The 121,896-nt window shown below is 39.1% G+C and overlaps 4 protein-coding genes across 5 annotated transcripts; all 4 read right to left on the reverse strand.

Moving 5' to 3' along the window:
• Nucleotides 1-65,515: 65,515 nt before the first annotated feature.
• Nucleotides 65,516-74,868, reverse strand: zgc:174863 (uncharacterized protein LOC100136852 homolog). 2 transcript variants are annotated; one of them, XM_063475352.1, is made up of 9 exons: nt 74,800-74,868; nt 71,069-71,142; nt 70,624-70,977; nt 69,924-70,250; nt 68,912-69,025; nt 68,207-68,239; nt 67,453-67,488; nt 67,286-67,333; nt 65,516-67,150 (listed from the first exon to the last, which is right to left on the reverse strand). In XM_063475352.1, the coding sequence occupies exons 2-8, from the start codon at nt 71,130-71,132 to the stop codon at nt 67,287-67,289; spliced, it is 975 nt and encodes a 324-aa protein (XP_063331422.1). In that variant the 5' UTR covers nt 71,133-71,142; nt 74,800-74,868; the 3' UTR covers nt 65,516-67,150; nt 67,286. The 2 variants fall into 2 exon arrangements, with proteins under 2 accessions (XP_063331422.1, XP_063331423.1); XM_063475353.1 differs by lacking the exon at nt 68,207-68,239.
• A 7,566-nt stretch (nt 74,869-82,434) lies between these two features.
• jpt1a (Jupiter microtubule associated homolog 1a) lies at nt 82,435-99,728 on the reverse strand. Its single transcript, XM_063476509.2, has 5 exons — nt 99,534-99,728; nt 97,069-97,211; nt 84,856-84,953; nt 84,550-84,577; nt 82,435-84,037 (listed from the first exon to the last, which is right to left on the reverse strand). The coding sequence occupies exons 1-5, from the start codon at nt 99,587-99,589 to the stop codon at nt 83,904-83,906; spliced, it is 459 nt and encodes a 152-aa protein (XP_063332579.1). The 5' UTR covers nt 99,590-99,728; the 3' UTR covers nt 82,435-83,903.
• Nucleotides 99,729-103,282: 3,554 nt separating this feature from the next.
• sumo2a (small ubiquitin like modifier 2a) lies at nt 103,283-108,030 on the reverse strand. Its single transcript, XM_063476511.1, has 4 exons — nt 107,931-108,030; nt 106,907-107,038; nt 106,305-106,376; nt 103,283-104,468 (listed from the first exon to the last, which is right to left on the reverse strand). Exons 1-4 carry the CDS (start codon nt 107,949-107,951, stop codon nt 104,403-104,405), a joined length of 291 nt encoding a protein of 96 aa, XP_063332581.1. The 5' UTR covers nt 107,952-108,030; the 3' UTR covers nt 103,283-104,402.
• Nucleotides 108,031-108,363: 333 nt separating this feature from the next.
• Nucleotides 108,364-119,806, reverse strand: gga3a (golgi associated, gamma adaptin ear containing, ARF binding protein 3a). Its single transcript, XM_063476510.1, has 17 exons — nt 119,738-119,806; nt 119,015-119,099; nt 118,785-118,860; nt 118,585-118,683; nt 118,370-118,493; nt 118,106-118,209; nt 116,474-116,554; nt 116,180-116,317; nt 115,794-115,875; nt 115,468-115,590; nt 114,786-114,998; nt 114,082-114,155; nt 113,572-114,002; nt 111,948-112,147; nt 111,028-111,197; nt 110,788-110,898; nt 108,364-110,584 (listed from the first exon to the last, which is right to left on the reverse strand). Exons 1-17 carry the CDS (start codon nt 119,772-119,774, stop codon nt 110,474-110,476), a joined length of 2,259 nt encoding a protein of 752 aa, XP_063332580.1. The 5' UTR covers nt 119,775-119,806; the 3' UTR covers nt 108,364-110,473.
• Between the last annotated feature and the right edge of the window lie 2,090 nt (nt 119,807-121,896).

Genomic DNA, 121,896 nt, shown 5'->3' on the forward strand with positions numbered 1-121,896 from the left:
TATGTGATAAGAAGATACAAATGAATATGTAAAAAAATTAACTTCTTACTTAAAATCTTGTTTCAAAATGATAATTAATCTTTGCTAAAATGCTGTCAAATGTTTCAGTTTTACCTTGGACTTTAAGCGTAGTGACTATGCTGTCATCACCACTGTCTGTAATCACCATGCACGTGTAATCTCCATCATCTGCCACTGCAGTGTTGGTGATGAGCAGAGATACATTCATGTTCTTCTTGTCCCATAATGGTTCAGCAAACCTGTAACCTCGCTTTGGCTGGTCCCATTTCCCTCTACTAAAACCCAACAGGAAATCACCTTCATCTTCTGGAGAGGTCAGTTTTTTCCAAGCAACCATACGAATATTTGGATCCTTTATTTCTGTTGATGTTTTGACGACACACTCCAGCAGTGATTGTTGGCCATAGTGTCCCACATTTTCAGCTTTGCATTCCACTTTTATAAATCCTGTAGAAAAAGAAAGCAAAATTAGATTTGAGGTTACATGAGTACCAAACACCATTCCATGCTTTAAATTATCAGATGATGAATAAACTTACCACCGCTCTTAACTGCATCGATGCAAAGGGCAGTGAAAATGAATAAAAGAGTACCACCGGAGGCCATGATTATTTACCTGAAATGACAGTTAAAATGAGCAGGATCAGTTTGCAACTGTTTTACATCAAAGGGGATTTTTTTTTTTTGGCTTTTTTTTACTAATCAAACAAGAGGGTGCAAAGTGTATTTAAGTATAACAAAGTAAAAGCTACTTTAGCTACTCCATTAACCCAGAGGAGTCAGAGTATGTAACTCCACATATTGGATTTGACAGATTTTTGTAGCCAATGGTGCATCATGTCCTTCTTGATGCACTCCCCAAGGGATTCAAAGTTGGACTCAAAACAGGGAAAATTGTGTATAAGGATATATTTAATCAATATTGATGCTCGTTGGGGAAACAGCATCGGTCTTAAAAAACATTAGAGCCTCCTGCTATCGTAGCACAGAGGTCCAGTTGACATGAAGAAAGAAAATGCTCTCGGTTATGGAAACGGCCAGTGGGTTTGTGTTCTGTTTGATGCATGGTGTACGTGTGTGTTTGCTGGCTGTTAACCAAGTTGCGCTCTCTTGGGGGGGGGCGTGTTCATTCATAAAAATTGGCTGAAGGCTGATGTGTGTTTATTCCTCCCTAATCATTGTCAGTGCAGTTTACTATTGATGTCAGACTTCTCTGCCCATTTTCATACTTCTGCTAACGGGTTATGGGCCCAGATAACTACGACTTTTCTAAAGGAGTTAAAGTGTTTTTGCCACCGAGAGAAGCGTCGCAATGTACAGTGTACCCTGTGAGGATCAGTATACCATGCTAGCGCCATGAGTCGACGAGCCGCTGAGTCAAACAGCTGTTGGTTTCGGCTCGTTTTTGATGGGACGAAAAGAATTATGAACTGTGGGAGACAAAATTTGTGGGCCACCTTCGTTTGCAAGGACTAAGAGACATTATTTTGAAGCAGCCTACCAACATGGAGGGAGAAGAAGACTGCAGAGGTATGCGCAGAGCTGATTCAGTTTCTGGATGATAAAAGCCTCGTATAATTAGTCTGTATACAGAACTGACTTCGCTCCATAAGTCCAGCAGTGAGAGTTTGACTATGTTATAGAGCAGAGACAGCTATCACTGCCCTGAAAAATGCTAGTGAAAAACTGAGTGATGGGTTACTGGTTTTGAAGGGACTGCCAGAATCATTCAAACCACTTGCTATTCATATTACTGCTGAACGAAATTGGTGCACACTCTTTGATATGGCCAGGTGTATGCTAATAGAGAAAGAGTTACCGCAGGAGTTGTGGACCTACGCAGTGCAAACAGCAGCTGTAGTGAGGAAGAGATGTTTTAACAGACGCAAAAAACAGACATCATATTTAATGCTGACAGGAAGAAGGACAAATCTTTTCAAGATGCAGAAATCTGGGTCAGTGTGTTATGCCTACAGGCAGAACAAGAGAAAACTAGACTTACGGTGTGAGAAAGGAATCTTTGTTGGATATGACAGAAACAGTCCAGACTAGTGCTGGGCGATATATCGAGTTTTTTAAAAATATCGATATATTTTTATACGAGATATAAGATGTGACAATATCCTTTATATCGATATAGTCTATGTTACGTTATAATTATAGTTGCGGAGCCGCAAATTTGCCTCTCTTTCGTCCACTTTTGTCTTTACGCAACGTTACTCGACCTCACCTCTCCTTCACTGAACACAACTCCCCCTCCTCCCCCATCGCTTCACCTGCAGGCAGCGACAAGATGGACACGGCAAATCTCCGTTAACAAGTTACTGCGCATCGCCCCGTGCGTGGGGCTGGACGGCGTCAACGTGTTAACGAGCTAGCCACGCTAACGCCTAACTGCACGGCCTGAAATCCTTTCATTTTCTCAAAAGTTGACTGCGCGCCTTTTGTATGAATTCTGGTTGTGCTTGATGACCGCGAACCGATTTTATGTGGTACACAGCGCTCAGCAATCTCTCAAAAAATGTTTTAGTTCGACTTTGGTAAGCTAGGGAGCTGCACTGCTTGACGGATTGTCGGAGCATTACGGCTACCGAGGAGCCTCGCGGAGTAATACGTACTGTGCTTCAACGTAATATTACCGTATTGTGTGTGTATAAGGACCATAAATGGCACCTGTTCAGAGACATGGTTACGAAGCGGATTTCAAACTCCAGGCTGTCAGTCACGCAGTAGAAGTTGGGAACAGAGCAGCTGTGAAATCTGTCTGTTATTATGCTCAGCGTCTTTTAGTTTACATTTTGACTGCACAATTGTGAGCTCTTTGTTATGCACAAAACAACATAGTTTTCTTTTATTTATGGAGCATTATTATTTAAAAAATGCTCATAATTTATTTTTGAGTAGTTTTTTTTCATGTACACCTAGTATGTTAATAAAAGTGCCTGTGTGACACCTGGGACACAGCTTTGACTAAGAACTCTCTTTTTGTTCTTACTTTATGGCTTTAAAAAAAGTATCGAGATATGAATTTTGGGTCATATCGCCCAGCTCTAGTCCAGACTATATAGTCTGCTACCCAAACAGTGGACAAGTACAGAAGCATTGACTCATGAAGTTTGAGACCAAAACAAGAGAGAGAGACAAACACAACTTGACATAATGCCAGATGATGACAGTGACTTTGAGATACAAAACAGGTCCAGCAGGACCAGAGAAATGACTGATGTGAGTACAGAACACACAGATACTCAGGATCAGCTAAAAAAGTTGAAAAAGTCACTAAATGGTCTAAAACAGTCAGGTAGAAATTGGGTCAATGTGTTACATGAATATCTGAGTGAGAACAACTTTGTGCAGAATCCCACTGACCATTGTGCTTACACAAAGATGACAGAAAATAAGAAGGTGATTTTGATCAAATGGGTAGATGACTTTATCATTCCTGCCAGTGACGAAAGTGAACTGTTTTGAAGAAAGTCCTTGCAGCAAAATTCAAAATGAGGGATTTGAGTAAACTTGGACATTTGATTGCTACATATTTTGACCAGCATGATAACTGTGTAAAAATGTAACAAAACAAAATGTAGAAAAAATACTACAGATGTTCAACATGCAGGATTGCCAAGCTAGACTGACACCTTGTGAACAAAAACTGAACTACACTGATGGTGCAGAAAAGATGAATGATGTAAAAAGGTACAGAGTGGCAGTGGGTAGTGTGATCTAGCATGCGCAAGACCAGACTTGAGTTTTATACTCAGTAAACTGTCGCAGTATTTTACTGAGCCAACTGAAGACCAATGGACTACAGTAAAACATGTACTGAGATATCTGAAAGGGACATCTGAGAAAGAACTGTGTTACAGGAAATGTGACAATGAAGAACTGAGGTTGTGGGCATACAGGGATGCTGATTGGACAGGTAATGTAACAGACAGACTTAGTACAACTGGTTATTGTACAAATCTGGTTGTAAATGGTTCTTTGATTTTGTGGAAAATCAAAAAGCAACCTACTGTTGCATTATCTACCTGTGAAGATGAGTACATGGCCGAAAGGTGATGTGTGTTCATTCCTCCCCAATCATGGTCTGTGCAGTTAACTATTGATGTTGGACTTCTCTACGTATTTTCATACTTCTGCTAACAGGTCCAAGGGATCTTCTGCGAAATGGGGGCGCTATTTTAAAGATCACTTAAGTTCATTAGACGGCGATTTGGTATCTCTTCATCTTTAAACCCAACCTCAGTATAAGCCACAGTGATCCTTTATAGCAGTGGCGGAGCGGGGGGTGGCTTACTGGGCTTAAGCCCGGGTTGTTTTTTCAGAAGCCCGGGGTCTTTTGGAGTGTAATTTTTTCATAGTTGGATGCCTGGCTGACAACTGTATAAAACAAAAACTACACACAATATTTGAAGCACATAGTGCACACTGTGGGAATTTATGACTGTGCGTAAAACCCCCTAATATTGGTATGATCCGAGCTCAGACACTAAGCGACTGAGCGAGGGGGCGGGGGGAGCTGCTGCCTGCGAGTGCGCTGAGAGAAACGGAGCCAGGCAGACAGAGGAGAGCTTAAGTTTGACCAGGTACCAAAGCAAATCATTCGTACTGTACAAATAATGTAAATATGACGGTGTATCAAACTGATCACTTGACCCATATTATGTTACTTGCTCTTCGAGTGAATCAACAAATGGCGAAATGAAAAGCCGAACAACAACGATGCTGTTTCTTTAGAGAGTCTTAGCTTACATGTGTGTTATTTTCAGTTGTTACCCTCCACGGCTAAATAAATCGTTTTCAGTTATGTACTGATATACACGAATGGACATAAGGAGCTTCTTTCAAAGAAAAAACTCTGGTCGATGTTATTTTATATATTATGCTTTATATGTTGTTCAGTATATCTATGCAAAACAAGAGGAATTTCAATACACAGCCGTATATTCACAGTTGAAACCAGATATTTCCATACACTTTATGGAAAACATAAGAACATTTTATTACTGTACAACATCAATTTAGAGTAAACTTGTTTTGTTTTGGATAAATAAATATTGAATTAATTGAATATTGAATTTGAATTAGTTAAATGTCAGAATAAAGACAGACAGAGCTGTCTATTTTTTATCACTTTCATCATATTTAGGAGTACATATACACTAAGTTTATTGTTAATTAATAAGAAAACTCCAGACGATTCCATTCTGAGCTGAAGAAGCTTCTGATAGGTTCGTAGAGTCCATGTGAGTAAATTGGTGGCGCACCTATGGACGCATATAAGGCAAAACACAGAGCCTGTTTCTTTGACATGGGAAAAACAAGAGATGTCAACCAAAACGCCAGGAAAAAAAAATTGTGGAGCTCCATAAGTGTGGCTCAATTTTGAATACTATTTGGTGCCATTTACAATTATGAAATACAGATAGTGTCACAATCCTGGGTCTTATGACCCAGTGTTTTGAGTTTTAGTTTATTTTGATGTTTATATGATTAATCTCATTAGCTTTTCTAGTTCTTTGTTATTAGATTCCCCTGTGTCTTCCAACCCTTGTTAAGTCTCCCTTGCCCTTCATGTGGATCATGTCTGTGTCTCACGTTGTCATGTCTGCGTCTCATTATGTTTCCTGTTTTATTTTGAAGAGCTCTTGTGTTCCTGTGTTCATCATGTTTAGTTTTACTCTTCCACTGTGACATCGTTATGTTCATGTGTGTCAGCTGTTCCCCATGTGTTCCCACTTCTCTCATTAGCCTCCTGTGTGTATTTAGTCTGTGCCTTCTCATTCAGTCTTTGTTGGCTCGTCTGCGTTGCTCCCATGCCATGTCCTGCATTCAGGTTTTCATATATCCTCATCATCAAGGTGTCATGCATGTGATATATATTTTTCTATATGAAGTCATTCTTTTTTTGAAAAAAACTCAAAACAGAGCCTATTGACTATGTGCACGTTAGCATATGCTACTTCTGGTGCGGAAACTCCTGTGGGGAGCTTTGTTTCCGGTGTCCTATTCGCGCCTTGTTTACGGTCCAAAACAAGTTAAGCAAATGAATGAATCAAGCGGAGATTTACATTTCTATAGATGTCTTGGGCATTTACCCAATATATCTGTAAATGATGTTCATCGACTTGTCGATATTTTTTCCTCCGCGCCTCAGAGCAAAAGAGAAAAGGGATTCAAATGTTATATTTCTCAGCTGTCCCTCGTTTATCGCGGGTGTTATGTTCTAAAAATAACCAGCGATGGGTGAAATCAAGAAGCCAATTTTATTTTTTGACGGTGCAAAACGTTTCATGGACATCGTGGACATCCAGTACTGCATTTCAGAGTCACACTGCTAGCGATCGATGCAGCAATTCTGTACTGTACAGGAGAGACATCACGGAGGAGATTGTCTGCAGCGATCAGGACGCAGGACACAATGTGATGTAAAAAAAAAAAAAAAAAAAGCATGCAAACTTGCAAAATCTGCGAAACAGCGAGGTGAAAGGTGAACTGCGTTATAGCGAGGGACCACTGTAATTTTGAAGGTAAGTCACAACATACCCTTCGTAAATACTAATGTATAGAAACCCTTACCAGCAATCGTTCATTTTTGTGTGGCTTTTTTCACGGTTTGTTAACATGCTGTGTAGGTGTGTACTTGACCAGCTGATATTGACATAACGGGGAAACATCTGGTTTGACTATTCCTCACCTGTAGTTTGAATGCTGAACATTTGCCTGTTTAAATCATAATAACTGTCACTATACAGAGATGTGCTTCTGAATGTGGACGATGTGTCTTCTGATTTTGTAATGCAGTTCTGCTTGTGTTGAGTGATGTAAACAACTGATCGATCTAAACTCTATAAACGTCAAAATTGATCATTAGATTTTTTTTTTATGACACAACAGTGGTGAGTGTTCCCACATTCTGCTCTTTGTAACTTAACGCGATCTTTCCGTTTTCAAGTTTTGGACATGATTATGGAGTATATCTTTGCAGTAGCGATTGACCGCAAAGTAAAGCTACCGGAAATGTACAACCCCACATCCGGTCTCAAACCAGGAAGTTAGCATTTTCTCGTGCACAGGGTCTATATGGGCGTTTATCAATATGCGTACTTGTGCGTACTTGCGTTCTCGTGTACTCGTGATACGTCATCAGTCGGAGACCAAGTACTGTTGCAATTCGAAGTACGCATCAAGCCGAGAACGCGAAAAAGTCCTGGATGTGTTCTCGATCCGCCCGTTTCATCGAGCATGCATCGGTGTGGACTTGGGACAGCTATATATCCCAGAATGCATTTCGTCCAAAACTCAACAGCGGACTCCCGGCACATCGTTTTCAACCCCCCCCCCCCCCGCTCGCGGACGTCTCACTACTCAGGTTAAAGAAACTCCAGCAGCTGTCTATAGTATTGAGTGTCCACTAGAATAGAAATAAAAGCGTTCCAACATCTCACCTGCTTGTTTTTATTAAGGTATGTACACGTATGTACATGTACACTATTTTTATTAATAGAGGTTTCACTACTGAGGTTAAAAATGATATATAAGTCACTTGGATCACTTCTAAATGTTAATGTTTGGTTTATTTCAGTGTTTTATTTGTTCCTGAGTAAACTGGTTTGGCTGTGATTAAAGTTAAGCTTCATAACATGTTACTTACAGTTAAATTAAGAGGGGACAGCAGTAAAAACTCCGGACCTGTGACATCATCACGTACGCTGGTGTTCCAATTGTACATATCGCGAGTCCGTGCTCGCGTTCTCGGCGAGTACGTACTCACCGAGCCCTGGGCTTTTTTGTTTTTTTTGCTTTTTTTTTTGTAATTTCTTTTCTCTTTGGAACAAAAACAGGCCATCCAGACACTTGAGATATCAATACATGTCCTGCGTAGTACATCAGGACTTAGTAGGGTAGCTCAAAAAAGTCAAAAGATACAGACCAAAAACAAATGTCCATTACAAAGGACATATATGAAAACCCAGAGTTAACCCTCAATTACCTGGATAGGACGAAATCCTGCTGCGTAATACAGATCCTGGTGTGATCTCAAATGGCAGCGCAGTGTTTCAGCTTAGAAACGAGCCCTTAATATAAGCAACAACATTGACGCCTGTAGCTGGGAATTCTCTCTTTTTTGGTCCACTTCTTCACCCGCATGAAACTGATTGAACTGCCATGACCAACTCCCCGTTTTACATTTTCTGCCTCTTCACCAGACTAAATCACGGATTTACACACACACACACGTCCCAAACATCTCTTCCGAGATCAGTAATACGTTGGCGGCAGTCGATTATGGCGTCCAACCTGTTTGACAGGTTTCGTGCCTGTACGCATGCGCGTTCAGGTATCTCCGGGTTATCTGAGTTCATGTGTGGAAACACCCAGGCCGTTTCTCAGTTCTCAAGTACGCGAGTACGTACTCGCGTTCTCAGCGAGTACGTTGCCGAGAACGCACGGGAGTACGGACTCGCCGAGAACGCGAGCACGGACTCGTGATTTGTACAATTGGAACACCAGCGTACGTGATGATGTCACAGGTCCGGAGTTTCTACTGCCGTCCCCTCTTAATTTAACTGTAAGTAACATGTTATGAAGCTTAACTTTAATCACAGCCAAACCGGTTTACTCAGGAACAAATAAAACACCGAAATAAACCAAACATTAACATTTAGAAGTGATCTAAGTGACTTGTATATCATTTTTAACCTCAGTAGTGAAACCTCTATTAATAAAAATAGTGTACATGTACATACGTGTACATACCTTAATAAAAACAAGCAGGTGAGATGTTAGAACGCTTTTATTTTTATTTTAGTGGACATTTAATACAATAGACAGCTGCTGGGGTTTGTTTAACCTGAGTAGCGAAAAGACCGCGGGCGGGGGGGGGGGGTTGAAAACGATGTGCCGGAGTCCGCTGTTCTGGACGAAATGCATTCTGGGATATTTAGCTGTACCAAGTCCACACCGATGCATGCTTGATAAAACGGGCGGAGCGAGAACACATCCGGGACTTTTTCGCGTTCTCGGCTTGATGCGTACTTCGAATTGGAACAGTACTTGGTCTCTGACTGATGACGTATCACGAGAACGCAAGTACGCACAAGTACGCATATTGAGAAACGCCCCCAGTGCAGCTGCAGGGTTATGCAGACATGTGTTCTTAAAAGCAATTCTTTGTTTTTGCTTGGAGGAGTGGAAGCCGTTTTGTTGGAATGCTGGAGCTGGAATGCTTTTTATTTACATGTAGTCAAAAGTGTTACTAACTGTGTTTTAATCACACTAATTTTGTGATTCTGACAATGTCTCAGCATGCAGTGATGCATGCATTTTATTTTAAAAACACCACAAATGGGCATTTCTTCTGTACGGGTAATTTCAGCCTTCAGGACTGTTCACAAGCGTTTCATTTAATCAAACCACTAGTTTTAATTTAACTAGTTTTTACGCATCTACTGGGGTTTCCTTCACAGGGTGATGCGATCATTTTATTTAAAAATCGGGATTTCAGAATGTTGAACTAAGAGGGAGACAGAGTCAGGTTTTTATTTAACACAGCAGATGATCACAAATAACATTCAGCCCCTTTTAGAAATAAATGCTGCAGTGATACTTCTAAAACCAGGCACACAGGCCCCTCCGTCTTTCAACAGCTGGTTAATTGTTTAAAATTGTTCAGGAACGCAAAAGCTCACGGTGGGTATCATTTAATTGTTGTGACTCTTTAGGAAAAAGATAAAAGCCGACAGGTGTACCAGTCGAGCGGGGACCCTGCCTGTTGTCTGAAGCAGACGGTATCGGCTCTTTTGTAATTCCTCGAGAATACAAAAAAGGCACAGATGTACCAGTCGCTGGGGTAGCTGCTGTTGTCTGAAGTAGCCAGTATCAGTGGCCCCCTAGGCCTATCTTGGTCAGTTGCGAGCCCCACCCTCATTGTTTTAAACTTGCACAACAAGCTGATGCCCTGCAGGTGTATCGATCCCAGACTTATCAACACCATCTATTGTTTTTGAAAACACCCATCCTATATAAAGCGCCCACAGAGCCCGAAACTCCTTGACATTTTCGCGTCAGGATCCCGCAGCAGAGCACACTATTTTCTTTGCGATCATCAATGCTAACATCGTTCTTTATAACATGGACATCATAAACGGTAAGTAAAATAAACCTATTATTCTATTTTTTACAGGTGTTATATTAACATATTATAGGATATTCAAACTATTTTCTTTTTTTCTAAAACAAAAGCTTAATTTTTAGGAGTTCAGGAGAGCGGTAAACGGGTCCTGACAGGTAAAAACTGTCTACATTCTTTCATTTTTAATAAAATGAGCAGCTTTGCTGCTTTACCAGGTGTAATAATTAAGTTTAACATACAGGTATCCATGAAAACAGAATTTATTAAATTCAATGGAGTTAAAAGTTAGCAGGAAGTTAGCTCGCTAGTTTCCACCCAGACATGATATGCCATGTTCTGACTGAGAGATTAAAACGTACTCTGCTATCACTTCCAACATAAATGAAGAGGGAAAACTTAACAGCAGTGATGTTTGTAGGAATACTGAAGTTGGACTAGCTGATATATAATGACAATTTCATGCGCACATACAGAAAGCCAGAACGATTGAATCCACGAGACGCCCTTTTCGGCGGTCGCTCTAAAACTGTACCACAAGACTGCATGTGATGAAAAAATATTTTACTACGACTTTACCAGCCTCTATCCCACAGTGCAGTCTAAAAAAGACTATCCTGTAGGACACCCTCAAATCATTTACAGCAACTTTGACAGACTAGAAAATTATTTCGGCTTTGTTAAATGCGCAGTACTCCCGCCGAGAGGTCTCTTTCACCCCGTCCTTCCCTACAGGTGCCACGGCAAACTGAGCGGGAGTTGAAAGGCACTTAGGTCTCATTTGAGCTTGAAAAAGCTGTTGAGAAAGGATACAGGGTTCTTTCTATTGACAAGGTGTGGCACTTTCCCAACAAGAATGACACATTGTTAATTAATGATGCCACATCCACAACATAAGGGTATCTTTTACTAGACTATAAAGCCAAGACCATTTAAGACTCAGAACAAATTTACTGTCAGACCGTCCGGTTGTTTATATCCCAAAACAAAAAACAGCAAAGAGGTGAAAGGATGTCATCACGCATGCGGAGGAATCTGTCTCTGTTGGAGTTGATATACAAGTCTCCCATGACTCTGCGCAGAGTTATTATTAGCAATGCAAACTTATTTCATCAATGCGCTGTGTGAGATAGCCTTTAACGTATTGCATGGCAACATTCCACTGACCAAACAGCAGTACAAACAGCTAAAAAAGAAAAAAACCAATAATCAGACTGATTGCTGACAAAAAGATCAAAACTTTGAAAAAGAGAAAGACAATCATCCAATCTGGAGGGTTTTTACTGCCGTTATTAGGGGCAGCAATCCCTTTCATAACCAGTCTGATAGCAAACAGGTGAAAATGGAACATGTGCAACTGGTGTTGGTGCCCCAACACCAGTTGGACTTATTAAAGCAACAGCAGCAGCACACAGGCAGCATCAGACAACAGGCTCAGAATGAGTTGGACAAGGAGATGCTTCAAGTGTTACAAGAATCTGACATAGATGTGTACGAGAAAGCTAAAAAATATGGCGATATTCTCCAAAGATACCTTACGCTTGTGAGACGACAAGGTACTAGGGCTGTGCGATATGACCAAAATCTCATATCCCGATATTAAGACATCTATCGTCGATATAACGATATAAATTACAAAAATGTAACATTTCCTGTAAATTCTGTGAATCTCGGGCATCTCAACTTGCGTGAAGTGTTTCCAGCTGGGCGTCGTGTACCTGGAGTCGAGTGTTTTAACTGATGCATGGAACTATACATTTTTAGACGTAAGTTGTAACGGCCGCCGTTTTCTTTGTGAGTGTTTATTACACAGCGTGCTGCGGAGAAAAGCCTGTTCTAACGTTTGAGTCTATGGTTTATTTTTTAGCACCTGGCGGCTCTTTTTTGCTTCTCATCCGTTAATACTCTGCATCTTTCACGTGACTCGTTTTATTTTGAAAAGCCTCAACAGGATCTTGAGCTTTATTGTGAAAGGTTTATGTGGAAAATAAACAAGCGGACACGCCGTGGTTTTACCGTCGTTGTTGCTAACGAAAACGCATAAAAAACAAGCGCTTGTCCGTCCGTAGTGTGGTTATATTAAATATAAGAGAAAGAGAGAACTTTAAGAAATTAATATAGCCACTACAGTGACCATCAAAATGATGAAAAAATATTGCCGTAAACAGTTTATTTTGCGACACCACGAAACAAACGATAGTGTAAAATGAAACGATAGACGTTTTTCTATCGTCATCCGATATATATCGTTATATCGAACAGCCCTACAAGGTACCCGTGAAAAGAATGTATTGTCTTTATCACTACCTCAATAATTTAACAGGGATGCGCAAACCCGGCCGGCGGACACTCTGCCTGTTTATGGTGATGCAGGGGTGAGAAATTTTGCTGCGGAGAATGTTTTGACACACATGCCTAAAAGGAGTAGGAGGAATGCAGAACTTATTCTATCAGTGGTGAGCCGTTCGTCAGACTTGATTTCTCACAATGACAAAGGTGAAATTGTTGTTGATAAACACACCATCCGAGGTTCACACATTTATGATCTGATTAAAGCCACACACACACCTTCTGAGGGTTTGAGATCTATGGGCTGGACAGAGTTTTTAAAGGTTGTTTCAGATTTAAACATACCGTTATCAGCCGTATCCAACACCGGCATACATAAGACCATCGCCATGTATAAAACCGATCACACACTGCCTGAAGACCCTGGTTTTTTTTAAAACACGCCAAAAAAGAACTCCCCTGGCGGACCGCTGTGACATAGTACATTTAAAAAAAAAAAAAAAAAAAAAGAATAAAAAAAACAAATTAAAGGGGGGTCCTGTAGAGTGGCTGGATTTTTGAATTCAGACTTTTTTCTTATCACAGCTGAAATGTTTTTTTTTTTTTTTATTTCTTTATTATATTATATTTCTATTTATATCTACTTGGGAAAATAATGTACAGCCGGGATAATTAACAAATCCCACATCAGCTTCCCTGCTGTTTTTAGGTGGGGTTTGACTATGCTGACTTTTTTGAACAGCGGTACAGCAAATCTAAAAATGCTGCGGAACAAGCCCCCCAGCCCTGCCCCATATTGCATGCTGGTCCCGATATACCTTTCGAGCTCTTCTCCAGCCTGCGAAACGTATTATTTTACATATTTTGCTTCATCTGTGTTGTAGACGGCCATCTTTTTTTAAAAAATGCTGGGTTACCGGTCGGAAGTGGAGCTTGACAAACACCTTGCCGTATAAAAAGGGTATGTGTTGATTTTGGTGTCTTTCAAATCAATTTCTATGTCGTTGATTAATGACTTTGACACAGGTGTGTAGTGCGCGCTGTCAAATTGCAGAATAGGCAGACAGTGGTCATCGTCTGTAATATTTATAGTCCTTAACTGCCGCGCGTGGGCGTTGCCCACAAGCAGGTAATCAACGATATCTGCATAAATAAAGATGTTATATTTTCTACCGTATATGTCTGCGGGATGTGGGGTGTATGTGTTTTTGTAATGAAGTACAAACGAGTCTCCTGTTTTGAATCCTAGGATTTCTGCCAGTCTCCCTCTAAATGTGAGAATGGTCCCCCTAGGCCCCATAACACAGGCATGGTTACTAACCGCGTTGTATTGCATTTTAATGTCGCCGGTGGCTTGGTGCTGCGTACATTTAAAATTAAATTATAATGACCCACAGACAGCTCAATCACGGTCACGGCTGGTTTCATCTTTGACTGGGTCATAAATTTCCACTCGCGAATCTGATTGTGGAAAGACAGCCATATGCGTGGGTACTGTATCTCTATAACAGCAACCTCATACGGCTGATTCAAAACAATAGGTTTTGCTAGCTTTGTTCTAAAATTAGATATCTTATTTCTGGAATCCACGAATTAAAGCTGTCAGGCCATCCTAGCCATTTCACTAGTACCTGCTTTTTCCGACCCACTTTTTTTCTAGCCAATTTGTTTTCAATTTTAAATGTTTTGTTTTTATCAACAACCACACTTTGTATTTCACTCTCATAAAATGTCCCTTTCAATACCTCTCCTGCTAGATCCGCTAGTCTTTACACACGGAGCTGTCTCCCTACACCAGGGGTGTCAAACTCAATTGCACAGGGGGCCAAAACTCAAGGCACACTTTAGGTCGCGGGCCAAACAATATCAACATTTATTGAACACACTAAAACAATGTTTTTTAAACATAAATATGAATAAAAACAGACAGGAATATTATTCCAGATTAAATAAACTTAAAAAAATAAACTTTAAATATTTTGCTCTTCATAAAACTATATCCTGTCAAAATTATGCAAGTTAGAAATATGAACATGCTGCCAAAAACCCCAGAAAAAATAAATGAAAGCATACACAGGGCTCTAGACTAACTTTTTGACATGGGCTCACCGGTGCGCCTAACTTTAAAAATTTAGGCGTACCGGCACAAAAGTTAGGCGCACTCAAATTTTTCAACCGCATCGCTTAACACCGCAGTTTTACATGTGCACTTTCTTTGGGGGGGGAAGTCCATACAGACAATATTCATTTCTAAATTATTAACTAACAAACTTGTGCTTAAAGTGCTTTGTCAATATTGTAGAAAATGTTAAACTTAATCATCATCTTGGCCTGACGACCTGTTTGCTGCTGCCTGCTGCTGAAAGGCAGTGGGGAGAGGGGACACTTGGGCAGTGCATTTATTGCAGCATATAATGTGTTTTCTGGATACACTGCTGCTTTTTCAGCATTCAAAGATTGATGGCTTTGTGTCAGAGCACTGGCTATGAATTTCAGACGGATCAGGCCTTAACAAAAAAAGTTATCAATAGTTCTTTTCATCTTTTCTTATTACCCACAGCTACATCCACTTCTGTCAGGCCTAGGCTGATCACTAGGGCTGGGTATCATCACTGATTTCTATAATCCATTCGATTCCGGTTCTCAAAGACCTGATTCGATTCAATTTAGCCTCAGACAGTCAGAAATATTATAATTCTGATCATTTATCAGTACTGATACACATGAGACTTCATCAGAATTGTGAACATCACAGCAGATGCCTTTGTGTGAAAGTAACTGAGAATAAAACACAGAAAAACATGAAGGAGATTTTTCTGTCCTGGCTTTTTATAGCAGATGACCTCAAAAATATTCTGCAATATTCTGTAATTTTGCACAATTTTAAAAAGTTTACATTTCTTCAGTATTGAACAGCAGAAACTAGGCTTTCTTGTCCGAGGTCATTTAAGTGAAAAAAAGAAAAAGACAGCGGCCGACAGCGCTGTAAACAACGGTAGACTGGTGGGTAATAAGCGAATGGATAATGCAGAAAACAGAGATTTGAGACGGGAAACTGTTCTTGAAGTACAGAGAGGGAGAGAGAGCTGTGCATGAAGTGTGATTTTTTTTTTTTACGTGATGGAAGCAAAACAGCAAAAGTAAGAGGGAATTCATGACGACATTGATCAAATGTGAAGCGTAGTTTGCTGCTTCTTTTGCTGCTGGCTCGGCGAATTTTGGTTGGAGAGAGACAAAACCTGCAGCTCAGAATCAGCGCAAAAAAGACGGAAACACAGCGCGGACGGTGGGCTCGGTGAGCTCCGACAGCGTGTCCGTCTACGGGCCGTCGGGTGAGAAAGCCGAGAAAGACAAAGCTGATTCTGATGCGTCGGGTCCGCTCTGTGTTTACGTCTTTGTGTGGAATCCGTTAATGAATTGATATCGCTTTATTCAAGCTACTCACCTCTCTCTTCTACCTGCACTTCCAACTGGACCACGGCCAATCAGGGAGGTCCCGCCCCTGACCATCTCTGATTGGTTTAGTCCACGATAGGGCATAATGTGTGTCTGTTGTTGACCACACGGAGAGTTGCAGAGATTTTTGTTTTTTGTTACCCGAAAATATTTGTTTTAGTCGCACCACTGAAAAATTTGGTCGCATTTGCGACCAAATTGGTCGCACTCTAGAGCCCTGATACACAAGGTTGGAGCCGCATGTAGATGGAGCTGGGCATTGCTTCAGGAATGGAACTAATAAACTGTGCGGGCCATTCAGTGTCGTACTTTCCCTTGAGTGTATCATTACACTGCAGCTCCATCTGAATCTGCACAGGTGCAGTTCAGCAAAGTCCGCTGACTTGGTTTAACATTACTTGGCAACAGGGAAAGTGAGGCAGGTTGCACTGGTGCATTTGTGACAGCTTCACTTGAAATGCCTTCACTGCATCATACATGCCATGTCCATGAACTGACAGCTTTCCTTGCTGAGCTCAAAAACTCTATTGCGAACTTTTATCCGAACTCAGCCAACGGACCTCTGTATGATAAGGAATGTCGGCAAACTCTGAATCTATTTCCCACATAAAAGACTGAAATTGACGGTGATTTAAACTTCTAGCTCAGATAAAATTTACAGTCTGCGTTAAGGTGATCATTACATGCTCCATTTTTAGGACTTTACCACACAGCCTTTCCTGGTGTATGATGCAGTGATATGCTGATAACTCACCGGTTCTCCTCCTGCATCTTGTCCGCTTTTTTTCAACACCGGCGCTCCATCTGTTGTAAGTCCAACAAGTTTGTCCCAGGGCAGTTTCATGTCGGTTACACTTTGACATACGTTTTAAAAAAAAAAAAAAAAGTCTTTTCCTGTCGTTGTCCCGTGCATCGATTTAATGTTCAATATTTCCTCTCCAAGGATGAAGATGGCCAGCTGTGCAATGTCCATCATGTCTGTACTTTCATCCACAGCAAGAGAGTATGCAATAAAGTTTTTGCTTCTTTCACACAACTGTGTTCTTAAATCAGTGGCCATCTCACAAACCCGATCAGCAATCGTATTTCTCCTCAGGCTCACATTTGCCAAAATCTGCGTTTTGTCTGGACACAAGACGTCGCACAGCTTCATCATGCAGCTCTTCAGAGTGGTACCAGGCTGATTTGGCTTTCTCCTCTGCTACAATAAAATTTGCTTTCACGACAGCTTCACTTTGTGATTTTGCTCTGGTGAAAAAAAAGTCTGCTGAAATGTCAGATTCTTCTTTAGACGTCTACTTTCTGTAGTTTCTGCTCTGCATTTAGGTTTTTCAGCTTATCCTGACGTTTTGTCTCGTAGTGCCGTCTTAAATTAAATTCCTTAATTACAGCCACATTAGCTCCACTACACGGGTTTACCAGCAATGTCTGTAAACATGTACTCAGTAACCCGCTGGCGCTGAAAGGCTCTGTTTTCAGAATCAACTTTTCTCTTTGCCATTGTGAGCGGCTAGCTTCGCAATAACAAACTTCGCAAGTTTGACTTGATTGATGCGGGAATGTTCCCAGTTAGCCTAGCTTTCGGCAAGGAGGCTACAGCTCTGCATTGTGGGATTTGTAGTTTGTATATTATTAGTGCCTCATATCGCCGGGCCATGCATAACAATAATAATACACCTATATAAAATGATCTCGCGGGCCGGATATATATGTACGCCGGGCCGGATGTGGCCCGCGGGCCTTGACTTTGACACATGTGCCCTACACGCTCATTGACTGAAAATCTCATCGGTGTAGGTCTGCTCGTATCCTTTTCGAAACGCTCCTCTCAGTTTTGATATTCGTACAGTGTCACCAACATTAAATTCATAGCGCAGTTCCCTCTGAGGCCTCGTTTTGTACAACGCGTTAAAGACTGACTACTCATTATCCTTATTCACCTCTGCCGGAGCCATTTGTATAGACCTGTGATAAGCATTGTTATATGCTTGTGTGAGATCGGGTATGACATCTACATGTCTTCGGGAGTTGGCAGATTTTAAGTACTTCCACATTCTACCCTTGAAGATACGAACAATACTGCATTTAACCTCGCTAGCTGTTGAGAAATGCTTGATATTATATCGCTTCATTAGCTGTTTAAAGGTTGCATTATAAAACTTTTTGCCTTTATCTGTTTGTAGTTTCATAGGGATCCTTCCCTCACTAAGTATATTCTCGAGAGCAGCTGATACAGTGGCCCCTGTCTTGTTTGTAAGGCATCTAACCCATGCGTATTTTGAGAATACATATATACATGTTAGCAGGTATCTCACATTATCATTATCTGCCACATATTCAGACACATCAACCAGATCAGATTGAAACTGTTTGTCGAGCCCATTCACCAATACTCTATTTCTGGGGAAGTGGATCCTTGCTGGTTTATGGAGTGTGTAAGTGTCGTCTCGATCTAAATAATCTTTGCCATGAGATAGTGGAGGCCTTACACCTGATGCCTCCCCAGGGATGGGTATAATTTAGGTTTTATCGGATACCAGTACCAGGTATCGGTGTTACCTCCTTTGCACAGTATCACCTTAAAGCACTTTTTGCAGGCTGCTGAGTTTGCATCTTTTGCTGTGAAGTACAGCCAGACTTTTGACCGCTTCGCCTTGGGCATTTTTAATCTGTAGCTCTGCTCTAAAAGAACATACGTACCTGGGCCCGCCTACTACGCTTGCAAAGGTAAAATGATTGGCTAGAATTCAAAGTGTATGACATCTCAGGAAAAAAAAAAAACCCACCGAAATAAAGCACCGTTACTACCGTTTATGTCAGGATACCGGTACCCATCCCTATGCCTCCCCTGCCAACTGGCCAACCCTTCAGGATGGGCAGGATCATGATATATTTAATGCAATGTGTTTTCCATGATCGGTGCAAGCCACAAAGGACTAAGATGTTGATGTTAACAGGTCTTTTTATTTAATTTACACACACACACAATGAATACTGAACAGCACACATTAAACCAGATGTAACCCAGCCCAGTAGTTTCCAATCATGCGAAGCATGGCTGGTTTAACACGGCAGGCACAACGACTTGATTCTAGCAGGTGTGCAATGTTGTCGTTAATGGCGCCTACTATATGTCGCTGTGATCTCAGTTCACACATGATGTGTTCTGCAACCCTGCGGATTTGTGTTCCAGTCCCATCTACGGTGTATGAGCGTACAAACAGGCGGAAGAAATACGAAGAAATACTCAGGCAATTCCTGCAAGCAACTGTGTTGGACCTGACTGGGGTGTCCCGTTTGACATCCGTAACTTGTCTTCTGTAGAAACTCATTCAGCGCCAACATCAACAGGTGGAGAATTGCGAGCTTGATGTCGATTACTGTTTTCTCACACAGCTCTGATACGAAGGGGTCCTGCGAGCATTGTGGAGAGGGTGAAGGAGTCTGTGGGGTCTGGAATAGCAGCGCTGATGGTGGTGACTCTGAGAGGTCCCACGACTGCATGTCATGCTCTGTAAAAATGAAAACCAAAAGCTCTTAATTTGTCACATAAATATACGCACAAACGCACACACCCACACATTAAACCTACCAGTGGTAAGGGTAAGGATTTAACCTCCAGTTTTCAAGCCCTCTGATAGCAATAAGACTATCCCAGTCATCACATACACTGAGAAAAATAAAGTCGTCAAGGGTGCGATTGAAACGATCAGCCTCAACCCTGTAAAGCTCAGGGCCTGACGGGCTGTTCCACTGGGAAACATACAGCAGCTCTGGGAAGCCCACATTGTCCAAGTCCGCACACACTATGATACGGAAGAGCTTCCAGTTTTTAGTAGACATGATTCGGGGTTCCGCCCAAAACAATCCTTCACCACAATCTACATTAAGCACAACTCTCCATTTGGTATATTTAATGGCATACACATACCCTTCAGCGCCTCGATATTCTAACTTAAATACAGTCCCATCTATGGTGTTTTGACTGCGTTGCTTTTTACATGGAAGACCCCGACTGCATACTCCTGTAGACGAACCTAGAGCGGTATTGGCATGGGCAATGTCCTGGCTGGGCGTCATGGTTGATACCGATGTCATCCTGAGCTCGTTAGGTTGAGGTGTTGGGGCTCCTTAGGGCGATGTGTCAGTGCTCCAAGAATGTGAAAGGAACACTTTTATACCTATACAACCTAGACCATCACACTAGGAGGAGTCGTTACCACCCAATGGGTGTTTCCACACATGAACATGCATAACCCACACCTGACGCGCATACTTGCATGCACGAAACCTGTCAAACAGTCAAAGGAGTTTGCAAAGAAAAGCGTCTGGATTTCTTTAAGTTGCTTGAAGACGTTTCACCTCTCATCCGAGAAGCTTCTTCAGAAGCTTCTTCAAAAGAAGCTTCTCGGATATATATTATATGCTCAGTTGCAGCAGTCTTGAAACAGATACTCTAACACCACAGAAATCATCTTTTTCTCCGAATGTCTCCTTGGAAATGATCTTGTTACTGGGTCCAACTCCTTCACCGCATCCAACAACCTTAGCATCCGTCTGGCCCCTCTGGCCTGCCAGGCCTATCCATCCTGTTGGTCCTGTTACTCTGCTGAAGCTGTGCCCTCTTTATGCTTGTGTCACTACTGTACATGATCTGTGACTGAACTCACCTCCCATCTTTTATGCAGAATGACCAGGTGTTTCAATCAATTTCTTTGATTAAGATGGGTAAGAGGCAAAATAAATAAAAAAATAAAAATAACATTCAAACTAAAGACAAACATGCATAAAATACAACAATAACTGTCTGTCTGTCTCTCTCTCTCTTGTCTGTTTGCCAGGCTAAGGTGTTGTCCTGTCAGAGTGCAATGCCACCCCCCTCTTTTATTCCCAAGAGATGAAATAAAGTATTCACAGTCGTCGTAATTGGGAAAAAAAGTTTTAAAAAAAGTATGTTTATGCAAGAAAGTTCATAAAAGCAAAATGAGTGGTCAAAATGAGTGGTCAAACTGTCATCATAATCTGTATGGGCTCAGAAATCCCTACAAATACATGTGTAATGAGGGCAACTACAAAACTTTAGATTTACTAATAAAAAATGTGTTTTATTTAATTAAATTGTTAAATCTATGAGATTTAACCTAGTACATTCAATCTCAGAGATTAAAAAAAGTAAACATGGAATCATGTAGAACTACATGATTCCAGCTAAGTTGAAATGTAAAGACAAGGAAGTGATGTTGTGCTGTCGTTAAGTAAATAAAACCTTATGAGTTTTTTTTTTTCATGTGATTATCTCATAGAGTTGAGAACATGATGACACCTATGTTTAAATTCTGTAGAAAACCATGCTCTTAATTTTAAGGAAAGGAGGTTTAGTGATAAGGATTAAATGCACCAATGTCCATGTATATCCGTTAGAGGGCACCATGTATGAACATGTCCTTAAGCACGTACAAAAACATGTACTTCACTTACTCTTAGGAATGCCTAACAGTAAGTGAAGGCATAGAAAACAAGACTGTTGGCTATTTTAAAAAGTGCTATTGCAAGCTGGTATGAAAGGAGTTTATGACTCATCATTCTCACAGACAAGACAGATACAATAAAATGTGTAGATGAGGAAAAAAGATGGTACAAAATAATAAAAACAAATTTAAAAATGAAATGAATTACCTGTGTCAGACGATACAAAAGCAAAAACACAACAATCAGATCACCATCAATTATTTGAATTCATGTCATGTCATCCATTCATGTTACTATGAATTATGTAGAGTGCAACATGGATATTAAGGCTAAAGAAGTAAGGCTTTTTTTAGTTAATCTCTTAATTTGCGTAGCTTTAAGATCAGATTTACAGTAATGTGCAAAGTTCTGAGCCAGCCTTCTTTTTTATATTTTGCTAAGAAATATACATAGAAATACAGTATACAAACACAAAGTTTAAAAACAGTGCTTAAACATATTATCAGTAGATGCAGTTAATTTAATGAGATACAACGCATCAATTCATTGTACTCACACTGAAATTATCTTCTATAGAACAGCAGTGCAACCAACCATTCTACAATCAACAATCCACTGCCAACCAGAAAAGCAACTACTATGGGAGTGTGTCCCAATCCTGCAGCTCCTCCAGCCTCTGAATAAAAAACCATAAAACATAATCATTGAGATGAATATTGCACTTAGATGTCAGTAAAACATCATAATCAGATGTGATAGTCATTATAACATGTAATCAGAAGTTTTAAACAATCCAAACTTCATTTTCATACACGTTATTAAAAAAAAATAACATTTCTTTGCTAAATTTACCGTGCACTTTAAGGGTAGTGACACTGGTGTGATTGCCACTGTCTATGATCACTGTGCACCTGTAAACTCCATTGTCTGCAACTGCAGTGTTGGTGATGAGCAGAGATATGTTCATGTTCTTCTCATTCCAGGATGTTTCAGCAAACCTGTAGCCTGACTTTTGGTCTAATTCCCCTCTGGCATATGCAAACACGGTAAGACCATCACTGTCTTCTGAAGTGGTCAGTTTTTTCCAAGCGACCATCCTAATGGTTGGATCCTGTGCGTCTTTTGTCATTCGAACGATATGCTCCAGCAGTGACCGCTGGCCATGGTGTCCCACATTTTCAGCTTTGCATTCCACATTTATTAAACCTGAGAAAGCTATTTAAAAAAACACATTTGTCTGTGCAAAAGTTCTAGAGTTAGGTCCAGAAAGTCAACGACAATTAGGAAGTTCAAGTACAGGTGAAAGCTTCGTCACTCATCCAAGTGACTTCTTCAGTCTCAGCTGACTGAGACTGAGTACATTTGCATAAAGACTGAAACCAGCCCGCTGAATGAACGATAGGCTGGGAGGTCAGTTCCTTCATCGTGATTATGCAAATTCTCTTGACCATTGATCAACAACCACTGATCAAAGCCCACTGATCAATGGCCATGAGTACCATTCACAGAGAGTTGGGGAATGGCCACAATCACAGCATTGTATGACAGTGAAGGATGTACCCTTAGGCCCCCTCCTCGATTCAGAGATGGTCTATCCCTTTTCACGTAAATGGCCTCCTTGACTCCGCGCTCAAACCAGCGTTCCTCCCTGTGCGGATGTGTACATCCGCATCATTGAAAGAGTGTCCACTGGCCTGTAGGTGTAAATAGACTGCAGAGTCCTGGCCTGACGAGGTAGCTCTTCTTGGAGTAATCCAAGTCACTTCTCTTCTGCTGATTCCAAGGCTAAGTTCAGGACATCTTGTTCGGGCGTCCTGACCCAGAGACTATTCTACCCATTATCATGTGTGTGTCAGCATGCTGCACTCTACGTCATCCTGAAATATTTCAAATCGGACGAAGATTTTGACGCTAAAAATCTGTAGCGCCTACTCGTTTATGAGCCCATTTGAATTGTGTTTATATTAAAATAATAAAACAGCTTTATTTAATGATTTTATAAACGATTGAATATTTTTTCAACCCTAACACAGTGAAGAAGAGAATAGCTATTTTTAGTTGTGAACAAAAAAGGAAGGAATCAGGAATTGCTGTGTTGCCACCTGACATCACATCAACTGCCTAGCCAGTTTGAACTCATACAGACTCAGTTTGACATTCCATTTTAATCAGTCGGGTCTGATATAATATCAGCCCTCACTTTGCAGCTATAAAAGCATCAACTCTTCTGGGAAGGGAATCCACAAGAATTACAAATATGTTTATGGGAATTTTGACCATTCTTTCAGAAGCTCATTTGTGAATTCAGACACCAATGTTGGAACAGAAAGCCTGGCTTGCAGTCTCAGCTATAAATCATCCTGAACGTGTTCTGTCTGGTTGAGGTCAGATCTCCATGAAGGCCAGTTAACTTCTTCCACACCAAACTCGCTCATTCATGTCTTTATGGACCTTGCTTTGTACCTGTTTCAACATGTGTGATGTTGAAACAGGAACAGTTGCAGTTTCTTTGCACTGAAAGGGACAGCATATAATGTCGTTGTGCTTCAGGCATAATGACAATCAAATATTCTGATTCAATATATAAATTGAAGACTGAAGCATGAAGTGCATTGCAGAATGCTGCTCTCTTGTGGTTAAAAAGTGACACTGGCAGTAGCTGCTTCACTGGCTTTTCCTGTGCTGGAGACCAAAAAGAAAAAGGAAAAAAAGAAAATCAAAATGTAGTGAGTTCAAGTTGATTGAGGCCTTTGTTAGTCACAGTTATACTTCTTCTATTAGAATTTTTACATTCCTAATCAATTTTACCCACTTTATATCATAATAATTGGAAGTAGCACTCCAATAGGAAATACTAGAACATTATAGGTACTGAATATGAATAAGATAAACAAAGGGGTTTTCTGCTTGTGCTTTGCACATCCCCTGCTGCATGCTATGATTACACCATCGTGGTACAAACAGCTCTGACAGTTAAAAGTATGTATGTCAGGGCTTAAATGACTCAAACATGTGGTTACATTTTTATATGAGTCATCAGCAGCAGCGTGTGAATGCTTAGAAGATGCGGAAGGTGTGCAATTGCCTTTAAAGACATTAAGTTTTAAGTTCCAGGGGTTCTCACAGCTTTGGTGACCGAATGGCATTATAAGACTGAGGGCTGCACTAGAAAAATTACATATCAGACACTTTTGTTACATTTGTTATCTGTTCAGAGAATGGTGCTTTCTGTTGGCAACTTGTGAGCAAGATGAGATTCCTAGTTCTTGGAATTAGGAATAGGAAAAAAAAAATAAAATCATCATTAATATGTATGCAGGAGATCAGTGATTTGCGTAACACTGTGGTGACTGTGTCATGATTTTGGGTTTTTTGGCTGCTGATTAAATTATGAAGGAAGTATCAAATTTTTATCCATGTAATACCATCTGAGTTACATCACCTTCATTTTTCAGCTTGACAAAGATCCCAAACACACTGTCAATGCAGTAAAAGCTTGTGTGGCTCGACAAACGCACACTGTCATTATCAGTGAACACTATCAATCATGGATTAACCTCCCCAGAGCCTGGACCTAAACATTCTTGAAGCATCTTGGCAAGAAGGGAACAAAAAACTCTAAATGTCATTCAAGAAGCCAGATTAACATTTCTTTAAAACTTTCTAAAGAAAGTAAAGAAAGCTTGTGTAACCTAGTTAAAAAGGTTGAAGTTAAATCTGCTAAATGGGACAATGGCACCACCTTGTGTGAAATTGAGGGATGGATAAGGATTGTGGGCAATAATCAGAAGGATTACCCACAAAGCATTACGTGAGGATTTGTGTGGAGGTAACGCTTCTGTGAAGCTCTGGACAAAAAGTGTGTTACTAAACAGTAACCGATATAGAAGTTAAGATTACTATTCTTGGTTTAATGTTAACTGTTGTGGATAATGTTCTGCTTTGGTTTGATGTTCGTTTCCTTACCAGTAAAGAGTCTCTGAAGTGTTGCTTGCTAATTTTGATGATCTTTTCAGACAGAACTTGCACTGTTTCTCCGCAAGAGTTAGCTATCCCACTTTATACATGCAGGTGAGTGAATGTGCACCACTCTTAGTTGTGTGATGTGCATTATTAGTATTATGTGCAGTTATTAATTAAGTTATTAATTTGGCAAAGATTTTATGATTAAATTTAATTTTAGAAAATGTCAATGATGCCCAGAAAACATTTTAATATTATAAATATTAAAGCAACCATAGGATTTGCCTTCCTGGTATATTTTCAAAATAAATGCATAATTTTTACTTTTTAAACTTTTTGTTGTGTAAGTATCTTCCCTGTCTTTTGTTTGTTTGTATAGCCAGTGTTTGTGTGTACACACACACAAAAGAAAGAATCACACATTAAACATCTTGTTCGACTGAATTCGATATTTATTACATAGATCACACATTATTAAAACAACAATGACAATCATGATTTAAAAAACAGTTTTTCATTGCATTTCTAATAAAACAGCTTAATCACTTATTATTATGCGTTCATTGCGCCTGCATTTTGTTATTTTTTTCCAAAAATCAAAATAACTCTATATGAATATGTATATATCTTTTTCAAACTTTGAAAAAAAAAATGTACTTGTGCCTGTTTCCCAGTAAATAACAGATACGCAAAAATACACAACTCTGTATTTTTCAAAAATATTAATAATAAAAGATGCTTTTCACAGTGACTTGATAAAAAGCTACAAGATTTGAAGATAACTGTATATACACATACTAAATAAAGTTCAATGTTAAAGAAGAGAAAGAGTGTTGAATTATCATTAATCTTGGTTTATGTAACAAAGAGATATGCGGTGATGTGTGGTGAAACTGCTGATGCATATCACAGCTTGCAGAGCTAGGTTTTATTTTGAGAAATAATTGAACTCACCGTCTGTATGATCAGCAGGATGAAGATCACGATCAATAACATGCTGAGGAAACAGGTACTGATGTTTAACACTACTCTTCTCCACAGTGGTCTGGGGAACTTGACTGGGACGTCATGCCAGTACTTTGAAAACAGAAAAACATTGGTTCCACTAAATGTGCTGTCTTCATATAAACTTACCATAATCCAAGGAACAACATTTAACAATAGCATTTGTGGAGTGTCATTAACAGATTTTTTTGTAGCAATAAATTGGAAATATGGTACAGAATTCTTCATAAACATGAAGGAAAAATCAGGAAAAAATAAAAAGAAGACTGATATTCTCTCCATATGTGTGATATACTGTGGACTCACATGTACATATACTGGAGGACTACAGTATGTCACCTGTGTGTCACTTTTTCTGGATATCATTTCTAGATATGCATATCAAAGGTTAATGTGACAGTAACTTGAATCACAGTGATTCTATGCAGGTAAGTAATAAAAAGTAGAAGAATCTTTTTTCCAAGGAAACTTAAAAAGAATCTGAAAACAAAGATAAAACCAAAATACATGGACATACCTGAATTAGAATAACAACAAATCAATAATACGGCCCAACACAGTGCCAGTGTCGCTGCAATTGTGGCCGTAAATACTGACTTTGTTTGCCAGCACTATATTTACACGCAGACAGGAAAGACAACGAGCAGTGTTTCCTGTTTGGGTAAATGTGGGGTGATGGTATGTGTGATCCTGTGAAATAAGAGTGATTTTTACCTTTGGCTTGTAAAGCTCGATGGTGTGATGTTATGTGTGGGGCGCTATAGATGGCACGTATTAGGATGGATTCCATCAGACCATTCCATCTGCATTTGGGATGGCTGTAGCTCAGGAGGTCGAGTGCTCAAGTAGAGTAGACGAGTTAGTCTGTTTCACTCTAATGAGATGGCTCATTGGGGAACAGTTCAACAAGAGTGAATGAAGAATTACGCTGGACAGCCAAATGACACCAAGTTTAGATGTAAACACTGTGAAAGTCAATATAGATCTGGAAAATGTAGAAAATGCAGAGATGCTAAACACACAACACGAGAATGTTTAGTGAAGTGTAGGACACACATGCATAAATGATAAAACAATGTAAAAACATTTCTCCATCATCCACTGGAGCATAAACTGGGTGTCATCAGGACACTACAACACAGAGCAAACACCACAGACACAGCGGCCAGGGAAGCAGAAGAACATCACATCAAGAAGGCCCTGAGTAAATGTGGTTATCCCAGCTGGACTTTTGTCAAAGCTGGGAAGGCGCCTGTTGGGTCTGCGCTTCCACAGACCCTGGTTTAGAAACATATTCTCGTTAATGAAAGAAACAAGACAATCAGCGATCGATCCATTTTACTTGTGCAAGGGAGGCCTCGGTTGGTGTCTCAGAAAGCACTCTGAATCCAACTGCAGAATCACCCCAACTTAGGCCTCCGCTTGCCGCCTTTTATTGAAAACAGTTACAATACACACAAGCACCTCCCATTGTAAACCCCCCCCTATGGTTACAAAAGACAATGCACTATGTGTGTATGTGTGTGCACGTGTGTGCGTGTGTGTGTGTGTGTGTGTGTGTGTGTGTGTGTGTGTGTGTGTGTGTGTGTGTGTGTGTGTGTGTGTGTGTATGTATGTGAGTGTATGTGTTTGTGTTTGGGGGTGCGTGTGTGTGACCTCCTGCTCACCAAAAGGATCATCAAAGCAGGAAGTTTACTAAGCAACAAACAGAATCTTCAGATAGGATGTGCCTAATAAAACACTTCAGCCTCCCCCACCAACAAACTGGCTGGAGAGGTGGTCAGAGACAAAGGAATGTCTTTGATCCTGCTGCTTGAACTAAGACTTACAAATTTAAGTAACACAATGACAACATTTAACAATTTGACTCCAACAGTGCCTAAAGAAAGCTCCAGCCGATCCAGGAGAGAAGGACAACCGCTGCCTAGACGAAAACCCGTAGTGATCCCGTGTGTGTCAGGTCCACCCCGAGAATTGGGTCCCCTGACACAAACAGAGTAACATAGTGTACGCTGTTAAGTGCCAGGAGGATTGCCGGGGAAACCAAACAACCTCTGGTGAAGCGAAGCACAACACAGAAGAGCTACCTCGTCAGGCCAGGACTCTGCAGTCTATTTACACCTACAGGCCAGTGGACACTCTTTCAAGGATGGGGATGTACACATCCTGGACAGGGAGGAACACTGGTTTGAGTCAAGGAGGCCATTTACATGAAAATGGAAAGACCATCTCTGAATCGAGGAGGGGGACTAAGGGTACATCTTTCGCCATCTTACAATGCTGTGATTGCAGCCATTCCCCAACTCTCTGTGAATGGTACTCATGGTCATTGATCAGTGGTCTTTGATCAGTGGTTGTTAATCAATGGTCATGAGAATTTGCATAATCACGATGAAGAAACTGACCTCCCAGCCCATTGTTGCTTCAGTGGGCTGGTTTCAGTCATAATGCAAATATACTGTTTATAAGATTGGGGAAACCTGCAGTCAGCTGAGACTGAAGAAGTCACTTGGATGAGTGACGAAACGTTTCTCTCACAGAAAACGCTACATCCAGATGAACAGAATCAACTTTTGGAGATTTACTTACCTGGATGATTGAGTGTGCATCAAGACTGTGATTGTTATTATTTTTATTATTATTATTATTGATATTAACAATTTGCTCTTCTTTTGATATTTGTTGGCATGTTAAGATATAGTTGAAAATATAGTTCTGTGTAAATGTCTTGGTAGTAGTTGTTTAACTGGCTTTCGATCTGCTTGAGACAAAAAAAATCTAATTCAATGTGTTCAAATAGATCGAGACGTTTATTAGTCACAGTTATGATTCTGCCATTAGAATTTCTACATTACTGACCAGTTTTCCATGTAAAGTTGTTGAGTGACACTCACAAAACACGCTGACATGACTGAAAGTCACACAGGCAAAACCAATTCGAAACTAGAAAGGCACCTGGTAGCAAAAATCAGAACACAAAGTACTGGAGTTGTCACAAAGTAGGCCAAAAGAAAGCATCACAACAATAGGAAACATAAGAATATTATAGGTCATACAAGATGAACAAGATAAACCTCCCTCCATTGCCTTCCTGTGGTTTGCACATGCTATCATGGCACTATTATGGCACACACAGACCTGACAGTAAAAGGTTAGTACACTGGGGCTCAAATGATTCAAATGTTAGCATGTTTTATTTAGATTTTTATAGCATATAAGCCATTAGCTTTAGGGTGTTAATGTCTTGGGCCTGTGAATGGTGTGCAAGTGTCATTATAGACGCATGAAACTGTAAAGTTTATACCATGGGTCCTCAGAGCTTTGATGACCAACGGCCACTAGGACTGAGGGCTGCACTAGAAAAATCCATCATCAGCCTGAATGTTTGTAATCTGTTCATAGAATGGCGACAATATTTGAACGAAGTGAGATTTCTTGACACCAGCAGTGTTTGTTAATTTCAGGAAGATTTAGTCAGCCACAATACTGGCAACAGAGGAGTTCACTAAAGTGAAATTCTACTTTGGTTTTGTCCTCTGCTGCTTAATACACCAATCAGGCATAAAATGATGGCCACCTAATGTTGTGTTGGTCCTCCACTAGACCTCTGAAGGGGTGATGTGGTATTTGGCACCAAGATGTTAGCAAAAGATCATTTACTTTTAAAATGATCACCACTGATGAGGAGTGGCTGGTGCTGAATGCCACTAAGGAAATCACTGTGGACGTGAGAAGATCTGTACACACCACAAAATCCCCACTTTACATAAGTAATGAAAAGGCAGAGATTGTGTAGATTATCTGGTTGTTCACAATACTAAGAATTTTAAATGGTTACTGAATATATCACACATGCAAGGGAAGCACAAGAGAGATTGATCTAAAAGAGGAGGTTGACGTGGGCCATAATAGCAGCTAATAAGCAGCTGCTAGAAGCAGATACTTAACACAACCAGGTCACCACCTGTTTAAACCCTTTGTGATCAGGGAAGAGATAACAAACCAAAAACAGATTAAAGGGCAGTTTCTTCCCCAGTGGTCCTGTTACAAACACACATGCAAATAACTGTTGGGACAAATGCATAATACTGCAATATTTGCACTGATGGAAATACCAAAATCGTGATGTCTTCATTATACTTGCTGCCATAATAATCAACACAGGGGTTTATTATGGTATATTCCTGTTTTTTGTATGTTTTTATTGCAATTTTTATAGTTCTTTTCATTTTTACTATTTTTGTGTATTTTTAAAAAGCTGCCAAAATGTGTAGGTTACTTTCTACAACAAATAAAGATGGATTAATTAATAATGAGAGTTAGCTGGGTAGCTAAATGGCACTCCCTATGTGGTTTGGTGGTCAGATGACTGCAGGAGAATAATAATAAAAAAAATTCCTTTGCGATTGCAGAGTGAACTGCATAGTCTAGTTATTGTTCATGTTTCAGTGAGACTGTGTTTTTGCAATACCTGTGGTCTGGCATAAACTTCCCGTCTTTCACTGGAAATTTAGTTTAGTACCATGTGAAAAGGAAAGTTTGACAAATAGGTCAGTTGGTTGGGATCTCAAAAATACTTTATTTTTTTCCATGCTTTTTACAGCTTCACAGAAAAAAATAAAATAAAAAAGAAACATTGAAATAAACTAATGATGACAACTAGAGATCACAAGAAGAAACTGTTAAAATAATCAGAGACATATCAAACATGTATGAGATATGACAGAAACTGAAGATGGGAACAGTCTGATCTTAGTAGTTTGATTGTTCCATAGTTTGCATGTTTACACATTTTATTAAAGTACATTTATTCATACAGATTATTGCTTAGTAAAAAAAATTCACAACATGATAAAAACATTTTATTGCCTTTCTATTAACCAAATAGCTTTTTTTTTCTTTGAAATACCTAAAAAAAAGTTTATAAAACTGTAATAAAAATAAAAATGTATATATGAATTCTGTCAGCTCGTTAATAATATAGCGTGATATTTGTCATCCATTTGCACCCACTCATCCCTACATTCTTAGGTGATTTGTGCTCGCAGAGCTGGCAATGCATTCCTATTACAAATAATTAGACCACTTTTGGATAAAAAAAAATTTACACTTTGCATATGCTTAAAAAATGATAAGTCCTCTCCAAGGAAATTCTGTAATTTCCATGAATATCTATGTATAGTATGTCATTTCAGTTACAGTAGTGATGTAGTTCTTAAAGTTACAGTGTGTGACATTTTCCACTACTACATGTCCAGAGATTACAAATATAAGTCAAGTGAATTTTGTTTTCTTATCCTTCCCAATTCAAATGCATAATATTAGCTACAGTGGCTGCTATGGGACAAACACATTGTCAGCCAAGACTAAGGCTTATGTTTCTACTACTTTTTATCCCCTGTCTGTGGCATTCTGTCAGGCCACTGTTTACCTCAGCTGTCAATGCAAAGTGAGAAGCATGCCTCTGTATTTACTCTAGAAGAGGCTGAAAAACTTTGTGAAAGGACTCTGACACTGGTCAATGAATCAGAGAAGCTCACTTCTGACTGATATTAAGCTTAATATTAACAGTTCTTGGGGATGTCCTGAACTAAGCATTACTGTTAGCCTCTGTTAGCTACTGCTAGCCAATATTAGTAAAACTTTCTTTGTAGTGAATGTAACATTGCTGGACTCTGACGCTGAATAAACTCTCATTTGAGTTCAGAATGTAATCAAACTGTTTATCCGGGAAAGTGATTTTTAGGACACTGGAGTGTAGCATTAGCTAGCATAATGTTAACTTTTAAACAGCCGTTGTTGCTTAGCTAGCCCTTGTCAGCTCTCTGGAGACAGGAGGGTGGCCTGTCAGATCTGCTCATAATAAGTAATTGTGACAGTATTGACAGTAAATATACATGTTTATGCACATTTCCATATGTTACAGTTCTGACATTTTATTTAGATGCTCAGGGCATTGTCTCTTTCCTTTACCTTTTTGTTTCTTTGGTAACGGGGACCCCTTATGCTTCATATCTTGAGCCTAAAGGTGCAGGCCCAAATTTAAATATCATAGCACACTAACACCGATGACTTCTCCTTGCCTCCATCTTTGACGTACTACATATGAGGCTAGTCAAACATATAAAACACTATGAGTTGGAATGTCCTTCCCGGCCACTATATTCAAATATGGCGGGGAACGTGGCAGCTTCCACAAACCTCAAATCCGGTCCTATGTATTTTGGCACCATTGTATTTATGTGTACAGTATACTTTTTTCAATTTAAGAACTTCATAAATTACTGACTCTACCCTTAAACTTGTTAATTTTTGACATTTTTACTAATGTATTGAATTGCATGGTTGAATTTTGAATAAAGAGAAAAAAAACCTCAGGAAGCCAAAAAGGTTGGACGGTATTGCTAAGCAAAGTTACAGGGGCTTTGAGTTCATTGTTCTAAAGCTGCCACAGAGTAGAAGTTATTCTTCGTCATAACTTCATACACACAATCATTTGATTCTTCCGGGGAACTGCTGGATAATCGCCTGCAGCTACTCCTTTGTTTCACCTGTCAGTAGTAAAACAACACTGTAAAGATTGTGTATATATGCAGAACCAAAGTTTTGCACAAATTGTAACAGTAACAGATGTTTTCTACAGTGACCGTGTAAAAAGTTAAAGCACTTGAAGATGATTGCCAACAGTGAAAGTGTGAGCACAGAAGATTCATTTCCAAGAAGCAGCAGCCCCACCATAGCAACACTTCAAAATGGAACCAGATCATTTAGTGGTTTAGATCTAATCAGCATGTCAGTGCAAGAAAGTTTAGAGCAGTCATATCACAATATCTGCAGACAGTAAAGGTAACCACTGCTGCATAGATAGATAAGTTAGCCATAAGTAGAGAGAATTGAACTCACCTTCTGCATGATCAGCAGAATGAAGATAATGATTAACAGTGTGCTGATCACACAGATACAGATGATCAACAGCATGACTAGAAATCTCTCCTCCACATTGGTGGGGATCTGGGGCTCTTGGCTGGGACATGGTGCAAATCCTTTGAGAAATACAGAAAACAAGAGTTACAGCAGGTGTGCTGCTTCATGCACCTGCACAAGAAATTACTTTTTGTATGTATGATATAGAGAAAAACATCAGTAAATATACTGAAGGACTATGCCACCTGTAAGGTTCCCTTTTGAAATCATTTTACAAACTGGAAAAAGTAAAACAATAGAAAAGACTATAATTAAATATATACAAGTATAATTAAGTTTCAGTGATGCTGCTTTTCTCATATATTTCTGTAATTTATAACATATTCATCAAAGATAGAAGCAGATGGGGTCCAAAAAGTAAGGGTCAGATCTTGAATCTCTAATTAGGCACTGCATGCAGTCCACTGTGCTAGGCTGATACTACAGGCTCGTGAGCTGCAGGACAAGGTCGCGGAATCTTTAACAAGGAAAAAACAGGAACTCACCTCTCACGAAAACTGTGTAGACATTGCAGTTGACACCTTTGTCAGCTGATTCTTTGTAGACACAAGTGTAGACACCAGAATCATCCACGGTCAAGTTGCTGATGGTGATGCCATGGTTCATGGGAGGTCCGTTTGACTTGATCCTGCCTTTGTATCTTTGTCGCTCCATGATTTTGCTGTTAGTATAGTTACTATAGAAGTACACCTCTTTCTGTTCAGGAAAGTTATGATACAGATACATCCCTGTATATCCATCATTGTTTCGGGGGCATCCTTCTGATAAACACTTCAAAGTGATGCTCTCACCAGGCTCTGTGATGATTATAGTGCTCTCTGTTATAAAAGAGGCAAAATGTCTGATTACAGGGTGTAAAATATGACATAAGACATCACCATTTAAGTGGTTACAGATACATATCAGTGATTAATGATACAAAAATTTATACAGGTACAGGTAAAAAAAAAAAAAGAAGGTTTATTTAAAAAAAAAATCTCTCACCTAGTCTTGTTCCAAGTAGATTTGAAACTTTTAAATATTTTTGAAAGAAAGAAAAATGGACATACCTGAATGAGAATAACAACAAATCAATAATATGATCCAGCACAGTGGCATCATCTTTGTAGCAGTGACAGCATATACTGACTTTGTTTGCCACACACTGTATAGTACATAAACAAAGACAAGAGAGCTAGTAGGCAGTTTTTCCCTGTACGGTTTGACTGATGATGTGTGCATCCTGTGAGATAAAATCTTTACATTCAGTCATTTCCTAAAATCATGAAATGACCTTTGAATTGTTAGCTGAAGATGGTACAAACATATACATGTTTACCTGTTCAGGTGGCACATCCTAATAGAGGAAGGCGAAACTTATATCAATAAGATCAACTGTCTTCACTTTAATCCTTAGATTTCTTACTGTGGCAATTAATTTGTCTACCAATCAGAAGGCCACAGGATTGTGACATTTTTTTCTTGCTTATTACCATGCAGTATTACAGTTTTGTTATATGTGTGGAAAAGTATGATGTTCAAATGTAAGCTGGAGTCTGGAAAACAAACTCAAAGAACTCAATACTGTACTTATGCAAGTAAAGATTCAAGACTTAGAGACTTCAGTCTTATCAAAAAAGTGACATCTGGTGGCCAAGGCAAGTCAAGGCAACTGAAACCCTGACACAGCGTACGGTTTCAATCTCATGTCACCAGGATTTCATTTCTAAAAAGACCGTGTTCATTTCATTTTACTAATGTTGTTGCTCATTTATACTAACTAATGAATACATCATCAAACGTCTCTGAATTAAACTGATGGTAATAAAAAAAATTATAAAAAGGCATCAATAAATATGCAGACTGACTCACCAAGAACACTTTTAACACATTCCTGACTAAAATGAACACAAATATGTCAGAACACAAAGAGTAAAATCTCTGTGCGGGTTCATTTCAAATTTCCAGAATGTAGAAAGTATTTGAAACACAAAAAAGAATCAGATAAAGTTCTTGCTGCAGCTTTACAAATGATGATCACATCGTCAGTTCACTTCTCTGGTTCACCAGCTTTAGAAAATCTCCTGTTGTATGGCAGTGATGATGCAGGAATGCACAGATATTTGGGAACCTCATCAGTAGCCACGCCACTAACCTTTTCAGCTTTTTCCTACTGATCATTAGTTCAGCAGTAGCTCTTAATTTAGCAGTAATATATTACATGTCCAGCTCATTCCAGCCATAAGGGAGACATTTCTTTAATTGTTTGCAGTCAACAGCTGTTCTTCTGTAGCTTCTTCTTCGTTTCACCTGTTGGAAGTAAAAACACTGCAGTGACTGACTTTACATTAAGTATTAGAAATTGTTCAAAAGTAATTTTCGGACTGAATTCTGAACGGATTTAAAACATTTTTGAATCAGTACAGCTTTGAGAATATGGGTTACCAACTGGAAATATTTATACAGTAAATAAGTCCAGATTTCTTAAAATAAAATTAGACTTCAGATGGGAAAGGGATAATGTTAAATTATCAATAATTTTGAGTTATGTATGAAAGAAACACTTTTTTTAAATCTTGAAATAACAGTGAGATAAATGTAGACACACTACAGTGGTTTTTAAGTAAGCAGCTGCATCTCCACAGCTGCACTTCATGATAAAAAGCTCAGAGTGGTTTTTATAAGTAATCAGTGTGTCAGGGCAATAATGCTCGTGGGGCGATCGTTGGCAGTTGGCACTTTGTCTTGTAATGAGAAGGTTGCCGGTTCTGAGCCCCGGCTCAGACAGTCTTGGTCGTTGTGTCCTTGAGCCAGACACTTCACCTACTGCCTACTGGTGTTGGCCAGAGGGGCCATATGCGATATGCGATATGGCCCTCGCCTCTGTCGGCAAACTGTAGCTTGCCTCCACTGGTGTGTGAGAGTGAATGAATAGTGGAATTGTAAAGCGCTTTGAGGGTCTCGAAAAGCGCTATATAAATGCAATCCATTATTATTATCATGTTTACAGCAGTTATATGTGGTTTTGGTACATTGTACATTTTAAATAAAATTCTCTTTTTGTGATACAGATATAGAGCTGGATGCCCTATCACCTTTACAGCTGCATTAATGCTTTGTGGCACAGATTCGACAAGGAGCTGGAAATATTCCTCATAGATTTTGGTCCACATAAGAGCCTTCCGTGGGAATATTTTTTAAACCCACTCCCACTGTCTTAATAAAATGGCTCTAGGAACACGCTGATCTATTTTTTGGTTCCTGCTCAGCCCCGTGGCTGTGTCCTGTGAGATTTGTGTTTTGTCCCAATGCAAGGCTCTGGTCTATACTGACATGTTAGCATCACATGGTTGCTGCAGACGTGCCAGTCATACATCCATGATGTGAATCTCCCATTCCACCACATCCCAAAGGTGCTGTATTGGGTTGAGGTCTAGTTACTATTACAGTGGCTTGCAAAAGTATTTGGCCCCCTTGAACTTTTCCACATTTTGTCTCATTACAGCCACAAACATGAATCAATTTTATTGGAATTCCACGTGAAAGACCAATACAAAGTGGTGTACACGTGAGAAGTGGAACGAAAATCATACATGATTCCAAACATTTTTTACAAATAAAAAACTGAAAAGTGGGGTGTGCGTAATTATTCAGCCCCCTGAGTCAATACTTTGTAGAACCACCTTTTGCTGCAGTCACAGCTGCCAGTCTTTTAGGGTATGTCTCTACCAGCTTTGCACATCTAGAGACTGAAATCCTTGCCCATTCTTCTTTGCAAAACAGCTCCAGCTCAGTCAGATTAGATGGACAGCGTTTGTGAACAGCAGTTTTCAGATCTTGCCACAGATTCTCGATTGCATTTAGACACCAGACAGGTCAGGGATAAAGTTATTGAGAAATTTAAAGCAGGCTTAGGCTACAAAAAGATTTCCCAAGCCTTGAACATCCCACGGAGCACTGTTCAAGCGATCATTGAGAAATGGAAGGAGTATGGCACAACTGTAAACCTACCAAGACAAGGCCGTCCACCTAAACTCACAGGCCGAACAAGGAGAGCGCTGATCAGAAATGCAGCCAAGAGACCCATGGTGACTCTGGACGAGCTGCAGAGATCTACAGCTCAGCTTAGGGAATCTGTCCATAGGACAACTATTAGTCGTGCACTGCACAAAGTTGGCCTTTATGGAAGAGTGGCAAGAAGAAAGCCATTGTTAACAGAAAGCCATAAGAAGTCCCGTTTGCAGTTTGCCACAAGCCATGTGGGGGACACAGCAAACATGTGGAAGAAGGTGCTCTGGTCAGATGAGACCAAAATGGAACTTTTTGGCCAAAATGCAAAACGCTATGTGTGGCGGAAAACTAACACTGCACATCACTCTGAACACACCATCCCCACTGTCAAATATGGTGGTGGCAGCATCATGCTCTGGGGAGCTTCTCTTCAGCAGGGACAGGGAAGCTGGTCAGAGTTGATGGGAAGATGGATGGAGCCAAATACAGGGCAATCTTGGAAGAAAACCTCTGGGAGTCTGCAAAAGACTTGAGACTGGGGCGGAGGTTCACCTTCCAGCAGGACAACGACCCTAAACATAAAGCCAGGGCAACAATGGAATGGTTTAAAACAAAACACATCCATGTGTTAGAATGGCCCAGTCAAAGTCCAGATCTAAATGCAATCGAGAATCTGTGGCAAGATCTGAAAACTGCTGTTCACAAACGCTGTCCATCTAATCTGACTGAGCTGGAGCTGTTTTGCAAAGAAGAATGGGCAAGAATTTCAGTCTCTAGATGTGCAAAGCTGGTAGAGACATACCCTAAAAGACTGGCAGCTGTAAATGCAGCAAAGTATTGACTCAGGGGGCTGAATAATTACGCACACCCCACTTTTCAGTTTTTTATTTGTAAAAAATGTTTGGAATCATGTATGATTTTCGTTCCACTTCTCACGTGTACACCACTTTGTATTGGTCTTTCACGTGGAATTCCAATAAAATTGATTCATGTTTGTGGCTGTAATGTGACAAAATGTGGAAAAGTTCAAGGGGGCCAAATACTTTTGCAAGCTACTGTAAGTACAGTGAACTCAATGTCATGTGAAGAAGTCAGTTTTAGATGATTTAGGCTTCGTGACGTGGTGTGTTATCTCACTGCTCACAAAGTAATGGACATGATGAACAGAAAAACATGTAGGCTTTTAGGTTTAAACAATGTTCAGTTGGTACTAAGGGGCTGAAAATATGCCAATAAAATATTCCCCCGTACCATTACACCACCAACATTAGAAGTGTTGATACAAGACAGAATATGTTGGTTGTAACCAGGGTATCCTGCTGCTCACTGGACATTTCTCTTTTTCAGACCATCCTTTGTTAACCTTACAGATAGATGTGGTTCAGCCTATTCTGAAATAGTCTAAAAAGGTCGTCTGTCATCAACAACCATGTCAAGTTCAAAGTCGCTTAAACCATCCTTCATCCCTATTCTGGTGCTCAGTTTGGATCTCAACAGGATCTAAATAAACTGAGTTTATTCCATGTAATTCGCTGATTAGATGTGTTAACAAGCAGTTAAATATTTATTTATAAATTTATTCAACGTCTGTTAACATGAGATGAGCTACTTTGTTGTTTTTTCTTAGATTTTTCTGTATTTTCTTGCTTTAATTAAATGTGAAAGCTCAGTTTGTTGTAAGATAACACTTATCTCTCAACTACACGTTTCAATGAAATTTTAACTCTTAAACACTGCATTTCTGTTCTGAGTTACCGGATGAGACTGTGGAGTTTTAAGAATATAAAAGAAAAACATACCTCTCACAAAAACTGTGTAGACTTTGCACTCAACACTCTTGTCGACTGATGTTTTGTAGACCAGGTGTAGACACCAGAATCATGCACGGTCAAGCTGCTGATGGTGATGCTGTGGTTCATGAGAGCTCCATGTTAACATGGTTGCTATAGTAATACACCTCATTCTGCTCAGTAAACCTATGGTACAGATACATCCCAGGATATCGACCATTGCTTTGGGGGCATTCTTCTGATGAACACTTTAAAGTGATGCTCTCACCAGGCTCTTTGACGATTATAGTGCTCTCTGCTATAGAAGAGGCAAAATGTCTGATTACAGGGTGTAAAATATGACATAAAACAGAGCCATTTGCACTAGCAGTGACGAAATATCTTTATTTCTTTTTAGAATCTGTCAAGGATACGTATAGTAATATAGTAACAAGGCAAAATTTAAAAAGAAAATCCTCTAGTCTTGTTCCAAGTAGACTTAAAATCAAAACCTTCAAATATTTGAAGATATAAGGAAAGTAAATGGACATACCTGAATGTGCGTCATAACAAATCAATAATAAGGTCAAACACAGCATCATCTTCGCAGCAGTGACAGCATATGATGCTTAATTAGTTTCTCACACTCTGTATATACACACACAGAAGAGACACCAAGCAGTGTTTCCTGTATGTTTGATGTAGACTGATGATGTGTGCATCCTGTCAGATAAAGCCATTACATTCAGTCAGTTACTGATTTAGATTACAACACGTAAAGACTGATATGACTCAATGAAAACGCATGAAGAACAAGTGGGTAAAAAAAATGTGAATAACACCTTCAAAATAAAATAACTCAAATTTGTCAAACATTAAAAATCAAAAACAAAAATATTGTATTCCATAGACCTATACACACAGAAGAGTAAGATTCATGTAGTTAAGGAAAAGCTAAATTGATGTCCCGTACTTTGTTGACACACCTGTTCAGGTGGCCTGTCACAACAGACCAAGGTGGAACTGACATCAGAAAGAACAGCTGCCCTCCAATGAATGCTCTCATTGTTTACTATGATGGTGAATGGATCTAAGCCATATTTGTTGGCCAGTCTGAAAGGCGCAGGTACCTGAAATGTTTGTTCCCTTATCTTCATCCTGAATTTACTTTTTGCAACAAAATGTGATGTTCAAATGCAAGCTGCAGTCTGGACTACAAGCTCAAAGAATAAAGGATATACTTAACAAGAAGAAGACAAACAATATCCCTATAATTGAATAATAAGCAGGAATCCAACTATATTTTTTCTTTTTTCTTTTTTTTGCTCACAAACCTCTTTTTTTGGTTTATTTATGATGAGAGAAACACCCAGAACATCTATATGTTATCCTATTAAAGTTACTTTACAGGTCATCTGTTTGATATAGGAAACATCCATAATAATGGCACAATATTACAAATCTTCACTTGAAATTCAGCAGAAAAAAAACTTGTCCTGACAGCTGTGAGGAAGTTCAAATCTCAACTTGATGAAAGCTCTTGTGCAACAAACAGCTGTAAATACACAACTTTGTGGGACAGTTTGTTCCATGGTTATAAATCTGTGCAGCTCTGACATTTTTATTGCACTCACAGAGATCTTGCGAACGTATGCAAATTTCTGATGCCATAAGGTATTTAGGATTATTAGAAGAATAAATGATAGTCTAGTTTAAGTTGACATTTGGTTCACATGTGTTTATTGAGAAAACGAGCAAAAACACTGACTGTTTTTGACCATTCACAAGAAAATTGGACATGACAGCAGCTATCAGGAGGTGAAAACAAGGTCTAATGGAAGCAAATATATCTGTGGGAAGAGATCAGGAGGTAATACCATCTATACTGAGTTAACTGAGTTTACATGTGGTAGATGGAGCTTCAGTCATGTCAGTGTGTGAAAGGGAAACAGATCCGTAAAGGTCTGTTTCATATTAAGGGGCTTTTTTCTGGATAAAGTCACAAATGGAACCAGTAGCTGTTCATGTAACAGTGCATGTTATTTTTTACACAACAAATCCTGTCTGTCCTGGTTATTCTTGTTTTTAATGCATTTTTATTAAAGTAAAGTGAAAAAAATCCTCAAATATGTACAAACAATAATACATTTTGTCCACAAGCTATTATTTTGTACACCACATGCATGTAAGTTACTAATCTTATATTTTCTTTATAAGTAAAGCTGTCCCATATATTGTTGAGATTGAGATTAATATATTTCATAAAAGCATAATAAATTATTTTTTACATTATAAACCTTTCTTGGAACATTTTACTCTTGTGATTTGATTTGATTTGATTTGATTTGATTTGATTTGATTTGCTAACAGCAAGAATAATCTGCAATCTTTTAGCATGTCGACAGTTATTGGGAAAATCCCATACTGTTGCATACCTCTAGAGCAGTCGAGAAGATAAAAATGCAGCATCTGCAAGATCAGCTCAATGGACCCTAATTAGTAGCATTCAATAGTAACACACAAAGTCTTACACACACATACACAAAGACACAACAACTTGCCACCATCCCAGAAATTCAAGGGATTTAATTTTTCCTTAAAACCTTGACAGACAACATAAAAGTAGAAGTAAGAAGATACATCTATACATATCAGATACTGCTTCAGCAAAGGGCATCAAGACAAACAAAGCGGTTCCCACTCCCACGTCTTCCTGTGGTTTGCATATGCCCCGCTGCTTGATGTTATTACGCACACACAGACCTCAGAGAAAAAGGTTAGTATACTGGGGCTTAAATTATTCTCTGCCTGTACTCTCTGAATGTGTGCAGTTGCTTTAACAAACACATGAACTTGTGAAGTTATTACCACAGATTCTCTGCCAAGGTTCTAGGAACAGGCAGAACTCGAATGCAGGACTCAAATGTGGACTCCGGGTCAGAGTTCAATGCATTTACAGTGAATTTTCAATAACATCCAAATGAAAAACAGTGACACTCCCAGTCTCCTTTTAGGCTCTCCACAGAATCCAAATGCTCACTTCAAGACAAGAGGCTGCTCACAATTGCGTGTCCATGGGTTTCAAGGTTTCAAGCAATCCCTGCACCGGAAAAGCACGTAAAAAACTCTTTCACAGGCAAGGGAACAACATTCACAGTGTCAAAGAGCTGGGAAACACTAGTTCAACGATCCAGTGAAGACTGACACTCAGCCATTTCCTCAAGCAGCGTCCTGAGCCATGATTTCCATCTCAGAATCATCTGTTTTTTTGTTGTTTGTTTGTTTGTTTTAAAATCCTGTCCTGCCTGGCAGCTTTTGCAATCAGAATTATGATCTAAATGCACTGTTGTGCCATCACATTTTGCTTTTCCAAGAGGAGCTCTATAAGTTTTCTACAGGTTCCTCTTGTTAATGTGTTTCTTTTATCTGATTATTTATGAATTTTTATTAGTTATTTCAGTTATGACATTATAGTTGTAGTATGACTATTTTTTTAAAAGGAAGGGGGAGAAAATAGGAGAATTTATAAGCATTGGTAACACAAAAACATAAATACGAATACATGAAGCAACAACTGAACAACATTTACACAAGCTGAAAGTCAGATCAGACCAAAATCGAACTCTTTGGATGTCATAATACACACCATGTTTGTAGGTCAATAGGCACTGCATATCACCCCAAAAATACTACACCAAGAGTGAGGTTTGGGGTGGGATTATCACAGTGTTGGGGCTGTTTTCCAGCATGACGACACTGGCACACTTCATATAATTGAAGGAAGAATGAATGGAAAAATGTACCGAGATATTCTTGATAAAAATCTGCTGCCATCAACCAGGATGACAAAGATGAATGAGGGTGGATGTTTCAGCAAAACAATGATGGGAAACACACAGCCAAGGAAACTCTCAGTTGGTTTCAGAAAAAGAAAATAAAGTTTGCTAGAATAGCCGAGCCAATCACCTGACCTGAATCCAGCTGAAAATGTAAAGAACTAAAGCTCAGAGTTTATAGAAGGGCCCACAAAACTTCAGGATTTTAAGACTTTTGTGTGGACAAATGAACCAAAATCAAACCTGAGCAATGCAGGTTCTCCATACAGCCAACAAGGTTTTTGTATGAAATATTAAATAAATTTCAGGAAGCATTTTCAATACTTTTTCCCTGTGTGATTTCTCATTATTGCTCATAACATCAGTGGTTTGATTTCTTTGCATTGGTGGATTGTATGTGTTGTTACTGAAACCTAGTGAGAGTTTCACATCAATAGCACCTTTAGATATATATATATTTTCTTGGGGAAAAAAAGCATGTTTTTTATTGTACATTTATTTGTTTTATACACCTTATTGTGGCAAAGAATAATTGTCTGTAATAATATATCGTGCGAAATCTGTTGTTAGTCATGTAAACCATTTACCCATCTGCTCCTGCCCCTCTGCTTAGTTGGTTTCTGCTCACATCTCATCCATCCCTCCCCCACAAACCTCAAAAATGTTTGCCCTATATTGCAGTAAAGAAGCCAGAAACACTCACCAATTGCATTCATGTTGAACTTGAACAACGGTAATATAAATTCTATAGATAAAGTAATAAATAGCTTTGACGATCAGTTTGCATACTTCCTGTGGGACAGTCACTGTGCCTCCTGCATAGCTTTCATTCATTTCTGAGAGTTTAATAACTTTTAAACTTTAATGACACATTATGGAGCATAATTGATATGGTCCATGAGTCCATGCAAACCATTAACCATTATTAACAAAATCAATAAGACACAGATTCCTAAATTATATTGTTAACCACTTGGAAAAAAATTCAGGAAGCTAAATAATTATACTGTAATTCTAAGAAAACTCATAAGGGCTTTAAGATTGCTGCGGTGAAGTTGCCAAAGTGTAGAGGTTGTTCTTGGTCATAACTTCATACACATAATCATCTGGTTCTTGCTGGGAACTCCTGGATAATCTTCTGCAGCTCTTCCTTTGTTTCACCTGTCGGTAGTATGTATGTCAAAGGGGAAAGTAAGTCATAATGTTATTAATAATTCATCTGTTATATAACCTGTGCCAAAATGTGAATAGTTTATAGTCTTCCAAGAAGCAGCAGAACAAGAAGTATATATAAAGCAGTGGTTTTAGATGTTATCAGTTCCTCAGCACAACAACATCTATCACGGTCACAGCAGTTACACCAAAGTGTTGTGAAACTCTACAGACAGACAGGCAGTGTGTCATAGCTTGCAGAACTGGAATAGATTATCTTGCATACTGTAAAAACATTTTTAACTCCCTGAAACTCTGTGTTCTCTTATGGGGACATTACTTTTGTGACTTTTTTGCACCTTAAACTCTTTTCTGATGCAGTAAAAATAAACCAACTGTCCCCATATGAAGGCATGTTCTTGTGTTTTTTAAAAATACAATATAGGACAGTTATGTAATCAAGTCAACTCACCCTGTGGACTATTAGTAGGATAAAGATTATGATTAACAGCGCGCTAAGGAACGTGCAGGTAATGACAGTTAACACCAAGGTGTGAAGGTCATCTTGTCCCAGGCATGGTGCCACTTCTGTGAGAATAAAGGAAAACAGATGTGTTGTTGTCTTGCTGCTGCACAAAATATTTGCCATAATTATTACATTCATGGAATTTCTTTAGCTTGCAGACCACTCACTGAGAGTAAATTTGCAATTCCTTATAAACCTAAAGGAGAGAGCATATAAACTGAAACTCCCTTGTATGTATCACATAGACAAGAAGAGATGTAAATGTACTTGTGTATGATGTTTCAGTTCATTTAAAATTTTTTAGAAAACTAACTATAATAAAAGCAAAAAACTGTATTTTACATAGGTCAAAGAGCTAAATCTAGCCACTGTTGTGTTAATATAGTGATTTTTCAAGGCTTTTTAATAAACAGTGTTTATATAGAGTGCTAAGTCTGCCAAAAACCATAAAACCCATTTAGCTGTAAAATTATGACTGTATAGGTAAAAAAAAAATTAAGTCGATTAATTAAATTGTTGCTTTTTCATACATGTTTCTGCATTTTCTCAAAAAGTCAAAAGGTAAGGGTTATCTATTAAATATGTAACAGGTACAGGGTATGCACTGCACTGCACTTGGCCAACTCTTTTGTGAGTTACTGGACAAGATTGTGGCGTTTTTAACAAGAAGAAAACACACACACACCTCGTATGAAAACGGTGTAGACGTTGCACTCGACTCTATGGTCAAACGATTTTTTGTAGACACAAGAGTAGACACCAGAATCATCCACAGTCAGATTGGTTATGGTGATGTTATGGTTCATAGAGGTTCCTTCAGTCTCAATCTTGCCTTCGTATCGCGGTCGCACTATAACTTTGCCACTGATATGATTGCTATAAAAATACACCTCATTCTGTTCTCATATATTTCTGTAATTTATGATATATTCATCAAGATAGAAGCAGATGGGGGCCAAAAACTAAGGGTCAGATCTTGACTCTCTAAATGAGCACTGCATGCAGTCCACTGTCCTTGGCTGATTCTACAGGCTTGTGAGCTGCAGAACAAGGTCGCAGAATTTTTAACAAGGAAAAACTCACCTCTCACAAAAACTGTGTAGACATTGCAGTTGACACCTTTGTCAGCTGATTCTTTGTAGACACAAGTGTAGACACCAGAATCATCCACGGTCAAGTTGCTGATGGTGATGCTGTGGTTCATGGGAGCTCCGTTTGACTCGATCCTGCCTTCGTACCGTGGTCGCTCCATGATTTTGCTGTTGGCATAGTTACCATAGAAATACACCTCTTTCTGTTCAATAAAGTTATGATACAGATACATCCCTGCATATCCATCATTTTTTGGGAGGCATCCTTCTGATGAACACTTCAAAGTGATGCTCTCACCAGGCTCTCTGATGATTATAGTGCTCTCTGTTATAGAAGAAACAACATGTCTGATTAGATGATGGACAAATACACAATAAAACAGAGACATCTGCACTAGAGACGCACAGCAAACATCAACGTGACATAAAACACTCATTAAAGCTATCCTTCTAAATTAGTTATGTAAATATTGTTGCAAGCAGATTTCAGCTGCATTAAAAAAAATAAAATATTTTAAGAAAATGAAGTGGACATACCTGAACTGGAACAAAACCCGATCAATAACATGGCCCAATAGAGTCGTGTCATCTTTGCAGAAGTGACAGCGTAAACTGACTTTTTTTTCTCATACTCTGTGTAGACACAAAAAGAGGTCACACACCAATGGTTTCCTGCCTGTTTGATGTGGAGCGACGATGTGCGACATCCTGTGACAAAAGAAACTCTTTATTTACTATTATGATGATACTGATACAATGATAATACTGACTTGGACAGTGACATTACCTCTAGCTTTTAAAGACCAATACAAAAATAAAAATGTATACATGAGAAAAAAAAAGATTGTACGGAAGTGTGAATAACTTCTTTAAATGAAATGACCCACACGTTTCAGACATCAAAAAGAGACCCACCGGTCAGATCTTTAGCAGTAGTTTTAATTGGCATTATTACTATGCACAAAGAAAATTTAGCTTGGTTATACTTCATGGAACGTAAGACACAGGAATAAGTGAAAGTTACTGCAATAAATAAAAAAATAATTTAAAAAAAGGTAAATTCCTGTGGCTATTGAATGTCTCGTGCACAGTTCGAGTTGTTCTGACGGTGGAAATCCAATAAAAAAAAGTATCAACTCCTGCACTTTACCAACAAAGACAAATGAACATACCTGCTTTGAAAAATGTTTCTTCTAAAAAAAATAATTGCATTCAGTCGTTAACATTACGTTATATAGATTATAGATTATAACTAAAACATGTGCCTGATGAAGGCAACAGACCGAAACGCATTGCTTAAGTAATAATACTTCAACCTCTTTAAACACCAAATCTAAACAACTGTTTAAAGCAGGGCTCTAGAGTGCGACCAATTTGGTCGCAAATGCGACCAAATTTTTCCGTGGTGCGACTAAAAAAAAACATTTGGTCGCACCGGTGCGACCAACTGTTACCAACATTTGGTCGCACCTGTTTGGGTAACAAAAAAAAATCTCTGCAACTCTCCATGTGGTCAACAACAGACACACATTATGCCCCTATCGTGGACTAAACCAATCAGAGATAGTCAGGGGCGGGACCTCTCTGATTGGCCGTGGTCCAGTGGAAAGTGCAGGTAGAAGAGGGAGGTGAGTAGCTTTAATAAGGCGATATGAATTTATTAACGGATTCCACACAAAGACGTAAACACAGAGCGACCCGACGCATCAGAATCAGCTTTGTCTTTCTCGGCTTTCTCACCGGACGGCCCGCAGACGGACACGCTGTCGGAGCTTAGCGATTCTGATGCGTCGGGTCCGCGCTGTGTTTACGTCTTTTTGCGCTGATTCTGAGCTGCAGGTTTTGTCTCTCCAACCAAAATTCGCCGAGCCAAAAAGAAGCAGCAAACTGCGCTTCACATTTGATCAATGTCGTCATGAATTCCCTCTGACTTTTGCTGTTTTGCTCCCACCACGATAAAAATTACACTTCCTACACAGCTCCCTGTGTGTACTTCAAGAACAGTTTCCCGTCTCAAATCTCTGTTTTCTGGATTATTCATTCGCTTATTACCCACCAGTCTACCGTTGTTTACAGCGCTGTCTTTTTCTTTTTTCATGTAAATGACGTCCGACAAGAAAGCCTAAGTTCTGCTGTTCAATACTGAAGAAATTTATATAATATTGCAGAATATTTTTAAGGTTATCTGCTATAAAAAGCCAGACCAGGAAAATCTCCTTCATGTTTTTCTGTGTTTTATTCTCAGTTACTTTGACACAAAGGCATCTGCTGTGATGTTCACAATTCTGATGAAGTCTCATGTGTATCAGTACTGATAAATGATCAGAATTATAATATTTCTGACTGTCTGAGGCTAAACTGAATCGAATCAGGACTTTGAGAACCGGAATCGAATGGATTATAGAAATCAGTGATGATACCCAGCCCTAGTGAGCAGCCTAGGCCCGACAGAAGTGGATGTAGCTGTGGGTAATAAGAAAAGATGAAAAGAACGATTGATAACTTTTTTGTTAAGTTAAGGCCTGATCCGTCTGAAATTCATAGCCAGCTCTGACACAGTGCCATCAATCTTTGAATGCTGAAAAAGCAGCAGTGTATCCAGAAAACACACTTCATGCTGCAATAAATGCACTGCCCAAGTGTCCCCTCTCCCCACTGCCTTTCAGCAGCATGCAACAGCAAACAGGTCGTCAGAGGAGGCCAAGATGATGATTAAGTTTAACATTTTCTACAATATTGACAAAGCACTTTAAGCACAACATTGTTAGTTAATAATTTAGAAATGAATATTGTCTGTATGGACTTCCCCCCAAAGAAGTTGCACATGTAAAACTGCGGTGTTAAGCGAAGCGGTTGAAAAATTTGAGTGCGCCTAACTTTTGTGCCGGTACGCCTAAATTTTTTAAGTTAGGCGTACCGGTGCGCCCATGTCAAAAAGTTAGTCTAGAGCCCTGGTTTAAAGTGATATGACTCACATGCATGAAAAGATAAAAATTGGAAATCTGACTGGACGTGCAAGAAAAGGTTTCAATGAATAAAAAGATACTTGTCATGGTCCTGGGCCTCTGATCTGCACTGAAAAAAGGGACTGGCCATCTCTTGGATTTATGTAAGCATCTTGTATGTATTTAACACAATTAAGTGAAGTGTAATTGTAATTGCAGAGAGGGTAGATTAAATTGTCCATATCATGTTTGAGTGAAGTAAGCCAATAATATAGCAATGTTAAATGGGGATTTCAGTCTTGCGCGCTTTGGATCGTGGTTTGAGGAAGGCATCCATCTCAGTTGAGCAGCCACCTCTACTTTTTTCGGTATACCGAAAAAAGTAAATAGAGTGGTTATTACATTTAAAAAGTCTACCTTGCCAGGCTGATGTGGGGCCTCCCTGCTGCTGCGGAGCCTGGGGCGGTCTGCTTGCCTCCACCCCGGGAGAAAGGGTAACATCTCCTGGGTCTAGGTGCCTTTTCCCCCTACAGGGGCGACGGTACCTGGACCTGGGGTATAGAGTTTGTTTGGGGAGTCTGATTGTGTGTACAGTGTCCATGTATGTCTATCCCTACGTTGGGGGTAGTTCATAGACATAAACTATACCTTTATTGGCTGCTATTTCCAAGCACAATGTGCGCTGTCGGTCCTGCTTGCTACACAACAACATTCAATATTTAGTATTTACTGCTGTTTACACTTAGCTAGATTAACGTGATGGTGTTGTGTTTAGTATGTTGCTCTGTTTTTTGGGTTTTTTTTGCTTGTTTTCTCTTCTTTTTCTCTCAACAGGTGATCCAGGAGATTTTTTTTTCTTTTTAAGTGCCCTTTCTCACTGTCCCTCTTCCCTTCTGTTTTTCTTTTCCTTCATCTTTCTTTCTCCCTTTTCTATCCCTCAGTCATGTCTGTCCCGTCTGTAACAACTGATAATAAAATAAAATAAATAATAACAACAAAGGTTGATCAAATGGACCAATACGGCAAGGCCGTGATGATCCATTTGGCAAAGTAAATCCATTTGGTATCCTTGTTGGTCTTCAGACAACAATTCTGACAGCTAAAGAACCAAATGGGACAGACAAAAAAGGAAAAAAAAAGTCTACCTTGCAATTTGAACACAAAAATTTCATGTTTCTATCTTGAACATAATTAAATCATGTAGGATCTGTATGAAATTCAACAACTTAATTTGTTCTTGTTGAGATGACATGATACAATCTAGTAAGAGTGGTTAGTTGCTGGAATCATGAAATTCACAAGATCGCACGAGATTTCAAACTGCAGGAAAATCACTGAAGTTATAAGGCACACACCACATGTATGCTATCGCTATTTATTGTGGTTTGGCAAAGATGTACAGAAAACTCTGCATCAAACCTTGAAATCATAGCTTTCCTACTTTTGTTAAGCCTGGATTGGTGGCATGGTTCTGGGTTCACATGCACAATCTGGCTAGTTAGCAAAGTGTGTTCTCTCTGGGTATTCTGGTTTCCTGTTACAGTCATTCAGGTGTTTAAGTTAATTTGTGATTATAAATTATCTGTGAATGTAAGTGCAAATGATTCTTTGTCTCTATGTGATAGACTGGTGAGCTGTCCAGGGTGTACCCTGCCTCTTACCCCATCACTTCAGGTTTATACACCAGCCCCCCTGCAATCTGGATAGAGATAGGAGGATGGTAGTCGTCATTCAGTTCTTATGTTAAACAGACTCTAGACTTTGTTGAACATTATGTAATATGAAGACAACATGTAGCATTTAAGTGACCAAGCAGTATTGGGGTAAAAGTTATTGAATAGTGTTGAAATAAAATGACAAAATTGCGAAGGATTAAAATATTCCAAAAGCTCACCTTACTTCGTCTAAACATGTTTCAATCGCATTTTATCAACACAAAATGCACAGGTTTATTGAATATGAATTAACTCATGATTTAATTCAGTTGTTTAAGTTTCTGCCAAAGCAAAAAAGTTGTGTGCAACCAATGTCCACTATTGAATGAAGTAAATCCAACATGGCCTGTTTTTCAGTGTGGGGTTTTAAGGTTTTGTAAAGTTTGTTTGTTTGGGTTTTTAGTCTTTAACTCAACAACAACAATAGCAACCAACATAGCAAGCAGGTCTGGCCTGGATCTGGTATCAAGCTGGCACTGGTGGCTGACTTCTGGCATTATAAGACGTATGCCATCCAGATATGGGGCAGGCCTGGCAGAGATGGCACTGTCTATGTGATGACATGCCACATCTGGCTCGATTGTGGTTTGAGTTATGTGGCCCAGGCTCATAGAAAACAGGTCTAGCCCGGATCTGGCATCAAGCTGGCATTTTCTGACTGACCGGTGTCTATTTTAGTTAGAAGACACAAATGCCATGTTGCAATACTATACTGCTATGGTAGCCAACATAGCCAGGTTTGTGAGTGTACACTTTATCCAAAACCTAGTGAGGGTTTACTCGTGTTTTCCACTGGGTGGCTGTAGCTCAGGAGGTAGAGCAGGGCACCTACTGATCGGAAGGTTATTGGTTTGATCCCTGGCTCCTCTAGTCTGCATGTCAAGAGTATGAATGTAGTTAGGAAGCACTCAGCTTAGAGAAAGTGTGTGATTGGGTGAATGTTGTATAGAGCACTTTGAGCAATCTGCAACTGGCCCATGGCTACACGCATCTTACACATGGCCCACATACCACAAAGAATGGTGGCCCAGATTCTTTCAGTTTTGCCAGAGGTAATCCACACATGGGCCAGCACAGAACCACCTGTGTGTCTGCAACTGGCCTTGTTCTGGCCCATGTGTGGGCCACAAAAGGGTCGTCATTCTTTGCGGTATGTGGGCCAAATCCGGGCCATACCAATTTTGGTATGTGGGAAAGCTCTACAGCACTATTTTCCTTTATCTCTTCGTGTCTTCATCATTTTCTTCCAAATATACCTTTCTATCATGTCCAGTCAACTGAATTCACCACAGGCAAACATGCACACACCTGAACTTTTTCCAGATTGGGAAAAAAAATAATTTGCGTGCAGTCAGACCCAGCTATTTATAAACTATTTTAGTGATCCCGCCGTAAGGGTTGTCTTGTTTGTTTCTCAATGCATACAAATTGTGTTGCAGTAGAAATACTGTCAAATCCTGCTCTCTTCTGGTTAAAACTAAAATTGCCGGGAGCCACTTCTCTGGCTTTCACTCTGCAGGAGAAAAAAACAAAACAAAGATTGAAGTCCTGTTTAGTCATACCTTTTTCATTCTGGGACACTATTAAAATTGTATTAAAATATCTACATTACTTCTCAGTTTTACAATTTTTCAGATACATTTGCAAAATATTTAAAAATTGTTGACATGACTGTAAGACTTGCAGTGCAGAACTATAATTTAAAAAACACAGCTACAAAATCATTATGCCATTATATAGATAAGTTATAAAAAGTAGTACACACACCCATCATCTTCTTGTTGTTTTCACATGTCCTGATGTCTGATGTTATCATGACGCACCAACAGACCTATGGGTAATACTAGTAATGCTGGAGCTAAATGTTTACTGAAGTTTATACCACAGCTTCTAAAGGTTTTGATGATCTATCGCCAACACAACACTGATGACCACACAGGAAACATCACACAAGTTTAGTGTTTGTAATCTATATGGAGAACGATGCTTTATTCTACAATACGTTTGTACTAAAAATACTGGAGTGATGTTTCTGGACACCAGCTATATTTATTAATTTTACAAAGAGTCGGCCAGATTGTTTGAATAGAAAAGATGAAACATTTCAGTTTCAACTCTTCTGCAACAGAAGACTGGTAGTGACCCATTGTTTGTCAGTGGTGCTAGTTTCAGAAGAAACCTGGACTGGAAACCAGACTGAGGAAGTCACCATGAGTGACGAAACTCTTCCCCCTCTGAAAACGCAACGTCCAGATGAACAGAATCTACTTCATCTGAAAAAAACAACAACTTTTGTTCAGTCCCTGAACTGCAAGTCCAGGCAGTATCAGATACTACACAACAGTTTCTGATGAATTTGACATTACTGACATTTACAAGCAACCTCTTTCATTTAGAATCACTCTAAAGACCCACATTTACGTCTCACCCTATTAAAGTGTAAATACTCCATAATTAAGTCTTGATGTATGCTCAATCATCCAGGTAAGTAAATCCATAATTATTTTTTTTCTGACTAGTAAAGGTTTTAATTTAAGTAATAAAACCTTATTGATATTAATACATTTCTATATATTGATACAAATGTAACAGTCTGGCATTAACTTACAACAGATCGACAGCATAAAATAAACAATTAATTAAAAGCTGAAAACTAGTGTTGAAATCAGTGAATTTGGATGTCACTGTAACAGGTTTGGTGGGTGTAAGCGTAAAAAAAACATAAACAGGTTAGAGATCAGCTGTTGCAAAGTAAGCGTAAGTACCTGGGCCAGCTTTTATGACCTTACAGGTGAACTATGTCAACTCACAGCACTCCCATATGAACTCATTGTCTTTTGAGGCTAGACCATGGGAGGGCACCGCAGTGTTTGTTTTTCTTATTATTGTGTGGGAGTTTTTCTAATGCCAGTGGTGTAGCATATACCTCCCGTACACCTCCCGCCTTTTACTGGAAAATGAGTTTTGTAAAGAACATTTGAAAGTAAGGTTAAACTGTGATATGTATTATTGTAGGGTCTACCTTACAGCATAATGCGCCTTGAGACAACTGTTGCTGTGATTTGGTGCTGTATAAATAAAATTGAATTGAAATAAAAATTGAATCAAATATAAAACATTTTTTCCTTTTATAGTTTATAGCAGTTAGAAAAGTGCTTTAAACTAAAGTCATCTACAGTAAAAAGAATAAAAGCAAAAAGAGAGGCACTTATTAAACATTTCAATTAAAAAAAAACAGTTTTTGTCTTTTATTTGATTTTGTGTGCATCTCATTACAAACAATAATGTTTACCACTGTTAAAAATCATTCATTGCTTTTTTAATAGGGTCACAAAACCAGTCATCACCATGACTTTCTTCTTGTGATTTCTTTTTGGGATTTTTTTTTCAATATCTAATTAACGCATTTATTTATACTTGAACTGTGTCAGATCTGTAATGATATGGCACGTGAGCTTGATTGTATGTGTTTTTGCATTCTTGTGAATATCTGAGTGATTGTTTCCGCTCAGGGCTTTTATCTGGTTCATGATGTTTGGGTTCATTTCTTACAGCCTCTTTGATGTTCCTGTGTTTTGTCTGTGTGATTCTTGTCTTTCTGATCTATCTCTTTTGTTTTACTTCATGTCTTCCTCATTCACTTCTTGTAAAACTTCAGCTTTCCCTGAATTTCTCCTTTCCTGTAGCTACTGTATATTCTTGGATTCTGTGATTTTTTTCACTGTGGACCTTCTGCTATCCATGACAGATGAAAATGCTCAGACATATAAAACCACCCATCCACCCCATCATGTGTTATTGTAATAAAGCGATTTTCTGCTCAGTTTGTACACTTCCAATGTGATAGTCACAGTGTGCTCTGTACAAGTGTTCATGCATTCATTTGATTTTCATATTCCAACTAGTTTCATAACTTTAAGTTTAACATTTTATTTGTCAGTCTTAACACATTTGCGTAACACACGAAAGACTCCCAGTTCAACACCAGGAGAAGGCACACATTTCTGTGAGGGTTGTTACAGAAATGGCATCCAATATAAAAGTCTGTGTGCGCCCCTTGCAAATAAAGGAGCGGCCGAGAGACGTTTATGGAGCATGAGCTTCCTCCAAGTTAATGCAGACGTTATCAGTAATACCTAAACTATAGATAAGTAATCTAATAAATAATTTTTGATGGAGTGTGGAGGTCATAAAACACACTATATTAAAGACTTTTTTCAAAACCAAGCACGCAGTCATTGTGCTTCAACATTCAAATACCACATAATGAATTAACTGAAGTACAAATACAGCGAGCCATTGATCACGAGAAAGATTTGACACTATTAGCAGATTCATTTACCCAGTGTTTAGTGCTTAAACATGTTCATGTTTGACATTTTGTCTCATGTAATGAGATGTTTGATTAAAGAGGGGCAAAACAGCAGGAAACCAATATTATTCATTTATACTGCTAAGCAAACTCTGGGTGGTTTGAGATGACTGCTGTGAAGCTGCTGTGCTTTTAATAACTTTAATAAACATAATCATTTGATTCTTTCTGGGAAATTCTTCATAGCAATGACTCTTGCTTTACTCTTCTGCTACAGATGTAAGTCAACATATCCATCATTGCTTTGATTCAGGAGCACCTTAAAGCGATGCTCTCACCAGGCTCTTTGACAATTATAGAGCTTTCTGTAATACAAGACACAAAATATCTGATTAGAAACCCATCATAGACATCTGTAGTAACAATGTAGTCCCATTTATTAACTGGTCTTACAACCAGCATACTTAAGCAAAATCAAAATAAATAAATGGACTTCCCTGAACTGGAATAAACACAGTGGCATCCTGTCTGCAGCAGCGACATCATAAATTTTGCATCTCTCAGTCCGTATATGCAATCAGATCAGCGGCCGCAAGCAGCGCTTCCTGCATATTTGAGGTGCACAGATGATGTTTACATTCTGTGAGATAAAGTCATTACTTGTTTAGATAGTGAAACCTTTAGCTTGTAAAGCTGAAATGAAATGACTCAGATGTGTCAAACACTTAAAAGCAAAAACAAAAAAAGAAAAACGAGTACAATACAATTTTAAAAAATGGCATCATCGTACATCCTCCAGCATAATTTATGAGCAAAAACAAATCTAGATGTAAAAGAAACTTTTGCAACAACTGCAATCTTGTAGACTTTCTTGAGGGTGGGCAGGCTACACGGAATCCAGATTACCATCAGGGTGTACACCTCACCCCTGGCGTCGTTGCCCACCTCTCAATTTTAAATACACGTAGACATTGAGGGCTAGCAGGAGGGGCTATGCGCTTACCTGCTGCTCTCTGGCAGGTAGCTCCATGCCCTCCTGGGTTTTAAATGCACCTTAGAACACACATACATCAACACTACATATGAGCGGGTGGAGGGAGGGTTTGGAGTCTTCTCACACCCCCGTTCTCTGCGGCCTGCTGGAGCGGGGGGGGCTAGGAGGAGGAGCTGGCCGTCCGACTGGGGTCTGGAATGTGGGGCCTCCCTGCTGCTGCGGAGTCGGGGCGGTCTGCTTCTCCCCACCGCAGGTAAAAGGGTAACACCACCTGGGTCTGGGTGCAGTTTCCCCCTCCAGGGGCAAGGGTACCTAGACCCGGTTCTTAGAGTACGCTTGGGGAGTGTGATTGTGTGTACAGCGTCTCTTTATGTCTGTCTCCACGTTGGTTGAGTGTGGAGTAATTGCCTATGAGAGCATGAGGGTGGGAATGGATGTTTGTATCTGTGTGTGCCTGTATGTCTGTGTCTATATGTCAGGTTGGGTATCAGACGCCACCTCTCTGGGGACATCTCAGGCCCTCCAAGGTTTGGAGGCCCATCTCCCCCCACCACTTCCCCTGCCGGTGGCGGACGCCCTCGGACATCGGTGCGTTGGCGGTTCTTTGTGTCCGGGGATGGGCGCCCAGGTACACACCAGCTCACTCCTTGGCGGCTGCTTATCGGGTCCTGGAGCCTGGGGCTCGCTCGGAGGTGGGGTGCCCTCGGCCTCTCGGCCTGGAGCTCGGTCACTCAGGCACAGCTGGCTGCTGGCGGAGCTCACGGGCACGTCACTGCAACCCCCCCTGGCTTCTGCTCCGCGGCTGCTGAGTGACCCCTCATCTGGGACTCTCCTCAGCTCTTTCTGGGATAGTGGCGCGGCTGCCCCTCTGTTGGTCTTCCTTGGTCTCTTGTGTTCTGAGGGCCTCTGGATGTCTGGAGTTTTGATCTCCTCCATACCTGCTTCATGCCCTGGAGGACGGGGCTATGGCTCCCCACACCCTCTAGCAGATCATTACATGAAGGAACCTTTTAAAAAAACAAGCGCGTCCATGCTCACAGGTGTACACACAGGTGCTCACACACACAAACTACACCCTTTTTGGCTCCTACCTCAAAGCACACTGTGCGCTGTCGATCTTACGTGCTGCACAATAATGTTTAATATTTAGTATTTACTGTCATATTCCCATATATCATTGTGATGTTGTTTATTATGTTGCTCTCCTTTTCTTCTGCTTGTTTTCTTTTTTCTTTCTCAACAGGTGATCCAGGTGATCGATATATGTATTTTTTGTCTGCTTATTTTGTTGGTTTTTGTTTTTTTGCCCATTTTCCCCCTCCCTCTTCTCAGTTGTTTTTCTTTCCCTCTTTCTTTCTCCCCTTTCTTTCCCCCAATCAAGTCTGTCCCGGATTCAGCAAATGAAAATAAAATAAATAATAAAAGGTGAATCAAATGGACCATTACAGCAAGGCTGGGATGGTCAATTTGGTAAAGTAAATCCGTTGGGCATCTTTCTTCGCCTTTAGACAATAATTCTGATGGCAAAAGAGCCAAACGGGACAGGCAAAAAAAAAAAAAAAAAAAAAATCTTGTAGACTTTCCACCTATCCCTCCAACTGTTCACACACCTGTTCAGTTGGCGTGTCAAGGCAGAAGAAGGTGAAACTGATATTAATAAAAAAGTAACTGCCTTTTAATGCTCTCATTGTTTACTCTGAAGATTAATGGAACTAAGCCATATTTGTGGGACAATGAAAATAGCCATAGGCATCTTCCCTTATCTCTATCTTCTTGCTATTATGTAACAACATGCAATCACCAACGTTTATTGCATATGTATTTGTAAGAGATTGCGGACTGAAAAACTTGGGGAGAGCAGCCTATTTGGGGGGTGAAAAGTTTACTTTTGATTTCAGAAACACAAATGGTTAGTTTCTCTGTTTACATACACTCAGCAAACAACTGAGTAAATTTTCACATACTGTTGTGCAGTGCTGCGAGTAATCTGCCTGGTTGTCAGTTTATGATAATCCATAGGTAGAAGAATGCCTGTGTCCCTGTGATGCATTATGAGAATCCTAAATACCCACAGTAATGATGCAATACCTGCTGTTGTAAACACACACTTGAAAGAAAAAATAAACTTGTTGGGGCATCTGTGATAGAATCAAGTCTCAACTTGATGAGATCCTTTGTGCAACAACAATGATTGCAAAACCTTGTGTGACAGTTTAAGTTTCCACTGTTTTTCCATGTGAAGAAATCTAGAAAGCTCTGTGGGAGTGGAGGGAATACAGATATATGAATACTGATCTTCCTTCTCAATACCTATTAAGCCATCAAACCCATACCCATCAAAAGAATTAATTATATAGACAAGTTTAGCCAGTATCCTGCTTTCCACAGGTCATCCTAAGTACAGAGCTAAAGAATTCAGAGAAGATAAATAGTCGTAATTATGTTGTCACTGTGCATACAGATACTTTACACAAATAAACACCGCTGAGCCTGACATTTACACTTTACACTTTAGCCTGACATTAACACTTTACAATGAAAACATTTTTTGTGGTATTAGGGTGCGGATGTTTTAGTGTCTTATAAGGACAAAGCATCTTTCAACGCACAAAAAGTTCCATTAAAACACAAGAGAATGTAAAGTGCTGCTTATGTGCGATAATGCACAAGTGGTTATGTGGCAATTTTATTTAAACTTATAGTCAATGACCTGCAATTTGTGAGCTATGTCAGCTATGTGAGCCACTATTTTATGCATATGTGATATTGTCACACAATTACACGAAATAGTTTGAAATAGAGAGCACTGTACCTCACTGAAAATGGAAAGCAACCATCACAACACAACTTAACTAAAAGTTTTATTATATCATATATTTATATGGAAAATTAAGCAGCCTGGTATTTTAATGTTTTGTTTTGTTATAATGATAATACTATGTTTAATGGAACTGTGATTTCTACTTGATTTCTACTTCTAACTGCTCTGCTTCTCATTTTCTCTGTCTGTTAACATAATGACCTCATGCCTCATTTCCTCCTTTCACCATCTTTCATGAGTACCAGAGTCCTGCTTCCGGAGGAGTGTTGAAACATTAATGAGGGGAAGCACAGAGAATTTCCCCCACGAAAAGCATTTCTGGCATTTGTCCACTTGGAAAAAGAAATAAACTTTTTTCCCCTAAACATTAATAATAATGCTGATAAAACATAAATATTCCCTGGATACTTGTTTCTTCAATTACATGGTGAAGCAGGTACTCCACTGGTGAGGGCGTCCTGGTTACTTCATTTACACTGCTGTAAAAAGCCAATTGGATGGGCCACCAACTGTACCTGTGCTGCTAAGCATGTCTCCAGAATCACTACTGGATAATCCACCATGCATATAATCAGCTGTAAGGTCACTAAGGTCTGAATTACTGTAATTTTTATTTTTAATTTGTAAGCTATAAATTAACCTGGCAGATGGGAGCACAAGGACATTTTCCAAAGACTGACTATTTGGGTTTTTTTTTTTTGTTTGTCTGGTTGATTGGTTTTCCTTAAAGTCAGGTGGACAGTTGCTTCATGCTGCATTATAAAGGCTGGGAACATTCCTGCAGACATAAACGTGGGTCTTTTTGATCTATTAGAAGCAAACTCAATCAATCAATCAATCAATCTTTATTTATAAAGCACTTTTCATACAAAAAATGTAGCACAAAGTGCTTTACATGGTTAAAAGCAGCCCACCCCGCCCTCCAACTCACTCCCCACACTCTCATTAACATGAACGATCATGAATACACACATTCCCCCCCCCCTCCACACACACACACACACACGCACACGCACACTTAAAGAGTAAAATTGGGCTGGGTACGCATGAGCCAAGTGAAGAAACACTATCACAGGGAGCCATCTGCATCGGGAGCCGGTCACAGACCGCAGCCTCCAGGCTGGGCACACAGCAGGAGGGAGGCAAAGAAGCCCCCCAGCCAGGCTGAGAGGACCCACAGAGCCCCAGCAGCCACAGTCGATCACAGCCCCGATGCAGAGAGCCCCCTCTGAGGAAACACTGGAGATATGACCCAATAAGGATATATACAGGGTAAAAAGATAAAATAAATAAGAACGGCACAAATAAGATGGCACAAACCACCAGGAAGTAAAAGGATTAACCTCTGATAGCAAGAGTTAGCAAAAAGGAGATGTCTGGATCAAGTCAAAGTCAAGCCAAAGACAAAAGGACTTTATTTATCCCCAAGGGGCAATTAAGATAGATGATACCTTGCCGACCATACATACAACACACAAACATCACATTGGGGAGACAGGTCAGGCTAGGTAGCACTGGCCGGTCAACCACACGAGCAGCGACCCGAAACGAAACCATAGAAAATGCACAACATGAGGAAAGATGCGGAGAAAAAAAGAACTCCCCCCAAACTTAGCTCCAACAGGGAGATCAGTTTGAGAACAGAAAAAAAACCACCTCAGCACATAGCACATGAATCATCACATCTCACAACATAGAAGACATAGCTTCGAAAGCGTTTGGGGGGGGGGGGGTGTAGGTATGTGTCAGTGTAAATGCATATGTGTGCGTGTGTGTGTATGTTCCAAGTTCAGCCGAGAAAAAGTGTCCCTTTTTTTGTAATATTGCCATTACCTTATAATATAAAACACCTTGAGGCAACTATTGTAATTTGACGTTAATAATAAAATAAAATTGATTTGAATTGAAATATTGGAGCTGCATGCTAACTATACTAAGCTAACATGGCTCAGTTTTTCTCAGTTATGCTTGTGCAAAAACTCCAAAAATGAAATCAGCCTGAGGACTGGAGACTTTGAGGAAGCTGAAGAAATCTTGCCTTTGAAATTTTACCTCTAAGGGGTGCTGTTCAGACAAACATGTTTTGGCTTGTAACTATTGTACTGTCTCTGAGCACACATGATATTATTTATGTAAAACTGTGAGAGGTCACAATTCAACAGTGTGTAACGTCATGTCTGGTTAAATAATACCTACAAACTTTGTTGAAAGGTTTAACATTTTTGTCACAGGTCTCATATTTTCTTCTAGTCTTCACCATAACAAATGCACTACAGTGAGTTACAGCTGATGGAACGGGAAACAATGTCATAGCTTAACAATAGACTTCCCTGAAGTCATATCAGGTCAAGTTGCCGTGGTAAGTTTCCAGATGACTGCTTGTAGGTTATTTATTGCACCTATTTTAAATTTGCTACCTTTTCCCCAGATAACCCCACAATACATCTACCAACCTGATATCCTTTTGACTGATAATAAATTCAGGCTCCTTGCCACACCTTGACTTGTTTCATGTATAAGGGAGAAAAAAGGACAACCCTATCTGGTGGATCTTTTAACAAGTAACTGATACTGCTACCACACACAGTTACCAAAAAACAGCTGAGTTTAAGTTGAGGACTCTTGTATATTTCTTCATAAGTACACCAGTCGCTTGCCTTACAACATAAAGTGTTACATCAATTACTCTGAAATACATATGATGACACATTTCATGGTAGACGTCTTATCGTGGTAACTTGAGCAATGCTCAGGCTTTGCTTGGAGTATTCATAAAAGGTCTGTCAGACCTATTAGATCTCAAGCTTCTGAACTTGCTGTGCATGTTTGTCTAAAAATACAGGCAAGCTTATTTTATGTTTGCTTGTTTTTTCAAATCTTCCTTGTCATGTGACTTCAGAAAAACAAGGCCTTATCAAACTTCAGATTGCTTTCACAGACAGGTCCCAGCGATAAGACATGAAGTAGGAATGTAAGAATGTTTGGAGGTTTTTTCAGGTACCTGCTGTAAGAAAACAGATTTAGAGACGTGAGACTTTGAAAAGTCTGAAAGACCTCATGGGAGTTTTTTTAAACCAGACAATACATGTTTTACCTGTGACACTAATCAATGTTTAAACTAATGGTCTTGTCTTACACATGGTTACCTCTGCATCCGGTGAGCTCTACTTCTCAAAGTATTTATTAAAGTATTAAAGAATACAGCAGGCTGTATGAACATGTGCTGTGTACAAAAGTCCAAAAATCTGTTGGCAACACACTTCTGTCAGTGCAGTTTGTGTTGCTTCAACTCTGCTGTTATTATTGCTACTTACTGATTGTTTGCTCAGAGAAGTTTGATACAGGAAACCATTTTCACGCCCACATGCTGGTGAACAAACACACTGGGAACATTAATGATTTAGCTTAAAAGTGTAGCAATATCAGCCGAACAAATAAAACCATGTTACAAAGTAGTGTATCTGCTCACTAGCCTCTGCCCCACTCTGTTAAGGACATTTGTGCTGGGATAATTAGTTACAAACCCCACAGAAGTTGGATGACACAACTTGTTTCACTAAATACCCAAAAGTACTTTCAGTTAAATGAAAAATTAAACAGCCAGAGCTTTTCATGTTATAATGGTAAGATATTTTTATAACCACATTTAATGTAAGTGTGGTTTTTCCATGCACAACAGGTCTATTGTCATCTCCTTCCTCTCCTCCTTGTTTTCTCTGTCAATGTTCCTGCTGAGCTCCTCCGTCATTTCCTCGTTTCAGAGCTTTTTGGCAGTACAACGGTTCCACCTTCGGATGAATGTTAGAGTAGGACTCAGAGTTTTCCTCAGGGAAAACTTTTTGTTTGCTTAGAAAAAGATAAATGTTCTTTTTTCTTTGACAAAAAGAGTGAGAAGTTGGTCAGGTGTCTTTTACTTGCCTTACAGCAAGAGTTTCCTGGGTTTGAATAAACCAGCCATCTGGGCTTTTCTGTGTAAAGACTGCACGTCTTCCCTCTGCCTATAGGTGTTCAAAGATATGCATCAGGTTCAGTTAACTGGTGATACTAAAATGACCACAGGTGTGAATGATTGTTTGTTTCTATGTGCTGGGGCTGTGACAGACAGCAGTTTAGGGGAGAAAGGCAGGTAAAATATAAATTTTTGTTAAATATAATTTTGTTTTGATATATAAATGATGTCCAAATGTTGTTGTTTTGAAAAATGCCCAAATTGACTTTCATTTCCATCACAGGAAACAGATTTTCAACTTGAAAATTTCAGCTGCTGGATAAATTTCAGAGGTTTAAGTCTATGTCAAAATTTAAGCTTTTTCTCCCCTCAAAGGGACGGAGATAGTCATTGGTTCTGTTTGTTTCTTTGTCTGATTGTCTGTCTGTTTGTTTGCTTGTTAGCAGTCTTATGTCCACAGTTTTCAATATATAGTTTTCACATTTTGTGTGATTATAGATTAAATAGCACCTGATTTAATTGTGATGAAAATCAGGTCAAGGTCACACCAAAATATACAAACTTGATATTTTATTGATAATGCCGTCATTATGGACAATATTGCTGACAGACTTTAACAATTATTTTGTATTGATAGGAATCCTAACTCAATGTTTCTAACAGCAGTGGAGGGAAAACAAATAACTGACATCGTAAAAAAGTGTAAATACAAAACTTCCGCTGATTGTAATGACATTCATGTGAAAATTGTCAACAAGGTCAGAAGGGATCTGAGACTCACTAACAAACATCTGCATCTTATCATTTCAGATCAGAAAAGTTCCAAACAAAATGAAACTACCCTGAGGTGTGTACCGTTTCTACACACTGCTCCCCCGGTGCTGGATTGAGAGCTGCCCACTGCTTCACTGAGTGAATGGGTTAAATGCAGAGGACTAAGCAATTTCCTATGGGATTAATAAAGTATACATTATTATTATTATTATTACATTATTAAAAAAGAATAAACTAACTACTTCCTGACAATATCCTAAAACTGTTTTCTTAAAGGGATGGAGGATACAACTTGAGAGGAGAATTAAATTTAAAACATTCCTGTGTTTGTACAACATGAAAACATTTTTGCATCTCTGTATGTGGAGTAAAGCTGTGAAACAGACTGAGTGAGGAACTTAAGCAATGTCCCAGCATGTCTGTTTAAAAAGCAGGAAAGAAAACATGGTTTTTGCAAAGTACAGGTGAGGATGTAGGGCGTTGACCAGGTGATCTCACCCACTATCTACACACCATGTGCATATACATATATTTGTACTTATGATAAGATGCAGGAAGAAAAAATGATGATTATTAGTACAAATAGTAGGAAGGGGTGGATTAAAGCAAGTTTATGCTTCTATGCTTTTGAATACTCCGTTTTAGAGATGTTATTTATTATGATTTTTCTGCTGTTTACCTTATTTTTTTTAATGATTATGCTTTCTTTCTTTCTTTCTTTCTTTCTTTCTTTCTTTCTTTCTTTCTTTCTTTCTTTTTCTTTCTTTCTCTGTTGTTGTATTATTTTAACTTGTCCAAAATAAAGCAACAAAATACAATTTATATAGCATTTTTTACACTGCAGACAAATTTTGATTTTAACGCATAACTCCAGATGAATGCATCTGGAGTTATTTAGGGTCAACATTTGTCCCAAGGACGTTTTAACACACAGTTGCAGAAGCTGGGGGATTAAAACGACCCACTTTCTGAACAGTAGAAGGTGTGTCGTCTGAATGTTGAGCCACCATGAGCAGCAAGATTTTCTGGTGCCATAGAATTGAGAAACCAGCGAGGACTGCAAAAAGTCCATCCAGGACATGTGACTGAAACAAAGCAGTACTGCATTACTTGCAGCGCTACACCCCACACACCCACTATTGTTTAAAAAAAATTTATTTAAAGTTAGGTTTGTTGTTGCTGTTGTTGTTTTTACATTTTTAAATTAATTTCAGACTTTTAAAGTTGACTTCTACATGGTCAAACATGTATATTGTGATTCTAAGATCATTTAGAAAGGAAAGAGTAGTTTATATGAAAAGAAGCTTTATCTTTGTCAATGCCACTGCTGAAAATGGCTACCATCTGGAGTTCAGTGCTTTATCAAAACGTGATCAGAAAAGTGTTTGTTTACCAGTGGTACATCTGTGAGTGATTTCCCTTTTATCTGCAGCTCTTTGTGTTTCCAGTATTTATAAATGCAACATAACACTATAGCAAGGCAGGGGAAGTGAAATAAAAACCACCTTGTTTAGTAAGCCATCAGCTTTTACTTTGCATTGTGGACATTTAACACTTTTAAGCAAATTTTTTTATTCATCAGCCAGATGATCATTTAATCAAGACTCAAGCTTTAAAAAAATTGTAAAAACAAAAACAACAAAAACAAAACAAACCTTTTTTGAGTACAAAAACATGAACTTAAGTACATGTCTAAATATTTAACTACTGCCTCCCAATCTACACATTATTATTAAAGGAGAAGTGCATGTTCAGTGGGCATTTGCAGGAAAGAGAGCATAAACTGTAAAGAGAAAGGCATGTTCAAAGTACAACGTACAAAGTATGTGAGAAGTACAAAAAACATAACCAGCGTGATCTTATCTGAACAGAGACCGATTGCAAACAAGATAATCTTGAATGCATCTTTGTAACACCCACACAGACTATCGCTGGCTTGTGTACGCCTGGTGCTGTTCCCAAGTCCAGATAAATGGAAGGGTTACAGACCAGCATCTGTAAAAAATGGTGCCAAGTCAAACATGCAAAGCCACCAACTGTAGTGGTTCAGGAAGCAGCAGAAAGAAGCTTTTATCTTTAAAGCAGAGACCAGAGACGTTATTGTTAATGGTAATGTTTTTGTTGCTGGGGCAACAATTGACGGTTCAAGCTAGATCACAGGTCTGTATCTATGTTCTTTTGAAATTTAAGGAATGACCAAGAAAGTGACATTATTTTATCTAGATGTGTGCAACATGAACAGGAACAGGAACTAGTGAATACAGTCTAAGTGTCAGCAAAAAAATCATCCCAAATATCAGTCATCACACAGAATCCTTTTAGAACTTTTAATCATATTACAAAACAATAATGAACAGATGTCTTTCAAATAAAGCAAACTGTAAAGAAACTTAAACTTTCTTTGTAGTCAACAGATCAGAGTAAGGTTTTTCTACACTTAACTGGAGTATAAATTCACAGATTTAAAAACACAGTGTATACAAAAGTTTACAGGTGATCCTTTAACATTTTTGGTAGTAAGTGTTTCTTCTGATTCAAAGTTGAAAGTAGAGCTTAAATTAGAATTGCTTTATTGTGAAGCTCATGTTTTTTCATCATAAAAAATCAATGGCAAATTATTGACTTGTTGGTGAATGATTAATCTCGGTACTGTACCAGAGGCTTCCTGATTTGTACAAGCTCTTATCTGAAGAATAGAATGAAATCAAACTTTTACCACCAGAGTTTGTGTGGATTGATTTCACAGTGAACTTGACAAAAGTTGCATAAGCAGAGTCACGGCTCAAACAAAAATAGAAACAATATAGTGCATTTGGCTTTTAGAGACCACATACCATGTATCTCACAAGTGACAGGTGCTAATCATGTGACATGAAATTACCAGTGGTTAGAAAAGGGATATGAAATTTCCTACGTCAAACTGTTCCCAGTGAGTTAAGAAGAGTATGAGACTTAAAGAGATACGAGAATTTAAAAAAAAACACACAAAAAAACGAACTCCTGAACAAAAACACTTAAAAAATAGCAACAAATCCTAGAAAAAAAATCAACTGTTCCTTGTGAAATAATAACAGTTAAGAGTTTGTCAGAGCAACACTCAAGGCAGTGAAATGTTGCTCTGACAAACATCCAGTGTATTCAGCAATTCAGTGCCAAACAGTCCTACATATCTCATCTCATTGTCTATGTGACATTAATATTTTTTATAAAACAATATATTTATATAGCTTACACTTGGAAAACTTTGGAACTGTACGAGCACACTGGTGATTTTTTATTTTTGATGGGATTTGCTAACAGTAAGAATAGTTGTTGCTAACTTTTGGCACATTTACACTTCTGAGACAAATTACTGAGTTACATGGATCAGTGGAAAAGATTACTCAGTTAGAGCCACTTAACACATATCCACACACAGACACACACATGTATATATATACTGTTCATACAGAAGAATATAAAAACTTGCCGCTATCCCAAAAACATGATTTAGTATTCCCCTTACAACCCTGACAGAACATGAGAAGAGGAAGTGAGAAGAAATGCTGCTCCTGATTGGATGCCAAAGGCTACAGCTTCTACATGGACTCAATAAAGTTGTATTATTTATGTATAAACATTTCCTGAACCAAACAACTCTTATGAAACATCTTGGTGATGTTCCATTTTGAGCCTCGTTTTAAAGTCCCTTGGCCTGTAACGTCCCCCTCTCTTATAGTTGATCTTGGCTTGATTCAGCGAGGATGTTGGCTTAAGCTCAAGACCTGCTTGTTTAAATACAGAGCTTGTGTGAATAAAGATCTTACAGCTTGCCTGCTAAATCACAGTAATATAGGTTATTCCTAGTTATACAAAATGTTTGCAAAAGGAAAGTACAGAGAAGGCTGCAGTTGGCAAACAAGGGAGTGTTGGCAGTAAATTATTACAGTATATTCATCTGGTACATGGTGCCTCCTGCAGAGAGAGAGAGAGAGAGAGAGTGTTTAGACTTTTGATATTTTATGTTCTAGCCCCTTATCTATAAAGTGATACATGCCTGCCTGTAAACACATAAGCAAAGTCCAAGTAGAGATTTTGAGTTTTTCTTACCTCAGGACTGGTCTTGATTGATTGATTCATCTTCAGGAGAGTTATAACCTGCCAAAAGATTTAACATAAAAATCTGAATGAAATCTTACAGAGTGATAATTAAAGCTGTAATAACACAAAGTGTTATTAGTTAAACACAGACAGTCAGACTGATGTGATTTACGTACCTTCCTCAAGATCTGTAGGAACTGCATCACGACCACCTAGATAAAATGATAACACTGTATAAGATTTGACTGTGTTTTACAATGAATGATTTGACAGCTAATGATAGATATAAAACCATAACCAAGTTAAATAAGTTCATGCAATGCAAGCATAGAGGGAAACCCATCAGTAAGTATCTGACACAGAAGTAATGTGACCAAAGCAAAAATAATTAGTAAATAAAAAAAATCCCAAAGGAAGGGAATGGATGCTCAGTGTAATAATGTAGTTTAGTGGGACAAGTGAGAGGAAACTGATGGCTATTCAGTCCAGTAACAATCCTTGTTTAATGATCAGCACATGATTCAAGTGGATTTGTGAACCTTAATCCAAAAGTTTTTGTTAAATGTTTTGTTGGAACCTTCTGTGGAGAATGTAGCCATTTTTATCTCAAAAATATTCCTTCAAATATTTACAGCTGAAATAACAATGTGCAATAATAATGTCTAATAACAATATCCAAACTATCAAATTGACCAAAAGATTCAGAAAACTTAGTTCTATAGACAAATAAATTTTAAAAAAACAAAACAAAAAAAAAACAGCACTTTTTAATATCTCAGCAGTTCTCAGATTCAGGTAAATTAAAAAGCCGATAGAAGGATCAATAGAACCTCTCCAAATCTCTACAGACACAGCAAGTGTTCATCCTTTATAGCAAGTTAGAAAGGAGAAACAAAAGAGCAGTAATAATATGTCCAAAAATGGACGTACCCATAAGGGGTGCTGTAGAGTTCCTCCGAGTCTCTGTCAAAAAAATGTCACAGCAGTGAGATTTCACTGCAGATATCTTTTGCTGTATTTCATCATCTTGTGATGTCTAATAATGGAAAGTATTTTAGACTGCTCTTTGAACTTGTTTGGTTTTTAAAAAGCGCATTTAAACCAGCACAACAATGATGGGAGTGTATTTTTCCATCCTGAATTACATGGCCTTGAGCATTACAGGTTTTTCTACTTCACGTTAGCATCAAACTGCATGGTTTTTCCTTTCAGCTTGTATTGCTTACAGGAAGCAGGTGATGAACTCTCACACTACATTAAGAATGCCGGAGCTCAAATATCGTATTAAAAACTTCAATCAGTTTCTGAATCTAGTCACACTAATGGCACCACTGCTGTACATTGATAATACAGGCACTGCTCACCATTAGGGCTGCATGATTATGATCTTTTTTTTTGTTTAATACTAAGAATAGTTACAGTTATTCACAGCTATTCATAACTCTGAGTTCCACATGCAGAAATTTGATTAATTATGTAGCCTTATTAAAAATATTCAAATATGAATGACTTTAGATATTTAAATGTATTTCTCTATGTTTCATTTGTCTTTACTCACAAATATTTTATTATTTAATCACACACAGTTCATCAAGTCATTTTAATAAAAAACAAAACAAAAAAACAATTACTCACTTTGAGATCGCCTTTTGTACAACAACAGCAACAGCAACCCTATGATCAGTGAGCCGATAACCACCAAAGGAGCAACTACTTTAGAGGTATAAGGTGACAAGAGGCCAGAACTCCCTGAATAAATGAGAAGTTTGAAAAAAAAATGACGTGAGCTCATCTTTAAAAGTACACAGAGTACACGTTACATTCATTCATTCTTACATTCACTTTCTCATTAACAGACACAGGTGTCAGTACAAATTGAACATTTGCTTCATGTTATAACACTAAACTTGCAGAAGCAGAGAGTAAACAAGAACAACGTGGAGGGTAATATTTGCATTATTGCTGTAACTGTGTGACAGATGACAGAACTACAGATAATGATCTGAGTGGCTGGATAGTTGCCAAGAAAACCTGATAATAAGTTTGCATTTTCAAATTTCATCTTTAAGTTACATTTTCCATGACAAACGAAGCATCGCCCAGTCTAATCTGGACTCACCAGACTGTTTTAAGTTTTGAATTTTTTGGTAAGAAACATATTGCAGTAACTGTTTATTACTGAAGAGTGTATTAAAAAACCTACAGCACAGACAGTCTTTCATTTTTGCTATACATAAAATAAAAAATGTAAAATATCCATGAAATCATCTAAATGTAAATCAAAACTCTATTTTTGCTAATTACTCTGTGGAGCTTCTATTTTCTTATGGTTTGACATTTACAGGATGTTTTAAAAAAATATGTAAATATAACCTACACACATTAGTGCTTAGAGGTTTCTAATTCAGCCCCCATTAAATCTCCCATATGCACAAACAATAAAGTGTTTAATATGCAATTTATGTAACTCTGACATCTTTTGGGGGGAGGGGGGGCGGGGGGGGGGGGGGGGGGGCTGGTTCAGATTTAAATTCTCTCTGATTCCACTTTGGCTGAAATTACTAAACAGTATTGTGAGCAGTAGGATGGTGCCAGCAGGCATAACAACTATCATGTGTGGTGCATAATAGTGTGTCATAAACTATACCTGGAGATTCTAGGGGTGATGATGGTGGTATGTTGGTTTCAAATGTTTTCTCATCCACTTTGCCTCCACTGGCATTGAACACAGCGCAGGTATACTTTGGGAAAGTGGATCCTCCCAACAAAGACAGTCTGCTTGTGAGTTGAAACAAACCATCGTCTGACTGTGTCGCCTCCATTTCAGAGCTTTTTGTCCAGTCATGATTCTCTTCATCAAACCAGCGAAGTGTTCCCTTTGGGTAGCCTCCATGAGACTCACAGACCAGGGTACTGCCTTTATTTGGGACAATTTTCTCAGGGATGGAGTATACAGTCGAGATACTGTATTTGGCTGCAGAGACGAAATGGAAAGCACAATCACTGAGCTGAACATTGCACCTTGATGTCAAATAAAATTACCTCAATTAAGTATCTTAAGATGTGATAATCATAATAGTTCACATGCATTAAGAAGTTACAAGTCAAACAGTACAAGCTGCTTAAGTAAATGGCTGCAAGTACTTGTACAACTAGTATTTCTAGATGTTACTGCTGTCACAATGAAACTGAAAGTAAGCAGACAGGCATGAAGTTGCTCAAGGGGAATACCAATCTGATTGGCCTGGAAAGTCCCCACATCTCTAGACAATCTTCATTGCTTACAAGGTGTTTAAAAAATGTAAAAACATCCTTGATTTAAAAATATAAAAATGTTTCAGTTTTACCTTGGACTTTAAGCGTAGTGACTATGCTGTCATCACCACTGTCTGTAATCACTATGCACTTGTAATCTCCATTGTCTGCCACTGCAGTGTTGGTAATGAGCAGAGATACATTCATGTTCTTCTCGTTCCATGATGGTTCAGCAAACCTGTAACCTCGCTTTGGCTGGTCCAATTTCCCTCTTTGAAAAGCCAACACGAGATCACCTCCGTCTTCTGGAGAGGTCAGTTTTTTCCAAGCAACCACACGAATATTTGGATCAGTTACATCTGATGATGTTTTGACGACACACTCCAGCAGTGACTGTTGGCCATAGTGTCCCACATTTTCAGCTTTGCATTCCACTTTTATAAATCCTGTAGAAAAGAAAGCAAAATTAGATTTGAGGTCACATGAGTACAAAACACCACTCCATGCTTAAAGTTCTCAGATTATGAATAAACTTACCACTCTTAACTGCACAGATGCAGAGGACAGTGAAAATGAATACAATGATTCCACTGGAGGCCATGTTTCCTTACCTGAAAAGACAATTAAAATTGACAGTTATTATGTGGCAATCAGTGTATATCTGTTTTATGTCACAGGGATCTGCTTCTATGAATCAAACGGTGAGATGCAAAACACATTTAAGTGTAACAAAGTCCTGAGAAGATGCAGCCCATCAGGTTGGGGTGGTGCGTGTGGGGGGTGGGGGGTGGGCACACGACTATTTACACTACCCTGACTGAAGCAAAAACCATCTGCACTAAAATAGCAAAACATTGATCTGTAGGAAAAGCAACAGGAAAACATGTTCATTATCCCACTCAGCAAAAGTATTTCTGGGGGAAATTCCTGCACAAAAACAGGAGTATGCAATTTTTGCAAACGAAAAATAAATATTAATGTTAATGTTTCTCTCCTGCCTATGTAATATTATTGTTCATTTAGAGAATGATGACTGAACTTAACGGTAGAGAAATGCATAGAACTGAACAAGGGAAAAACAGTCTGTAGGGCCCAGAGTCTGCTTGTTTGAAGGCATTCATTTTCACTGGCATGTTACTAAATAGGTTTTGTTAGTGGGCAAAAGACAGAAGGACTGGTCTTTAAAACCACATAAAGTTTTTGTGCCCACTGAGTGTGGTTGCTCATGCTTGGTTTCTTTCTTTATGCCACATGTATCACATGTGTTTTCACTTTTGTTCACAGGAGCCATGCTCTACACTGGCTGTGAGAATGAAAAAGAAAAGGTCACCAGAGGTTATGCAAACGCAGCGACAGGAGGTGGACATGTCCACAGTTTTATCATGACTGGGAAGATGGGCCTAGCTTAGTGTTTACATTGGCGTAATGGAGTTAAATTCATTTTATTACCAAGCTGTTACTCATCGATCCAAAAATTCTGACACTTTGTAAAAAGGAGTTTCTGCAAAATGAGCTCATTTGTCAGGTTTTTTTTTTTTTTATATTAAACACTCCTAGCTCATTAAAACTTTAAGTTACCCAGATTAAAACAAACAAAAAAAAAAAAACCAAAAATGATAAAAACATACATACATTTATGTACATATGTACATATTACATATACATTTATGTGTTTTTGAAAAGAAAGCTAGATTGGTATGTCATCTTAATTTAAAAACGGAAAACTAAACTTTCCTTCCAGCATAGGATATTATAATGCACACATTTATTTATTTATTTATTTTTTTTTATATAAATGGCTCCATGGGAACTGGGAATTTACTGAAAAATAGGCTCAGTGCCACATGTTTTTGTAACTAAACATTGCAATTTTATATACAAAAACAACTTGTTTTTCTACAGACTTTCACTGTGGTGCACCACGATCCTGATATTTACTTTGCATGACTTTTACCAGGCAAATTTTTAGCATCAAAAACTTCTCCAGTCTTATATTGACCCTTTAAAAAAATAGGATGTAGATGATCTTAGATTTAACATCCATTTCTGACACTGGATGAGAGATGGGTAGATCCTGGACAGGTCACCAATCTATTGCAGGGCTAACCAAACATGCATGACTTTGAATTGTTGGAGGAAGCTGGAGTACCCAGAGAGAACCGACACAAGCATAGAAAACATGCAAATCCACAGAGAAAGGATCCAGTCACCTGATGGATTCAAACTTTTAACCCTTGTGCCAACTATTGTGCCGTTTCATCGCCCTCTTTCAAATGTGGCATTTAAATGGTTTGCAAATTTAATTCTGATATAATGCCCATTCATTTATTTTCTGTGGCGCGTTCGGTGGGTTGCATTTTTTTAATGGATCTATAAATGAGGAGTCATACTGAAAGAGAAAGTGTCCACTTAGTTTTTCTTTTTATTTCAGCTGAAACACTGCTACATATTATGTCCACTACAACTAAAAGAGCCAAAGAATATAAATCAATGTGTCATTTTCTCTGGTTTTCTTCCCTCCAAAGTGTTAGCGTCATGGATTGCAAGTTATAGAGGAGTCAGCTCAAATGCCGTCTCTGCTCCTTGGGTTGCCTGTGTTTTTGTTTATGTTCTGCTTTTTCCTGTATGCATGATTAATCTACTTCATCTATACACTTCACAAAATTCAAGTGCAACGCATTACAATTTTGTACAGAAATGCTTTTTTAAATTCTAAAAGCAGTGATGGCTGTGCGGTAGAGTAAGAATTTCTTGAGTGCAGCTGTTAGACATCTGCAGGCTCCAGATGAGCATTAATTTACTTCTCCACATCTTGTTCATGCAACTGAGACAACAGGTCAAAATGAAGTTTGCAAAATGTCACAAAGCCCGAGGTCACAGAATGCAGGATACAGAAATATTGTTTTTACCCATCGACCTCCTGATGTGTGCACTTATTTTCTTTCCTTTCCTTCAGACAATACGGCCCTGAGAGTTTGGCCCGTTTGTACGATATCTGTATTGACACTACTGTGTCAGTCTATTATTCAGGCCCCTCACGTTGCCAGTTGTTTCTGTTCTTTTTGGCTTGTTTTACCTCTTGCAGCTAGATAAGTTACAGAACAGACCAAGAGAAATTGTGGGGGGTGAGAGCAGGGAGATGACATGAAGAAATTCAACAGGCAACAACAAATGATCAGCACAAGGCTTTTGGATTGCATTCAACTATTTTTTCCTTGGACCTGTGACCGAGACAAGACGTCCACACACTAATGTTAGCCCAATGTTTGTGTCAACTGTCAACCCACAACCTCATTCTGCAGCTGGTGGGCTGCTTCTCTCTCACAGACATATATGTACTTAGACTTATATTTAGAGCATAGGTATAGTCTAACTCTCACTCCAGGTCAGCACATTATGAGTCTGTCTCACTGTGTGTATTTACTGCCGTCACAGTTTCATGATTCATGATCACAGCACAAAAAGAAGCATTTCCCTTACATGAATAATGAGAGGCGCATTTAGTGGTTTATAGGCGCTGATTAAACTAGACTGCAGCTTCTGGCTCAAAACCACACTGCAGTTTTTTTTAATACACACACACTGTTCTCTGGCTGTTCACAGGGGTACTACACTAAGCTTGATCCACAACAAAAACTCCTAATGCACAGACAGAAGCACTATCGTGAGACAGACGCCAGTTTGTTTGCATAGAGAATTTGAATGTGACCTGAGAACAGCGACAATCAACCAGCGGATAATCCTTCCAAACTGGAACTTTGAACTTGAACTTTGAACACGTTACCTGTACACATTCTCTCTCTCTCTCTCTCTCTCCCTCACACACACACTTATATATGTATATGGGTCCACATTCACAGGACAGGGTCACGGACGTAAGTCACGGTCAACAAACTGTTGCTGGTGTCGCTGTTCTCAGAAAAAACAGGTCACGCGCACACACACCACACACCATATACGAAACCAACAAAACAGTTTTATAATTTATATGTATACAATTATAAGGAGATTTTCACACAAGAGTTTATCACAAGACCTCCGAGTCAGAGACAGAGACAAGCAGCCTACAGTCCTCAGCTCTTGAATGGCTTTTGAACGCGGATCACTCGGTCGGCCGCGTTTCTCCACGTCGACTGAGCATAATACACAAACCAGTAGGTTTCGGTTGCTTGTATATGTTATACACCGAGGATACATATAAGTCGTAAAGGCCTATTTATACGGCACGAATATAAATGACCGCAAATGATCGATCATGTTCAACTTACATTACACGCTCCTCTTCACCGCGAAGATCTGATCCCTGGACTGGGTCGTACAGCCTTAACTGACCGAGGAGGTTTTTAACTTTCACTTTCATTCTGAGTCAGAAAAAAAGGACAACCCACTGGCTTTCCGTCGCCTCTTCTTTTACAAGAAGCAGACATTTATTTTGTTAAATAAAGAATTCTAATGTATTGTCAGCAACGTTAACAGGAGGCATTAGCACTGGATTAGCTTCAATCCACAGAAAAATGTTCGAATTTGGGCATTTTAGCAAAATGAAAGCTTTTTTAGTAATCTTTTTTCTATAGGTCTAGATGAAAAGGATAATTACAGAACACTTTTTATTTAGAGTATAGCATCAAGTTAGTTAAACATCTGAGATATTGTTCTGGTCAGTTAATGAAATTACATTATCTCACAGAAGTGAGTGCACCCCTTACATTTTTTTGAGTAACTTTGATGTCAGCTTAAAATACCTCAACATACAGCCATTAATGTCTAAACTGCTGGCAACAAAAGTGAGTACACCCTTGGTGGCTGTAGCTCAGGTGGCAGAGCAGGTCAGCCACTAATCAGAAGGTCGGTGGTTCGCCAAATATCCTTGGGCAAGATACTAACCCCATGTTTGCCTACTGGCGGTGGTCAGAGGGCCTGGTGGCGCCAGTGTCCGGCAGCCTCGCCTCTGTCAGTGCGCCCCAGGGCAGCTGTGGCTACAATGTAGCTTGCCATTGCCAGTGTGTGAATGGGTGAATGACTGAATGTAGTGTAAAGCGCTTTGGGGTCCTTAGGGACTGAGTAAAGTGCAGGCCATTTGCAGGCCACCCTCCACACCTCTTAAGTGCAAATGCCCAAAGTGTCAATATTTTTGTGTGGCCACCATTATTTTCCAACACTGCCTTAACTTTGTTGGGCATGGAGTTCACTAGAGCGTCACAAGGTGCCACTGGAATCCTCTTCCACTCCTTCATGATGGCATCATTGTGCAGGTGGATGTTAGAGACCTTGCACTCCTCCATCTTCCATTTGAGGATGCCCCACAGATGCTCAATAGGGTTTAAGTCTGGAGACATGCTTGGCCAGTCAAGTACCTTTACCCTCAGTATTTAGCAAGGCACTGGTCTTTTTGGAAATGTGTTTGGGGTTGTTATGTCATGTTGGAATACTGTCCTGTGGCCCAGTTTCTGAAGGGAGGGGATCATGCTCTACTTCACTATGTCACAGTACATGTTGGCATTCATGGTTCCCTCAGTTAACTGTAGATCCCCAGTGCCAGCAGCACTCACGCAGCCCCAAACAATGACGTCCCACCACCATGCTTGACTGTAGGCAAGACTCATTTGACTTTGTACTCCTCACCTGTTTGCAGCAACACACCCTTGATACCATCTGAACCAAATAAGTTTATCTTGGTCTCATCAGACCACAGGTAATCCATGTCCTTAGTCTGCTTGTTTTCAGCAAACTGCGGGCTGTCTTGTGCATTATCTTTAGAAGAGGCTTCCTTCTGGGATGACAGCCATGTGATGCAGTTTGCAGCGTATGGTCTGAGCACTGACAGGTTGACCCTCCACACCTCTGCAGCAATGCTGGCAGCACTCATACATCTATTTTCAAAAGACTACCTCTGGATATGACACTGAGCATGTGCATTCAACTTCTTTGGTCGACCATGGCGAGGTTTGTTCTGAGTGGAACCTGTCCTGTTAAACTGCTGTATGGTCTTGGCCACCATGCTGCAGCTCAGTTTCAGGGTGTTGGGTATATTCTTATAGCTTAGATCAGACCTTCCCAAAGTGTGGGGCCCGCCCCCTAGGGGGGGCGCAGAGCCATTGCAGGGGGGGCGCGGCATGAAAAGGGAAAAAAAAAACAAAAAAAACAAACAACAACGCCTGGACACTGCTAGCACGGGGCACCTACACAAACGCAAAACAGGAGATGAAGCATTGCTGAATATGTTTCCAAACCAACTTCATACTAAGCCAAAGACTAGAAAATTTGGTGAAGCATATCTTCCCTTTGGTTTCACCTGCACAAGTGCAAAGGTAGGTCTCCCTGCAGAATTGGTTTTCCCTTCGTCGGGAGCACGCGCTGGGCTCTCCAAATCACGGACAAACAGTATCCCACATTCTTGATTCTTAGTTCACAAACACTTGTTGTAATGACTAACTACTCCTGGCATTTTGGAGATGTTAGCTCTTTATACAGTAAAGTTACAGCGGGATACAAATATCAGGCTCATCCTGCCACAATTTGTTCCCCCTATTCAAATCACGGACAAACAGTATCCCACAGTTGTTTATGTTTTTGAACCCATTTTGCACAGAGAGGCATTTTTTGAAAAATGTATTGATAGCAATGTTGAATATTGTTACACAGAAAAAAAGACAACTACATGTAAAATAATTACACCGTGATGCCTCTGCCTTTCTAAATAGAGGGGCAGTAACTGCGTGTGTTTATGTAAGCCTGTAAAACCTGCAGATAGTCAGATTAACAGGATTTTTGTCTCTATCTGCCATTCTGCAATTCATCTCATGTAAACAATAACGTGCGCACAGCGTGACCTGAAAACAGGCACATACCTTTGACCTTGCGTGACGAACTCTGTATTCCTGGTCCACACGTAAACGCAAAAAAGAAGTTTTAAAAAATCTCCGTTCTCGGTGATTCGAAACGCCGTTTACGTGTGGACGAAACAGCTGCGTATTCAAAAATACCCGTGTAGGTGCGGACGGAGCGTAAAAGAGTTGGTAGTTTATTTTATTACCACCTGTAATTTATTGCAGGTTACTTGTATTTGCTTAATTGTTTACTAAATGTTTGAGGTGTGAAATAAACCGCAATGGAGCAAAATATGGGTGTGTGTGGTTGGAGGATGTGTTTGTGCGTGCGCGCGTGCACGCGCGGGGGGGGGGGGGGGTATGGGCTCAAAATGTGGTCATAAATATTTTGTACTTGTAAATCAGTTTTGTACTTGTAAATCAGGATTTGTATGTGTAAAAAGAATTTGTGTGTGTGTAAAAAAGATTTGTATGTGTAAAAAAGATTTGTATGTGTAAAAAAGATGTGTGTGTGCGTAAAAAAGATTTGTATGTGTAAAAAAGATTTGTGTGTGCGTAAAAAAGATTTGTATGTGTAAAAAAGATTTGTGTGTGCGTAAAAAAGATTTGTGTGTGGACTTAGCCAAAAAACCCCTGCAAGTTACACTTACGAATTTTGACCCTATTTTTCTTCCTTTCATCTGATTGGTCAATGTCATGTCAATCACAAATGTAACAATCCAATCAGAGAACAGATGGGTTTGGCTGTCGCAGGGGCGCTTTTTTTGAACTGCAGGTCTTTGAAGGGAATAAATGCCCTTTTACATGCCAACCCAGCGTTTTCCTTCATCACCACGAAGGAAAACAGTCTGTGGTCGTCTGAGTTTGGTGATTTTTGTGTCACAGGTCTACGTGCTTAATACAGGGACTTCCACAGCCTTTTCAACAGCGCTGCGGACAGCGGGGGGCGGGCAGTGTTTTGGAAATGACAGTCTTCATTACAAAGCTTTCTTCCTTATGAATTAGCATACATGTTTTTATTGAACATTTGAAGAACTAGCAAAAAAAAAAAAAAACCCGAAACTCTTGTAGAGGACATAAAATCAGAGAGAAACGACAAGGAGCAGGTGCATCTAGTACAGGTAGAGCTGCTGCAAAAACCCACAGAGCCCAGCAGCCAGCGCAACAAATTCTGGATCCTTTGCTTTTAGTTAGCAGTTAGCATTAGCAGCACATCCTGCGTCCGATGTGAAAGGACTTTTATGCTGCGCACTGTGACTCACAGCAATGGTCCCGGGTCAGCCCTGACTTTGTGTTAAACTAATCCTAAAGTAATGATGGTATTTCTAACCACTGACATACCACAACTTTATCCTTTCAACAGCTGCTGAAAATTAGCAGACCTAGCTGCTATCGGATATTTATATAGAGATCCTCCAGCTTCAAACTGTATTACCCTTCAAGGACCTGCAGTTCAAAAAAGTGCCCCTCCGACAGCCAAACCCATCTGTTCTCTGATTGGATTATTACATTTGTGATTGACATGACATTGACCAATCAGATGAAAGGAAGAAAAATAGGGTCAAAATTCGTACGTGTAACTTGCAGGGGGTTTTTGGCTAAGTCCACACACAAATCTTTTTTACGCACACACAAATCTTTTTTACACATACAAATCCTGATTTACAAGTACAAAACTGATTTACAAGTACAAAATATTTATGACCACATTTTGAGCCCATAGGGGGGGGGCGCGAACATTTTTCTTGTAAAACAAAGGGTGGCCCAGCAAAAAAAGTTTGGGAACCACTGGCTTAGGTCATCTTTATGTGACGTAATCTCTCTTTCAGATGCTCAGAGAATTCTTTGCCATGATGTGCCATGTTAAACTTCCAGTAACCAGTATGAGTGTGAGCAGTAGCGGTTTTAGATACGGGCGATACGGGCGGTTGCCCAGGGCGGCATCGTGGTGGGGGGCGGCATCACGGGCATCGGCAAAAAAAAAAAAAAAATGCTCGTACTCATGCTGCCCCGACATCATGCCAGCGCATATTGGGGATGGCATAGGTACCGATCGGGAGTAGGGGCGCCCTTACTCCCATTTGCTGGGAGTAAGGGCACCCTCCGTTTGCGAGGTGCGCCTGCTGCTTGCGGCACAGGGAGGAGAGGGCGGGGCGGTGGGGGATTCTCTGGCTGGCTGGAGCAGCATCTAATAACCAACTTGCAAAATAAAACAAAATAAAAACAAACCAACAACACGAAAACAGCAGACATCATGATACAGACTTATAATTTGCACCGATGTTTTTTCGAAATTCTATACGCGAAAAGTGAGCGCGAGAGCCCTCGGTGCGCCTGCTCGCTGCTGAAGTCAAAGTAAACTTTATTGTCATCTCCGCTACATACAGTCCAGTATATAGAGAGACGAGACGACGAGGCTTCTGTTACAGCAGTGCAAGTAAACAAACAATAAATATAAGAAGAGTAAGAACATAAATATACACTTTAGGACTAGGGGTAAAGGGATCAATAACAATTTAAAATGTATATTTTATATTTTGTTGCTTTAAAGTCTCACACACAACCCGTTTTTAAAGTTTAAAAAAAGAGAAAAGAAGAGGAGGAGTTTAGCGACTTCCACAGTCGCTAGAGGCCGTGGATTGTGCCTGCCTATTTGCCTGACGCGCTGTCAACTGTACGCAATAATGCGAGAGGTGGAATTGCTTGCTTGTTTATTAAAGCGCTTGAAAAGTTTACAGAGCAATGTGATCGGCTCGCGATTCAAACTCTTAAAACATCACAGGCTCTAATGCAACAAGGGGAAACTCGTTGTGCTGCGGTCAACAAAAACTACGGCTACCCAGCCCTCCTCTCTGTCAAAATCAAACCAGTGAAAGACAGACTGACAACGCCCTCTTAATGTCACCGCTAGCACCCACGTGACTCCCGTTACACATCACCATAGCAACCAAACAAATGAAAACCCAGTGATCATTAAAATTCAATACATTTAATTATGGCTCCTACAAGGAGAAGCGAGCAAAAGCTACAGGTAAGCAGATGTGTCATTGGATAATGGCTGGTCATGTATCCTAAAACATTAAGAATCAGAATACTTTATTAATCCCTAAGGAAATTATGTGGGTTACAGTTCCTCCAAGAAGAAATGGTAAAAATAGTAACAGTAACAGACTAAACTCCAAACAATATATACAATAATATAATATTAATTAGTCAGTGTCAATTGTTGAATTGTCCTGTTCTCATTGTATGACGAATTATGATGTCTGTTTGGTAGCCGTTTGCATACTATGCATACTCTCTCTCTCTTCATATATAGGGTCATATATGTGCGTGTGTGTGTGTGTGTGGGGGGGGGGGGGGGGGGGCGCCAGAGGGCGTGTTCGCCCGGGGCGCCAAACAGGCTAGGACCGCCACTGAGTGTGAGAACAATAACACCAGATTTAACACACCTGTTCCCCATTTGCACCTGAGACCTTGTAACACTAATGAGTCACATGACACCAGGGAGAGAAATGGCTAATTGGGCACAATTTGGACATTTTCATTTAGGGGTGTACACACTTTTGTTACCAGGGTTTTAGGCAATAATGGCCGTATGTTGAGTTATTTTAAGGTGACATCAAATTTACAGCGTTATACAAGCTGTAAACTGACTACTTTACATTGTATCAAAGTGTCATATCTTCAATGTTGTTCCATGAAAAGATATAATAAAATATTTACAAAAATGTGAGGGGTGTACTCACTTTTGTGAGAAATTGTATCAACAGGCGCACTAGAGGGGCAACAATCTGACAAGGCCCAAGACATGAATGTATTTACAGATGGAGGACTGACATTTTTTTTCTCAAGAGCATAGAGAGAAAGTCCAAGAAAGGCAGAACACCTCTGTGGCATGATGGTTTGCTCCATCCATCGCTACCAGGTTGGACCTCAGTGATACGATAAGGGTCCAGATCTAGAAGAGGATCCTCCAGGGCATCCGTAGTCTTTTTAGGAATTTCTCTCCTGTTGTCAGCAGGGCTGACCTGGGACAAAAATGCTCTGGCACTGACAGACAGGCATACAATAATTTAAATACACTTGTCAGCCGCATCATTTTTTCCACTTTGATTTTCGAGGTGTCTTTAAATTCAGCCCTCTGTAGGCTGATAATTTCCGTTTCCATGATGTGGCATCCTTTTGTTTCTACACACTACCCAGTCCATAACATTACATTGAAATCTGATGTGTTATCAGAGTGTTCGTTTAGTTTCTTGTAACTTAAAGACCACATGTGGTGCCTGGTACTTTTTTGGCATTTCTAAAGGCTTTTATGCAATGCAGTCTGTTCAGCACATGTGGTCAGTCACACAAAAACAGGAATGCAACACATCAGATTGTCTTTTACTTCTTTCAATCAGGTTTGTTAAGTGTGATTGTTTTACATTTGTGTAACCACTAATTGCTACAACCATGAAAATATTTGATCTATACTTTATATACTTTTATAATGCTCAGTTTAGATTTTGTGTCATGTTTTTAATCATTGTTGCATTTTTAATGGTAAACAAACATATTTTTGCCCTCAAAACATAGCGCTTGACTTCTGTACTTGACTCTGGGGACTGTCACTCCGGTGGTACTTTAAATTCTTTATAAGTGATTAAAATTACCCATAACCTCAGCTACACACCTATCGTATCAGTTTGAAAGTCCTTGTGAAATCATAAGATTATCACAAAAGTTGATCACAGACCTTAAGGTCAACACAACTGAGATTCAAACTAATCCAAGATATTAAGAAGATGCAGCTATGGCATCAATTCCAAAACCCTAGGTGATTTTCTTCTTGAGTTGCCTCAATGACAAGATTTTCAGAAAACTTGACCACTGACCTTGAGGTCAAGGTCCCCGAGCTTCCAACTCGACCATGATTTTTAGTAGGAACACCAATCCTACATCTCGTTCTCACATTCACAAACTTTGGTCGCCCACCTGGTTGACCATACCCCATCAGCCTTTTATAGCTGAGGGATAAAACCCAAATACTGTTAAACTCATAGCTCTACAGGTGTAACTGTTCAAATAATATTTTATTTTATTAATCAGGCAAATTAGTGGCTGCCATGTAAAGTTTCTTTCCCCCAAGTGAAATGAACTAACAGCCACTACAAATATACAAACACACCCGATGGTCAAAACTGATTTAATGTCAATGTCCACTTGTGCCATTTATTGATTTTAAATTTCAGCAGTGACTTACATCCAGCAACAGGAAATGGTATGATGCAAGCGCTGCATCATAATAAACATAAGAAAAAGACACAACACTAAACAATGCAAACTTAAAATGCAGATTTTCTTGCATGACAGCTTGCTGCCATGCAGGTGACTCAAGAGGACAGAAGCAAGTAGAAGAATTTTGGTTGGAATAATGTCACGTGAAAGTTACAGAAAGATTGTTCTAGATTTCCAGTGAGCAAGAATACCAACTAATGTATAAAAGGGGGAGAGCAGTGAAAAGAAGGCTGGGTTGTCATAAGGTCACTTGTCAAATCTAGGATGGGTTTACCAGGAACACAGCTGTCGGGACTATAAACAGTCCATGGATTTTCAATGCAAATGCAATGGAAAAAACACCCATCTGTGATACTGGTAGGATGCAATTAAGAAACCCAACCTTGTTTGATGCTGTAGCCTAACACACAAACAGGCGCACTTTAGAGTAAAATTTGGAGTAAATTTTACCTATAAAAACACGGGGCACTTAAAACCGGCACTGGGGTTACAATAATCTAATGCTCGAGACAGTAGCAAAAACGGCTTGTTCCAACTTTCTTTTGTTTTTTTTGTTTTGTTTTTTTATTTTACCTGGCATGTGACCCTACAGTACTCAACTGAAGACAAATGTCTGCATTTTCCAGATCATAATGACAGTAATTTATGAGAATCTGTGGATAATAATACTATAATCAGTAGAAAGAGTCCAACTTCATGCAACAACAAGAACAAGAATTGTTTCACAAAAAAGAAAAGAAAAAGTATTTAACAGATTAAACGGAAGAAAATTCACAGTTATGTTTCTTCTCACATTCATACGTTAAAGACTGGACACGCATGCAAGATGGGGTCAAAGATCAACACGGAGCAAAAGCTTTTTTTCCTTTGCTTGTGTTCTACAAAATGCTTCTCTATTCATTCACAGCTTGTGCTGTTGCATTAAAGTTAGGGGAGATTTACCATTTGGCTGATGTGAGAAATGTGAGCCTTGTACCCTACCTGGCAGGTCAAATGTATTTCAGAGGTAAAGGCAGACTTTGAACCGTATACATAGAAATACATAAAGTGCTTCTGTCAAAATAAACAAACAATAAAAACAGTACAAAACGGTTTTCAAAAAAGAGGTATCAAAACAATGCACTTGGGGGTGTGGAGGAGACTGGTGTCTGCTGGACATCAGAGGATTCCTGCAGGACAGACAAATGAGCTGGGGATTCTTGCTTTAAATAAAAAAGATGTTCGAAGATGAATGGAGGTAAGGAGGGGTAGTCGAGTGGCTTTCAACCAAGGATCAGGCTGGACTTGCCCCCGGGGGGGTTTCGGCGGCCAGATGGTAGTCCTGCAGAGGGTTCCTCAGCCTGGGGGGCCTCATCATGCTGCTCTGGAACTACTTCAGGCTCAGCAGCGCTGTTTTCTGAGCATCAAAAGACAGTTTACAAAATAAAGAAGGAAATGTTCCCTTATGACTTCTTGAAAGCACAGTCTGCGTGTCAAGTTTATCGTGTTCACTCTCTAAACAAACTATGAATACCATTGCATGTGGGTGTTTCCTGTTGTTTTCAGTTTACTCTCCATTTCAACTCAACTGCAGATAACAATAATTTGCTTCTCCTGCCCTGTTTTCAATTGAACACTAAGCTTCAAGGTTTCTTTGCTTTGCACATATTTAGTTTCCCCTGGTAAACTGATTCTACAACTCTAAGTTCAAGCAGACCATTAAACTTTATGTATAGTTAATTCAGGGAGGCAGACTGGGGGAGTCAGGGGGAATAATAATGTTACCATATCAGTGTTTCTTTTCCTCTCCTTTCTGTGTATGTGTTGTAAGCATTATATTAAAACTGACTTGGATAAATGTGCCAACAGTTGGGGTGCAGGGAGGTTTCGAACTAAAATAACAATGATGATCAAGAAACATGCTCTTACCATTTTCACGTACAGAGATATCTCCATCCTAATCAAGATAAGCAGAAAAGAAAGGATGAATGTTTGACACCTTCATAAAGGAATTTTGTACAACTTGAATCTGTTTTGATGGAAAAACGCAAATTCACAGCACAGGTCAATAGCACTAGTTACAACCCAAGTGTCATTTGGTAATTTCTCAAAAGGAAGAAGAGGAAAACATTGATACTTTAAATAGTTTGTACTTAAGCTGTTTCTTGCTGTTTGTTTGGCCTCAAGTTTCACTTCCTTTCTTTGTGCAACTCATGATCTGAGCCTTTGTCTTACTGTGGTGGGGGTGTCCCCCAAGTGACTGGTGGTATGATTTCCTCCTCTCCTCAGGGGGGCCGATGGCTCTCCACACAGCACACCTGTTGGTTTCCCGCCTAGAAGAGGAATGAAATATTGGGAATAATAATGGGAATAACGAGAAGGACAATCCCAATTTAAATAAACATGTATTATATGTGTCTGTGTTGAGCTGTTTCAGTCTGGACTGCAGAGCTGGACAGACAGGCAGACAGACATAGGGACTATCCCTTATCACTGCCAGCATGTCTCAAGCACTGTGTTTTAATGATCCACCAGTGGAAAATAAAAAGGCATCTCAAAAAAACATCACTGAATAACAACATCTGAGAATTGGGGCAATAAAACTTCTCTGAGGCAATGAGACCCCGGAGATTAAAATAAACCCCAAACCGAGCCAACTGTCAGACACGCCTGACTGACACAATCCTACACACTTCGTTCTTCACTGATTTTCTACAAAATCTAATTGAAAAACAAAACAAAACAACGACACCTAAATTAGAGAGCATTGATCGATGCATCCAAAAGCAACCAGATGCAAATATGTAATAAATGGCCTGATTATAAGCAGATAAATGACACATTTTCAGTTTCCCCTGAAATATTTGCAAGTAACAAATGACATTTGTGAGGACAGGAAATAACAATCTCATGATAGAAGCTACTCAAACAGCTGCGCACTGACTGGACTCCTACATATGACCTTCCAGTTTTCTATTGTGCTCTGGGGAAGTTTGACATTTCTTTAGTTACACTTTCGCACGAAATGTCCATCTTATAACAACCATTTTCACACTGAGGTTAATTTAGATGTGCAGTCATGTTCTCCTGCGTAGGCCACTTTTACTGTGTAGGCCATTTCCTTTTCGCCTCCGGGGGGTTTCTGGTTCATTCTCAGTACCCTTATTCACAAGCCTAACAGCAACGCATGTGTCTGTCAGTTTCGGTATAAATAACGGCTATTCAGAAATACTGTCTATCAGCACATGATTGGGGGTAGAGAAGAAGGCCAAAAAGACCTAGAGCAAATTTACATTTTTATAATTTGTTCTCACGAAACAAAAGTGGTCCTATTCTCCAAATCGACAACAGCTTAATGTGACATTTCAACTACGTAATATGAACTTCTTAAACTTTTCAGTATTATTATTTTTTTGCACATTTATTATATCAGATAAAAGGTACCAGTTTACTGTCATCCCATTTTATAACATATTCTAAAGGACCAACTGAGTTTTTTGGCTGAATGAATGCCTGCAAATCCTGCTAACATCTCTCGGTGTCACCGGCACCGATGCTGGTGAGACGGCCATCAGTGCTACTCTGCAGCCACCTAGTAGATAAACCTATGGTATAAATTCTTCTTGTTCTCAAGTTATTGCATTCACAGGATTTTCAGAAAACGTGACCTTATGAGGTCATGATAAACTAAATCACCCTGCGCACCACTTAACTGGATAGTCAGCAGAGCACTTTCTCTAACAGACTGACTGAGTTCTGTTGCCACAAAGACAGATACAAAATGTTCTCATACCTCATTAACCCTCTCAGGGCAGGTGTTGCAGATTTGCAACAGTTAAAAACTAACAACCTGATTACCCCACATACATATTTTATGAGGTTTTTTTTTACTCAGAAGTACCACTGCAGGATTGGTTGTGCATTAGCAACAAAAAACTTAATTTGAGCCTGAGAGGGTTAAATAACTCTTTCTAACATGATACATCTGTCTAGCAGAGTCATCTGCACTTAAACATTTTACTGCCATTTGTTTTTACTTTCCCCAAATATGTAAAGGATAAAATATTTGACACGCAGGAGCTGTTTGTCTTTGTAAATCATGAAGTCATGAGTGAGTACTCTAGCGTTTGGGGGTTTAGGTCTGTGCCAATAAGAACATCTGGCTTGTGCACGCATGACTGTGTGTGTACAGCAGGTGCAAAATAATACACTGACGCAAGCACTGTTATAAAAAAATCATTTTAAGCATTTTCATTTTTAAGTATTTGTACTATATCCTACGCATAATCTACAGGGTAATACTACACATTTTATTTCAAATTAGACTTCCACCTGTAATTTCCATAGTTTGAAGAGTAACTTCTGTGTCAAAATTACATTTACTGCTCACTTTTTATTTTTAGCTACACTTTGCTGGTATTGTTTAGGTCCCACATTTTGCTTTCAGAACTTTCTTAATTCTTTCTGTTGGAGATTCAACAAGGTGCTGGAAACTCAGAGACGTTGATCCATACTGATGATATGCAGTTGCTGCAGATTTGACAGACATCCATAATGGAAATCTTCCGGTTCAGCACATTGCAAAGATGCTCAGGTGACTGATCAGGCAATTTGAGTACAGTGAGCACATTGTTCAAGAAACGAATATGAGATGGTTTGAGCTTTGTGGCATGGCATACTATCCTACAGGAAGCAGCTATAAGAAGATTAGTACATTGTGGTCATGAAAACATGGAGCATTGTCTGCAAAACTGTTCAGGTAGGCTGTTGCATTCAGACAATGCTCAACTGTAGGGCTGTAGTGATTCATCGACACAGTTGATGACGCTGACTAGAAAAATTGTCAACATGCAATTTTGATCTTGATGCGTCATATTCTAAAACCACACAAATATGTTTTTATATCTGCAATACACTACAGGAAGACGTTTAAGGCATTTAAAATGTCCGCACCCTGGAGTCAACAACACGGCATTTAATCTGTTATTAGACTCAACTGACCTCTCTCAAAATGTAAAAGCACCCACCCACCACTTTAATCACACTCTAGATCTTGTTTTAACATATAGCATAGAAGCTGACATTTAATAGTGCTTCCTGAAAACCATCTCCTGTCTGATCATTTCCTAAGAACATTTAAATTTACAATAATAGATTACACAGCAGTGGGGAGTAGATTTCACAGTAGATGTATTTCTGAAAGCGCTGTAACTAAGTTTAAGAATATAATCCACCCACTGTTGTCATCTTCAATGCCCTGTACCAACACAGAGCAGAGAAGCTACCTGAACACTACTCCAACAGAGGTCGATTATCTTGTTAATAACTTTGCCTCCTCACTACATACGACTCTGGATACTTTAGCTCTTGTGAAAAATAAGGCCTCAAATCAGAAGTACTTGACTCCCTGGTGTAACTCTAAAACACACACCTTAATGCAGATAACTGGTAAGCAGGAGAGGAAAAGGCGTTATACAAATTTAGAAGGTCATCATTTAGCTTGGAAGAATAGTTTGCTGCTTTTTGAAAAAGCCCTCTGTAAAGTTAGAACATCTTCACTGATTGAAGAAAATAAGAACAACCCTAGGTTTCTCTTCAGCACTGTAGCCAAACCATTCCTTTAAAGTTAACTAGTAATGACTTCATGAACTTCTTCACAAAAAAATTTTAACCATTAGAGAACAAATGACTCATAATCAACTCACATATGTAACATTATCCACGGTTACTTTCAGTACCATTGATATTTATTTAGAGTCTTTTTCTCCAATCGATCTTTCTGAGTTAACTTCAATAATTACTTCCTCCAAACCCTCAATGTGTCTTTTAGACCCCATTCCTACAGGACAGCTCAAAGAAGTCCTGCCATTAATTAATGCGTCAATCCTAAATATGATCAACCTATCTCTAATAATGGGCTACCACAGGACTTCAAGCTGGCAGTAGTTAAACTGTCTCTTGACCCAGCTGTCTTAGCTAATTATAGGCCAATCTCCAACCTTCCTTTCATCTCAAAAATTCTTGAAAGAGTAGTAGTCAGATCATCTGCAGAGGAATGGCTAATTTGAAGAGTTTCAGTCAGGTTTCAGAGCTCATCACAGCACAGAAACAGCTTTAGTGAAGGTTACAAATGATCTTTTTGTGGCCTCTGACGGTGGTATCATCTCTTGTCCTGCTAGACCTCAGTGCAGCGTTCGATACTGTTGACCATAATATTCAATTAGAGCGATCAGAGCACGCTGTGTGTATTACAGGTACTGCGCTGCAGTAGTTTGTATTATATCTATCTAAAAGACTCCAATTTGTTCATGTAAATGGAGAGTCGTCTACATAAACCTAGGTTAATTATGGAGATCCACAGGGTTCAGTGCTAGGACCAATTCTGTTTATATTATACATGCTTCGCTTAGGCAGTATCATCAGAAGACATAGTATATATTTTCACTGCTATACAGATGACACCCAGCTCTATCTATCCATGAAGCCAGGTAACACACACCAATTAGTTAAAATGCAGGAATGTCTTAAAGACATAAAGACCTGGATGGCCGCTAACTCTCTGCTTCTAACTTTAGATAAAACTGAGGTTATTGCACTCGGCCCTAAAATTCCTAGAAATATGGTATCTAACCAGATACTTACTCTGGATGGCATTACCTTGGCCTCCAGTAACACTGTCATTTTTAGAATGTCAGTCATTTTTTCCCATGATATGTCATTAAAAGCAAATATTAAACAAATATGTAGGACTGCTTTCTTCCATTTGCACAATATCTCTAAAATTAGAAATATTTTGTCTCAGAGGGACTCTGAAAAACTAGTTCATGCATTTATTACTTCCAGGCTGGACTACTGTAATTCATTATTACCAGGATGTCCAAAAAACTCCCTGAAAAGCCTTCAGTTAATCCAAAATGCTGCAGCAAGAGTACTGACAGGGACTAGAAAGAGAGAGCATATTTCTCCTGTATTGGCTTCCCTTCATTGGCTCCTTGTTAAATCCAGAATTCAATTCAAAATCCTGCTCCTCGCATACAAGATCTTAAATAATCAGGCCCCATCTTATTTTAATGACCTTATAGTACCATATCACTCCATTAGAGCACAACACTGCAGGATTACTTCTTGTTCCTAGAGTATTTAAAAGTAGAATGGGAGGCAGAGTCTTCAGTTTTCAGTAGGGCTGGGTATCGTCACTGATTTCTAGAATCGATTCAATTCCGATTCACAAGGTCCCGAATTGATTCGATCCACAATTCGATTCGATGAACAGTACCTGATGCTGCTGAAGGGAAGCAGAGCAAAGTTACAGAGGTTTTATTAGAGGCACAGTTAAGCATTTTGCAATTTTGCATAATTTTAAAAAGTTTAAATTTGTTCAGTAGCCTATTTAACTGCAGAAATGAGGCTTTCTTTTCGGAAGTAAGTAAAAGGAAAAAAAAACAGCGGCTGACAGCACTGTAAACAACGGTAGACTGGTGGGTAATAAGCAAGCAAATAATGGAGAAAACTGAGATTTTTAGACGGGAAACTGTTCTTGAAGTACACTGAGAGAGAGAGAGAGAGAGAAAGAGAGAGCGAGAGAGAGAGAGAGCTGTGCCTGAAGTGAGATTTTATCGTGCTGGAAGTGAAACAGCAAAAGTAAGAAAGGGAATTCAAGATATGTGAAGCGAAATGTGAAGCGTAGTTTGGATCTTCTTTTGCTGCTGGTTCAGTCAATGTTGTTTGGAGAGAGATAAAAACCTCCAGCTTCAGAATCTAGTGCAAAAAAGGGCGTAAACACAAAGCGCAGACCCGCCGAAACATCAGAATCAGTGCCCCGACCGTGTCCGTGCCACCAGGTGAGAAAGGCAACATCTCACTGATTCTGATCTGTCGGCGGGTCCGCGCTTTGTGTTTACATCTTAGTGCAGAATCCGTGTACCTGCTCTCATTTACTGTTTTAGCTGTTTGGTGGTTGTTGAAATTTTGTGAGGTTTAACCTGAGATTCTGGCATTTCGGGCAAAATAAATTTATATTTAAAAATCAATATCACGTTATCCAAGCTAGAATAGATTTTAATCGATAAATCAATTACCAAAACCCACCCCTAGTTTTCAGGCCCCTCTTCTGTGGAACCAGCTTCCAGTTTGGATTTGGGACACAATATATGAGGCGACTGTTTTTGTGATTTGGCGCTGTATAAATGTTATTGAATTGCATTGAATTAATTGACTAATCAAAAAAAAAAAATCATTGGCAGATTAGCCGACTGCCAAAATAATCTTTTGTTTGCTGCCCTACTCAATTGGTACTAAGACACCCAAAATTTACATTCCACCACCAGGGTAAACCACTGATACACGTCATTATTTATCCAATTAACCTAGCCTGGATGGCTAAATACACTGATTTGCTGTTATGTGATTGCCCAATTAGATATTTGTGTTAATGCACAGTCCAACAGGTGTACCTAATAAAGTGATCATGAGTTCTGAACATAGTGAGCACAAAAATGTGGGTGTTTTTTTAGATAGAGTGCCTGTTGCTTTATTTCCAGACAGTCTAGACTTGGCAGCATTCATGACGTCACAGGATTACAATAAATCCACTTCTGAGAAAGAACAAGGAAGCGTTTATGATAATTAGTTTATGTGAATGTGTACTTTGAGCTTATAAAAGCATGCAATGGAGAACCGTGACATAAAACAACTGAGAATTTGACATTTGGTCAATGAAAAATAAACAGATAAATTTATTCCTATTCATGAGTTGCTGAATTGCATTTTCACATAATTAAAAGCCCAAACAAGGGCACAAATTACTACTCTAATGAAGAGATACGCAAGCTGTTTCTTTAAGATTTAACACAAAGACAACAGCAAAGTTAAACACCAGCCCAGAGAGTACTTTGCAGCAGCGGCCACTCAACTGTAGAAACAGCCACAGGTACGAACTAAGGCTTGAATGCTATAAAGGAGAAATATAAGTAATGCAGATATCTCCACTTCTAAAAAGCTGTAAACTACTCTACCATTTTCCTTCTCCAAGCACACCAACTGGAATCAGCTGACTGTGCGGAAGTATGTGAAAAAAAATTCCATGTTTGATTTTTTTTTTCTTTTTACATCAATCATTGTGGAAATAATTGAAAAAAACATGCTTGGAATTCATTTATTAATTTTTTTGATTTTTAAATATAATGTGATTACTCAATTCAGTAAAATAACATTACATTACTGTGTTAAACAAAAATGTAATGTGATACCATACCACTCCACATGTCTCTGTAAACACATAAATCTCTTACTCTCTCTCTTGTCTTTGACAAACATGCTGTGGCAGTTGCAGGTCAGGTTAGGTAAGTAAGCAGAAAAAAAGAAACCTGCTCAGTGACTGTGAGTAAATCACTTCTTGAAAGGAGAAGGAAAGAAATATACTTGAGCCTGCTAATTCGAAGAAGACCTTACTCTGCTTAATCAAAGTTCAAAACAACTCAGGACAAGTGTCTCACTTCTCAAAACACCAAAACACAGAGAAGTAAAAGAAGGAACTGAAAGATGGGGCTTGAGTGAATTATATCCAGCTTAAATTTTCAGAACAAAGAGAGGACTATTACTTTTAACCACTCAATATGAGAAGTAAAAAAGGAGGAAGGAACTGTGAGGAAGCTTTTCTTGCATTCGGTATGAAATCATACAGGACTTTAAAAGATCCTGTAGGTACTATAGTATTACTCAAATCTTTATTGTGTGGCTCAGAAGATGAAACGATTGTTAATACTAAACTACTCTCTATTGTTAAGTAAATTCCCCCATATATTAATAGACCCTTGAACACTTCCTGATGTAGGCTTCCTGATGGTCAGCTACTTTCTTGGTGAAGTGTATTTTACACTGATGTCATCACATGGTTATTCACGTCTCGGACTTTCCACCAACACACCATTATATGTAATACTTCCTACCACTCTTTTTACAGGCCTATCAAAACAGTGTCTAGCTTAAGTTGCCAAAAGGTATCCAGAGGCCATTTCCCCAAATGATACAAGGATAAATTTACTAATGGCAATTTATAATATATTTCTAATATCATACATTAAAAACTGTTTCACTAGAGACCCTGAGATCTTCAAATTTACAGTAGACATTCAGTATTGAAGAGCCATTTTTGTAGCTATATTGTTTAAAAGAAAGTATCTATCACAATAAACTTGGAGTTTTATTTTGATTTTTTCCAAAGGTCGGAAAGCATGAGAAATGCTTGTGCTAGCTCTATGCGTAATAGACCTCTTTTGTAAGATGTACTTTTAAAATTATGTTGATGTTTAAATAATTTATTTTCTTTTTAGGTGTGTCTCGTGCTCACTTGGGGAAAATGCTCTGGAACAAGAGAAGCAAATAAAAATTGCAATACCTAGCATCATATTTACCTCATGTCTAGTTTCATTTCCTTTTTTCTGTGTTTTTTTGTTGTTGTGCATCAATCTACATTTAGGAAAGTACACTTAAGGCCAAAAGTCTACATACCATTGTCATGTGCATGAATGTCATGATAAGTTTGGTTTTTCTATCATTTCTTTGAACTTCTTTTTTTCAGGATGGAATGATTGTACAGCATACATCTTTAATGATTTAAAAAAAAATTCAAGAATTGGGTGCACAAGTTTTAATTTGTTTTGGACTTTCTCTAATCCATTTAGAATGGCCTACCCAAAGCCCCGACCAACCCTTTTTAACTCTACTGACAATTTGTGAATTATACCTAAAAGCCAAGTCTGTGCCAGGAAACCAACCAATTTAAATGAACTCTATGAGCCAAAACAAGCGGTCAAAGATCCAGCCAGAATTATGCCAGAAGCTTGTTAAGGACTACTAAAAGCATCTGGTCGAGGTCGAGATTTCTTGCTAAGTGCCATTTAACCAAATATTAGTGGGTATATGTATACTTTTGACCATGTGTGGATTAGAAAAAAATCATAAACAAATTCAAAGTTGTGCACCCCATTTTTGTTTTTCAAAATCATTAAAGATCTATGCTGTACAATCATTCTACCACAATAATATTTCAAAGAAATCATTAAAAGACCAAACTTATCATCACATTCATACCCACAACTGTATATATTCAGCACGGCAACAATAAGACTTATTAAACCATGGCGTTCCAGAGGTTTCTACACTGAGACAATGACTATTTATTTTCAGATGATGCAGATGATACCCGGATGTATATATCCATGAGGCCACATGACAATCAATTAGGCTACGTTCACACTGCAGGCGAAAGCGCATCAAATCTGATTTTTTTGACCCTATGCGACCCATATCCGATCATGGTATGACAGTGTGAACGGCACAAATCCGATATTTTCAAATCCGATCTGGGTCACTTTCGTATGTGGTACTGAATCCGATACATATCCGATGTTTTAGAAAGCGACTGCTGTTTGAACGGTCATGTCGCATTAAATCTGTCTTTTACGTCACTGACACGAGACAGACGCCAATTATCAGCGCCGGAGAAGCGCCCGAGAAGACATCGCGAACGCTTCCTGGCCATCCAGTGTAGATGTTAGTGAAACTGTTGGGAAGACAACATTGGAGAAACGTGAACATTTTATTTGTACTGTATAATCTGCAGATTCTGACCGAAATCTGCAACTATCCTTTGAAGCACCGCTCCTCTAAAACAGCAATAAGGATCATTATTAGGTTATTTACATTATTATGTAAATAACAAAATAACTTAAAGCAAAAATTGGGAAACGTAAAGTCCGAAGTCTTTATATTAAGGGCCATCAGTCAAACAATATTGTTTGCTCTGGGTCTAAACAGAGCGCGTTGTGTGTGACATCTTCTTTTGCGCATGCGGGCCGCTTTGAGCGTTCACACTAGAGCGCGTTTGCTGTCGCATTTTATTTGTAGTGTGAACAAGCAGACAAAAAAATCGGATTTGATCAAAAAATCGGAATTGAGCATTAAGACCTGCAGTATGAACGTAGCCTTAGTTAAGCTATAGGTATGTCTTAAAAACAAAGGTCTGGATTGCTTCTTATTTCCTACTAGGGCTGGGTATCGTCACTGATTTCTAGAATCGATTTGTTTCCGATTCACAAGGTCCCGAATCGATTCAATCCACGATTCGATTTAATTCGATTCGATTCGATTCAATTAAATTCGATTTGAATCTGGGAAATTTTGACAGTCAGAAATATTATAATTCAGATCAGTACATTTACATATTTTTGTATCTATAAAAAGGAAGCTGACACATGCAAGACTTTATCAAAGGTGTAAGCGTCACAGCAGATGCCTTTGTGTCAAAGTAGCTGAAGATATAACACAGAAAAACATGAAGGTGATTTTCCTGGCCTGGGATTTTATAAAAATATTCTGCAGTACATCAAAAACGAAAGAAAACCATTAATCAACATATGAACGTTACCTCTGACGTTACAGCGGTTTTATTAGAGACACGGCTAAGCATTCTGCATTTTGCATAATTTTAAAAAGTTTAAATTTGTTCAGTATTGAACGGCAGAAATTAGGTTTTCTTTTCAGAAGTATGTAAATGGAAAAAAACAGCGGCCGACAGCACTGTAAACAACGGTAGACTTGTGCGTAACAAGCAAGCGCATAATGCAGAAAACAGTACAGAGAGAGAGAGAGAGCTGTGCATGAAGTGTGATTTTATCGTGGTGGCAGCAAAACAGTAAACGTCAGAAGGAATTCATGGCGATGTTTATGTGAAGCGTAGTTTGGAACTTCTTTTGCTGCTGGTTCGGTCAATATTGTTTGGAGAGAGATAAAACTAACAGCTTTAGAATCAGCGCAAAAAGGGCGTGAACACAAAGCGCGGACCCGCCGAAACATCAGAATCAGCGAGCTGTCGGCTTTCAGCCCCGGCCGTGTCCGTGCTGTTGTTGTGCCAAAAAGTGATTGTCTGCCAGAAAGTGATTGCCGTCCGAGGGAGCGCGCGCAGCCGCTAAAAGCTGCAGCGCCCGTCAGGTGAAAAAGGCGACATCTCACTGATTCTGATCCGCGGGTCCGCGCTGTGTGTTTACGTCCTTGTGCAGAATCCGTGTACCTGCTCTCATTTACTGTCTTAGCTGTTTGGTGGTTGTTGAAATTTTGTGAGGTTTCACCTGAGATTCTGGCGTTTCGGGCAAAATAAATTTATATTAAAAAATCGATTCAGGATTTTAATGAATCGATTTCACGTTATCCAAGCCAGAATCGATTTTAATCGATGAATCGATTATTAAAACCCACCCCTATTTCCTACCTCTCAATTCAGACATTTGAAGTTATTGTACTCCGTCTTAACAATCTTTGGAACATGTTGTCTAACCAGATACTTACTCTTTAGCCTGCAGTCATTTTTGATCAGAATATGTCCTTCAACACGCACATTAAACAAATATGTAGCACTTACTTCATTCAGCTTGCGCAAAAAAAGTCTGAAACGTGATGCTGAAAAGCTAGTTTGTACATTTAACACTTCTAGGCTGGACTTTTGTAAATCCTTACTAACAGTCTGCTCTAAACGCTCCCTGAAAAGCCTTCAGTTTCTCCAGAATGGTGCAGTGTTCTGACAGAAACTATAAAAATAAACCACTGCTGTTCTCCCATGGCTTTGTGTTCTAACAGAGCACTTCACTCTCAGAATGCAGGCTTACTTAAAGTTCGTAGTTTTTTTAAAAGTAGAATCGGGGCAACAGCAACCTGTTAAGTCTTCAACTTAACAGGTCAATCTAGTATGGAACCAGCTCCCAGTTTGGATTTGGGACCCTCTCTACTTTTTGATTAGGCTTAAAACATTCCTTTCTGACAAAGCATGTAGTTAGGACTGAGTCAAGTTACCCTGAACCATTCTTTAGTTATGCTGTAATAGCCTTAGGTTACTAAGGGGGTTCCCGTGATCTACTGAGTATTTCTTCTTCACTCATCGCTTTTCATTCCCTGTGTGTTTATACACCACTACTGCATTTAATATACTGTAGTTTGGGTTTGTTTGGGGTTTTTTTGTCTAATATTACAGGGTCTTCATCCTACAATATAAAATTGCTGCTGTTGTGAATTGGCGCTATAAAAATAATTAAGTTAAATTAAAAAGGCCATTCTGAAAATTTTAATTTTAAATAATAAACCCTGTGCTTCAACAAGGAATTGAAGCAGTCAAAACTACACAAATATTCAAGATTTCTGCAAACTTGTTGATTACGAGACAAACACTTTTGGTCCAATTTATAATCACGATCTTTTGGGAAGCTAACCTGCTGTGTGAAATATCATGACTGGAAACAGATTCTGGAAAAACCACAATAAATATCTGTAAACTTGCTTGTTGTTATTACTGGTTTTCTAACACCTAAGATACATTTTCTAAATAAGATGGCTATGGCAAATTGAGCTGTAGGTTTTTTGACAAAAGCAACATATGTGCAGATGTGATGCAGATATTACCTGGTGGGTTGTTCCTTCGATTAGCATAAGGGTCTTCTGGCTCAGCAAAAACGCTAGACGCCATCTTGTTTTTCCGGACAGGCGGCTTCTCCTCATCTGCACCAAGTGAAATGTTGGAGCCACCACCAGGAGGGCGCAAAACCCTGGAAAGAGAGAGACTCTTCTGTTTCTTCTCTACCAATATTTATATGTATTTATTAAATGTTATGCCTTAGAATTAATGCTTCGCTTATACTCATGTCAATAAAATTCAGTGAATTGTGTTTTGGCTCGTACAACAATGAGCGTCCCAGTGGGGGGAGTGTGTAAGAGTCACGACTACAGGTTTTTATAATTAACTAAAACAAAACTGAAAACTAACATATTAGGTTCATTCCAGGAAGGAAACATGGATCCCTTGAGCAGTGAGCAGGAAGGTCAGTCAAAAAAAATCATCTGCCATATGAAAAATGCGGATCTACCTGCTGTGGGGACACTGATAATGACGAAACAAATAAACGAATAAAAATAAAACAAAATCACTAAACCGAAATGAGCAACCTCCCTTGTGAAACTAACTGAAACTAAAAATTCTTAATGAAACATAAAATAAAAGTGAAAACATAAAACTAGATTAATCCCGGTAATGAATCAGACAGATTTATTACACTAAGCGATGGGGTTTCGGTACATCTGAAAGATTTTAAGTGGTAAAGAAAGAAATGTAAATTACTAAATGGCTAAAATTTTCTTTACACCACATAACCTCACAACTCAGTTGCTGTTTAGAATATTATACACCGAGACAGACTTGAGAGATATATCTATCAAATAAATATATCACCCGAAACCTCGGATCTATAGATGTGATATCATGATATTTGAAGAGTTTAATTCATAAATACAACCATGTTCAGTATATAATTGGTGCAAAAAAAAAAAAAAAAAACCCAGTCTATTATGGGATTCTATTAAAGAACTCTGGGTAATGGGCAGTGGAAAATCTGCGACATATAAAGTTATTGCAATCTACATTTATCTGAAAGTAAGAACAGTATTGATAAAAATAAACAAGCAAAACTGGAAAAATATAGTTTTAGAAAATAACAGGAGCCTTTCAAAATCAATAATGTATGGCATGTATGGTGCACTAAAACAATTAAATATAATAATGACAATAATTATTACTAACCTGTGATTTACGTGATATATTATGCTAGTTATTATGCTTAAAAATAGGCTAGGCTATTTAACAGTGCTAAATATGTGGATTATACCTTATGCCCAGGTGTGGCATATGCGTGTTTATGGTTTGTGTATAAATGACAGGTGTCAGAATACCTTGATTCTTCAAATATTGTGAAAGTAAATATTTAGTAAAGGTCATCCATCCAAGTAAATATTTAATCCTCATATCTCCTACTACATTTTGTATTACCTAACTTATGACAACTGCAAAACTATATTAATACAATGTATTATGAGCACCTTTGTGCTGTGACTGTTATTTTGGTAGCGTAAATTAATTCCAACTCATGTGCCTTATACAGATGTGCCTTATACATGGGTAATTGAGACTATATAATTGAGAAACTTAATTTTCTCTGCTGTATATGCAGCAGATTTTATCAATGTTATTTTGGTATACGTTTCCAAAAAACTTAAAGATAACAACAATTTGTGTTTTTACAGTGTGATGATGATTAAAATATGCTTTTGTCTAACTGCACTGTAATTATGGTGCTATTGAATTTGCTACAATAACCATATAACTTTCTGAAAACTCATTCGTTTAAATAGTGCTAATTTGTTTGTTTTGTTTTATCTTGGTCTTAAATCAGATGTTCATTGCATCTAATAAACTAATACAATACACGTGGAATTCAGTGTATGGTCTATATAATGCCAGGTGTGGCCAGCAGTAACATGGCCCTCGCCTCAATCAGACCATATGCAAGACAGACTAAAGCATGTCTTACTGCACCTCCGATAATAATCTCGCTTCCCTGATCAGAAATCTGCGGGAACCCCACCCAGCTGAATGAATATATATTTACTCCCCTACGTTTTCCAAACAATAACCACAAAATACTCAAGAAGGAAATGCAGTACAAACACACGAAGGCATAAAAGGCCTCGGAACCACGATTAGTCTGCATCAGCTCGCTAAGCATCCTCTCTCCACAAAAGGCAGCGGTACAGGCGTGTTGTCTTGCTAACTAACGTTCACGTTCGAATGCTATATCCGGATGGGCAAAATAGGAAGGCGTGGTAGCAAGCTTCATAATTGTATCGTCGACGGCTTTACTTTCAAACTATGTCTAGGCGCTTTAGTAACAATTACAGGCAGGGGCAAAACAAAACGGTCGTCTATTTTTCTCCGTTAGCCTGTGTGTCGCGTTGGGGTAAAGTCAGAGGATGCTGGACTTGTTGGCTTCATGGTGGATGGCTAACGGATACACAGAGGTCTGAAAGACGCCTTTTACCTGGAACTGCTTTTAGCACCGGGCTCCATCCCTTGAAATGTCGTAGTAGTCGTCATTTTTGCACAAGATGTCGTACAGTATGTTAAGTCTATCAGTATGCAACCAAACTACACTCTCATAAGCAGTATTTCACCACCTCATCACTATCCACCCTAGCTGGTGGCTCCCAGTCAACCTGCTTCCAGTCTGAGAGGACCAGTGTGGAACTAAACGACGAAAGAGATCTCACTTCCGGCTGTTTTTCCAAAATAAAATAAGACAACTGTGGGGGAAAAAAGGCCTGCGATTCTGTGATTCAATTATCTCACGTGAAACTGTATAATTTTGTGCTTAGGAATACAAATTTTGCAGCTGAGGAGTTGCTCTTTGCTATCTAACCTTTAACAAAAATGACACCTTCGAATTTAAATTTGAAGCCGATTTTCAGATTTCCGGTTTTGTCTGGTTAGAGCTGGACCGTATGCATATTTTGAACATGTGGATTAGAGAAAATACAAATCCAGAATATCTTCAAATTTGTGCACCGATTTCTTGTTTTTTAAAGTCATTAAAGATGTATGCTGTAAAATATTTCCACCTTGGACAAAGAGCAGTACAAAGAAGTCAGAGCGGATGCGTTAACAGCATGCAGACTGTTCACTTATACATAATTTCTTCTGGGATTAATAAAGTATTCTGATCCTGATTCTAAAAGCCCCAAACTACCATGATCACGCTCATGGTGAGTGTATGTAAACCTTTCACCACAAGTGCACTTCTCCAAATTTTAAGGGATGCATAACAAAATGTCACTAAATGCGGAAATGAAGCATGACAGGAGGTGACGTTGGGGAAACCTGATGGGTATTGGGTGCTATTTGGGTGCTTTATCTGCTTCTCCCCCCCCAGAGACACAATAAGATAAATTAAAATTCAACACCATACGAAAAACATCTCATACAAAAGATGTATATTAAACTTACTCAGAGCTATTGCTGGGATTCACACAGAAGTGTGAGTCAGTCTATCTCCCTAAACAGGACCCAGTAACCATTACAGTGGCAGACATCCTAGCACTGTACAGCACTAGGCCCTGACATGATTCAGTCTATCTCCCTAAAGAAGTTAACTGCATTTCATGAGCATCTTGCAGCATAAATGAACCAGCTGTTAATGGATGAAACACCCAGAATGATTAACTGAAGGCCGGACATTCCTGATCCCCAAGGATCCCCAGAAGGGATTGGTCCCATCCAACTACCAACCAGTAACCTGCTTCAGCAGGAAGCTCCTGTCAGGCATCATAGGAGCTAAGATTAAGGTCAAGGTTCATTATTTGCCATTTGTGCATAAATCAGCAGTCAAGGCACATTGGAATTCTTTTGCAGAGCTCTCTTGGTCATAGTAAGCATGCTAGAAAAAATAGGCAAAAATAAACAAGACAACACAAAACTAATATAAATTGTAAATTATAAAGTATACCCCCTTTACAAGAAGGCTGTACCCTGACTCATGCCCCCCTTGATAAACCATAGGATGGTGGTCTCATCAACGTATTTAATGACAAAGATGTTATCCTGGGTGGAGACACAGTCATTAGTATACAGGGTGGAGAGTTTGGGGCTGAGGCAACAGCCCGGTGAGGACCCTGTGCTGACTGTGAGCTCAGCAGACACTCGTCCTCCCATTCTCACCACCTGTGGTCCATCTGTCAGGAAATCCAGAATCCAGTTGCACTTGGGAGTTGGGACACCAAGTTATGTCAGCTTCTTGGTCAGCTTGCCTGGACGGATGGCATTGAAAGCAGAACTGGAGTCCAGGAAAAGCATCCTGCCCTACATTCTGCTACTCTTCAGATGTTGCGGAGTGTGGTGTAAGGCTATTGCTACTGTGTCAGCCACTGATCGATTGGGACAGCAAGCAAACTGGAGCGGATGGACAGTGTCTGGGACCATGTGGTTGATGTGTGTGAGAACCAGTTTTTCTAGGCACTTTATGGCAACTGGTGTGAGTGCCACTGGCCTGAAGTCATTTAGGGTGGATATGTCCAGTCTTTTGGGGGCTGGTATGATTGTGGAGGATTTGAAAATGCATGGGACTACTGCCTGGGATAATGACAGGTTGAAGACATCAGCATACACACCATTTAGTTGTTCCCCACAGGCCTTCAGAACTCTGGGAGGAACTCAGGTCCCACACCCTTGTGGGAGTTCACTTTCTTCAGAGCTTTCAGCATCATCTAGAAGGCAGTGTCTGTGGGGTCGCTGAGGGCCTTTGAGTTCAGCATTCAGTGTTCAGCATTCCAAACCTGTCGTAGAAGGTGTTAAGGGTGGAAAATAGGTGTCTGTGGTAGTTGAGGTTCTCCTGTAGTTTGTGACTGTTTTGACTCCCTGCTACATAATGTGCATTATGGTTGAGGTAGTAGCCTTCAAGTTTTTGTGAGTGGGACCTTTTTGCTGCTCTGATGGACTTCTGTAGCTCATACCGAGCTCTCTTATACTCCACTTGAAAACCTATACTTAGTCTAGATCATCGTCTCAAACTTAAATGAGCTGTGGGCCACTGCAGGCACTATCATCTCATTGGAGGGCCACTTTAGTGTTTGAGTAGTACAACGTACAACAATGTTTTGTTTTTAAAAATGTCAACTATTACATAAATTATTGTTTAAAATCCAACGCTGTGGCTGTGTCTGTTTGGGCGTGGGAAGTCGCGTGACATCCCGCGCTGGTTACGGTCGTTACGAGCCGGGTCGTAACAGCAAGGCAGAAGTGCAAACATGAATGCATTCTTTTTTCTTCTTCTAAGTCTTAACTAACTGAAGCCTTTTGTTGAACTACCAAAAAAACTAATTGGTACTCTCTTTCTGACCAGACACGTGGCAGCACTTGTGCTATAATTTTGTTTGCATTTAACAAAATAAAAATGTAGAGATAAGTGTACACATTAGTTTTTGACTGCTAGATAAATTTTTCTTTACAAATAACTCTCACTGAACTAACACACCCAAACCCTCAACATGTTTGTACTCTCTGCTCATAATGCCTTCATATTAAATAATTTTTTGCTTTTTAAAGAGCTTACTTGAACATTGCACTCAACAAAAAACATACACTTCCTAACAAAAAAAAAAGGAACTTCAAGGGTCAAACTGCAAAATTAAATTTCTTCTTGTCAACATACTGGCTGCAAGTAGGGGTGACGTGGGCTGCAAGTGTCCCATGGGCTGCAAATTTGAGACCCCTGGTCCAGATGAACAGGCGTAGGACTCAATACATGGGCCCAGAAAGGAATTGGCAGAAAAAGCAAAGAGAAAAAACACCAGCTGCTGGAACATTGGTCAGTCTGGCCTCTAGTAACTACTCTACACAAGAGTAGTTAGAATTACAAGAAAGCCAATGACACAATGCGTCACAAATGGACATGAACAATACCTAAAACTATTGAAGATCAAAGGGACCCTGAGAACAACACTAGAGGCCAACTTCTAGTGCAAAAGCACAATTGCAGGATTTACCAAGGAGATGCTCTGTTGTCATTGTTTTTCACAGACCTGAACCCTCTCAGCCATATCATTCTTAAGACTGGCTACAGATACAGACTACAGAATGGAGCAAACATTAACCACCTCCTCTACATGGATGACCTCAAGCTGTATGCCAGCCGCGAATGAGACATCAATTCCTCAGTAAGATCAACAGCAACATCATCGGAATGCCATTCGGACCGGTTAAGTGCAATCAGATGGTAAATAAAGAGAAGGAACATAGTGAGAAGTGAAAGGACTCTATTATTAGAAAGCAAGATTGAATATATTGAGGACAGTACTTTAGAATGCCCCAGCCAAACTGGAGCCATAGAGACCCGTGGGAAACCATGAAATACCTGCAGTGAGTAAGGCCAGTTCTGAGGAGTCAGCTGAATGGAAAGAACAAGATTTGCGTCCAGCAGACTGTAGGGACGACAAAGATCTATGTTCAGAAGAGTGTAGTGTAATCTAGGAACAGCAAAGATGCTGCGCAAGACTCTCAAACTCCAAGGCCTCTGGTAGAGGGACTGAGCTTGAAGAATAAAGACAACAGCAGGGCAAGTGGGGACATGCATATGCACACATAGCTCATTACGTCATTCAAGAGATCATTATCTAGAAACTCTGATTACTTTTGAAAACTGACTACATATCCACTGTATTTTATTGGCTATGGAACGATGGATAATTATGTATATGGCTGCTAAAAGTGCTTACATCATAACCACACATGAAAAACTGCTGTCTGATGATTATAATTTGAAGACGTGTCAGCATTTCCTCTTATTGCATGGAAGCAAATTACTGAGAAGGAAATTCAAACCTACAATTTTAAATGACTGCAGCAGTACCTGCACACAGAGTTTTCAGATGTGACGAAAACACACATACACACAGATTTGTAAAAAAAAGAAAAAGAAAAAAAAAAGACTCAATTTATTCCAATAATACATTTTTATAATAACAGATGTCAGTGAATTTAAAACACCAGGTTACATCAATCAAACCTCCATCTTTAATCAAAGCCTTGGTAAGTATAAAAGCAAAAGCAGGACCAAGCGTTCTCTTCCGAAATTAAAAAACAAACAAAAAAACCCAAACAAAAACAGTTTCTCATTTCTTCGGCACATTAGACTGACTGCAGCCTACATATTGTCTGCACTGCGCTGTTCAGACATGTTAACATGTGACGTAACATGGCAGTGTGATCAAACTCAACACTAACTGTGCTGCCTTTGAGTATTTTGTGTAAATATTCCACTGGATCGTATCAACACTGGTCATGAGCATTTGAAGACTGGGTATAACAAAGATGTTCAGGGATGAAAGGGGGAGGTAGGGATGTTCATAGGAAACAGTCTTTAAAGAGGAGAGCCTCCAGTTTGCTGTTGGAACACGTCGATTGTATCTTCATCCTCCATTTCTAGCTGCAAAAGAAAAAGACAAGAAAACTTTTTAAATATTAGAAGGAAGTACAAATGCTTTAAAAAGTGGCCGAAGCCACCGTGATGCAACCCACTGGTATGTGAAAAGACTTGACAAACAAGTTATTACTCAGTGAGCTGCGGTATGAACCACAGATCATACTTCTTTCTGAATGGACTCGATGTTTGTGTCCCAAGCCCATAAACTCATCAAGAAAGTGTTCAACGAGGTCACAGAGGGAGTAAGCCAGGGGCCATTTTCCCACGCACTTTTACACACTCACAAGTTTTTCAACAAAAGGATGGCTCGCCCTCTGGTGGCCATTAAAATATAAGGCACATCCATGTTACCTACACCTTTTTAAGACCTGAGGCCTGTACTATGAAGCAGGATTTGTACCCATCTCATTAACACCAGGGTTATTTATTGATATATTCTAAAAGCTGTTCACTTCTTGCTGTTCTGGAGAAGGTTATACTCAAGATAAGAGATAAACAGGCAGAAAACTGCCTACTGAGCAATCACTTTTCTGGAAAAGTATCATCACCATTCCTGGAAGATCTCCTCCTAAGAAGGTCCAAAAATATTTAATAGGATCTAAAGTTTTTGTCTTTCACACCTGCTCTTGGGAAGCAGCTTAATTTCTGCTTTTTTCCCCCCACTTGTCAACTGCAAGTTCAAAAGATTGTCCTATAAGCATTAATATGCTCCTAAAACATAAGCACATCTAAACATTAACTCAATGAAATAACAATTATAATCTATCATTTTGTCCCGTGTTTTAATAACAGACCTGTAATACTTGTGTGTAAACCTACACAGTTACTATTGTGTGCTTAACCTCTTCAATTTTTTTTTAATATCATAGCTTTTAATTTTTGTTGTGTGTGTGCTGTCACTACAAGGTTCATATGCATGATTAGTCATATGTTGTTAATGTCACCCCTTTTATGTGAAGGTGCTTGTAGACAGGCTGTGAAACCCTGGGTTGATTTATCCAGTTGATATCAACCTTCATGTGAACTCTTAGGCTGACTGCCAAGGGTAGGGTGAGTGAAGCAGAGAGATCTGAGTATGTTGAACTTGCTTTGGAGTACAAGGTCTTGGTTGCTGTGTCTTTATACTGTCTATGTTGGCAGTCTTAGTAGAGCAGCTGTGTGAAACACAACAATTTCTGTGTGGAGACATGGGTGGCTTTAATTTGTGTGTCCACAGCAGTTATGAGAATATAACAATACTTAATGTATCAGTGTATTCTTGTATCTTACCTGATTTATCACCCAGTGTTTTGACTGTTTTCCGCAAAACATCATAGTAAAAAACATTATGTTCTGCACTGACATGAAGGGGGTACTGCAAACGCAACAAGGAGTTAGATCTGTTCATAACAGCTCTTATGCAAACTCTATGCTTTTCTGTATACAACACTAAGTATTATAAACTCTTTCTCGTTCTAGTTGTAGTACAGTTGTAATGCAGAATTACTGCTTCTTTGAGTTTATGAAAGTAAATGGTATATGCTGATAACATATCAGCTGAAATGCAATCTCAGGACTGCAAAAACAAACAAAAAATCAAACCAAACCAAAACAAACAAGGATCGTGTTGGCCTGACCTATATTGGCTATGTGGTAATCCATGGCTTTACTGGAATCCCCCAAACAGCTGATTGGTTTGTGAGTACTGTAGCATAATGCAGTGAGTTTACATGTAGTAACTAATATAAAATGTAAGATCCAGAGTAGCAAGACTGTGAGGGCCAAGGTTTATTCAGCCGTAGTTCACAATAACGAAAATTGATTCCAAAAGTGCACAGAAACAAGAGCATGTACACTTACCTGAGAAGGTGTGTCTGTTTCATTGATGGGCTGACCGTCAAATCGAAATCGTATTTGCCTCATTGACAGCCCCTGAGTGGAAAAACAAATGTTTACTTTTAAACTTCACAAGGCATTTTTATGACCTCGGGTTTAAAACACTGGCTGTGAAGTGCAGTACCTCCAGTTTCAGGAGAACCTTTGTTGTTCCCCATGTCACACTACTGACCGCTAAACTAAAAAACCTCTTCAAAATTAGATGTAAATAAAGAGGGTGGGATACATACAAAAAATTGGTCTGCATACAGTTAAAGCAAAGAGCCTTGTTACCATAGCTAACAGAAGTTGATGCGTCATCTGATATTTTTGGCCATCTTATATACTTAAACATATTATAAGCATAAGTAAATTAAATTAAGCCAATTAATAAAAATACTGGTTCAAAACATATACCTTAGTTTTGAAGATATGCCCTAATGGATGTCAAAATATAGCTTTTTTCCCCCTCCATTTCTGATTTGGCAAGAACCATGTATTTTTGAATATGGATAACCAATTTTAGAAGACCAGCAATACATTTAAAGATACTTACAAAAACAGTTAAAATTGTGCCCCAGTCTCACCTGCCGTTCACAATAAGCTTTCATCAGTTTGCTGAGAGGAGTGTGCCTTTTGATCTTAAACTGCACCACTGAGCCATCCTGTCCTGCCACCTTCAGGTTGATGTGCTCGTTGTTCTCCGTCTTTACTCCCTCCTAAAGACAGAAAACAAGTTCATAGAAAGTCAGACTATTTAGAAAAAAGGGGGAGGTGTGACGATTTACAAGAAACTGCGCCCGCCATTACAAATTCCGAGTCATAGGTGTCTTGCATATCTCAGCGATACCTCATTGTCTTAAAAAAAAAGTTAATTTCACAATACGTGTGTGGATGTACGGTTTTTTCTTTTGCTTGTTTTTTAATCCTCCGCGACATCTGCCTGCCTGATGTGCGTAGAGCGGGAGACTAGCGTGGATACCGAGAGCAATGAGGACTGGATTTACAACTTCAACGTTAGCATTAGCTGTAGGCAACTCAAGCAACAATGGCCTTCAATACAACAAGATGCACAGCGGCCTAGCAAGGATTCAAATTATACTACTTGTGCTATTAACTAAACCAACCCATGCTTATAGGTAGCGGTTGAGCACAACGGCACCCTTTTTTAACCTAAGATTCGTTTACACATTACGGCTTTTGCTCAAACGACTCGTTTTGTACCGTTTATGTTGTTCTGTCTCAGCGTTAACTCGCTTTTCTTGAACTGGTGCTTAATCTAGTCGGATATGGGATAACTAGATTATTTTCCATTACATGTGCATTACTCATAACAATGGCAAAATTTTAAAGGTGCCGATTAAAAATTATTTTACAGAAAATAAAATTTCTTTTTGAAATTCCACCAATGGATCGAGTCGGTTAGCCACGTTAGCTTATTATGCTAACTTCACCCGTTAGCTTCCTAGCAAACACCGTAAAGTTAGCGCATGTTTGAAGCGGTCTTTGGTGTTATACGATTCGAAATAATTGTACGAACTGCTTTCCATCAGTTTACCGTGTACATTCAACTTTGTATGGGCTCTGATTCATTTAAAGTCCAATCCTCACCTTGGCCTTTCCATCTGCCATGGCTGCTGCTGAGGACTGACTGTCTGCCTGCGTCTCGCCTGTTCTGCTGCTGCTGCGGCTGCGCAGTCTAGCGCGCCACTTTGCATCGGCCGCAATACAGTGAGCGAAGAGCCCGCGTTTCATTTAACATGGCTCCAGTATCGTCAAGTTAATAAAAATGATTAAGCGAAGTTTAGATGGATATAATCCGGGGGTGCAGGAACTGTATCTCTAGTTCGTACTCACCATCTGGCATTGGAAAATAAATAAATACACCACATGGACGCTGTTTGCTTATATTAATGCACTTCACATACAGCAAACAACAGGATAAAGAACAAAAAAAAATGAATTTTAAGGAGTATATGATTATGATTTTTATTAGGCCCTGGGATAGGTTAATGATTGGCAGAAACATTGATTTTCCAGCATTTTATTTTTTTCTACAGTGTATAATCTAGGTTATATTAAAAAAAAGTAACTTCCCACCAACGGCTGTAAAAATATTATATAGTAGTATTTTTTCCACTTTAAATTACAGTCTTTTAAAACTACTTCAGCTTGAAACATGTTAAGTTGAACTGATTAATTTTTGTTACCTGCAAACACCATCTGAAATGAGCATCCCTAAATAGGCTGTAGTACTTCTGCGTCCATATACACCACTGAGTGTTTCCCATGGCCACAACTTACAATCAGCAGCAGTGCATAGCTGGTGGCATGGTGTGCAGGTCCCAGGTTCAAACTCATAGACTGTTACAGTCTTTGTGGGAGGCAAACATTTGGGGAATATCAAAATATGGAGATGGACAAGTCAATCATGTCACTGCTTCAACTATATCCAAAATGACTGCTCCTGCAATTGCAGTCATTTTGGATATACAATATTCAAAATGCAATACAATACATTTACTGTTATTGAATTAGAAAGCCACACCCTGCATTATAAACTAAGAGAAAAGACTTAAAGGTGGATCTCTCTCTCTCCCTCTCACACATACGATTATCCAACAACATTTATTTCAGTAGCAAAGCAGCCTTGCAGAAAAAAAGAAAAGGCAAAATTTTGCTGCTTGCTTTGAATGGGAAAAAGCAGTACCACCTGGTGGCCAACTATAAAAATAAAAAACTGAAGGCGAGTACTCCAAAATAAAACCTTAACATAAAGGAATGAATTAGTTAATGTCAAAAATAAATGTAGGATCAAAAATTGTATTTCAATGACTTTCAATGGGGCAAAATATGGCAGTTTTGCATACCTTAGACATTTTTCAAGCTAATTTAAGGACCTGAGATAACAATTCTAAAATTAAAAAACATTCAGTTGCATTTACACTGATTTTGAACACTGAAAAAAAACAAACAAACAAACAAACAACAAAACAAAACAGAGTCATGTTAAAAGGTGTAACATAAATAAAATCCATCCCACTCTTTATTTATCCATGCACAGTAGTTGTTCAAAAATGCAATGACAAGGTAATTTAACAATATGACAAATAAATAAACTTATAAGAAATATGTAGAGAACCTCCAGCACACATAACTCCAAGAAGATAGAGATAAAGAGGTCACAATTCTGTATGAACACATGGTAAGTTACCCAATGGTTAGGCCTTGACCTATGGCCGCTGTTTCTTCTAACAGGAATTAAATTTCCTTGTTAAGACCATCTCTAGTTCGCTAAATAATGTAACGTTTATAACAAGTCTGTATGACTATTTGGTAACATTGAAGACTCTGAAAACTACTGAAAATACTCAAAGTATCTATTAATAAGGGGTATGCAGAATACAGCTGACAACTGCATCACCATACATTACGTTAGGAGTTGTGATAGCTTCCTCACTAACCAAAATAAATACATTCAGGACAATAAATACTGAAATACTAAAAAAACATTAGTGCTGAGTATAAGAGGCTGAGCTGTGATTTCCTGCAAAACCCAGAAGAAGAAAAGTATTCAGTTGTAGTTTTGAGCCAGACTGAAAGTGACCAATTTCCAATCAGCCAATATTGGAGTGATTTTTCAGAAATAGAGGGGCTCTTGTTTGCTTCAGCCAGTCTCAACTGTAAAAATCTTACATAGTCATCAAGAAATCATGTGAAACTCAGATTGCGATCACCTGTTCATACAACCACAGTTTCATAATCATTTTAACCTCTATGCAAGACTGCCGTTTTCAAAAGTGCAACCATTCTCCAATAAAACAGAAACACAAATAGGAACATTAAAATTATATCAAAAGGGTACTAAAAAAATGAAAGCACGACAATATTTAAAATTCACCAAACAACCACCATCAGCATTCAGACAGTTCATTTTGTTAGTTACTGCATCACACTGACTACCTCTGGTATCGTAATAAAATTACTGTATTTGTGCTACATCAGCAGACCATCTTCAACTCTCTGAAATCCAACAAAGTTTATCATATATTCAAACTTTGCCTGAAAGCTTTAATATTTTGCTTTCTTTTGACCACAGCAGAACACTGAAAGCCAAATCGTTCAAGTAGTCTTATAGCAATCAGCCTACAGAGCTATAGAGCTCCCCATTTATCAACAGGTGGAAAATCATTCACCTCCCCCACTTCTGTGAATGGCTGGTCTCCCAGCGTGAATGCCAATTTATATCTCATCCGGACCTTTTCCTGCAAGACATAAAAGCAGAACATTTCAGTTAAGGATCACACTGAGCCATTAACCATTATTTTCTCATATTGATTGACAAGGAAGACAGTAAAAGATGTTTCACTGTGCTTTACTGAATGAACAGCTCAACTGAGTAAGCGCTCTGTCAATAAATAAATGCTTAAATGCATGGACACCAGAAAAGCTCAAGGCTGAGCCTTACCTTGAGAGGATTGGCAAGCAGCATGATCTGAGTGATGGCAGCAGGGGGAAGTATTGGGTTAAAAGAGGCCAGCTCTGTCCCCGAGGGTGGCTGCAGTTTTACTTTCATCGTCTGGAGAATTGGCAGAAGAGACATCCACATACATCAAACACAAGCTGCATCCCACCCAAATTCAATTTTTACTCAAAAATCTAATCTCATGATGGAGGAACAGTGTTACGTATGCACGTCATGTTTTACCCTGGGCACAGCAGCCTGCAGAACAATGTTCTTGACCGGCTGAGTGGCTGTGTTAAGCATGGACGCCACCATCACCAGCACATCCGGCCTGCCTGGTGGAGAGTCGGTGGCGAAATGCAGCAGAACGCGAACACCATTTTTATCATAAGCTGTCACTGGGCACACTTTACCTAAAAGCGTAGGTAGCGCAAAGAAAAAGAACAAACTGAGATTACGTCATAAACTGATAAGGCAGTACACACGACCCTCAACACAGTCATTTGAGTCAGCTAGAAGAGATTCCTGCTTTCATGCACATCGTTCCTTTCGTGCATGCTGCGATGCTTAATTTCAGACCACAGTAAGAACATAAAATCTATCTTATTAACAGTATTAGTATGTTTTTCACTGTCACCAGTAATGATCAGTAATGACCAAATGTTCATTTTCTCCCACCTAACAATTATGTTTTGACAAAAAACACCTGGAGGTCAGTGAACCATCTGTAGTACACAGGCACGAATGCTTTCCCAAAATCTCTCAGGTGATTATTCTCTCTACAGGATTTTCTATCGAAGTAGATAGATGGTCAAATAGCAGCCAACATTTCAAATTACTGGTTGGCAAAACAAAAACGAAATACATCTTCACATTTTGAGAACAAAGCTTTTTTTGAACAGCTTTTACACTGGTCCTTTTCAGTGAAAATCTACTTTAGAAATATATATTTCCAATAAGTTTTAAGCATTTAAAATAGTGTTAAGTGCTTAATAGAGTAAACACCATTTTCCATCACTGAAAACCTTCAGAAAGACATCAGATGATCTGGTTTGACCTCAAATTTATCTTGCCAAGGACCCTGAGCATACAATCCAACGGACTACAAAAACCTTCACTTAGAGATAAACATATAGTCAGTAAAGCCCACTTGGTGAACTCACTTGGCTTAATGGTATCAAGAGGGACAAATACATTGGCCAGGGACACCTCTTGTCCTCTACCTGGACTCGACTGGCTCAGGGGTAGAACAGGGGACAGAGAGCGCAACAGAGGGCTGTCATCAGCCTGACTCTTGATAGACAGAGGAGCAGATAATGCATGTATTCCTTCTGATATAATTGGGGTGGATGTGGCTTCAAGACTGAAAGACAAAGCGCAAAGAAAATGTTTGGAAAAATTTTGCCTCTGTACACCACCACAGTGGATTTTAACATTCAACAATCAAAATGTGATTTAAGTGCAGACTGATAGATTGGATTTGGTGAGTTTAACAAAAGTACTACAATTTATACAAAGCCCCCTATTTTCAGAGACTCAACTGTAATTGGACAAGTGACTAACAAGTAGTTTCTTGGCCAGATTAAGTCTGTCTCCTCATTTTTTCAATGCAAATTAAACACAAAAGATCTGAAGCGCCGAACTTGTAGCTATTGACTGGTAATCTCAATTTGAGTCCCAATGAGAGTTTGATGCCAGTGAGGGACGACATCCTTAACAAATGAACGCAAATGGTTGTCTGCCTCTGTGTTAGCCCCGTGACAGACTGGCGACCTGTCCAGGGTGTAACCTGCCTCTTATCCTATGGCAGCTGGGATAGGTTTCTTACATTTAAAATGATGTTAGTTTGTCCAATTATCTTTGAGCCTCTGAAAAAAAAGGGGGGGGGGGGGCGGACTATGTATAAAAAAAAGAAAAATAGTGAAAATCCTAAACAGGTACCGCCATGCTTTTATTAAATCTCTTAAATTTAAAGCTGAAAGTTGGCACTTCACTGATTTAAAATACATTACGACAGTGTGCAGAAACTGTGTCAGTATTATACTACTTACAGACCCATATGTATAAAACAACATGTAGTAAATGTTCGGCACACCAGTTGTACTGTAGAGAAAAATTATGAGATCATAAATATTTATCCTCTACTTGGGAAATTCGTTTGTTACATCAGTTGAAGTAATGACTATCATTATTTGGCACATGTGTATAGCATGTGGCATGAAAGACTTTCTCTGTCTTATTGTAGCTGTGCAACTGAACTAGCCTGTTAGAGAACAAAAAACACACAACACTGTTCCTATAACACTTCTGCTTGAAACACTTCTGAAATGCTAGGGTAAATAATCAGTAGTGGAAACCAAAAGCATTTGACTTCACAGTAGCACAAACACATTTGAACCATTAGCAGATAATCACTTAGCACAGCTACATAAAAATGATCCATCTCAATCTTTGTCTTATCTCTGTTAACGCAAACTACAAAGTACTCTAATGACTTAAAATTTAATTAGTATCATATGGAAAAACGAGCACAGTTCGAGCCATGCTTCAAACTTTCTGTCTGTCAAGAGATAATGGAGTTTCACAGATCAATCTGCCACTTGCAAACTTTGGATGATTAAATACCATCTTTAAAATTGATTAAGAGACGCAGTCTTAATGGAATGGAGAGTTTGCACCATTTACTGAGGTTTCTTTATAAAAAAAATAAAAATAGGATGTGTGAAAGTGTACAGATGGAGTGACCCAGTCTACAGAATTTTACACAACAGCACATGTATTACTCACCTATTATTGTTGCCCAGATCCAGCAAGGTGAGATCTTGCAGAATGTGACCTGGAGAAGGCGATGGAGAGTGGAAGTCCAAAGTCGAAGTTGAAATTAGTTGAGGGGTGATATTGGGGGCTGAGGGAGCAGATGAGGTCAAGCTGAATGACTGAGGAGGAGCAGCTGGAGCCACAGTGGTCAATATAGAACTGAAGGGTTGTGGGGATATGACTGATGTTGTTGAAACGGATGTTGTAGAAACAGATGTTGTAGAAGCCAGAGGTGTAGAAAAGACAGGGCCAGTGAAGTTTAAGGAAGAAGCTGGTGTATAAGTCTGGGAATGATTAGCTGGGGCTCCTGCTGTAGAGAGGGCATCCAGAAAGAGAGAAGGCGTAGAAAACACAGGAACTGTGGGTAAAGTGTCAAAAAGATCCAAATCTTGACTGGAATCCTGGAAATCAAGGGAATAAAAACACTTCTAACCAACAAGACAATACTTAAAATGACTTTAAATTAATTAACTTAAATACCTGTGTAGATGGCAACGGATTGCTTGGGTTTCCATGTGTCGATTTATTAAGCTCAGTAATAGGTTCATTGAGGCCTGTAAATAAAAACAATTGTGACAGAATTTGCATCAAAATCTATAAATTCTGATACAATTATTAAACGGGACCCATTATTTTGATATTTAATTCCAAATTTTCATTGTTGGACCACAGTAGCACTGCATAATATACAGTTTAGCTTTGTTAAATTTGTACAGGCTCACGGTACAGGCCAAAGTTCATACACACCCTGAAACAAAATAGTTTCCAACTCACTTATCAACCAACTTCCATGAGTGTTTAGAGCAGTCTGATGCCTGAGTTTTTGGCTCATGTATCAGCACTGTGAAAATACACAACTATAGAAGAAGGTACTTTTGGCTGCTCCTTTGTTTCCTAAGGGGTCACACGCTTGTGTTGGATTTGATGCAACCTTCCCATTTATCCAGGCTTGGGACCTGCACTAGAAGTACACTAGCTTGGGACCCTAGTCTCAAATCATGAGTCTTAAGATAAATGTGTTAACCACTATACCATGGATGCACTATAGCAACAATACACAGTAATACAAAAAAAAAAAAGAAAAAAAGAAAGAAGGCAAAAGCGTAATAGGTCCTCTTTAACATTCAGTTTCAAAATTAAAAAAATAAATCAGAGTGATTAAACCACATTATGCTGAATGTTACCTAAAGACAGCAGCTCTTCATCCAGCAGTGACAGTGCTGTGGAGGGTACGTTAATACTCTGGGATGGTGGGTCAGTGGCAGCTGATCCACACAACAGGTCAGAAGGAAATGACTGCGAAGATGCTGGAGGTTGCTGCTCAGATGGAGAGGGGCTCTGGATGTCCAGACCCACCAGATCAATCAAAATCTCTGATTGATTTGTGCTTCCAGTGCCTATCAGATACAGTATGCAAATGTACTCAAAGCAGTAGTACTGTCATCAATAAAACAAGCCAAATCTAAAAAGTCACTTCCCCTAAAAATAATACTTACACCAAACCTTGCTTGTAAACAGTACACACCATTCCAATACGCACAAAGGCCATTCACTTAAAAGTGTTATTCCTTTCTCAGGTTAGACTGGATAACCACTCTTAAGATTATCCTTATGTGTACTTTACACATTATAACATATTTGAAAACATGGTAGACTGGATTCTCAGCAAAGTCCTGCGTCAAACGCAATAAGCTCTCACTGTGGCCACGCTAGTGCTGACTGTGCATTAATCAGTTTTGACAAGCACAACATTAAAGTCAATACCACATACACCCCACTGAGAACATGTCACAAACCACCATGCCAAATGGTAGAATAGTTAGGAACTGTTCTCTCTGATCAGAATGACCTACACTTCAAATTTACCTGCACTGACTGACGTTTGTGTTCGGCGTCCTCCAGTCTCTCCATTCATGGTTTGTCCTTCCACAATCTTCTTATACAAATTAATAACCTGAGAGAGGTCATCATTGGCCTGCAAGATGTCTCCTAACATGTGAATTTCAAAATAAATTAGACCAGGGTGAGATTTAATATAACCTTGAGAAGACAAGTGAAGACACTGCCAATTTACAAACTGTGAGCAGAATGATTCTGAGTCACCTGGGTCTGATGGGATGTTAGTTTTGAATCAGCACAAGAAAACTGAGCAAGACATTTCAGCAGAATAAACAAATCAAATATTTTGTTACCCAAACTACTGTCATTATCCTCAGTCTCAGTAGCAAGCTGAACTACCGTTTGCCTGAGTTTGTCACAATCACCATACAGCTCCTGGAAAACAATGAAAAATAAATCATTATTTGGAAAAAGGGACTAAACTAAAAAAATAATAACAATAATAAAAATAAATAAAATAAGTTTAGAATTTCAAACTAATTCAGAAACTATTCATAGGGTATTATAAATTGCTTCTAGTACAGTCTAATTAAAAAGCCCAGAATTACCTCAAACTGCTTAAGGGTTGTATGGGAAACATTTGAAATTTTCTATTAGTATTTCCAGAAAGGTCAACTAATGATAGACAGATTATTTTTTTCAAAAATATCATTTGAATCTTAGCCAGTAAATAACGAACCCTAATTAGCTCCCTGTCTGCGTCTGTGGAGTCTTCTGGGCTGAAATGTGCAAGCATCTCATTAAGTAGTTTGACGCTGTTGTTCACCGCCTCCAGTGTGCTTTTTTGCTTTGTTGCTTTCTGTGTTCTCACCTCATCCTGAAAAAGAAAAACTACATTTGTTAGTATTTGTTGATCAAACTCGTTATTCCTGATATAAGGAGGTAAAATGTCTCCAAAAGAGAGCAGCCAGAGGTCCGACTTCATTCATACTCAAATATTACAACAAAAACATTTCATCTGACATTGACACACCTCCTTGACCATGTTCTTGATGAGCCTGTTAGCCTCTTGCAGATCTTCTGGCTTTTTGCTCTTCAGCAGTTCTGCTAATCTCTGCAGAGAGATAGGAGAACTACTAGATCAACTGCTGTGAACCAAAGGTAAACACCCACACACCCACCCGTGAACCCAATATATTTGTAGCAACCAATGAGCTAGTTAAGCAGCATCAGAAATGTACAAAGTTGGTCTTTATTTCTGTGAAATGCCACAATGGAAATCATGATGCAAGAGTGAGAAAGGATTTTGAAAAAAAAAACAAAGAGGCAGCCATGAGAGATTCTCTTCGTTTGATCTTTTGGAGTGTTTCGATTTTAAGTATGTAGTGAGAAAATCCTATAATCAAAGTTTCCTATTCAAGCATGAAAACAGCATAAATGTATTGGCAAGAACAGACTGAAAAGCCATCAGCTGGAATCTGTTGGCTGAGCTGCTGAAGACAAACGGCCAGTATTTCAGGGCTTCAGTTGGGATATCGGCCAAAGCTTGTGAAGTTAATGTCATCAGATAGTAAGTGAAGCATAACAGGCCTTGGCCTTGGGAAAAGAAGCTAGCTCACAGCTGTCACAAAGCAAAGATTATTCAAAATCTGTTCTGAAAGCATTACAGACTTTTTTCACTGAACTTTATCCATATCTCTGAAGGGTTTTAAAAAGGTTTCTCTGACTGCCCAAGGCTACGCTAACTGTGTTCTGCCTGTAGCTTTGTATTTAAGTGCATATATCAGAATGGTTCTCATGTAACTCTGGCAATTTATGGCCACAGATAATCTCAACTCATGGTTATGCCATACATATTTAATAGTGTTAATTACTGCATTATTCAACGACTCATTTCTTTGACCAATGATCTTCACATCGCACTTTTATTTTGAATAGGAGCTCAGGAAGTTCTAGTTGACAACCAGTGCTTAATTGCCCAATCCATTGGAATCATTAGCCTGTGAGCTTAATCATTTTACCAGTGCTTGCTGTTTTTGCTGTTAATTGCAAAAGAAATGTTAAGTTCAGAACTGCTGCATTTTTGCACACCTGAGTTACATACAAGTCTTTCTCAGTATAGTTTCTGCACTGTGGCCATAATACGAAGAATGAGTGGTACTGAAAACCTGCATAGGCATACTTATTTTCAGCACAGAAAGAAAAGAATATGAATCAATAGGTCAACTGAACTACAAACAAGACCTATAACATCATTAGGATCAGTACAATCTTGTCATTCTTCATCCCTACGCCACACCTTTAAAGTTTCGGGGGGTGCATAATGCATAGTTGAGATGCTACTGCATTGACAAAATGCACCAACATAAATCCAGACATATAAACACCTCTCAGTGTGCAACAAAAGGTGTTTGCAGGGCCACATTTTTTCCATGATGACTCACATAGCCACTGACTCCTAAGCTACCAAATGAGCTCTATCCTGAAATGCACTATTGTACTATTGTCTTCTTGAGGTATAAGTGATATACCATCTTAAATAATGCCGAATAACCTATAATTAAAAACCTATATCCGTAACAGAGACGGGAGAAGTGAAAACGAGAATTAATTGCAGTTAATGAGAAGCGGCATTCACACAATATCCTAAAATAGTTTCTCTTACTTTGCTCTTCTTCTCATCCTCAAACACAGGATTCTTGGGTCGTGGAGAAGGTGATGGTATTAATGTGGCATCAAGAGGAATTTCTGGGTCAGCTAAAACAATACCTAAAAATAAAAACAGGTAGCTATTGTACTTTGGTAAAGACAGCTTCAGGACTTCATAGCACAATGCACGCTGTGATTTTTGGATTTTACTGTGATCACGTCATAATGTTTAAATTTCACTCAGTATATTTAATCATTTTTGAAGCTGTTTATGTCTCACCCTGTAATTTCAGCATCTGATATGCTTCAGCAATCTTTGTTTCATCTGGCAGAGACACTGTCCAACTATACAACATCTCTATCACTTTTTTCTTCACTTGTTCCGACACTTTATCTCCCAGGTACTAAAAAAAGATGTAGATGAACTGCTTAATAAAGGAAAACAACAACTCAAAGTATGATGTTGTCTGCAAATGTAAAACATTTGGTACTTACTTTGGGTGAAACCACCTTAATTAATTCATTCAAAAACTTAAATTTCCCAACTTCGTTGTGAAACCTTCGCCCACAATTCTTCATACAAGCTTCAAGAACCTGCAAAAACAAAAACAAGCTCAAAAAAAATATTATTAAAAAAAAAAGTATCTTTACTAATATCAGAATGAAAAACACAGTGAAATAAATCCACCACACACCGTTAACGCTTGCATTGCTTCCCATTCCTGTGGTGACTGAATCTTGTATGCCAACAGTCTGACAGATATCTGTGGACTGAGAATATGCCAGAAAGGCAATTCAAACAATGCAATGCAAACTCAATAACGTAAGAAATACAAAGGCTTGTGTGTTTACCACAAGGAGGGGACACACGATTTGATTATGAGTGTAGGGAGAGGCTGGGGTTATTAAATGTACGTGGCCGTACCCTTCTAGCTCCTTATTGATTTGATCACAGAAACTCATAATATACTCCCAGTCTTCCTGCCGGTTAGAAGGGTTAGTGGCTTTGTCTGAAACAGAAAATATAAAATCTCATGAACATACAACTCTGACAGCTTCTTTGGTGCCTTTGGTTCACCTAAATCCAAGGACAGCCACTGAAGACTACAAATTTGTTTACTACCAAGATTTCAATCAGCCCTCTAGCATCGAGCTCCCTCCATTCCCAGACCACCTTACGAACAATTCAGGCAGTTGTTCAAAAATATTTAGCTTAATGTGAATTCACTCTTACTAAACCGCAAGACACTTTACTGATCCTGTTTATGTTTGTTGTTTTAAGATGGTGTTACACTTCGGTTAAAGCCTAAAGGTGTTTCAGGAAGCAAACGTTTAAGTGGATTGTGGAAACCCAGATTAATACAAAACACTCATCTCTTTCTAGGCATACCAACTATAACCACCGGAAACGAATAATAATAATAATTCAAAAAGGGTTAATACTTGTCGTGTATCAACCATCAGTTGACAGCAGCTGACCGTGCTAACCTCTTGTGACAACACAGATGAATTAGCATGGTAAATTCCAAATGCAGTTGTGTCACACGAGTGCAACTAATATTTAGCACAACCAAGTTAACGTAGAGCATACGCGACTACTTCTGTCAGGAATAAATAGCGGGGGAAAAGAGTTTAAATATATACTTACTAAGCCAAGACTCCAATGACTCGCCATAGTCCGCCATATTTGTACAAACAACGCGTGACTTCTGCTGCCTTTACGTGCTTCCGGATAAATGGGACACAGCGCTCCCTGCTTCAACTGTATGTATTTGTAAAATCTACATTTCTACCCTACCATCATGTGATGACTTGAAAACATTTTTTTAGACAGAATAATATTTTAATGTCTCAGGTTTTTGTGTATTTGTGCGTTTATATGTCTTTTTTTCACAAAATTTATGAATGTCGTAACTTTGGTTTCCAATTCATTCTTTTGAACTACGCTCCTTTTGCTGTACAGTCACTGCAGTGGAACGACTTTACATTATACACCGTTAATGCCTAAGAAAAGAAAAAAAGAACTGGGTGCACAAGTGTGAATTTATTTTAATTTTTCCTCTATGAAACTTTATACATACATAGTGTATGCATTTATACAGGCTTTCTTAAATATTTTAATACGTGGTGCTAAAGGTTATATATTGTCTTTAAATGTGACAAGGCCAAGGCCTATTAAGTTCTCGTTAGTAATCATGATTGACTGGTATTTTCTCTTTGTTAGCATAGAAAGGATTTGCTTGACAGCATTCACATGACCAATACTCAAAACAGTGGGAAAGTCCAAGGAACTCAGTGAAGATCTAAAAAGGAGAATTGTCGATTCTGTTCTTCAGATGTGTCACCACTTTACCAAACTGTCACCCTGAGATGAGAGCAAAATCGTTAGAATATTCAGAAACAACCCAGGAACCATCAAGGCTCATCATAGACTGAGAAGGTGCCAACCAAAAAGGAAGCACCTGTTCCAAACTCAACACCTACAAGCCTGACTTAAATTTGCAGCTGCCCACATTACCAAGCTAAATGACTCCTGGTCATAATGGTAAGAGGCATGCTTGGGTAGCAAAAGAAAGTTCAAAGAATTCATTAAAAGACCAAAATTACCATGCTGAGTGTATATACACTTCTGACCACAACTGTATAAGAAAAATAAATGTGTTCAGTATATAGCCAATTATTGGCTAAACGTACCATTGCATTTAAAATGTAATTACTCTAAAATTCCAATTTTCTAACAGATTGTTCTGTCAGTTATTTTAAAGTTTAGCTTTGAGATGTCAGTTTAAACTTTAAATAAATACTTTTCACAAAAATTTGGTTTGTTTGGAGACCAAGAAGCTATTACGAGCTACGGCTTTGTGTGATGGCAAGCTTTTGTCTGGTGTTGTTTCCTTGCACTGCATGCCATTCTTTGTATATTCAGTCTGGCTCCCTCTGAGTTTGCAAATGAAACTGCATGAACAATTCAAGGAATCTTGATCTTCAGATATCTTCAAGGACTTTAGTGGCTCCTGTGCAAATAATCCATAACATGAATTCCAGTGCTGCTGGTTTTAGATATCTCACATCTTGAGACAGACCAAAAAAAGCACTGTGGGCCAACTTTGTCACCTATACCTCACATTCATCAAGCTTCTAAGGAGGAAATACAGTCCAGCAAGACTCTTTGTCATGACATCTGCTGCAATTGTTTTGTCTGAGGTCCGGTTTAATGTATCTGTTTAGAGAGTCAGTGAAGTAATGTGAGAATTTTGTGAAGAGGGGGATGTTTTTATTGGCTTACTCCCAGAAGTTAGAGTGAAGCAGATATTTTCTGAGTCAGTCATACTACTTGTATGAGCAGTTTGATTTCCACTAAGTTGATTTAAAGTAGTCTGTAAACTAACTCCGGCAGCAGGTTTATCCACACTCAGCAGCCTATCAGCTGCAGAGTCCTCTCATCTTATCAGTTATAAGTGATGAAGGTTTTATGTCTGCAGTAAACACGTTTGTGCACTCTGTTGTTTATTTCCTCTAGATTGATTCTCCTTCTTCTTCCTTCATTTACATTCAAAAACTGAAGAAATCAAATTTAGAGGAGAGGTCTTGATTCTTTTTTTGATTACTTCATAACTACAGTTTTTGTTTGGCCAACTCTTAGCAATTCCCCTGACAGGAGCAGTGCAACACTGAGCGATTCAACATTTCTCGTCGATAGACCAGTATCACCAGTTTTAGCCCATCAAAAGTGTTTTGAGAGGTTGTGATCACCTCCACGGGCGGTCCAGAGAACGCAACCAACAAATACCTCCTTACCCTAACCTT

This window comes from Pelmatolapia mariae, linkage group LG6, assembly GCF_036321145.2.
Source record: "Pelmatolapia mariae isolate MD_Pm_ZW linkage group LG6, Pm_UMD_F_2, whole genome shotgun sequence".
Classification (NCBI taxonomy): domain Eukaryota; kingdom Metazoa; phylum Chordata; class Actinopteri; order Cichliformes; family Cichlidae; genus Pelmatolapia; species Pelmatolapia mariae.

What these genes read in the sequence shown, in the direction of transcription:
- jpt1a (XM_063476509.2), bottom strand. Translation starts at nt 99,589, where the DNA reads ATGACGACTACTACGACATTTCAAGGGATGGAGCCCGGTGCTAAAAGC. An exon ending in TGGGGGACACCCCCACCACA is followed by an intron (nt 84,578 to 84,855) that starts GTAAGACAAAGG and finishes TATCTTGATTAG; the next exon opens with GATGGAGATATCTCTGTACG. An exon ending in TATCTCTGTACGTGAAAATG is followed by an intron (nt 84,038 to 84,549) that starts GTAAGAGCATGT and finishes TTTGATGCTCAG; the next exon opens with AAAACAGCGCTGCTGAGCCT.
- zgc:174863 (XM_063475352.1), bottom strand. Translation starts at nt 71,132, where the DNA reads ATGGCCTCCAGTGGAATCATTGTATTCATTTTCACTGTCCTCTGCATC. An exon ending in CTCTACAGCACCCCTTATGG is followed by an intron (nt 67,489 to 68,206) that starts GTACGTCCATTT and finishes CATTTTATCTAG; the next exon opens with GTGGTCGTGATGCAGTTCCT. An exon ending in TCCTACAGATCTTGAGGAAG is followed by an intron (nt 67,334 to 67,452) that starts GTACGTAAATCA and finishes ATCTTTTGGCAG; the next exon opens with GTTATAACTCTCCTGAAGAT.
- sumo2a (XM_063476511.1), bottom strand. Translation starts at nt 107,951, where the DNA reads ATGGCAGATGGAAAGGCCAAG. An exon ending in TGGCAGATGGAAAGGCCAAG is followed by an intron (nt 107,039 to 107,930) that starts GTGAGGATTGGA and finishes TTCTGTCTTTAG; the next exon opens with GAGGGAGTAAAGACGGAGAA. An exon ending in AAGCTTATTGTGAACGGCAG is followed by an intron (nt 106,377 to 106,906) that starts GTGAGACTGGGG and finishes TTTTCCACTCAG; the next exon opens with GGGCTGTCAATGAGGCAAAT.
- gga3a (XM_063476510.1), bottom strand. Translation starts at nt 119,774, where the DNA reads ATGGCGGACTATGGCGAGTCATTGGAGTCTTGGCTTA. An exon ending in CAGACAGGGAGCTAATTAGG is followed by an intron (nt 115,876 to 116,179) that starts GTTCGTTATTTA and finishes ATTGTTTTCCAG; the next exon opens with GAGCTGTATGGTGATTGTGA. An exon ending in ACAAACGTCAGTCAGTGCAG is followed by an intron (nt 114,999 to 115,467) that starts GTAAATTTGAAG and finishes TGTATCTGATAG; the next exon opens with GCACTGGAAGCACAAATCAA.